This window comes from Sorex fumeus, unplaced genomic scaffold (genome assembly GCF_029834395.1).
Source record: "Sorex fumeus unplaced genomic scaffold, SorFum_2.1 ptg000151l, whole genome shotgun sequence".
NCBI lineage: Eukaryota > Metazoa > Chordata > Mammalia > Eulipotyphla > Soricidae > Sorex > Sorex fumeus.
Window position 1 is genome coordinate 1409264 of NW_026606208.1, and position 144179 is coordinate 1553442.

Below are 144179 nucleotides of genomic sequence, written 5' to 3' on the forward strand. Positions count from 1 at the left end.
AGGAGACTCTCCCAAGTCTCTAATCATCAGGGAGATGCAGATCAAAACAACAATGAGATATCATTTCATACCACAGAGACTGGCCCACATCTAAAAGAACAAAAGCAACCAGTGCTGGCTCAGATGTGGTGAGAAAGGGACCCTTCTTCACTGCTGGTGGGAATGCCGACTGGTTCAGCCCTTTTGGAAAACAGTATGGACGATTCTCAAAAAATTAGAAATTGAGCTCCCATTTGACCCAGCAATACCACTCCTGGGAATATATCCCAGAGAGGCAAAAAAATATAGTTGAAGTGACATCTGCACTTGTTTGTTCATTGCAGCACTCTTTACAATAGCCAGAATCTGGAAAAAACCTGAGTACCCGAGAACAGATGACTGGTTAAAGAAACTTTGGTACATTTACACAATGGAGTACTATGTAGCTCTTAGAAAAGATGAAGTCATAAAATTTATATACAAGTGGTACTACATGGAAAGTATCATGTTAGGCAAAATGAGTCAGAAAGAGAGGGATAGACATTGAAATATTGCACTCATCTGGGGAACATAAAGTAACAAAATAGGAGACTAACACCCAAGAGTGACCAAGATTAGTACCAGGAATTTTGCTCCATGGCTTGGAGGCCAGCCACACATTCTAGGGGTAAAGGAAGCTCAGATAGAGAAGGAAGCACCAAATAAAGGGTATTGGTAGGATACTCCCAGGATGGGAGAAGCTTGCTGAAAGTAGACTATAGACCGAACATGATTGCCACTCAATGCCTCTTTTGCAAACCACAACACCCAAAAGGAGAGAGAGAACAAAAGGGAATGCCCTGCCACAGAGGCAAGGTGGAATGGGTGGGGGGGGGATAGGGGGTGGGAAGGATACTGGGATCCGTGGTGGTGGGAAATGGATCATTGTATAATTGAAACCCAAGCACAAAAGTTTGTAAGTCTACAACTGTACCTCATGGTGTTTCATTAATAAACATTTAAAAATAAAAATTTTTAAAAAATTTATAATAAAAATTGAAAAAAAGGAGACTCTCCCATAAGCTGAGAGGTTTTGTGTTGCTGTTATTTTCTTTTTACTTCTTATTTCTATTCTCTTAAATGACACATTTTCAAAAAATTTATTATAGCATTTCATTAGGGGAAGAGGGAGGGCACATCATCAATGTTCAGAGGCTATTCCTGTCCTTGTACTCAGGAGTGATCCATGGCAGTGCTCTGGAGACCCTGTCCATTTCTTAGGGGGCCACACCTGGCCCTGTGCTCAGGGATCACTCCTGGTGGGCTCAGGAAACCATATGGGGTGCTAGGGGTTGAACCCAGGTCAGATGCATGGAAGGCAAATGCCTAATTTAAAATAAAACATTTTCTGACTTTAGAAAATATAGAATCATAATATAACATATATTGCATATGAGGGATAGAAAGATAAGTACAGAGGATAAGGCTCTTGCCGTGTATGTGGCTGGCCCAGATTTGATTCCTGACAATCCATATTGTCCCCTGACTCTTTCAGGAATTGAGCACAGAGCTAGGAGTAATCTCTGAGCTTTGACAACTGTGGACAGCCCCCCCCCCCGGAAAACTACAATTGTATAGCATACATGACATATATCATAATGTATACATAATATACCATATGTAAAATACCTTAACAAATGAGCAAATTTTTGTTAAATGGAATAAAGACTTCTGTACATTTCACAGAGCAATGCTTTTAAAAACAGACTTCAAAGAGATCAAATCTCTCCACTGCTAAGTTAACTCTGCCTTACAAGAAAGAAAAAGAATGAAACAACTCAAACACTCACAACATGAACAAAATATAAGGCATATTACCTTCCATGTGCTGAAACCAGTGATGAAAAACATCTTCAGAAAAAAAGAAAGACACATTTTTTATTGAAGAACAAAGAAAAGAGAAACATATTTCTCAGCAGAAAAGATGTGTGCCAGACCATTATGAAAGAGCAGAGGGAAAAAATGGCTGTCATTCTTCAACTCTAGATCTACCAGTAAAATGAAGGCACAAGGCTATTTAAAAAGCTGAACTTCAATACAAGAAAATGTTAGAGAAAATGTCTTCTGGTAGGGAGAAAACAATATCAGATGAAAGTATAGATTTACACATGGAATGAAGACCACAGACTGTGGTAAATACATGGGTAAAAATAAAATAAGATCTATTATTTTTCAGTTTGAGAAAACTGACTGCTAAAGCAACAGAAAATAACATTCATTTATTGTTTTTTACATAAGCAGAAGTTTAGAATGTCACAGTTAGCCTGAGAGAGTCGCACATTCCCTGATGTCATTTGAAGCTAAATAGTGACCTATTAAAGATGAACATTAAATGTAACCCTAGAGTATAAAGTCTCACACTTATTTGACTTAATGCCCTCTTTCAGAAAAAAATACTCACCATGACAAACCAAAAGCATACAACTTCACCCACCCTGAGGAGTCATTCTAGCACCCCCAGGGGGCAGGATGACCAACACCTGGAAAAGAAAACTGAGGACCTAGAACAACTGTTAAAAAAGTCATCAAAGAATACTAAATAAATAAAAAGCCTGACAATCTAAATGAAAGCATTCTTGAAATACAACAAAATTACCAAGTTCTTAAGACTCAACCCAGGTGGAGCAGAGTATCTAAGTAGCCCTTTAGATATTAAAGAAATTGAAATAATAAGAAAACCCCACCCTCAAATGGTTTTACTCATGAATTCTGTCAACATGCAAGGATGTACTGAATTTTTAAAATTAATTTTATTGAATCACCATGAGAGAGTTATAAGATTTCATGTTTGGGTCACAATCACACAAGGATCAAACACCCATCCCTCTACCAGTGTACATTCCCCACCACCAATATCCCCGGTATAACCCCCCTTTACCACCCTCACTCTGCCTCCATGGGATATGATTCACCATAATCTCTCTCTACTTTTGGGTATTATGATTTGCAATACAGACTCTGAGAAGTTATCATGTTTGGTCCTTTATCTACTTTCAGCACACATCTCCCATCCCAAATGAATCCTCCAACCATCATTGATCACCTATTTATTCCAGATGCCTTCTCCCCCAGCTCATGAGACAGGCTTCCAACTCTGGAGCAATCTTCCTGTTCCTTGTTTCTACTGTCCTTAGGTGTCAGCCCCATGTTATGTTGTTTTATACTCAACAAATGAGTGCAGTCCTTCTATGTCTGTCCCTCTTTTTCTGACTCATTTCACTTTGCATGATACTCTCCATGTCTATCCATTTTATAACCAAAGTTCATGACTTCATCTCTCCTGACAGCTGCATAGTATTCCATTGTGTAGATCTACCAAAGTTTCTTTAAACAGTCATCTGTTCTAGGGCATTTGGGTTTTTTCCAGATTTTGGCTATTGTGAACAGTGCTGCAGTGAACATATAGGTATAGATGTCATTTCCACTGTGCCTTTTTGCATCCTCGGAATATATTCCCAGAAGTGGTATTGCGGGGTTACATGGAAGTTCAATTTCTTGTTTTTGAAGTACTGTCCATATTGTTTTCCAGAAACGCTGGACTAGTGGGCATTCCCACTAACAGTGAAAGAATGTTCCTTTTCCCCCACATCCACACCAGCACTGGTTGCTTTTGTCCTTTTGAATGTGTGCCAGTCTCTGTAATGTGAAATGATATCTCATTGTTGTTTTGATTTGCATCTCCCTGATCGCTAGCGATGTGGAGCATTTTTTCATGTGCCTTTTGGCCATTTGTATTTATTTTTTGAGGAAATTTCTGTTCATTTCTTCTCCCCATTTTTTTATGGGATTGGAGGGTTTTTTTAAAAAAAGAAATAGACAAGACACTCCTGAAATTCATACGGAACAATAAACCCCCATGAATAGCTAAACCAATCTTTGGGGAAAAGAAAATGGGTGGCATCACCCTTCCCAACTTCAAACAGTACTACAAAGCAATAGTAAGTAAGACAGCATGGTACTGGGCTAGAAACAAACCTGCAGACCAATGGAACAGAGTTGAATATTCTGTCACAAACCCCCAAATATTTGACCACTTAATCTTTGACAAAGGAGCAAGAAATGTGAAGTGGAACAAGAAAAGCCTCTTCAACACATAGTGCTAGGAAAACTGGATAACTACATGCAAAAAAATGAACTCTGACCTCTGTCTAATGCCAGGCACAAAAGTCAGATCAAAGTAGATTAAAGACCTTAATATCAGACATGAATCCATAAGGTACATAGAGGAAAATGTAGGCAGAACTCTCCACGACACTGAAGCTAATAACATCTTTAAGGATGAATCAACACTGACCATGCAAGTGAAAGCAACCATAAACAAATGGGACTACATCAAACTAAGAAGCTTCTGCACTTCAAAAGAAACAGTGACCAAAATATAGAAAGAGCTTACAGAATAGAAAAGAATATTTACCCAATACCCATCTGATAAGGGATTAATATCCAGGATATACAAGACACTAATAGAATTGTGCTGAATTTTTGGCTTGATGAACAACACAGATGAATCTCTGAAATAGGCTGAATGAAAGAGTGACTGTCATATCTGAATTTATATAAGACTCGAAGCTATCACTATACCTATAGCCATAGAAAATAGCTCAATTGTTTGCTGGAATTAATACAGAGGGATGGATACAGAGAACTGAAAATGATCAGTATCTTGATACTGCTTAAATGCGGCAATGTTTATTAAACTCACAAAAAATATACTCAAGATGGCTGAACTTTATTATATAAATCATCATTTTCTGGATCCTTTCTGGATGTGACATTTCAACTTAATGTTTAGTTCTAACTTCTGATAGCTGTAAAGAAGTGGTTTCAACTTTTTAAACTCAAATTTCACTTTTTTTTGCAAAACAACTTAGCAACCCATTAGTAACTTTCGATGCATAGTTTTGTCTTGTGTGAGGAAAAGGTGAAAAGGGATAAAGGGGATCGGGAACATTTAAAAATTTTCTTTCAAATGAGAATAACTTTGATAGTAACAAGGACTTTTGTTCTATTGATCAAGATATTTTTCTTATGGTTCATCTTATGACCTAGACAATTTTGAATAAGAATATATTAATGGAGCCTCTGAATCCACTAAAACATCAAGTTTCACTTTTATTTGAAGCATGACTAGCTTTGATGCTTTCAAACATTTTACTCTAATTTATCTAAAAGTCTTAAGTAGGACAATAAGAGAGTACATGAAAATTAAAGTTACATTAAAATAAACATAAATTTTATAAAAATTGAACATATAATATTTTTGTAATTTTTCAATGATAACATTTGGCTCATAAAGTATTTTTTCAGTAAATTATTATAACATGTAAGTTTGCCTGGTATCTATAACTCATATTTAATTTGTGTGTTGCAACTGAAATCTGACATCATACTATCAATAAAACTAGGTAAATTTAGATAATCTTACTTAACAGTTGTATTTATATCTATTCATTCTATTTTTTCTCTAATATCCACTCTCAGCTTCAAACATTGTTTATTTAAATCACTTAACTTCCGGTTAGTCGTCGATTTGCTCGAGCGGGCACCAGTAACGTCTCCATTTGTCCCTGTCGCGTGCTAGTGTAGCCCAATGGCATCTGTTTGCTCTGGGAACATGAAGAGCCTCAAACCGAGGCTTGTTTATTTAAAAGTAGCAATTAGGGGACCACAGAGATAGTATGGTGGATAGGGTACTTGTCTTGCACAAGTCCAACCCAATTTGATATCTGGCACCATAATTGACTCCTTGAGCACAGAGTCAGAAGTAAGTCCTCAGCACAGCTGGGCGTGGCTCATAACCAAAAATTATTATTACTATTGTAGCACTGTAGCACTGTCCTCCTGTTGTTCATCAATTTGCTCGAGCAGGCACCAGTGAAGTCTCCATTGTGAGACTTGTTACTGCATTTGGCATATCGAATATGCCATGTGTAGCTTGCCAGGCTCTGCTATATGGGTGGGACACTCGGTAGCTTGCCAGGCTCTCTGAGAGGGACAGAGGAATGGAACCTCGGTCAGCCGCATGGAAGGCAAATGCCCTACCCACTATGCTATCTCTTTGGCCCTATTTCCAAACAATGTTTGAAAGCAAAACCCTAGTTGAATTTGATTGCTGCTGTCTGTACTTACTCAATGGTTAAGTTGTAAGGAATATTCTGTTATTGACTTGAAGTGATTGTGCAAAGTTTTTAAGCACCAAAAAAATAGTCATTTACAAGTGCAAATATAGAAGATTCATGGTTCATTTACTAATGCCAGAGAAGTCTAATTAATCCCCAGGATTTCTAATACATGTTGAAGTTGAAGGCTTATAAAATCAAGTTACACTTCTTTCCTGAAAACCAATAATTTATTCTGTATTTTTCTAGGCTGATAAGAAAATTGTAGCTATTCTCCAAAATCAGTATAATCCATCATGTGGAAATTGAAAGTTTCAAAGGGAAGATTGATCTAATACTTTCACCTCTGCAGAGAAGATGAAGTTATTTGATACCAGGGAGATAAACAAGAAGGCAGCTTCTGGCTCAAAAGAAAATGGTGTATCATTTGAGATCAGTCTTTCAGAGGTGATGCTTTGTTTAATAGAATAATTAAATGAAACTATGCGATGACAAAATGTACCGCTGATTTATATACACTAACAAACATGTCAAAAACTCCAAATTCATGATTGAATTTTGATATCCAGTGGATTTTATCCTGCAACTCGTTAATGAGGCAGCATTCCTAGGTCGTTTACAAGAGTGTTTCTAGTATATATACAAAAAAACTGTTTTTTTGTTATTTGGGGTTTGGTGAAATTTGGTGACAATTTGGGACACACCCAGTGGTGCACAGGACTTACTCTTGGCTCCGTCCTTGCTTCTGATGGTCCTGGGGAGACCATAAATAGGTTTTGATATCGCACCCGCACCGCAAAGCCTGGCAAGCTACCCGTGATGTATTTGATATGCCAAACACAGTAACAACAAGTCTCACGATGGAGACGTTACTGGGCCCGCTTGAGCAAGATCGATGAACAACAGGAGGACCGTGATGTTTTAAAACATTTTACTCTAAAATTCTCATTTCTACTTTAGACAAACTGGCAGGCTACCGAATGTAACCTGTCCACATGGCAGAGTCTGGCAAACTCCCCGTGGTGTACCCAATATGCCAGATACCAGTAACAATGATGGGTCTCATTCTCCTAAAGAGCCTTGAATGTAGCACTTTCTTAAAAATCTCAGGGCTAGGATGAAGGAGACGTTATTGGGGCCTGCTCGAGGCAATCGACGAATAACAGGATGGTCGTGACTCTAAAATTGGTGCTTGGGATCTAACCCAGTCAGCTGACTCTAAGATAAGTACCTTAACCCTTGTATTATCTCTGAAGCCCAAGAAAGATTTTTATAAAAATTATAGAAAGAAGATCATTGCCCTTTGGATGAAGGCAAGTGCTTAATTACCTTATCACACAGATTACCTATTGTTGTTGACTGAGAGAGTTGAGATTATATCCTTTTGTGTGATTAAACTCGATCATGTTCAGTATTTAGTCCTGCTTTGGGTGATGTAGTCTTGATATAAGTGACTATTTTGCAACTATCATCTCTTTTTCTTATAGTTGCCTTAAACTTTTAAGAAGCAAAGTTTGCAGAGTTGATTTAAGTGACCTAGTCAAATCATTCAAGTTTATTCATTCAGTTCGATTATTTTCATTTCTTCTCCTCAGACAAGAATTCTAATGGAATTGAAGGCTAATTATAACTACATGATAATAATGCCAATTATATCTTTCAACTTAAAGACACTCTCCTTTTCTATTTCTTAAATTTTACAAAAGAACAAACTTGTAGAGTTCAAACAATACTTGGATGAACAGTAATTGAATTTCATGCCCCATCAGCCAGTCAAATTTAAGGGTAGTCCCAATTACTGTCCTGGCACACAAAGCATGGATTTAATTATATTGAACATAGAACAATGTCCTTTAGAAATGTTGACCTGAGATTTGAAAGACTAAATAAAATCAAATGCTTTTAAAAATAAGGCAACTTTCTGATGCTCATATATAGTGCTGGTAAAATTAAAACTCACACTATTCATTTTTCTTTCTCACACAGGACTCCAAAAAGTTTAAGTAACTATATATTTTTTAGAGGTAGGTGTGATTTAATCCAAAACATTTTACTCTAAAATTCTCATTTCTACTTTAGACAAACTGGCAGGCTACCAAATGCAACCTGCCCACATGGCAGAGTCTGGCAAACTCCCCGTGGTGTACCCAATATGCCAGATACCAGTAACAATGATGGGTCTCATTCTCCTAAAGAGCCTTGAATATAGCACTTTCTTAAAAATCTCAGGGCTAGGATGAAGGAGACGTTATTGGTGCCTGCTCGAGGCAATCGACGAATAACAGGATAGTCGTGACTCTAAAATTTTCCAATGTGTGTGTGTGTGTGTGTGTATGTGTGTGTGTGTATGTGAGAGAGAGAGAGAGAGAGAGGAGAGAGAGAGAGACACCTTAAATGTCATTTCAGCTTTGTAGTAATCATTTCCTTGAGTCTCATAGTAGTGGAAACATGACAAAACAATCTGTTAGACATTCCTCTGCAATTTAGGGAGGAGTCACCTGGAGAGAGGCAGATCATGAATTGGGGGACACAACCTGTCCTCCAATTGGGGGGATAAGAAGCTGATTTAAGCAGGATCCTGGATGAACCGAAATTGTAATGCTTGTTATTATGTATACTTTTAATTTGTATAAAACCAATTGCTAAACACAAAAGGCTGGCAGATTCCTGTTTTCTTCAACTCTCTTACCAAAACCTTTGCTCTTTGAATTAAGCTCTGAGCAAGTGGTCACTCTATCGCAATAGTTTTGAATAATGTCTTGTTTCATATACCCGGCTAGGTAGGTTTGCCTTGCACATGGCTAACCTGGCCAACCCAAGTTTGATTCCTCTGCCCCTCTTGGAGAGCCAGGCAAGCTACCGAGGGTATCTGCCTGCTAGGCAAAGCCTGGAAAGCCACCTGTGACATATTCGATATGCCAAACACAGTAACAAGTGTCACGATGGACACGTTACTGGCCCGCTTGAGCAAATCGATGAACAACGGGAAGACAGTAACAGTGACAGTTCATATTCCTAGTACATGTTTTTGCTTTATAAATCTACAACTTACTGCAAAATTGCTTGAAATGGGAACTGCTTCATTGTTGTAGAACAACTCAAATTTTTATTTGAAATTACCTCTAAATCACACTTTGGGCTTTGCAAGCCAAAAATAAATTAAGAGGAAATACTATTAGAAAAATAAGTTTTATATGTGATTTCTAGACCTAAACTCAAAGATTCATTTTAAAAACCCATCAGTCTGTTTTGGTACATATTTTGTTTGGATAAAAGGCCTTCACTCATCCTTGGTTTATCATATGATTTTAGAATATTTAAGAGCAGCAATGACCAAAGGCCCTCCCGTTGATCATCGATTTGCTCGAGCGGGCCCAGTAAAATCTCCATTGGAGACTTTGTTGTTACTGTGTTTGGCATATCGAATACTCTCAGTAGCTTGCCGGGCTCTCCAAGAGGGGCAGAGGAATCGAACTCGGGTCGGCCATGTTGGCCGCTTGTAAGGCGAACGCCCTACCGCTGTGCTATCGCTCCAGCAGCAATGACCAAATTATTGTTATTTATAATTTTTAAATTATTATTCAAAGTATGCTTGACTCCAATCCGAGTAGGCTTGGAGGTCTCGGCCCCGGAACCCGCGTGGCTTTGTCCCTCTGCCAGTACCTTCATGTGTGCGGAGAGTGGTCTCAGCATGGTGGTGGCTGGTCCTGGAGGTCTTCGGCTGCCGGAGCCCTGGTCGGGGCGGGGAGGAAAGCTCAACCCGCTCCCCTCCAACGGGCCCCGGGAAGGAACACCCAGGCGCGGGGGCAGAAGACTGCACTGTTCTCCTCCGGGATCTGGATTTTATAGTCTCTGAGTCTTGGCTGCTGATGGGATTACACGGCATCAGGGGGCCAGGTGGTGGGTGTGACCCCCGCCTACTGGAATGTGGAGGATCTGGGTGGAAGATGCTCGACTCCAACCCAAGTAGGCTTGGAGGTCTCGGCCCCGGAATCCGCGTGGCTTTGTCCCTCTGCCAGTACCTTCATGTGTGCGGAGAGTGGTCTCAGCATGGTGGTGGCTGGTCCTGGAGGTCTTCGGCTGCCGGAGCCCTGGTCGGGGCGGGGAGGAAAGCTCAACTGTTCCGGGGCCGAGACCTCCAAGCCTACTCAGATTGGAGTCGAGCATCTTCCACCCAGATCCTCCAAATTCCAGTAGGCGGGGGTCACACCCACCACCTGGCCCCCTGACGCCATGTAATCCCATCAGCGGCCAAGACTCAGAGACTATAAAATCCAGATCCCGGAGGAGAACAGTGCAGTCTTCTGCCCCCGCGCCTGGGTGTTCCTTCCCGGGGCCCGTTGGAGGGGAGCGGGTTGAGCTTTCCTCCCCGCCCCGACCAGGGCTCCGGCAGCCGAAGACCTCCAGGACCAGCCACCACCATGCTGAGACCACTCTCCGCACACATGAAGGTACTGGCAGAGGGACAAAGCCACGCAGGTTCCGGGGCCGAGACCTCCAAACCTACCTGGATTGGAGTTGAGCATCTTCCACCCAGATCCTCCACATTCCAGTAGGCGGGGGTCACACCCACCACCTGGCCCCCTGACGCCGTGTAATCCCATCAGCGGGCAAGACTCAGAGACTATAAAATCCAGATCCTGGAACACGCGACATCTTATCAGAACTTTTTTTTATGACATCTTATTGTCTCATTCCTACTTTGGACAAACTTGCAGGCTATTGAATGTAGCCTGCCCACAGGGCAGAGTCTGGCAAACTCCCCGTGACGTACCAAATATGCCAAATACCAATAACAATTATGGGTCTCATTCTAAAGAGCCTTGAATATAATCTCAGGGATAGGATGAAAGAGACGTTACTGGGGCCTGCTCGAGGCAATCGACGAATAACAGGATGATGAAATGAAATGAAATGAAATTCAAAGTATATTGTTTTGTTTTATTTGGGGTCACACCTGATGGTGCTCAGGGCTTACTTGTGGCTCTGCACTCAGGAGTCACCCCTACTATGCTCAAGGACCATATGAGATGCTGGGAATCAAACCCTGGCTGGCTGCATGCAAGGAAATAATTCCTTATTCACCGTACTATTGCTCTGACTTCTCCAGGTAATTTTTGTAAGACCTGATTAAGATGGTGACAGTTTTTAAAAACAGGGACTATCATAAAGTTTGCTAGGATGAGGAATTGATAAAATAAAGGTGTGCTTGCAAATTGTGTTGCATTTCCAATAATAGAACAAATTAATCTAAATTCATGCTCTCCTTTTCTCTCTCTCTCTCTCTCTCTCTCTCTCTTTCTCTCTCTCTCTTTCTCTCTCTCTTTCTCTCTGGCTCACTCACTCTCCCTTCCCTCTCCCCTCTCTCTCTTTCTCACTCTCATACACACAACACCATATGCCAAATGATCATCAGTTGTCTTCTTTTTCTTGTCCTGTAATTGGAACTTAAAATGGGGAAATTATGCAATCATTCATTATCACATATAAACATACAAGAGTAATTTGACTTAATTTCATCATGCTGCTTTTAGAAGAACTTATTTCAAATGTAAGTGTACATATGTACCCTTTTCTAGAAAGAGAGAAGTCTTCATAGTGATCATTCTAGTGACAGTGAGATATACCTCTTTGTTAAGTGACATTAATATGACCTCATTCAAGTGGCTGTGCTAGAGGCTGCCTCTTGCCCTCAGCACTTCCCTGGTCAGTCAGTCCACGTGGCTTAGTCTTCTTCAGAGTGTGGTGTGGATATGATGGAATTCACTTCAAGCATAGGCCATTAGGCTTCCATACAAATCACAAATTATTTCTCTTCTCATTCACAGAAATTCAGGACTTACATATGTCAAGGTGATAGCTTCACAAGAGGGAATGTGGATCCATGAGTCATGCTTTAGGGAAAAATTGTTTAGAAGGCTACTCAAAACCCACTTGGGTTTGAAGACAATGAGAAATAAACCTCTGTCGAATTAAGTTTCTGCAATTTCTTTCATGAATTGTTTGGTTAGTTGCTCTGACTAATAATACCATGATGGAAATTAAAGTTTTGACATGTTTCATGGATTAACAATGTTTTAAGACTGTATTTTTTAAATCTGTTTTACTCATTGCCCATTTAAAAAAATTAAAGCAAAACAACAAAAATAGACTTGTGTGTTCTTTGATAGAGTTCAACCCATTTCTATAATATAAGGAGAAATTAATGAAAGAATTATGTCTGTTTATGAAAGTGTGACCAACTAACATTGGCTCACATGAAACTACCTTTCAGTGAGATTTCTGTGGATAGTCATGATTCTGCTTGAGTAGAGGACCCTACCAAGACAGCATGTGGCCTGCAGCATTGTTCTGAAGGTCAAATTCTCTGCTCAGTACTATCAGAAAGGATTCACGATACCTGCAAGGACATTGAGCCCTCTCTTGCTGAGATCAAATGGAGCTTCAGGTCCCCACAGCTTTTATGAAGACCACCAACTAACAGTTTTGATTAACGTTCTCCTCTGGGGACTATCTCTTTATGTATCTGATATGTATTCCTGGGTTTTAGTAAACAACTTGATTTGTTCTTCTAGATTTGCTGGGATGGGCCATAAAACGCTAGGACCAGGCTTTATCGTCTATACTTAATCTCATTTTTTAGAGAGATTATAGAAAACTGGGCCAGATGTAAATTCCACGTTTTAATAGATAAATGATAACATGATCTAGAAATATAAAAGTAGTTACTTTATTATTATTTGGATGAATATTGAATACTTTTCAACACTTTGAGAGTTGGGGAGAAAGAATTTAAGAGTACTCTGAGACATACCTCTTAAAACCTACTCCAAATGGTCATTTATAAGATTTTATGCATTCTAGACAAGGGCTTCTTCAGAGTAATAGTTATCTTTTAAGTAAAAATCTACTTTATCAATATTTAAAAAATTAAGATCAATACTTCATAGATTATTTATTAGAAGACACTGTATATACTTATTGTTTTGATCATTGCATTTTTGCATTTTTAAAAATTTTTTATTAGTGAGACATCATGAGGTACAGTTGTAGACTTACAAATTTTTGTGCTTGGGTTTCAATTATACAATGATAAAATACCCATCCCTCCACTAGTGCCCATTTCCCACCACCACGGATCCCAGTATCCCTCCCACCCCACATCCCCTCCATCCCACCCGGCCTCTGTGGCAGGGCATTCCCTTTTGTTCTCTCTCTCCTATTGGGTGTTGTGGTTTGCAAAAGAGGCAAGATCATTTGAATTTTTTACAAGAAAAAACTGATTACAGTCATTAGCCAAAATGCATTCTTTCAACTATAAACTCTTGTTGTTGTGATATTGACAAAATATCAACTCACTACTGAACAAGCAGTGGGTCAAATAAGAATCAGAGAAGAAATCACACAAGATTACTGGAAACTTAGCAATTAAGTGATTTGGAGGTTCAGATACCTCTGAAGAGGAATGAAACAGGTATAACAAACTCTACGAAAGAAAAAATTGAAAAATTATGATGAAAATTAATACAGTGGGGAGAAAGATACAACTCGGTTCCATGGTAAGAAGACATTTTCTGGGGCCTTGCAAGCTGGAGGCAGATTGGGAAACAGAAGGTACCATAATGGGACTGCCCACTTCCAGTGCCTGACTACTACCACAGGTGCTCATGTGGCCACCAGTTAATTTCCCCCACCATATCCTATTTGGGGAAAGAAGAAACCACCACCCACGAAGCTCCCCCAGAACACTCCCATTCAGTGAGAGAGACACTGATAGTTTATTAGAAAGAATCACCTCGAGAGTACAATAGACACCATGGGGGAAACAGTACAGAAACCCATGACAAGAAGTGGATGAAGATAGGAGGCCTGAAGCCTCAATAGGAATGCCCACATACATAAACTCTCTGATAAAAAATTCAGAGACTAAATGATGTGGATGTTTAATGAGCTCAAAGAAACAGTGGAATGGACATACAAGAAGTTACAGGAGGATATGAAAGAAACAATGGGGAATGGGCAGTCATAATACAGGAGAAAATGAGCATTAATACCAAGAAATGCTATTAATTAAAAATTCTGTAGATGAAATAAAACTCAGTGGGTTCCTTTAACAGTAGAGTAACAACAGCTAAAGACAGAACCAGTGAGCTTGAGGACGAGATGCAGAAAACCTCTAGGGAACAGCAAAGAGAAACTCCTCAAAATAACTCAAGGACAGAACAGAGAACTATGGTATGAATTCAAGAAGCATAATGTAAGAATTATCAGTGTTACAGAGACACAGGGAGACAACCCCAATGAGATAGTAACAGTTAAAGACATCATTGCAAAACAAAATTCACAGAGCTGAAGAATGCAACATCCTAATTTAAGAAATTCAAACGATACTAACTAAGAGACCCTAATAAAATGATCCCAAGACATATCCTAATCAGAACCTAATATTCTAGTCAGAATACCATAAATATAGATATAATACTAAAAGCAGAAAAGTCAAAGAAAGATATTGCATAAAAGGAGCAACCCTTACATTTACAGCAGAGCAATTAAATGAAACTATCCAGTGCGAGGGCAATGGTGGGATATAGTTATAAAAATTAATAAAATGGAGGCTTCCAAAAATACTTTTCTGGGCTAGACTCTCATTCAGATTTGAAGAAAAAGTACACAAATTCGTGGATAAACAACAGTTTCAGGAACTTCACAGTCTCAAAACCAATATAGAAAGAAACTCAAGGGGTACCATAATGTAGGACAGACCCCCATAAACACAACAGTCCTCTTAAAAAAAGATGGCACAAAACCACATGACAATAATCACTATGTCAATGGTCTAAAGGCACCAACAAAAAGGCAAAGGGTGGCAAAAAGGATTAAAAAATTGAATCCAACATTCTGCTGCCTACAAGAAACTTGTGAATAGTTGGAGTAAACCCATACTCAAAGTAAAATTCTAGAAAACAGCTCTTCAAGCAAACAACTTCTTAATAAAAGGCGGGGTGGCCATGCTAGTATCCAACAACATAGATTTTTGGTTGAAAAACATTACAACAGACAGCAAAAATCATTTGTTAATAATCAGGGGACATATACACTAGGATGAAATCACACTCCTAAATGTATGTGCACCCACTGAGGGACTAGGAAAACATTTAAGACATCTGCTAATAGACCTCAAGGAGGACATTGGTAGCAACACAGTAGTACTTGGAGACTACACTACCTTGTGCCCCCTTGATAGTTCAACGATGCTAAAATTCAGCAAGGAAATACTAGCTCTGAAGGATGAAATGAAAGAGAGGGGGCTAGTAGATATGCACAAGGTGTTTTGTTTCCCAAAAGCTGAATATACATTCTTCTTCAGTGCACATAGTGTATTCTCTAAAATTGACGACATTTTGGGCCACAAAACATATCTCTATAAAACTGGGAGGATAGAAATTGTATCAACTGTCTTTTTGGAACCACGAGGCACTTAAAGTAGAATTTAATCACACATAGAAATGGAGAATTCGATCAAACACCTGGAAATTGAACAGTTCTTTACTGAACAACTACAGAGGAAATCAAAAGATTCCTAGAAACAAACAAGAGAGGAGACGTGAGCTAACAGAACTTGTGGGATAGAGCAAATGCAGTGTTAAGAGGAAAGTTTATAGCTTTGCAAGCATACATCAGAAGGATAAAAGTGCCCACATAAATAACTTGACTTCATAGCTTAAGATCTTAGAAAATAACCAAGAAAGAGGCCAAACCAGGCAGGAAGAAGGAAATAATAAAACTTAGAGCAGAAATTAATGAGCTGGAATCCAAAAAAGCAATCCAAATAGTCAATGAAATCAAGAGTTGGTTCTTTGAAAAAATAAACAAGATCAAAAAAAAACTAACAAGACACACACACACACACACACACAGATAGAGAGACAGAGACAGAGACACAGAGAGGGACACAGAGAAAGAGGGGGCAGAGAGATATATATAGAGAGAAAACTGCTAGAGGCAGATAAAGGAAGGTAAACTAGCTACATTGGTGTGAGAAATGTTAAAAAACAATTAGTAGAGCAGCTAAGTTTGAGAAAGGGTAAAATTATTCCAGGTGAACGAACTAATACTAAAAATGACACACAATAAAAGGTTAAGAAATAAACACACATTCTTAGATAAACTTCCAAATACAGTAAAGAAAAACAAAAGCAACACTCGTAAGAAAATTTTTCTTTGAAGAATAAAACAAATAAAAATAGAAAATCGATAGATATAATACACAAGAGTGACGCAAAGACTGAAATCAGGCTATTGACTCTTCTGCTACCATAAACAATGGATTCATTATATTTTACATATATAAAGTAGTATATATGTATAGAACATATGCCTCAGAGACCTGGGCCCTACGCAAACAGGATGAGAACGCTATTCAGGTCTCCCAAAGAGGAATTGAAAGAGCTAAGCTTGGAATATCACGTTTCACTCAAATGAGAGAAAAAATCCAGAGTTCCGACATCCATCGACGATCAAGAATCAGGGACGCTGTCTCATTTGCCAAGGTGTCAAAAGTCAGATGGGCTGGTCACGTAATGAGATTTAAAGACGACCGCTGGACTAGAGCTGTTACTGACTGGATTCCACAGGATGTCAAAAGACCGCGTGGCCACCCACCTACCAGATGGTCAGACTTCTTCGTGAAGATCATGAACGATCGGTTTGAGGCCCTTCATGTTCCCAGAGCGAACAGATGCCATTGGGCTACACTAGCACGCGACAGGGACAAATGGAGACGTTACTGGCACCCGCTCGAGCAAATCGACGACTAACGGGAAGTTAAGTGATTAAGTGATATGTATAGAAATAATTCTTAAATATAGGGGGCCTATATTCACTAACTCACTTACAGCCCAACCCCCCAAATCAGATCTATTTCATTTATTTTTGTGTGTTTATAATTAAACTTAGCTGGCAATAAAAAATTATAATTAATCTAAAAGTAATGCATGGGGTGGGAAATTCTAGATTAGATGATTGCATGAAGTAGGTAATCAAAAGGAAATCAGAGTAAATTTAAATTGCACCATTTCACTGATTAGAGTATTTCTGATTTATAGTAATATAGAATAAAATTGGACACAGAATATACATTTGCAGAGGTCTTTTTAGTCAATCATCAAGAGGAAAGAAGCACCTCCAGTTTTTACTATAATGAACCCAGTGAGGGACAAAGAGATAAAGCAGGGCCTAATGTGTTTGCCTTACACATAACCAACCCTGGCACCACAAATATTTTCCTGAGTAAGAGCTAAGATTAGGCCCTGATGACTACAGGGGATGGTCCCAAACAAAAACCGATGAATACAAACCTCTGTAACCTCAGTCCATCTACATTCTAGCCCTGTGCACAATTTTATTCTATATTACTATAAACGGGAAATACTCCAGTCAGTGAGAACCAGAGGGACAGGAAAGAACTAGATGCTTGTCTTGCAAATCTGCACCCTGGTACCTCATTCTGTTCTGAGCACAGTTGGCAAGCCTCCCCGACTCCCTGACCAAAAAAAACAGTGTAACATGTATTGGAGTAGTTGCTTCCCAGGATGGGTATGCCACATCACCCAAACTACCAGGTATAAGCCAGTTTTTTTGTCTATTTGTTTTCTTAATTTCAGGAAGACCATTTCTATCTTGGTTTTGACAAGAAGAAATGGAGCACAAAGTTGAGAAAAGTTTTAATCATTTAGTCATTATAGTAGTGTTAATAGTATCTATCTTGAACTGGCATACTTAAAGGAATTAAGCTAAAATCTCCTAAATGCTTGATCCATAATGTTAATAGAAATCAAATATGAATTTGAGGGTTGATACTCAATCTTAGCATTGATCCTAAGCAGTCAATCTTTTAAAAAAATTGACATGCAATATTTTATACATAGAAATACCATAACACAAATGAACCTTAAGAAAAAAAATGATAAAAATAATAAATCTAAGATACTTTTGTCCTTTACACTGCCCAACCTACCTGAGTCAAATATTTTTCTTAAGAAGTAAAATATTTAGGGGGAGTGATAACACAATGGGTAGGGCATTTGCCTTGTACACCTCTGATCTGGGTTCGATTCCCAGCATCCCATATGGTCCCCCGAGCATTGCCAGGAGTAATTCCTGAGTGCATGAGTCAGGAGTAACAGTTGTATATCACTGGGTGTGACCCAAAAAGCAACAGAACAAAAAACACGCAAAAAAAGTAAAATATTTAATATCCATTATGTGCTTTTCCTGTGATTTTCTTCTTCCTTCTCTGCTGCTTTGACTGTGTTGTTTAAAATTCCCTGCAGTTAATTTTTCTTAGAATTTTACAACAAATAAATAAAGTTATAAAATATACTCATTTTTCATAATATTTGCTTAAAGTAGGGTCAGAGAGATAGTGCAGCAGGAAAGGCACTTTCCTTGCATGTGACTGATTCAGGTTCAATCCCTGGCACTCCATAATGTCCCCAGAGTCTTCTCAGGAGTAAACCATTAGAGCACTGTTGAGTATGTCCCACCGAAACAATAAAAATATTTGTTCAATGTGTTACCAAAACTAGATAATTTTATACTAATAAAATAAAATTGTCAGAATAAGTCTTAAGTTTTCAATATGCCAAACACAGTAACAAGAAGTCTCACAATGGAGATGTTACTGGGCCCACTCGAGCAAATCGATGAACAACAGGAGGACAGGACAGGACAAGTTTTAAGTATTTTGAACTACTATATGTTGTTATATATTTTGATTTTATTTTTATTCTATAAAATTCACTATAATTTTCTATATATGCCTAAACTTATATTACTGCAATTTTTGAGCTTGACTCCTTATTGATAAACTAGAATTCTCCCTTTTGAATTTCAAAATTCTCCCTTTTGGGAATTTCCAAAAGTGAAGTTTTGATTTTTGAGTAACTAATATTTTGGGGCTGCCGGAGCCCTGGTCGGGGCGGGGAGGAAAGCTCAATCCGCTCCCCTCCAAGGGGCCCCGGGAAGGAACACCCAGGCGCGGGGGTAGAAGACTGCACTGTTCTCGTCCGGGATCTGGATTTTATAGTCTCTGAGTCTTGGCCGCTGATGGGATTACACGGCGCCAGGGGGCCAGGTGGTGGGTGTGACCCCCGCCTACTGGAATTTGGAGGATCTGGGTGGAAGATGCTCGACTCCAATCCGAGTAGGCTTGGAGGTCTTGGCCCCGGAACCCGCGTGGCTTTGTCCCTCTGCCAGTACCTTCATGTGTGCGGAGAGTGGTCTCAGCATGGTGGTGGCTGGTCCTTGAGGTCCAGTTGAGACCACTCTCCGCGCACATGAAGGTACTGGCAGAAGGACAAAGCCACGCGGATTCCGGGGCCAAGACCTCCAAGCCTACTCAGATTGGAGTCCAGCATCTTCCACCCAGATCCTCCAAATTCCAGTAGGCGGGGGTCACACCCACCACCTGGCCCCCTGGCGCCGTGTAATCCCATCAGCGGCCAAGACTCAGAGACTATAAAATCCAGATCCCGGAACCTGAGACATCTTATCAGGACATCTTTTTATGACATCTTATTGTCTCATTCCTACTTTGGACAAACTTGTAGGCTATTGAATGTAGCCTGCCCACAGGGCAGAGTCTGGCAAACTCCCCGTGGCCTACCCAATATGCCAAATACCAGTAACAATGATGGGTCTCATTCTCCTAAAGAGCCTTGAATATAATCTCAGGGCTAGGATGAAAGAGACGTTACTGGGGCCTGCTCGAGGCAATCGACGAATAACAGGATGATGAAATGAAATGAAATGAAATGAAATGAAATGAAATGAAATATTTTGTGGGGTATAGAAATAATATATAACTAAATATATGCTCTATAGAGATGTTATTATTTAGTTTCAGCCAAAATCTTTAGTTCTGGTCTATTTTCAATATAAAAATTATAACAGGGAAAATTGTTATTAAATTAGTTAGTATTTTATCTGAAAAATAAAATGAATGTAAAAGTTATTCTGTAACTTTTAAAATAAAACTTTGTCATCATTACTTAAAGTGAAACAATGCATATGCTTAAGAACTATTTTTATAAATATAAATAATTTTTTAGAATTGTATTGGGGTTTTGGGATGTTCATTGAATTTATTAACTTTCTAGCTAGCTACTTACTATGATATAGTAATGCATGTCTAGAAATGTATACACATGGAATTCATATGCATATGAACTGTACTCCTGTTGTTCATTGATTTGCAAGAGCGGGCCCAGTAACATCTTCATTTGTGAAACTTGTTGTTACTGTGTTTTGTCATATTGAATACATCTCAATAGCTTGCTGGGCTCTCCAAGAGGGGCAGAGGAATTGAACCCAGCTTGGCTGGGCTAGCTGCATGCCAGGCAAACGCCTTACCGCTGTGCCATTGGCTCCAGCACTAAATACATTTTGAGTGACAGGGCAAAAAGTGAAGTTTTGATTTTTTTAGAATAACTAATATTTCTTTGGGAATAGAAATAATATATAACTAAATACATGTACTTTAGAGGTGTTATTATTTCGTTGCAGTCAAAATCTTCAGTTTTGGTCTAGCTTGAATATAATAATATAATAATTAATAAACAAATTTTGTACAATATTTTGTGGAATTACATTGATTCACCAATCTTAAGGGAATTTAACATGTAGACCAGTATCCTTTCCATTCATAGTTAGCAATCATTAAGAGACCTTTTATCATTACTATTTCTATGTATCTCTGAGAACTCTGAAATGTAAATCTGGTTATGTAATTTGCATGAACAACTCCATACTGTTTTCTTATTTGCTCAGAGAATTTTCTCAAGCTCTTTCATCAAAGTACATCTGGTGAAAGAAAAGGTACAATGAAGAGTTTGATTATATTTCTAGAATAACTAAGAGTGTGAAAATACTTCAATTTTCTATTTTTCCATAATTATACTGGCAGATCTAGAATATGTTTAAAATTAAGATATTGTTTATAATTATTTATTATAAGGGAGCAAAATAACTGACATCTAATTATCATTGTAACCTCAAAATTAAAAACCTATAATTAAATTTTTAAAACTATTTTAATACTAAGGAAACAAAAAGATATTTCATCAATGGTATTGAGAAATATTTAAGCGTGTCCTGGCATGAATGTATGACATCCAATAATCAAGGATATTTTAGTATGGTATGCCAAACTGATTTAATGGTGAAATATCAAAAATTGACAATTAATCCAAGTAAATGTTCACAAATATTTAGCTATATTTTGAAAACAGTATATAAGACTCATCAGACAGATTATAAAACAGATCAAGTGAATCTGAGGTAATAGATGAATACAATTCATTCTCACCCCCATCATAAGTAGAGATGAGAGATGCTGCCAAGCTCTTTTCTGGTTACTCATCACCACACCTGAGAGTTTTAAAGTTATCTAATGTGTAAATAAGAATCAAACTAATATCTCATTTTCAAATGGTATTCAGTTATGTAAATCTCCATCTTTCATCTTTGCTTTTATTAGAATAGCCTTGTCCAGTGATTATAATGGGAATATTTTTTTATCTCTTCAAACTGTCATTTCTTTAAGGAGAAAATTTTTGAATAATACACCTCCTACAGACAATCAAGTACATAAATAATTCAGGGAAGATTTATGAGCTTATTCATTTGTCTTCCAAGCCTTGCTTATCCTTAGGTGAATTAATGTGCAAATTAAATATTCATGAGCGAATTTTTGTTATTGGTTTATTTTGTGATATTCAGATGTTATTTTTTCCTCTTTATATTCTGTAATAACCATTTGAAATTCAAATGCAAACATGAGGCATACTTGTAATACCTGTGCATCATTAAAAATGAATAATAAGTTTCCATAAGAAAAGACATTTAAGTTATTGTTTTCTTTCAAATAAACAGTACTGCTGACAATCCTATATTTTCTCCTCAAAATAATTTCTTTGTTGGCTTCTTTTGGGACACACCCAGCGGTGCTTTAGAATTATTCCTGGTTCTACACTTGGGCATTACTCCTGGCCATGCTGATCCATATGGAATGTCAGGGAGAAATAAAACATTAAAGCAAATTAAATTGCACAAAACACAATGTAAGTGTGTCAAAAAAAGTGAAGCTATAGGAGTGAAAGATTGTAATCATATTTAAGTTGTAGAAATTCCCTGTAATTTCTTTTTTTTCATTTTTTATAATTATATTTATTGAATCACCATGAGAGCAGTTACAAAGCTTTCAAGTTTAAGTCTCGGTCATACAATGAAACACTCGTACCTTCACCAGTGCCCATTCTCCACCACCAAAAACCCCAGTATACCACCATCCCACACCCTCCCCCATACCTGTAGGGCAGATAATTTTCACATTACTCTCTCTCTACTTTGATTGCAATCAATATTTTGACACCAGACCCACCATTATTATTTGGGATTTTACCCCAACACTGAGATCTGCTGAAAAGGCAATGGTAGACAATTTTTCTATTGCTGGTTATGAATAACATATGATATCGGGTGGCTGCAGCAGTGGCCACGCGATAAAATCTAAAATTTTAACACTTAAATCTGGAGGGATTTCTGCCAAAACCTGCTGGGTTCTGAGACTTGTTCCTGAGTCTCTGGGATCATGGCAATTCACTTGATCATTTGATCACTTGACATCCCGTTACTCATTGATTTGCTCGAGGGAGCACCAGTAACGTCTCCATTTGTCTCTGTCATGTGCTAGTGTAGCCCAATGACTTCTGCTTGTTCTAGGAACACTAAGAGCCTCAAACCCGCCATTCAGGGTCTTGACGAAGAAGTCTGACCATCTCTTAGGTGGGCGGCAATGCGATCTTTTGATGTCCCGTGGAATCCAGTCGGTAATGTCTCTAGTCCAGTCGTCATCTCTAAATCTCATTACGTGTCCAGCCCATCTGATTTTCGATGGCTTGGCAAATGAGACAGCGTCACTGATTCTTGACTGTCAACAGAGGTTGGAACTCTGGATTCTTTCTCTCATTTGAGTGAAGAGTGTTACTCCAAGCATAGCTCTTTTGATTCCTCTTTGGGAGACCCGAACAGCATTCTCATCCTGTTTGTGTAGGGTCCAGGTCTCTGAGGCGTATGTTAATGAAGGAAGAACAGTGGAATTGAAGAGATGTGCCTGGAGCCGGAAATTCTTCGTCCTCTTGGCTATTTCTTTGACGCTATTTCTCTGGGATCATGGCCATTAAGCGGCTTTATCAGTAGCCAGAAAGGCCTTCAAGGGCGGCGACTAGGAGTATCATTGGGATGGGGAGGAAAGGGTCAGCTCCTCCCCCTTCTTGTGAGTGTCGTCACTGCGGGCCCAAACCTGACTGTCTAGTGGCCTCTGGAGGATGATGGCCACTGGGCCTCCAGGGAGAACAGGCCAAAGCACAAAACCTATTCCCACCTGGGGTGGCCGGGTGCTGGTAACTTACTGTAGAGACCGGACGCATTTCTGCCAGATGTCTTTGGGTTCCGAGATTTGTTTCTGAGTCTCTGGGATCATGGCTGTCAAGAAGTTCGATCAGAGAGGCCTTGCCTCCAATTATATAACTGAGCTGGAGGTGGTTTGTTGGTGTGTCTCCCACATATCTAACTTTTGGACGTTTACTTTCTTGGTAAACTTTGCCCCAAGTTGTTGGGGTCTGGCCAAAGTCACAGCAGCAATTTTGGAGTATCTGGATGTCTGAAGGTGCCATCAGGCTGCTGATGCACTAGCATCACAGGTACAGATTGACCTGTTGGTGGCACCATACCACTTTTCCTGCAATTTCAATATTATACAGAAGGCAAGATAGAGAGTCAATTTCTGGACTTTCTAATACACTGGGGGGATAATCACTATATAATTTTGGTCAGATAGTAATTTGTTTTCTGATATATTTTCCTATTTTGGCTTTTTGGATCATTTGAAACTATGACGATTAGTATTAGTAAATTTTCATAATTAGAATTCTAGAGGCATTAATTTTTTGGATACCACAAACTGATAAGTAGGGATAAATAACACCTTATTCATGGTAAAATTGAAGTAAAATAAAAGAGATAGTAACAATAACCATTCATAGACCCTCTCAAAGAATTTGTCACAAAAAAGTATGCAACATTATGTGAAATATAGTGAAATACAATGAAAGAAATCGTAGTGAAATTAAAGAAATTATCAACCCCTAAAGAACACTTCTCAATTCTCTCTCTCCTCTCTTTTTTTAAATTTTTTTTAAAGATTTTTTATTTTTTAAATTTTTATTAGTGAAACACCATGAGGTAGAGTTGTGGATGTTACAAGTTTTTGTGCTTGGGTTTCAGTTATACAATGATCAAGTACCCATCCCTCCACCAGTGACCATTCTCCACGCCTAATGATCCCAGTATCCCTCCCACCCCTCCCATCCCCCACATCCCATCCAGACTCTGTGGCAGGGAATTCTCTTTTGTTCTCTCTCTCCTTTTGGTTGCTGAAGTTTGCAAAAGAGGCATTGAGTGGCAATCATGTTCTGTTTATAGTCTACTTTCAGAATGCGTCTCCCATCCCGGGAGAATCCTCCCAATAACCTTTACTAGGTGTTTCCTACTCTATATGAGCTGCCCTTTCCCCTAGCATGTGCAGCTGGCCTTCAAGACATGGAGTGAATCTCCTGGTACTTATCTCAACTATTCTTGGATGTTAGTCTCCTATTTTGTTATTTTATAGTCCCCAGATGAATACAATCTTTCTATATCTGTCCCTCTCTTTCTGACTCATTTCACTTAGCATGATACTTTCCATGTAGTACCACTTGTATGTAAATTTCATGACTTCATCTTTTCTAAAGGCTGCATAATACTCCATTGTATAGATGTACCAAGTTTCTTTAACCAGTCATGTGTTCTCGGGCACTTGGGTTTTTTCCAGATTTTGGCTATTGTAAACAGTGCAGCAATGAACATAGAAATGCAGATATCATTTCTACTATACTTTTTTTGCCTCTCTGGGATATATTCCCAGGAGTGGTATTTCTGGGTCAAATGGCAGTTCAATTTCTAATTTTTTGAGAATTGTCCATACTGTTTTCCAAAAGGGCTGAACCAGTCGGCATTCCCACCAGCAGTGAAGGAGGGTCCCTTTCTCACCACATCCATGCCAGCACAGGTTGCTTTTGTTCTTTTGGATGTGGGCCAGTCTCTGTAGTGTGAGATGATGTCTCATTGTTGTTTTGATCTGCGTCTCCCTGATGGTTAGTGATGTAGAGCATTTTCTCATGTGCCTTTTAACCATTCGGATTTCTTCTTTGAGAAAGTTTTTGTTCTTTTCGTCACACCATTTTTGATGGGGTTGGATGTTTTCTTCTTTTGGAGTTCGACCAGTGATTTGTATATCCTTGCTATCAACCCCTTATCAGGTAGGTATTGGGTGAATATCCTTTGCCATTCCGTAGATTGTCTTTGTATTCTGGTCACTATATCTTTTGAGGTGCAGAAGCTTCTTAATTTAAGATAGAAACTTCTACAAATAATAGATTTGTACAGTAAAGTTGCAGGCTATAAAATTAATGCCCAAAAATCCATGGGCTTCCTATACACAAATAATGAGACAGATGAAAGTTACAGGAAAAAAATTCTGTTCACAATCGTGCCCCACAAAATCAAATACCTTGGAATCAGCCTAACTAAAGAGGTAAAGGACCTCTACAATGAAAACTACAAAATGCTACTCCATGAAATAAAAGAGGACACGAGGAAATAGAACCATATCCCCTGCTCATGGATAGGAAGAATTAACATTGTCAAAATGGCAATACTCCCCAAAGCATTATACAGATTCAATGTGATCCCTATAAGGATACACATGAAATTCTTCAAAGAAACAGATCAAGTAGTCCTGAAATTCATATGGAACAACAAATGCCCATGAATAGCTAAAGCAATTCTTGGGGAAAAGACGTGGGGGAGGCTTTGGCCTCCCCAATCTCAAACTCTACTACAAAGCAGTAATAATTAAAAGAGCATTGTACTGGAACAAAGGCAGGGCTGCAGACCAATGGAACAGGGTGGAATATCTGTACACACAACCCCAAACGTATGAACATCTAATCTTTGATAAAGGAGCAAGAAATGTGAAGTGGAGCAAGGAAAGCCTCTCCAACAAATGGTGCTGGCATAACTGGACAACCACATGCAAAAAAATGGGCTTAGACCTCGACCTAACACCATGCACAAAAGTCAGATCAAAATGGATTAAAGATCTCAACATCCGTCCAAAATCCATATGGTAAATCGAAGACAAGTTCTGCAAAACTCTCCATGATATTGAGGCTAAAGTTATCTTCAAAGACAACACTCCACTGATTATCCAAGTGGAAACAGAGATAAACAAATGAGACTCTTTTTTGGTTATTTTGATGAAATTTAGTAGTTATAAGAAAGTATTCAATGCTTTGTAATAAAATTAAGCTGCTTTGATTTCAAGTTATATGTGTTTTCACAAATGTAATAAGTAAGTTAAAATGAAAATTTATTATAAAAGACAATTCTCTCTTGAACTGAGGTGGCTCAGTTCTGTGCTCACGATGCCATTAAATGAAGGTCAATTTGTCCTTTATTTGAGAAGAAAGGAAACAAGTAGAGAGTAGTTTATGGCTTGTAACTCATTTCTTCAGAACTGGAAACCACAGGTTCTTTTTAAAATAAGTGTTAATGAAGAAAAGGAAAGGAGAACTTCAGAGCTTTTGAAAAGGATTTTATTTGTGAGGGCTCTCTTGAAGAGTGAGTTCGTTCTCCAGAGGCGTTCTATGGAGTCTCTGACAAACACAAACTCATTAGCTGATGACTTAAAACCATTGTTTCCCTTTTCCTATCTTACTCCTTTCATTGCTTCCCACTAGAGTTGACTGATACATGTAGAATTCACAAGAGAAGAGGGAAATGGAGCAAAATAAATAGATAGATAGATAGATAGATAGATAGATAAAAGCCCAGATCACAAAGTCCTCAACTGCTATCGCATTTCCTTCCATGCTTTGCTGTCTTTGTTTAATGATGTCCACTGGACCAATTAAGTAAAATCATTTCATTTTTTGACTGCAGAAAAGATGAACTCTTTCCATGAGTCAGATAAGACCTACTCCTCTCTGTTAAAAAAGACACTAAGGGAATAATAAAAAAAAAAATGTTTTTTTCAAACTGGAGCAAGTAAAGATAAAGAAAAAATCATTTGAATCAACTGAGAAAAAAATAATTAAAGAAAGATGTTTATGCTAAAACCTAAATACCTAATTTATTTAAAAATTATTTCAGGTAAGAGTGTCTGTACCAAATGCTATTTGTTCTATTATTTTTGATAAATGCTACATCATCTACATGTTTATCGCAAAGCAATAAGAATTTCCTTAAGTTTTAACACTTTAAAAAACGCAATAAACAGACAATTGCAGATGTCACTTCAGCTATACTTTTTTTCCTCTCTGGGATATATTCCCAGGAGTGGTATTGCTGGATCAAATGGGAGCTCAATTTCTAATTTTTTGATAATCATCCATACTGTTTTCCAAAAGGGTTGAACCAGTCGGCATTCCCACCAACAGTGAAGGAGTGTCCCTTTCTCGCCACATCCGCGCCAGCACCAGTTGCTTTTGTTCTTGTGGATGTGGGTCAGTCTCTGTGGTGTGAAGAGTGCCCGAGAACAGATGACTGGTTAAAGAAACTCTGGTACATTTACACAATGGAGTACTATGTAGCTGTTAGAAAAGACGAAGTCATGAAATTTACATACAAGTGGTACTACATGGAAAGTATCATGTTAAGCGAAATAACTCAGAAAGAAAGGGATAGACATAGAAAGATTGCATTCATCTGGGGAACATAAAGTAACAAAATAGGAAACTAACACCCAAGAATGGCAGAGATTAGTACCAGGAATTTTACTCAATGACCTGGAGGCCAGCCACACATGTTAGGGGAAAAGGGAGCTCAGAAAGAGAAGGGAACACCAAACAAATGGTTTTGGGAGGATCCTCCCAGGATGGGAGAAGTATGCTGAAAGTAGACTATCGACCAAACATGATTGCCACTCAATGCCTCTTTTGCAAACCACAGCACTCAAAAGGAGAGAGAGGGAAATTCCCCGCCACAGAGGCAGTGTGGGATGGAGGCTGGGGGATAGGAGGGATACTGGGATCTGTGGTGGTGGGAAATGCGCACTGGTGGAGGGATGGGAGTTTGATCATTGTATAATTGAAACCCAAGCACAAAAATGTGTAAGCCTGGAAAAAAAATAAAATAAAATTTTTTTTTAGTGGGGAAAAAAAATATATTTCTGCTCCAAAAAAAAAAAAAAAACCACAATGACCAGATCAGTGTTTTTGACAAGGCCTCTAGGAGATTGTGAAAGGTCAGCCACTCCAATAGTATTAATTTATTATTTTTAAAATAATAGAGTGATGTATAATAACAAATATAATATAGGAGAATATTTAAATATTTATTATTTGTTGATTATTGTCAATAATGAACTTGAACTTTATTAGTAGGGTCTGCAAATTCTATTCTTACTATGGTTGTCTAAATTTTTATTTTCTACTGATCTTCCAGGGAGATTTTATTTAAGAATCTAAACATTGGCTGTGCTTTTCATCTCTCATTCTCTTTTATTTTTTTCCTCAGGTTACTTATCATCTAAGGACAGATATTAACAGAATGTTTTCTGCCAGAAGCAGTACATTTATTACGTCAAACAAACCCTTTGATGTTACAAGTGAAATATTGTACTTTTGCTGTTCTTTTTGACTTCTTGAATGTTTGTTTGCTTGGTTTTTTAGGACACACCCGAGATTTCTCAGAGCTGAAGTCATATGCAGTACCAGAGATCAAATTTGGATCTACGAGATGTAAGGCGAGAACCTTAACCTCTGTACATCTGTCTGGCCTACCAAATTCATGAGTGGTTGAATGGTTTTTACTTAACTTTCTGGACACACACATTTCTGGTGCAGTACCTTGTTGGTTGCACAGACATCTTAAACTCTGGCATTAAAGTAGTGGGTTTTCAAGTTGAGCCTGAAGAAACAATATTGTATTGTTTTGTGTTGTTAAAAATAGTGACATTTTATTCATTTTATTTATATTTGTTTTAGTTATGTTCAAATTGGTAGAATGTACACACTGATTATTAATTCAAAAAGAAAATAAGATGATTTGGACTTGGGGAGTTAAGTCTCAATACAACAAATGTACAGGTTTGATTTTCTTCATTTTAAACTTTTTCTGTATGATTTAATAATTTTGAGAAAAGATGCCCGCTTAAACACTCTATAGCATCAAAATGTTGACTTATGTGCATATAAAGACATAGCTACGGATAAATGAAGATATATGTATGCATGTATACACACATCCTATACAGCTCCCCTATTAAGAAATCATATTTTGATTTAATTAGAGCTATTGCAACTTCATTCTAAAAGTCATTTAATACAGTGATATTGGAATAGGGATATAACCCAAAGTTGTAGACCAATTGCTTACCTTGTCCTGAATTCAATTCTCAATATAGCCTTGTCCTCAATCCCATTGGAGCACTACTGCTTGTGACTTTAATGGATTATGAATTTTAGATCTAATAAAAAATACAACTTGTTTCCCTAGAACTGGTAAATGTTAAAGGTATATTTCTATCCTTGAATCATTAATGTGTAAACTGACAATCCAATTCTAGGTCTGAAATTGTTTCACTCTTACCCACACAGCTCACAGAACTTAGTCTAAAAGATAGGTTAAAGAATAGGAAAAGGAAGTTGAATATAAATTTGATCAAAAGTGAAGAAATGAATTTTGAAGAAAAGTTAAATAAAATTTCAGTGTAATTCTTTTATAATTTTGACCTTTGCCAAAGTAGAACTTTTGACTATCAGAAAATTAGATACATGGAGGCAGTGTTTTGAAGTGAGTTGACTTCAGGTCAATGTTTCTCAAGGTTAAAAGGGAGAAGGAAAATGACTGGATATAAAATTGAAAGGAATACTTGTGTCAGATGTTAATATAATTTAACTAGCAATAAAAAAGATAGCTTGCAGAAATTTAAACTTTAAACCAAGAGCTAAATATTGAAGAAAGATAGCTGCTTTGTCAAAATCGAGTTTATTTCAACTATTTAGGTAATATTGGGATTTTAATAAGAGAAGAGAAATAGATAAGAATGACTAGGCACTTTACTGCTAGTTTTAAATTTAGTTCTTAGTTATGATTCTTTAAACATGCTTAGTTTAGTAAATTACACTATGTCTTTTGAGATTATATTATTTGTTTCCTATGGCATACAAATTATAACAAAATATATTTATAAATATTTATCCATTTTTAGAATCTAATTTGGTAGGTCTGCTGTGAATTTTAAGATACTTCTTTTGTAAGTTCTTTGTAAAAATTTTGCTGTTTTCAATATTCTGAAACCTGTCTTTGGCTTTTGTCATTATGATTATAATATGTCTTCGAGTTGTTCTATTTGGTTCTCTGGTAGCTGGAACCCTTTGAGCCTCTTGGGCCTTGATGCCTGCACTTTTCAACTCTAGGGAATGCTTATTGATGATTTAGTGAGTTTACTCAGAGCTGTTTCTTTGAGTTCATTAAAGTACCTGGACATGGTGTCACTGGAGTCATTCTCTGAGAGTTTACAGAACTGATTGGTAATGGTTGAGCCTTCTGTGTAATTATTTTTACTCCTTCAGCTTGGTGGGCTTCTACACTTTTTTGCCTTTGTGTTTGCTGTTTTCCTGCTTTGCTGAGGGTGAATCTTGGTAGTTAGCTCACCTGGGAGTCTCAGAGAAATTAGGTTGTGTCTTGCTCTTTTCTTTCTTTTTTATTTTATTTTATTTTATTGAATCACCATGAGATATAGTTACAAGCTTTTGCGTTTGAGTTACAATCACACAATGATAAAACACCCATCTCGCCACCAGTGCACATTCCTCGCCACCAATATCCCCATTTTATACCCCCTTTCCCATCCTCCCATTGACTCCATGGCAGACAATATTCCCCATACTCTCTCTCTACTTTGGGGCATTATGTTTTGTAATACAGGTACTGAGAGGTTATCATGTTTGGTCCTTTATCTATTTTCAGTACACATCTCCCATCTCAAATAATTCCTCCAACCATCGTTTTCTTAGTGATCCCTTCTCTATCCCAGCTGTCCTCTCCCGACCCGCTCATGAGGCAGGACGATAATTATGGAGCAATCTTCCTGGCCCTTGGATCTACTGTCATTGGGTATCAGTCTCATGCTATGTTATTTTGGAGCGATAGCACAGCGGGTAGGGCGTTCGCCTTACAAGCGGCCAACATGGCCGACCCGAGTTCGATTACTCCGCCCCTCTCGGAGAGCCCAGCAAGCTACCGAGAGTATTCGATATGCCAGACACAGTAACAACAAAGTCTCCAATGGAGACGTTACTGGGCCCGCTCGAGCAAATCGACGATCAACGGGGAGGGGCCCCAAATGAGTGCGGTCCTTCTATATCTGTCCCTCTCTTTCTGACTCATTTTATTTATCATGATACTCCCCATGTCTATCCACTTATAAGCAAATTGTATGACTTCATTTTTCCTAATAGCTCTATTGTATTTCACTGTGTAGATGTACCAAAGTTTCTTTAACCAGTCGTCTGTTCTCGGGCACTTGGATTGTTTCCAGATTTTGACTATTGTGAACAGTGCTGAAATAACATATAGTTGCAGATGTCATTTCTGCTGTGCTTTTTTGCACCCTTGGGATATGCTCCCAGAAGTGGTATTGTAGGGTCATATGGAAGCTCAATTTCTAGTTTTTGAAGTACTGCCCACATTGTTTTCCAGAAAGGCTGTACCAGTTGGGATTCCCACCAACAGTGAAAGAGCATCCTTTTTCCCCAACATCCACACCAGCACTGGTTGTTTTTATTCTTTTGAATTTGTGCCAATCTCTGGGGTGTGAGATGATATTTTTCTATTTTTTATCCTTATCTGTTTTCACCCAGTGAAAGAAGGTATAAGTATGAGCGGTGCGATGGTAGAACAGTCACATTGTTGCATGGTTCAGGAGACGTGAAGGTGGTCCTAGTAAGATGGGGAGGGGGGGTGGAGTGGAATATGTTTTCTGTTCTAAAAGGACCCCAGGATGTCAGCTTGGAGATTAACTTCACCTGAAAAGGTCTGGGAGCAAACAGATTCTGAACTATATCACCATTATTCTTTTCCAAAATGTCATAAGCAAGTTTTTGTCATTACAGCTTAAATGTACTGTAGTGCTAAATCCATTCAAGATTGCTTTCTGAGAACTGAACATTTACCTAGTTAACATCTATACATTTTAGTAACAATAAAATTTAGGTTTTTTTCTTTGCATATTATTCATTCTTTTTGGTAGTTGTAATTTTTAATTAATTTATAATAAATCAATGTGTAGTCAATTTTGTTTTTTTTATTGAGTCATCGTGAATTATATTCATGCTTGAGTTTCAGACATACAATATTTCAACACCAATTCCTTCTCTGGTGCCCACTTCCTTCTTCACTGTCCCGTTTTTCCCCCTTCCTTCAAGCCTGCCTCTGTAGCAGGCATGATTTAATTTTTTTTCTACACTCTATTTTTTTTTTTAGGCTCTGTGCTTTGCAGTACTCTGTGGTTTACTGATAGATATCATGCATATCACTTTAATGTTCATTGGTTAAACTTTTAAGGGAAAAGATGATTCCAAGTGAGTTAGAGGAAAATACCTTCAAGTTGAAAGGTATGATGTGCAGTTCCATATTCAATATGTAATCGATCTTCATTTTCTCTACCTGTTTTCATTAGTGGAAAACAAATGGTCAGTTAACTGTTAAGCAAAACAAAATAATACTTCAATTTAAGAAATTCCTTGTAAAAGTGAAATAGAATAACAAGATAATGTATTAGTTTTCTAAGAATTTTATTTCTGATAATCTTTTTTGGGGGGAGGGCAAGAGGGTTGCTTTTCTGGGTCATACCCGGCAATACTCAAGGGTTAATCCTGGCTCTGCACTCAGGAATCACTCCTGTCAGTGATCAGGGATGCTGGAGATTGAACCTGGGCCCGCCACGTGCAAGGCAAATGCCCTACCCACTGTACTATCGCTCTGGCCCCGTCTCCGATAATTTTTTAAAGTTATCAGAGCAATTCCTAAGTAAAAACATTTTGTCATTCCTATTTTTTTTTTTTTTTTGGTTGTTGTTACTTCTTTGAGTACACATTGACAGAGAAATTTAGAGGCAGTGCTTCTAGAACATCTATGGTTCTAGATCATCTGTGGTTTCCGGGGCTGGAGCAATAGCACAGTGGGTAGGGCATTTGCTTGGCAGGCAGCCAACCAGGGTTCGATTCCCAACATCCCATGTGTTTCCCTGAGGACTGCCAGGAGTCATTCCTGAGTGCAGAGCCAGGAGTAACCCCTGTGTATCGCTGGGTGTGACCCAAAAAGAAAAAAAAATCTGTAGTTCCAGTGTTCCTATGTAGTTGCCCAAATGCCTGATGATTGGAAATGAACACAGAGTGAACAGTGTTCACTTCCTTATAGACTTTATGGGATTGTAAGAATAATTCAGCTTTTGTGATCACCGGAGCCAGGTTCCTTTTCTTGTTACTATTTCTGATGGTAATACAGCATTGCAATTCATAGGTTCTTTGTGCTCTATCACAAGTATTTGTGAGATGTACAAACTCTGCATGGGGCTAGAGCGATAGCACAGCGGGTAGGCCGTTTGCCTTGCACGCGGCTGATCCGGGTTCGATTCCTCTGTCCCTCACGGAGAGCCAGGCAAACTACCGACAGTATCCCACCCACACAGCAAAACCTGGAAAGCTCCCCATGGTGCATTCAATATGCCAAAAACTGTAACAACAAGTTTCACAATGGAGATATTACTGGTGCCCGAGGAAATCGATGAACAAAGGGAAGACAGTGCTACAGTGTTACAAACTCAGCACACATTAAAATGAGTTACATCCTCTCTAACTCATAATATGCTTGTAAAAAAACATCTGGTTAATGACAACATTTTTCTCTTTTGATTTTTGGGTTTAGTCCTAGCTGTGCTCGACATGTGCACACATGAAGGTACTGGCAGAGGGACAAATCCACGCGGGTTCCGGGGCCGAGATCTCCCAGCCTACTCGGATTGGAGTCGAGCATCCTCCACCCAGATCCTCCAAATTCCAGTAGGCGGGGGTCACACCCACCACCTGGCCCCCTGGCGCCGTGTAATCCCATCAGCGGCCAAGACTCAGAGACTATAAAATCCAGCTCCCAGACGAGAACAGTGCAGTCTGCCCCCTCGCCTGGCTGTTCCTCGCTGGGGCCCGTTGGAGGGGAGCGGGTTGAGCTTTCCTCCCCGCCCCGACCAGGGCTCCGGCAGCCGAAGACCTCAAGGACCAGCCACCACCCTGCTGAGACCACTCTCTGCACACATGAAGGTACTGGCAGAGGGACAAATCCACGCGGGTTCCGGGGCCGAGATCTTCCAGCCTACTCGGATTGGAGTCGAGCATCCTCCACCCAGATCCTCCAAATTCGCAGCCGCGCGACATTTTATCAGGACATCTTTTTTATGACATCTTATTATCTCATTCCTACTTTGGACAAACTTGCAGGCTATCGAATGTAGCCTGCCCACAGGGCAGAGTCTGGCAAACTCCCTGTGGCGTACCAAATATGCCAAATACCAGTAACAATGATGGGTCTCATTCTCCTAAAGAGCCTTGAATATAATCTCAGGGTTAGGATGAAAGAGACATTACTGGGGCCTGCTCGAGGCAATCGACGAATAACAGGATGATGAAATGAAAAATGAAATGTGCTCGAGGGATACTCCTGACTAATTTCTCTGGGGTCACTGTAGTTCTTGGAGCACTGTAAAGTGCTGGGACCAAACCCCATAACCTGGCATGTAGCACACTTTCACTTGTCTTTAGAGTTATATACACAGTCTCCTTAAATTTTTTAATTGGCATTGTGGGGAAGATGAAAATTTAATCATAATCTAATTCTTGTAATTAGTAAATATAGTTAAAAATAACCTTACTTACTTAAATTATTTAAAAATAGATGTGATTACCATAGAAAGAGCCAAAATAATTTAGAAATGTTTAAATCTCTATCAATAGACAGCCAACAATTTAGAAGATCATTTTGATGGAAACCTTATGAGCAATTTATAGATTTAGCCCATTACTCTAAGATGCACTTATTAATACATATTAAGTAAATAAAACTTTTCATTATATTTAGTACAGTGACTCTGGAAAAAATGGATTTGATTATAGTTGGACAAAGTTAACATGATTATGTGAAGACATTAATTTTTCTTTAGTGCTGCCAAATTTATACCAAGCTTTTAAACCCTATTTCAGGAAACTGTACCTAAATTCTTGAATTGTAAACCAAAAATTTTACTGTGTCGTGAATACATAATGAGAATTCATAGGAAGAAATTTTAAATGCATTGTTCTTATAACTGGAATAATAATCACCAAGTTTATAATTATCTAACATAGCAGTTAAATCCTCATCAACTTTTGAAATATATTTAACATAGGAATAAATAGTCAGTGCTTAATTATTATTTCTTAAGTGATTAAGAAATAAATTGAGTCCTTTGTTGAGGGCTGCACATGGCGAAGAACAGTTGTTCTCCAGAATCTATTCCATGGTCCTGAAAGGTGAGAATGTGCCATTGTTTATGGAAGTGAAAGGTCTGGCTTATTTGTTGACTTTTGTTTGTTTCACACATGGGGCACGAAGGGGCTCTTCCTACATAGTTCTCAGGGCCCACTTGCTAACGAATGTTCCATCTAGTCCTTTGAGTTATCTCTCCACCAAAGAACCTTCTAAGGTTTCTATTGTCTTCTAGTAAATTATGAGCACCAACAAGAGCTGTCTTTTGAGCCAGGGTGAACTGTGGGATATAGAATCTATATAAAGTCGGGGTAGTGACTGCGATGGCTCAACAGAAAACCTGATTATTGACATGCACTTGTTATAAAATCCTGGGACAGGAGACAGAGCGATCATACAGTGGGTAGGGCATTTGCTTTGCATGCAGCCAACCCAGGTTCAATCCCTGGCATCCTGTATGGTCCCCCAAGCACCTCAAGGAGTAATTTTTGATTGCAGAGCCAGGAGTAATCCCTGAGCATCTCTGGGTGCGATCCAAAAAGCAGAAATAAAATTTTTAAAAAATCCTGGGACAAACTAAGTATGGCTTGAGCTCAAATATGGCCCATTGGTCATTTATTGTATATATAGTATAAAAAATAGGGCTTATCTTATAGATAGATAACGATGGATGTTGAGATACATTTTGAGCATAAAGCATACACGGCTGTAGGTTATGTGAGATTTTCTATGTGAGATTTTCTTCTGCTTATATGTTTCTGTAGCTTGTCTGCATCAAAAGGTGATGATATCCATCTGTCTCTGATATAAAAATACGAAGTTTAGTTTGATTATTCCTGTCTCTACATAGTTGTCCAAAATGCAGAAGTATTTTTATGCAACTAGATTTATAGCTTTGTTTGTTTTTTTCACTCACAAACAAGCTCAGTGTTTGTATATAAAAATAAATCATGTGTCTCTTGCTCTAATAAATTTCTCTGCAGGCACTCCTGGATCATCCCTGAGTCCTTAATGCCAGCTTCTTCTCTTTTGGTTCTGAGACAGTTTTTATTTTCACCCAGTCTGGCTCATTCCCATCAATTCAGACTGGAATTAAGAGCTTTATTTTGCCTTCTGCTCATTTGACTGCAAGACATTAATATCTTTCCAAGAGCTCATCAATAAAATGGTAGCAGTGTTGGAAGCCTTAAGGGTAATTATAAGGAAAATGCTTTCTTTCCACTAATATATGTCCAGTACCCAAAAATGATAATTTCTACATACTTTTTCCTTAAGAAACTTTTGAATTCACTCCTCAGCCCCCAGGATAATATATCTATGCTCAAATGTTCAATGTCTAATACCTTTTTATTCTATGTAATCAAGTTCTGATTAATGTGATATAAATTAAAATATATTTATTTTCCCCCATTCACTTAGTTATACAATGAACACATGAATTGATGATAGAAAGATGGTCCATCTAATAGCAAAATTAATATTTATTATATTAAAAAATGTACATAAACTACTGCGATAGGTTACAAATGTAAGAAAATATATAGTATTTTTTTTTCTATAAGATTTGGATAACGTTTGGAGTTTAATAAAACATCAAGTAAGTCTCTATTTCCCTGATTAATCACTTACCACATTTGTCAAATGTTTTAATAGAAGTTTGGAAGTGCTAAGTAAATGAGACAGAAACCTGCTTCTAATTTGGCTTAGTGTGAGATAAAACATGAATATAATTCAGCTAAAGTATAAAAATATAGAAAATCAATATGATAAATTTAAAGTATTTATCATCATAATTTGATCAAGAAACTGAGAGAGTTTTTTCACAGATCCACAAATAATGCCAAATAAAACAGAATATAATAGCAATGGGTGTAACTTGCCTTTATAACAAATAATATTTAATATTCTAACATTGAATACCTAAACTAAAACAGAGAGGATAAATCACATTATATTTATACATGTTGTATATATTTATTGTAAACTTTAACCCATCTAAGCAAACATCACATACATATTTTATGTATGTACACTCTATGCACGTTTGAGTTGTAGCAACATTCCAGCCACTTATTATAAATAGCATAGTTCTGAGACAAGCAAAACAGCAACTATCTGATATCATTTTAAAGGGCATCAACTTTAAGAGCATCAGAAAATGTCACTATGCTTGTAAATCATCAGAGAGGAAATAACTTTTGTTTTTTGCCTTTACAATGTTTTTGCCTTTCCATTATTTTTATGTTTTATTGTGTGAAGCAAGTATTATGTGGCACAAATTTTTCCCTATCTATATAGATTTTATTTTCCTCCAGGGTAATATGCCCCAGCAAAGAGTTGGAGAGAGACATATTGAAGCAGAGTTAGCCAACTGTCTCCTGCTTGTATGTGTATCTTGTCACTTAAAATTGTCACGCAGGCCCTATACATACAAGATGGAGGGCAAGGGAGATTGATGAACTGATTTTAATAATACTAAAGGCATTAATCAACATTTATATTCAATAGTCAGATTGACCAATTAAAATAGTGAGTGATGTAGTCATTAAACAAAATGACTAAGGCTAACTTAAGGGTCATTAAAGCATTCATACATATGTATAAATGTGTGTGCATATAATACCCACATAATATATGGGTACACTTCTTGCCTGTTATTTTATAGTGGACTCTTGGAAAGTTAACTAATGTGTGACGTTGGCAGCGTTTTTAAAAGTAAGTTGTGCACAGGAGCAGCATTTTCTATAGGGTAGTCAGTTTTGTAGTTACAGGAATTACAGGATTACAGGAAGGACTCTCTGGCTTTTCCATTTAATAGTACTATGTCACTCTGTAAAAATAACTCAAGAGAGAAGTATATAGTTCAGCAGCAAAGCACTTATTTTTGCTTGCGTGACCCAGGAGTCCATCCCCAACACTCCTCCCATCTCACTTTCTCCTCCACAAACCTAAATAAAACAAAATAAAACCATCCAACCTTGTGCCATAATGAGCCAGGGCCATCTGCCTGGTATCATTTGTGGAGCTGTGTCAGACCGAGAGAATTTGTTTGTGGGGACTTTATAAAGAAGGTATGTTTTATTGCAAACCAGTTCTCTCATAAAAGAAAGAAACTCAAGATATATAATAACAATTCAAATAATTATAATAGCAAAATATAGTATTTTTCCACTTCCTATTTCATATTACCTCTTTCCCAGATACGACTATTTGAATTGCTACATAAATATAAGTAGAATGCCACATAACCTTCCTTAATGCATTCCAGCATACTTGCATTATTTCGAGTTCGGTAATTGTGAATCACAAAGTAATGAGAGCTGCTGTATGAATATAGAACATGCTGCCTATTCGCCTTGTACTAAGCCGCTTCTTAAAAATTATCCTTGACAGTTCCAAATTGCCTGCAATTTACTTCAAGCTAAGATAGTTATGTAGCCATCTCAGATACGGAAGAGTATTTACTTGTAAAATTTTCTTTTAATAATATTTGCATTTACACACAGATTACTCTGAAGATTAAAGAACAGATGATGGAAGAAGACGCAGCCGTGGAAAGCTTCTAGTCATGTGGGAACAGAGCAATTTTGGGGAATGGTCTTTCTTAATCCCGAGGTCTTTTGTAATCAGCAGGATTGACATTCAGAGCTTCTATTTTTTTTTTTATATCACCCACTGTGTTCTTTATACCTGTCATTTCTGATCAGAGTAGGTTTGTTTTCATTTCAAGTCATACATTCTTCAGCTTTGTAGGACACCAAAGGCGCCATCTCTGAGTTCATTGAACATTCTTATCAAGGTGACAGTAAAGATGTGATCTGAGGATTTACTGAAATTGTTTATGTCTTTGGATGTAATGTTCCAGTTCCTTGAGCTCGGTGGGCTTCTATGTGTTCTTCCCACTGGTTTTCTACTGTTCCTGCTATTCTGGCAGAGAATCTTTGTAGTGAGACCCCTGGATGTTGTGGATGGATTATGTTAGACTTGTTCTCTTTCTTCTCCGCCTGTCTTCACAAAATAGCAGGAAGAATATCTGTGAGCAGCGTATAATTTGTCAAGTAGATCTGCTGTGCTGATGCATAAAGAGCTCTAATTTTTATTAATATGAGGAATAATTATTGCCCCTTCCTTCCTGAACTTAATTTTTTTTTCTCTTTCATAGCCTGTCAAGATTACTTTATCCACTGAGTGCTTGACCATGTTCCCATGGCTGTGTTCTCTCAGCCAAGAAGTAGTCACTAGCTTTGTATTACAGGAAATTAGGTGTAGTTAGCCTTTCATGACCAAAAGAGTTCTGTAGAATAAACCTTCTTGCATTTGCGCAACATCCTTTTATGACGTCTTATTATCTCATTCCTACTTTGGACAAACTGGCAGGCTACCGAATGTAGCCTGCCCACACGGCAGAGTGTGGCAAACTCCCCGTGGCGTACCCAATATGCCAAATACCAGTAACAATGATGGCTCTCATTCTCCTAAAGAGCCTTGAATATAATCTCAGGGCTAGGATGAAGGAGACGTTACTGGGGCCTGCTCGAGGCAATCGACGATTAATAGGATGGTTTGTGATTTGTGAAACCTTCTTGCTGGTAGAGTAGTTTAATGCAAAATTCTTAAAGGATTATTACTCTTTTCTACTAAACATTTTTAAACATATTATCATATATTTTAACAAATTCATAGCATGTATTTAATAAATGGAGATGACCTCCAAATAGACTATGTCTAGAACATAACATAAAGAAGGATAGATTTAAAAATTAATGTCTTATAAAAAAATTCTCTAACCTAAGTTCTACTACAGAATGTGAAATGCATAGAGTAGAAATAGAGTTCCAAAATGCTTTCGTTCATAACATAATAATATGAATTGGAGCCATAATAATCAAAGAAGCCATAATAATAATAATAATATGCCTTAAATAAACAAGTTTATTGCTGAAGTAGAAGGTAAGAATTCTGCTACAAGCAGAATTCTGCTACTTGAAGAGTTACAAGCCATTAAATTTAGCATTTGGCAATATGAAACCATTAAAGCTAATAAATTTTGAAAATATAATGATATATGTGATGGGGAACATTAATTTTGATGGTTGTTTTAAGGATGAAGTACAGGGGGAGTAGGATTTGAGCTGCGACACTAGTTTTACATGACTAGAAAAGACTGGGGCCTAGGTGCCATCAACAGGAAATAAAACAGACCAATAGGGAATTCATAGTGTAATACATTGCAAAAATGCCAAAATCCATTGTGAAGACAATTAGTAAAGACTAAGTCAAGGTAAATTAGTACAGAATAAATCAATGCACTTTTCTACAAATATATGCACTTTTTCTACAAATATAGAAAAAGTGCATAAATTCAGAATTCTTTCATTAACTGGATATAGTCCTCAACAAGTCATGTAAGATTCTGAATTCCAAGGTTTTAGGTGGATGTCCCATGAGAAAGAAAAGTTAGAATTTTAAAATGTGTAAGATTATCCTGTCACTGTCACTGTCCTCCCATTGTTCATCGATTTGCTCCAGAAGGTCCAGTAACGTCTCCATTTTGAGACTTGTTACTGTGTTTGGCATATTGAATATTGAGCGGTAGGGTGTTTGCCTTGTGCGCAGCCAGCCCGGCAGAACCGGGTTCGATTCCTACGCCCTTCTCAGAAAGCCTGGCAAGATTATCCTATTAGTTTATATACTTACATCATCTTGCTGAAATTTTAATTTTGTTTAGTTTATTTATTTTTTAATCTTGATCAGTCAACATATTTCCGCAAGAAATATTTTATGAAATTCAGTGCTTGGGGCATTCTCATCTTGATTTTTCTTTAGTTTACTTACTTTGGGTTATAGCTCCTGTACATTGACCCAAACCGGTATTTATCCAGGCAAATTTTTCAAAAACGTGTATATATGTTCCCACCACAGACAAATTAGGATTTATGAGGTTGTGATAACAGCCTTCTGTTTTGTTTTAATTTGGATTTTGGGACCACACCCAGTGATGCTTAGGGGTTACTCCTAGCTATGCCCTTAAGAATATGCCGGCAGTGCTCACGGAACCACATGGGGTGCTGGAGATAAAACCCAGACTGGCTGATTGCTAGGCAAATGCTCTACCTGTTGTACTATCACTATGGCCAGTATTGATAATATCTATATCTAATTGAGACAAATCTTGTTAAACAAAAAATGGATAAAAATGTAAAGTAACACCACCACCAACAACAAAAAAATTATATGCCTAAATCTCAACTATAAATAACTGTAAATCACCAGGCCTCCTTTCAAAACATCCCTTGTGATTCCAAAATTCAGTTAAAGTTGAATCACTGATTTATAAACAAGTAGTTTTAAAAGACTTTGAACAAAAAACTAGTTTAAATTTAATAGACTCTTCATTATAGTACATAAATCAATGTGATTTCACAAAGGCAAAGGTAAAGGTAAAGGCAAAGGCCCTCCCGTTGTTCATCGATTTGCTCGAGCGGGCCCAGTAACGTCTCCATTGGAGATTTTGTTGTTACTGTGTTTGGCATATCGAATACATCACGGTGGCTTGCCAGGCTCTGCTGTGTGGGCGAGATACTCTCGGTAGCTTGCTGGGCTCTCCAAGAGGGGCGGAGGAATTGAACTCGGGTCGGCCATGTTGGCTGTGTGCAAGGCAAACGCCCTACCGCTATGCTATCGCTCCAGGCCAGAGTGATAGAATGGTGGGTAGGCGCTTGCCTTGCAAGTGGCTGTTCCCGCGTTCGGTCCCCGATACCACATACTTCAAGTGAGCACTCTCTGGTATTCACTGGAAATTTGAGTGATTTCATAAATAATTGAAATAGCAGTGTACTTACTGAATTTTTTTCTTTGGGGCCACATCTGATGGTGCTCAGGGCCTATTCCTGCTGGTACTTATATGATCATGCAGCACTTCCACCCTTAAAGTCATCTCTTCAGCCCATGTACTGAATTTCTTAATATAAGTGTTTTGTTAACTAATTTTGTATTACTTTCCTTCACCATTAACTTGGTAATTCCTTCATATAGGATAGTATTTGCTTTATGTCTCATCTTCTATGACACAGGACTTTGTGGTGTCTCCACAAATATACTGAACATGTAACTTAATCCTCATGAACTTAAATTGTAGCTGTGTTTTAAAAATACATAACATTTTATCATTATTATTAATAATTTTCATTTTACTTTTCTCCAGAGATTTCTTCTCAACTGTGCTGATATGTAGAGATTTATGTTTGCTAAATTAAATTCTTAACTGTATCCATCAGGATGGTTTTATGCCATGGTAACAACCTTGAAAGCCTTGGGGCTAAAACAGAAAATCTTTATATCTACTCATACATGTCCATTGCCGATTATTTGGATTCTGCCCTATGATTTAAGGGCCCAGGATAACAGTGCAACCACTTTCTCTAATGCTGTTCACTAGCATAGCAGAAAAAAGATAAATCATGCACAGGATTTTAAAACTCCCTGGAGGAGGTACACACTGCATCACTATTTGTGAACTCAGACAAGTTATATGCCCATATTTAATGTCAAACAAAGATATATAAATACAAATTTACTTTTGTCTGGAAGGCAGTCAGGGAAATATTGGATGTCTAGTAATTAAACTAATTCCTTCCGTATCAGCCTTTCTAATCATGACTGCCTCTATCTCACGTTTCCATTCCCCCCAGAAAAATATACATATCCTGTCTCAGGATACTAACTCAGAGAAAGCTAGCAATAATACAGGATCAGGATGAGAGACCAGGATTATTTGTTAATTTTCCCTTACTGGAGATAATTTGTAGTCTGAAAACAGGAACCAAATGTTGTCTTCTTGGCTTCAAGACTAATAAAATTAAAAGGCCAAGTATTTGTCTTGATTAAATAGACTATAGAATGATGGAATTGGGACATAATCATCACTGTCAAATTCTATTTCAGAAATAGTATGGAAGAGATACTTAGAAATTATTAGGACTTAGAAATTCTGTAATCTTGCAGTGAAAAAAATATCAGAAGTGCCCGTACAACATGGTAGAAAGTAGCTTTTAGACCCTGATTTGGTTCCTTGCTTCCTTGATCTCTCGTATCATTGATACAGCCACATCAAGACTTTTGTTTTTCCATTGTCTATGCTGACACACCTAAATTGCAGAATACAGAATATGCCCTCCACGAGGAACAGCAGTTTATTGAACTCTCTTCCTGACTCCAAATGCTAAAAGGCCAAATGCTAATTGTAATTGTAAGACAGTCAAATTCTGTATACAGTGCAAATTGTCTCCTTTCTTTCAATATATGTCTCTTAAAAACCTAGCAGGCTTGTTGTATATTAGATTCCAACAGTTCAATGTGGGAGTCAGTTCTACAGTTATTTTCTAGACCTACAAGTTTAATATGTTATATTGTATTGTGTTTACTCTAGAAATATGTGTCCTTATATTCTTTTGATTTTCTTATGGGTAATAGTAGCATCAATTTTTTGAGCTAGCATTAGTTTATGATACTCTATTTTGTGAGTATAACTTCATACCGTGAAAGAATCTGGAGAAAGAATCTGGAGTTCCGACCTCCGTCGATGATCAAGAATCAGGGATGCTGTCTCGTTTGCCAAGGCATCAAAAATCAGATGGGCTGGACATGTAATGAGATTTGGAGACAACCGCTGGACTAGAGCCGTTACTGACTGGATTCCACGGGATGTCAAAAGACCACGTGGCCGCCCACCTACCAGATGGTCAGACTTTTTCATCAAGATCATGAACGATCGGTTTGAGGCTCTTCGTGTTCCTAGAACAAACAGATGCCATTGGGCTACACTAGCACGGGACAGGGACAATTGGAGACATTACTGGCGCCCGCTTGAGCAAATCGATGATTAACGAGAAGTCAAGTGAAGTGATCAACTTCATACCTTAATCACCAAATTCTAGTGTGATTTACTGGAGTCAAAATGACACCCCCTGCCCCAAGGTCCCTCTTGCTTCCCTGCTGCTTCTAAGATTGGGATTTCTAAAGAGTAACCACCATTTTTCTGTCAGAGTCTTGTTGCTTATGGTTAGTTCATTTGTTTTTCTTTCAGTTCAATATATGAGAAGAGCATTTCAATATTTACTCATCTCTCTATGATACGTTTTGCTTAGCATAAGCACCTTCAGTAATATCCACGTAGTCGCATAAGGCAAGAGGCAAGATTTCTTCTTTCTTCTAATAGCTAAGTCATGTCTCCTGAGTCCATGTAGCACACGCTTCTTAACCAGACATCCATCTATGGTTGTTTCCATGTTTGGGCTATTATGAATTGTGTTGCAATTATCTTAGGTGTATCTTTCCATATGATAAGAACACTGGAGTTTAGGAAGAGAACTGTACTGTTGGTTAAAAGAATTTTCTGACTGCTACCTTAATCAAAACTTTAATTAAAGGAAATCATGATTAGAAGAACATGTTAAGAAAATATTAGTTTAGTATCAGGGTGCAAACAATGAGCATAATTTGGAGAAACCTGAAATATACAGAATTTTCCTCCATCTAAAGGTCATAACTTCAATATCAAGTATTAATAAAACATATTGAAATAAAAAATTATCCAAAAATAATCAACTTTTATGTTGTACACATAAGTTTAAAATTTTTAAATAAGTTTAATATTTAAAAAAATATTCTTTTAATAAGTGGATTATATTTCACATATTCAAATAAATTAAACAATCATCTTGTAAAACCACCAACAAAAACACAGATATGTGTGATAACACGAGACACAGAATGGGGTCTCAAATGCAATTTCTACATTGAGTTTTTATAATCTTAATAAAATTCAGAGGACACACTGGAATATATACTACTGTAATTATCTCAGGAAGAAATAGAAAAACAGAAAAAACTGAACAGATTGACTCAGTAACTATGCTGCACAGTGATATATGATGTGGTCCTGCTAGTTTTATAGACGAGTTTATACATTCTCTAGAAACAGACAACACCAATTTTATATACAATAATTTATCACGAAATAAGAGGAAACACAAAATCTATTTTGCATATGTACCCAACTATTTTACTAACTCCATACCAGAATGGTATAGTAACATTGCACATTACACCCAATTCCTTCATGAACACTGAGGTCTATAAATTTAAAAAAAATCATATTTAGTGGTGCATGCTCATCAAAAAGAAGACTCAGTTTATTAACATAGGATGTTCTTCTAATCTTTGGTTTAAGAGAATATTAGTTCAACTTCTAATTTTGTGGTGTATGTGTTTTTTTAAACATTGCTATCTGATCTCCAACTTCTTATGAAATAATAAATAATTATGAGTAGGCAAATCTGTTTAAAGCACACACAGCATGAAGAATGATGTTATGTTTCATAAAACAAAAGTTTCCTGAAAAACCCAAGGCATTCTGATACTTGGGTTGTGGGAAAGGTATCAATTACTAGACAACTATAACTGGAAGGGAAAGTTCACGTACATTGGATAAAAGAGTAAAAATAGGTTGAGCAAGTTATTGGCCTATATTAAGACTAGTAATTCTCTTCTTGAAAAGGGAGGAGAATAATGAGATTGGGAACTAGTTCAAAGAGCACCTTAAAAATATGAAAAGTTGTATTTCTTTAAGCATACCTAACAAATCTTGATCACTTGATCACTTGACATCCCGTTACTCATCGATTTGCTCGAGTGGGCGTCAGTAATGTCTCCATTTGTTCCTGTCGTGTGCTAGTGTAGCCCAATGGTGTCTGCTCATTCTAGGAACATGAAGAGCCTCAAACCAATCGTTCAGGGTCTTGACGAAGAAGTCCGACCATCTCGTAGGTAGGCGGCCACACAATCTTTTGATGTCCCGTAGAATCCAGTCAGTAATGGCTCTAGTCCAGCGGTCATCTCCAAATCTCATTACGTGTCCAGCCCATCTGATTTTCCATGCGTTGGAAAATGAGACAGCGTCCCTGATTCTTGACAGTCAACGGAGTTTAGAACTCTGGATTCTTTCTCTCATTTGAGTGAAGCGTGATACTCCAAGCATAGCTCTTCCAATTCCTCTTTGGGAGACCCGAATAGTGTTCTCAGCCTGTTTTTGTAGGGCCCAGGTCTCTGAGGCGTATGTTAACGCAGGAAGAACAGTGGAATCGAAGAGATGTGCCTGGAGTCAGAGGTTCTTCGTCCTCTTAGCTATTTCTTTGACACTTTTGAAGGCATTCCAAGCCACTCTCTCCTGCACAACTCAGGTGCTAGGTCATTTGTCATGTTGACTTCTCAACCTAGGTACAAATCTTAAAAAAAAAATCAAAGTTTGTTTATAGGCATAACAGATTGATGAATACATGTAGGTCATTTTTTAAAAAAAATAAAATGTTTATAATAGAACAGGTTAAACAGCGGCTGGAGCTATATGTAGGACATTTGCCTTGCATGCGGCTGACCCAGGTTTGATCCCCAGCATTCCATATGGTCCCCTGAGCTCTGGCAAGAGTGATTCCTGAGTGCACAGTCAGGAGTAACCCCTGTGCATCGCCAGGTGTGACCCAAAAAGCAAAAACAAACAAACAAAAAAACAGGTTAAACATTTACTTTGGAGTAGTTGATAAAATTCAAATTGGTAATCAAATACAAGAATTTTTGTTATCTCTGTAACTAAATTAAATACCAATTTTCTCCCTCAGAAAATAAAGTTACCCAGACAGACAGATGCTTTAAGGTCACACAGTCTGGCAACGTCCTGGGACAGCCCACCCATGTATTTCCCAGGAATTTTAAAGTACTTCAAACCCTACTCTGCTTATTCCTCTAAGGAGGCAATTATGACCATATTATCAATGCAATGCACTAATTGGCTCTTAATGTTTATTATTTCCAAGTCCAACTTCACTTAACTATGGAAAATGTTCACACACTCAAATGTCCCTGTGGGGAAACAGTACATGCCTTCTGGGTTTCATCCAAAAGAATGCAAGATGGTGTTGGATGGACTCCAAATTTGTAATGGAGAGTCAGTCAGTCAGGCTTACCCAGGCATCTGGGTGCCTCTGTTCCCTCACACTTCCTATAGAGTCTTTTCCACTCAGAGACACAATTTTACTTAATCCTTAATATTCTTTCCCACCAGAATATTTGCTTAGGAAGCATAGGGAACTTTTAAGAGGGCATTTAGAAAGAAATAAAACCACTTCCATCATGTGCTAACAAGAGTAGTGAGCTTTAGACAACCTCCAAGCAATTCTTTAAGATTGGCATGGGATCGACTGCTTCTAAGCGGGAAGATTAAATGCAATTCAAAAACAGCCATGATTCTGGCTTGGAGGCCAACCACACATACCAGGGGAAAAGGGAGCACAGATAGAGAAGGGAACACCAATAAAGGTGTTGGGAGGATCCTCCCAGGGTGGGAGAAGCATGCGGAAAGTAGACTATAGACTAAACATGACTGTCACCAATTGCCTCTTTTGCAAACCACAACACCCAATAAGAGAGAGAGAGAACAAAAGGGAGTGCCCTGCCACAGAGGCAGGGGGGATGGGGGGATGGGGGTGGGAGGGTTTCTGGGATCCGTGGTGGTGGGAAATGGGCACCGGTGGAGAGATGAGTATTTGATTATTGTATAATTGAAACCCAAGCACAAAAATGTGTAAGTCTGCAACTGTACCTCATGATGTCTCACTATTAAAAATTTTTTTAATAAAAAAAAAGCCATGATTCAGCATGGTCAGTTACAACTAGGGAACGGATGTGGCAAGAAAGGGACCCTCCTTCACTGCTGGTGGGAATGCCGACTGGTCCAACCCTTTTGGAAAACAGTATGGACAATTCTCAAAAAATTAGAATTTGGTCTTCCATTTGACCCAGCTATAGCACTCCTGGGAATATATCCCAGAGAGGCAAAAAGGTATAGTCGAAGTGACATCTGCACTTGTTTGTTCATTGCAGCACTCTTTACAATAGCCAGAATCTGGAAAAAATCTGAGTGCCCAAGAACAGATGACTGGTTAAAGAAACTTTGGTACATCTACACAATGGAGTACTATGTAGCTGTTAGAAAAGATGAAGTCATGAAATTTACATACAAGTGATGCTACATGGAAAGTATCATGTTAAGCGAAATGAGTCAGAAAGAATGGGAGAGACAGAAAGATTACATTCATCTGGGAACATAAAGTAACAAAATGGGAGACTAACACACAGGAGTGGCCGAGATTAGTACCAGGAATTTTGCTCCATGACTTGGAGGCCAGCACTCGTGCTAGGGGAAAAGGAAGCTCAGATAGAGAAGGGAGCACCAAATAAAGGGTGTTGGGAGGATCCTTCCAGGATGGGAGAAGCATGCTGAAAGTAGACTATAGACCAAACATGATTGCCATTCAATGCCTCTCTTGCAAACCACAGGACCCAAAAGGAGAGAGAGAGAACAAAAGGAAATGCCCTTCCACAGAGCATGGTGGGATGTGGGGGATGGGGGGTGGGAGGGATGCTGGGACCTGTGGTGGTGGAGGATGGGCGCTGGTGGAGGGATAGGTACTTGATCACTATATAACTGAAACCCAAGCACAAAAATTTGTAAGTCTATAACTGTACCTCATGGTGTTTCACTAATAAAAAAAAACTAGGGAAAGGGGGGCTGGAGCAATAGCACAGAGGGTAGGGTGTTTGCCTTGTATGAAGCTGACCTAGGTTCAATTCCCAGAATCCCATATAGTCTTCTGAGCACCACCTGAGTACAGAGCTAGGAGTAACCCCTGTGCATCACTGGATGTGACATCCCCCCCCCCAAAAAAAAACAACCCAAAGCTCAGCAAAAAGCTAACTTGGAAAAGATCCTCGATGAATAGGATGAGAATAATGTAGTTTTTCATTCATTGTATCCAGGCCAATGATGCATTTGGGTAAAGAACAGAACAGAAGAATATTTGCAGTAGAACAGAACAGAAGAATATTTGCAGTTGCACTGTTCAATTTGTAACCCAACCTGTATTTTTCTATCCCCATGTCTCCAACACAGTCTCCATAATACTTTGATCATTGGATCTCAGAAACCAGCTCTGCCTTCCTTGGGATTATTATGTATTTTTATGTTCAGATTTGGCAAAAAAATATTACTCAAATATCATTTTCAAGCTGCTTCACTTAAACTATTGCATAAATTCGAAAATCTAAATTAGAATCAGCAGATCATGGATCACAATCTTTTTCCAGATTTTATCATTTTGTATAGAGAACTCTAAAGTCATGTATCTTTCACTCTAAAGCTACAATCCTCATTAGTGAATTTGAGCACTGGAAGCCTTGGAGGTCTGTTGAGAAAGGATTAAGTCATCTTCATTTCAAGAGGACTGAGTTTTGTTTTGACAGGAACATAAACTATTGGAGTTATGTTTCATTTTTCATCACACAGAATGTATTTTCATTTTTCACCAAGTTTGGGGGAAGGTATGCTTCACATGGAATTTAACTTTAAATTCTAATTTCTGGTCACTTTGGAGTTTCCAGTGCTCAAAAGCCTTCACTGCTCCAGTTAGAACATCTGGAGGGAGTGGGACAGACAGAATGATCATACTCACTTGTGGAATATTAAAAAATATATAGTATGAGCCCCCATGAGTGACTCTCTGGCACGGCCATGGCTCCAGACACACAAGGACTTTAATGCAGAGCCCGGCAGCTTGCGGCAGAAAAGTGAATGGACTATATGTTAACCCACAGTACCATGCCCCCCTGGGAGGGAAGGGGTGTTGCTCCCTTCCATCTTTTTCCTCCCAGGCAGCAAGATGGCGGCCGCTTTGGAGCTTATTGGAAAGCCAGTTATGATCCGGCGGTGAGGGGGAACTGCAACCTCAAGGGAAGGGGAGTGTTCCCAGGCTCGTCCTCCATGCCCTACTGAGATCACGAGTTGCCTCCCACAAGCGGATCTCTGGCACGGCCATGGCTCCAGAGCCACAGAAACCAATCTCGTAATTATCTGGCTCTTGGTAGAAATCCCTCCAGACTTAATGAGTAAAATATCAGAAATCCAAAATTGCACGGCCTCTATCGCAGCCTTGCAGCATCATATGGTTCTCATAACCAGCTGTAGAAAACAAATTATTTCACAATGCCTTTTCAGCAGTTCTGATTGTTGGGTGTAAACTCTAAACAATAATGGTGCATCTTTTGTCGAAATAAATCAAATTTATTACTTTGAATGTAATCAAACTAGATAGAGAGTTAAGTAGAATTCATCTGCCTCACATGCATTGGGAGGGGTGGGAGGGAGGGGTGTATTGGGGTTCTTGGTGGTGAAAAATAAGTACTGGTGAAGGGAAAGGTGTTTGATCATTGCATAACCGAGACTGAAACCTGAAAGCTTGGTAACTTTTCCCACAGTGATTCAATAAACAAATATTTAAAAAGTACATAGTATGAGATAGTACCCAATGACCCAATGATGTAGAAATGACTGTTCATGGTTGGAAGCTTGCCACAAGTTGAGGGGTGGGCACTTTGGATAAAGAAGAGATCACTATGACAATGATATTTGGAACTGATCACTCTGGACAAGAACTGAATGCTGAAAGGAGGTAAATATCAGTTCCTGTATTGAAAACTGTAAAGCCCCCAAAGAAAGAGCACATGAGAGAGAGAGCAAGAGAGGGAGAGAGAGAGAGAGAGAGAGAGAGAGAGAGAGAGAGAGAGAGAGAGAGAGAGAAGAAAAGTGTCTGCCATAGAGACAGGCTGGAGTGAGGGTTGGAGGGAGACTGAGGACATTGGTGGTGGGAAATGAAAACTGGTGAAGGGACAGGTGATGGAACATTGTAGGACTGAAACCCAATCATGAACAACTTTGTAACTGTATCTCATGGTGATTCAATTAAAGAAATAAAAATCAAAACAAAGAAACACACAAAACCATAAACTGGTTATGGTCAAAATTTTAAAAAAAGGAAAGAAAAGAAAGAGCCATTTGTTTTCTTGGGGATCATGATCTGTGGTGGGGTCGCCAGCAGAAGACCACCAGAGACAAAAATGTGGAATTGGGAGGAGTCTTTATTGACACCTTCTGGCGGGCTATCTTGCTAGCAAGAGCAGCCGATTTATAGCAGAAGCACTGGCCTTTTATTAGGAAAAAGTGCATCCTGGTGCCCCGAGCACTCTCATAAGCACCTATAAAACTTGTTTTATCCATCATGGTCCACATCCTGTGCTGCGTAAACTGACACAAGTGCAGCAAAGCAAGTATTGTTACAGAAGCCAGACGAAGCGGTTCCAGCAGGTTTCTGTGAAGCAAACAGTAATTTTTAACCATATCCCTTCAGACCCCAGTCCATTGCTCCTGTTTGCAATTCGTGACAACCTTGCAGGCCCTTGTGGGAAGTTCAGCTGACATACGGAATGAATCGTCAAATCAGCTAGAAAATAAGCTTCTCAAAAACTAAACTCCTTACTCACTGTTCCTCACTGTTGGTCTCCCCTTTACAGATCCTGCCTGGTTTTTGTGATACGCGGGAGCACGGAACCCTCAGCTGCTGTGCCCTTTTGTAGAGACTCACCACTGGAGACTGGGCATCCGGCCACTCCTCGCAGTCACTGCTTCAGCATTGACTCCTGACTGTCTTTTCTGGGACCACTATAAATTAATAGCACTGTCACACTGTCCTCCTGTTGTTCATCGATTTGCTCAAGCAGGACCATTAACGTCTCCATTGTGAGACTTGTTGTTACTGTATTTGGCATATCGAATATGTCACAGGGAGCTTGCCAGGCTTTGCTGTGCAGGCAAGATACTCTCGGTAGCTTGCCGGGCTCTCTGAGAGGGGTGGAGGAATTGAACTTGGGTTGGCCAGTTGGCCACATGCAAGGCAAACGCCCAACCCACTGTGCTATCTCTCCAGCTCATGTAAAAATAATTCTAAGCAAATCAGAATATTTCTTCCAAGTACCAGCAGATGTCAGCAAAAGGCAAGGCAGTGGTGAATAAGTCTCCCTGAACATCTCAACTTTCTAAAGGCGGTGCTTCCTACCAAACAAGTTTCCCAGAAAATTCCTTTCGAGAGCAGCTGATGGGGTTATAAGTTTATAGTCAGAGGAGGCAGCTGATCTTCCAGAGAGGCAAGACAACTGCTATTCCACAAAGTGCTGTGACTTATCCAATGGTCCCTGAAGTGCAGCTTCCTAGAGCTATTCCGGAAGAAACCACAGCCTGGGAAGGCACCAGTTCTTAAAACTCACCCCAGGCAGCAGCGTCCCCAAAGCTTAATGATATTTAACAACTTTCTTCCCTCCTCTTTCTGGACAGCATCTTAGGTCTTTTTTTTTTTTTTTAAATAAAAAAACCAAAATTTTGTACTGGGTAGTTGTTCTGTTTCTTTGTGATGCTAACCTTCTTAATCTTGCCAGCTTTGCAGTTCAACTGTTTTCTTTGGGTTGCTGGGGGCCACCCCTTTGAAATATAAACTGTTGCACTGTAGCACTGTCTTCCCTTTGTTCATCGATTTGCTCGAGCCCAGTAACGTCTCCATGGTGAGACTTGTTGTTACTGTGTTTGGCATATTGAACACGTCACAGGTAGCTTGCCAGGCTCTGCCACGCAGGCGAGATACTCTCAGTAGCGAGCCAGCTACTGGGGAGGTTAGGAGGCTGACTTTGGTTTATACCTTGCTCCATATTTCAAAAAGATCTCCTGAAGGTGCATTGATGAATCTGCATTGTCCCTTGGGGGAAGTCCATTAGCAAGAGAAGATGCTGCCTGGTGAGGCCCACCCCATTCTCATTCCCCCTCAGGGCTAACTTCTAAGGACTTCAGCATTTTGTTGTGGAGGTGGAGTTAACTCAGAAAGGACTCTGCCCTTTACCCCTACTGTGAAGTCTTGAATAACATCTTCCAATCTTTCTTGTTTTTGTTCAATGCAATTTTGTGTTTAACCGTTTCTATAGCATGGAGATACTGTTAGCTGGTAGGGTGCTACGCTTGTAGGCAGCTGGCCTGATTTTTTAAAAATTTTTTTATTAGTGAAACACCACAAGGTACAGTTGTAGACTTACAATTTTTTGCGCTGGGGTTTCAGTTATACAATGATCGAATACTCATCCCTCCACCAGTGCCCATTCTCCACCACCACTAATCCCAGTGTCCCTCCCACCTCCCCATCCCCCCACCCCTCCCTGCCTCTGTGGCAGGGTACTCCCTTTTGTTCTCTCTCTTTTCTGGGGTGCTGTGATTTGACCCCAGAGCATTCTGCCAGGAGAGATACCTGAAACAGAGTCAGCAGTAAGACCTGAGCACCACTGGGTGTGGCTTTCCATCCCCCCTCACCCCCTCCCACTCCCAAATCAAAGTTTCTAAGCTAGCCATTATACATTTAAACAGTGTGGTATTCAGTCTAGTTCCTGTTATAGATAGTCAAATGCAGACTCAGGTTTTGAATTTCTTTTTTTTTTTGATAGGACCCCCTAGTTGTGCTCAGTTTCTTTTTTTTTCAATTTATTTTTTTTATTAGTGAAACACCATGAGGTACAGTTATAGACTTACAAATGTTTGTGCTTGGGTTTCAGTTATACAATGATCAAGTACCCATCCCTCCACCAGTGCCCATTCTCCAACACCATGGGTCCCAGTATCCCTCCCACCCCCCATCCCCCCCATCCCACCCTGCCTCTGTGGAAGGGCATTCCCTTTTGTTCTCTCTCTCTCCTTTTGGGTTCTGTGGTTTGCAAAAGAGGCATTGAATGGCAATTATGTTTGGTCTATAGTCTACTTTCAGCATGCTTCTCCCATCCTTGGAGGATCCTCCCAACACCCTTTATTTGGTGCTCCCTTCTCTATCTGTGCTTCCTTTTCCCCTAACATGTGTGGCTGTGCTCAGGTTTTATTCCTCACTTTGCACTAAAAAATCACTCCAAAAAAGGCTTAGGGACCATATGTGGTACCCAGAATGGAACCCAAGTCAGCTGCACCCACTGTATCCACTGTACTGTCGCTCCAGCCCACAAGTTTAGGGTTTTTGAGAAAATACATGAGTTTTTTTGTTGGTGGTAGTGGTGGTTGCCTCCAAGATAAATTTACATTATTTTAGTAAAGGTAGTTCATACCTATGAATATTCTGAAAACCATATAATTGCTCCTTGTAAATGGGTGGATTATAGTCTTTTGTCAAAAAAGTGTAGCTTAAAAAAATTATTCACTTTTTAAATCCCCACTGTACCTTAAGGTAAAATCTATTGTGTTACTATTGAAAGCCAAAAGTCACAAAATTTGATAGGCATGGGTTAAGTACTTAAATGCTTTAAAGTATTTAAAACCTTAAATTAACCTCAAGGCAAAGGTAAATTGCAAGTGAATAGAGGTAGTTTAGCATCTGCAACTGCAAGAGAATGGCCTTGTGTGTAGAGAGGAACTTGGTCAAACCACACACCCCATGTTTCATCACAGCCCTTGGCGGTGGGAATTTTTCTCCAAGAGCTGCAAGACTTCTCTGAAAACTATTGATTTTTGTTAGGGCGCGGATTGAAATCTCCCTTTAATGACAAAGAGACTCCAGAGACTGCAAACAGGAAGCAGGGTTTATTGTAAGACTGGCTAGACAGGGTCCAACTGCCTACACAGACACGCAGGTCCGGCAGGTTGGGTAAAGACCCCGAACTTCTTCAAAGGAGATCTTATATAGGCCTTCACCGACAGTTACAGCATTTCATAGCCAATAGATTTGTAATAACAAATACTTTCCTAACCAATCCAATTAAGGGTACATCACTTCTTAGCCTATAGTTTAAAGATCAGCATTTGTGTCAGTGCTTAGGAACGTCCTGGTTTTTAGGGCAGTCCTGTGTCTTGCAACATGGGTCTTGTGAGAGACGTTCGGTTATCTGGTCTGACTCCATCCTTCTTGTGACTTGCAACTTGAGTACCTGTATCTGAATTCCTTGCTCAGGGGCAGAAAAACCAGTTATTTTGCAATGCAGGTTCCTATTAAGCTAAGCTAAATTAATTCTGGTGGTGGTCCATTTTGGGCCTGTCCCTCACAATTTTTATATTCCTTTTTTCATGATATCCTGTTTATACTAGGATTAAACTATTTTGAGTATGATAGAACCATGGAATGTTTTATTTTGTTTTGGGCACATCCAGCAGTGCTCAGGGCTTATTTCTGGCTCTGTATTCAGGGATCACTCCTAGAGGGGCTCTGGGGACCATAAGTAGTGCTGGGATCAAACTCAGGTGAGGGGCATACAAGGCAGGTACCTTACTTTCTTGCCCTCAAGAAACTATTTCTAAATTTAAATGTATAAGTCTTTAAAAAAATAGTTTCTTTTAAAAATACCCATTAATTGTATAGTTAAAGCCATCTACCACAAGCCTACAGCAAGCATCATCCTCAGTGGGGAAAAACTGACAGCCTTCCCTCTAAGATCAGGGACGAGACAAGGATGCCCACTCTCTCCACTGCTGTTCAATATAGTACTGGAAGTACTTGCAATAGCGATTAGGCAAGAAAAAGATATTAAGGGCATTCAGGTAGGAAAGGAAGAAATCAAGCTCTCACTATTCGCAGATGATATGATACTATACTTAGAGAACCCAATAACCTCCACCAAAAAACTCCTAGAAACAATAGACTTGTATAGTAAAGTTGCAGGCTATAAAATCAATACCCAAAAGTCCATGGCTTTCCTATACGCAAATAGTGAGAGAGAAGAAAACGACATGAAAAAAACAACCTCGTTCACAATTGTGCCCCAGAAAATCAAGTACCTAGGAATCAGCTTAACTAAGGAAGTAAAGGACCTGTACAAAGAAAACTACAAAACGCTACTTCAGGAAATAAAAGAGGACATGAGGAAATGCAAAGATATCCCCTGCTCATGGGTCGGGAGACTTAACATTGTCAAAATGGCAATACTACCGAAAGCATTGTATAAATTCAATGCAATCCCTATAAGGATACCCACGACATTCTTCAAAGAAATGGAGCAAACACTCCTGAAATTTATATGTAACAATAAGCCCCCACGAATAGTTAAAGCAATTCTTGGGAAAAAGAAAATGGGAGGAATCAACCTCCCGAACTTCAAACTGTACTACAAAGCAGTAATAATTAAAACAGCATGGTACTGGAACAAAGGCAGAACTGCAGACCAATGGAACAGGGTTGAATACACTGACATCTCCCCTCAATCATATGATCATCTAATCTTTGATAAAGGTGCAAGAAATGTGAAGTGGAGTAAGGAAAGCCTCTTTAACAAATTGTGCTGGCATCACTGGACAGCTACATGCAAAAAAATGGGCTCAGAACTCTGCCTAACCGTGTACAAAAGTAAGATCAAAATGGATTAAAGACCTCAACATCAGACCAGAAACCATAAGGTACATTGAAGACATAGTTGGCAAAACCCTCCATGACATTGAAGCTAATGGTATCTACAAAGATACGCCACAGGCTGAGCAAGTGAAAACAGAGATAGACAAATGGGACTATCTTAAACTAAGAAGCTTCTGCACCTCAAAAGGAACAGTGACCAAAATACAAAGACAGTCTACAGAATGAAAAAGTATATTCGCCAAATACACATCTGACAAGAGGTTGATATCAAGGATATACAAAGTACTGGTTAAACTCCACAAGAAGAAAACAGTCAACCCCATCAAAAAATGGGGAAATGAAATGAACAGAGACTTTCTCAAAGAAGAAATCCAAATGGCAAAAAACACATGAGAAAATGCTCTATATCATTAATCATTAGGGAGATGCAGATCAAAACCACAATGAGATACCATCTCATACCTCAGAGACTGGCCCACATCCACAAGAACAAAAGCAACCAATGCTGGCGTGGATGTGGCGAGAAAGGGGCACTCCTTCACTGTTGGTGGGAATGCCGACTTTTAGCTATGGTCATCAATTGAATGACATCCTGATATTTTGTGTATTTTTTATGACTTTTAATCTCTTTTTAAAATATTTTAGGATAAATACCACCTCTTTCTACTGTTTACACAGTTGCCTATATAAGACGGATGTTCCTAATTTGCCTACTAAGAACCGTAAGAAAATCTGCACAAAATAGAACGTGTATCTCCTAGGAGACATTGCAGAGCTGCTAAAGCAGTCAAGATTCAGGGAGAGAAAGAAATCTCCTCACTTTAATGAGAGATTAAGATGAATAATCTGAATCATTTTCAGACTAATCAAGATGTTACTTCTGTCCTTGCAGAATTTTGTGAGCCCTTGAAATAGGAGGGAAGAGCAGAGAAGCCATTAGTTTTGAGTAATAACAGAGTAATAACCTTGAGCTAACAAGCAAAATTTGGAGTTCTGTTCTTCCATCGATATTGGAAAAGTGGAGCTTCCTTAGAACAGACTTTTGACAGAGAGGAGTCAACCCTGGTGACTTCGGTGGCGAGGAGGAAAGAATCTCACTAAAATTTGCTCTTTAGGACAGATTAAGGAATCAAGCAGTCTTTGGAGAAATAGCAGGAAACAGGAAGGTTTTTACTTAAAGGGCTTAGAAACAATAACAACTCAGTAACTTCTAGAAATTTTTATTTCTGAATATTGTTCTCTACTCAATAGAAACTAGGGAGTTTTTGAGAAATATTTTAGGGAAGGAGTACCATATGCTCTCTAACACAAATATTATACTGTATAGTTGTAATGGAAACAGTTATAACCAAAATGTAATCAAGTGCACAATCACACTTAATCACTTAACTTCCCATTAGTCGTCGATTTGCTCGAGCGGGTGCCAGTAACGTCTCCATTTGTCCCTGTCGCGTGCTAGTGTAGCCCAATGGCATCTCTTCGCTCCGGGAACATGGAGGGCCTCAAACCGATCGTTCATGATCTTGACAAAGAAGTCTGACCATTTGGTAGGTGGGCGGCCACGCAGTCTCTTGACATCCCGTGGAATCCAATCAGTAACAGCTCTAGTCCAACGGTCGTCTTTAAATCTCATTACGTGACCAGCCCATCTGATTTTCGACACCTTGGCATATGAGACAGCGTCCCTGATCCTTGATCGTCGACGGATGTCAGAACTCCGGATTCGTTCTCTCATTTGAGTGAAACGTGATATTCCAAGCATAGCTCTTTCTATTCTTCTTTGGGAGACCTGAATGGCGTTCTCATCTTGTTTGCGTAGGGCCCAGGTCTCTGAGGCATATGTTAATGCAGGAAGAACAGTGGAATCAAAGAGATGTGCCCGGAGCCGGAGGTTCTTCGTCCTCTTAGCTATTTCTTCGACGTTCTTGAAGGCGTTCCAAGCCGCTCTCTTCCTCCTGCGCAGCTCAGGTGCCAGGTCATTTATCATGTTGACCTCTCGACCTAGGTACACATAGCTGTTGCATTCGGAGATGGTCGTTCCATTGAGAGCGAATGGGGCGTCAGGAACAAGGCTGTTTCTCATAAACATTGTCTTCGTAAGATTCAGCTGTAGTCCTACCTTTCCACACTCACGGTCAAAGTCGGCCAGCATTTGTGCCGCTTGGCTGATGTTTGGTGTTATTAAAACAATGTCATCAGCAAAGCGGAGGTGGTGTAGTTGCCGACCATCTATCTTCACTCCCATTCCTTCCCATTCCAGTCGTCGCATGATGTTCTCGAGGGTGGCACTGTAGAGTTTTGGTGAAATGGTATCACCCTGCCGTACCCCTCTCTTGACATCAACGATCACTTCTTTGTAGAATGGTGAGATCCTGGTAGTGAATCCGCAATACAGCTCACGGAGGATCCTGATGTATTGGGCTTGAATGCCCTGATTGGCTAGGGCTTCAATGACCGCTTCCGTCTCAACAGAATCAAAGGCCTTCTTTAAATCAATGAACGTTAAGCAGAGCGGCATCTTGAACTCCCGAGAAACCTCAATGAGCTTGGTTACCGTGTGGATATGGTCGATGGTGCTGAATCCTTTGCGGAACCCTGCTTGCTCGCATGGTTGTCCTTCATCTAGTGTTCTGCCAATCCTATTCAGGATGACTCGAGTGAACAGCTTGTAGATGACAGACAAAAGGCAGATCGGGTGATAGTTGCCAATGTCATGGATGTCTCCCTTCTTGAACAGTAGTACGGTCCTGCTGGTTTTCCATTGGGACGGAACCTTGCATTCAGACAGGTAGCGAGTGAAGAGCCGAGCCAGTGTATTGATGAGTACTGACGGCAGGTTCTTCAGGTGTTCAGGTCTGACCTTGTCTGGGCCGGGTGCTGTTTGCTTCTTTACCAACGAAATGGCGTGTCGGATTTCAGAAGGGAGAACGTTAGGAACGACATACCCATCCTGTGGAATTTGGCATGTCGGCAAATGGACATGGCTATCGAAGAGATTTGAGTAGAAGTCATGGATAATCTTCTCCATTGCCGTTCTGGAGGATGTGATGGATCCATCAGGACGTCGGAGGGCAGTCATCTTGGTCTTATAGTTGGCGAAGGACAGGCGGGCGTTACGAATACTTTTCCCGGCTTCTGCCGCATCTACCAGTACTTCTGCTCTTCTCTCTTTGAGGTCTTCCTTGATCGCATCTCTGCACTGCTTTGCAAGCTCGGACGTTAGTTTGTGGTTGCCTGAGGCATGCGCCAAACCACGCTGGCGAATTAGCTCAAGAGTTTTCGAAGATAGGCGACTTTTTGTGGCTATCTCTCTCTTGGCGTTCCTCGCACATTCATGGAGGTGCTGAACCAGTCGATCGTATTCCTCGTCAATGTTGTCAACAATGGCATCTTCCCATGTTGCCGCAATAGTACCAAAGAGTTCCCAGTTGGTGGTCATTCTGGGAGTTCTCTTTTTGAACTTTGCAGCCCTTTCTCCCCGCTCTGTGAAGCAGAATTTTGCACGAAGGAGACGGTGGTCCGATCCCGTTCGAAATTTTGGGACAACAGCGACATCAGTCAGGCAAAACCATCGATTGAATATGATGTGGTCTATTTCGTTGTGGAATCGTCCACCGGGAGACTCCCATGTCCATCGTTTAGATTCTGCCTTCTGGAACTGTGAGTTACCATGAATGGTCTTGGTTGATATGATGAACTCAGACAGTCTCTCACCCTGTTCGTTCCATTCTAGGCCATGGGTCCCGATGTGAAGTTCTTCAGCTGATTTTCTCGGTCCTATCTTGGCATTAAAATCACCCACAATGATCTTGTAGAAGGTGTGGTCTTCTTTATAGAACTTCTCTAGCTCCATGTAGAACTTCTCGATTTCTCTTTCATCATAATGAGATGTTGGTGCGTAGACAACGAAGATAGAAACTGCAGGCAGTGAGCCACATCTATTCAAATGTAAACGTCCGATTCGGGTTGTTAGGCATTCGAATGAATCAATGCTCTTGGCCAAGTTTGTGTTGACAAGGACACCGACGCCTCCAACACCTCTTTTATCGCATGTTCCGAGGAACAATTCTTCTCCAGTGTCGAAAACGGCATGGTGAGATTCGTGCCTTCTTGTCTCGGTCAGACCAATGATGTCGTACTTGATCATTCGCGCTTGTACCATCAGGTCCTCGATGGATGCATCTGATGCTAGCGTACATGCATTGAAAGTACAGACGATCATTTTTGTCTTCCTTCGTTGTGGCAGCCTAGGTCGGCCTTGAGATTTTGTCGGCCTCTCCTTTCTCATCCTTCTCAGTGCTGCCATGTCGGTGAAGCCTTCAGGGTCAGGTGAATGAGACCAGTTGTAGTTACTGGTTTTGGCATATCGAATACACAGCGGATAGCTTGCCAGGCTCTTCCGTGCGGGCGGAATACTCTCGGTAGCTTGCCAGTCTTTCCGAGAGGTATAGAGGCTTTTGGGGTGACCTCTAATCACCCTTGTAGGTGTTACCATATTTGAACCCTATCAAATATGGTACGACAATTCCAGAAGATGGGTATTTAGTGTCTTATGATGTGTCCGGAAAGCGTCCTGGAGTGTGGCGACGGCTGGGTAGTGGAAGTAGTGTAGTAGTGCACAATATAATTTCAATAAATATTAATCATAAAAACAGGTAATAAACTGGGCGCAGGGTTCTCATGCAAAATCCTCTTTTCCAGACTTAGAGTGGGATATATCGTTTGATCAACAGTTTATCAGACACAGTTCCATGGGGTATAGATGTTTACTCTCCTAAATCCCAGTATGTCCATTAATAACAAAAAGCTCCAATTCTTTTATTCTAACTGTAAAGCAAAGAATTTACTGCATTGTTTGATACTGTTAACTAGGTATTTTTTTATTCTTCTCCACTGCTTTGCTATTTTCTCAGGTTTTATTACTCCATTTTTATATTCTACTTTTTAAAAATTATACTGCTCAACAAAATAATCCCCCAGGTTCTTCCATAGCAATATTAAATTCTACCAGAAAACACATGAAGAGCTATGATTTTTTTATTCTTAAAAAAGTATGAAATATGAGATAACACTACATTTTAACTTTATAATGACAAAAATATTAGTTTGGTTTGTGTGTGTGGCTTTTCCTTCTAAAAAATAATAGTAAATATTGTATCAATTATTTATAGGAGAGAATTTCTTTAGGATATCTAAGGGAATGATAATTACGATATTTATTTATATTTTGCAGTTTTGAGGAATCACCTAGAGACCTGAGAATTCCCACGTTCCACTAAGCAAGTATGCATATTAGAAAAATATTTAATTAAATATAGAGCATATAATTTATGTAGGGTGAGAAATACACTCTGAGAATTATATTTGGGTTCATTTGGGAGGTGAAGGAAGGTGAACACCAAATGAGTAGGTAGCCAGTATGTACTACCTCAGTAGAGTATTCCACTCCTCCTCCAGAGAGGAGACTCTAACTCCTCTTTGACTGAGGGCTCTCTGGAGAATGTTAATCCGCGAGGATCTTTCGCTTGTCAAGAAAATAAGACCCCAACAGCAACACAATATCTTCAGGCATGGGGATGTAGCTTCTGTAGCAGAAGTTAGATCAGATCATGCTGGACTTGATCAGAAGATGGGACTTAGATGCAAAATTGAGATCTACTTCCCAGTATTTAACAGAAGAATCTGTATGAATTTTTGATGCTTAGAACATTTTTCAAGGCTATTTTGTTCTGACTCAGGCTGAACAAAAAGCAAGTCTGTTTCTCTTTTCCTTTTCTTAATTTTAAGTTCACGTAGATTTAATTATTTGGAATAGCTAATCACACAGCAGCAAAGAGGTGTCCTTTCCCTCTGATGTGAAGTTGTTGGACCAGTTGTAACTTCTCTCCAGGATTTCTTTCTTTCCTTTCTCAGCTGGGAACAACCTTGCTTAATGCGAAGGACAAATCAATAGCAAAACTGTACTTTAGTGGCAGCTATGTGCTGAGGGGCCATACGGAGCCCCCCTTACAGATTGTGTGAGCAGCTGAGGGTTGGCAGAGTGGACTTCACCAGTACAGTTTCCACCTGCATCCTGAACTCGAGCTCAGGTGTCAATCCCCTAAAGTATCAATGTTTGCGCTTTTTGGCGGGGCACCATGCGCTATGCAAGCTGGTCCAATTTACTGCTACAACATATATAGCATATGATATATTAGTGGGAAACACAAATTACAAGCTAACTCAGTTTGAACCATTAACCTTGATATACGGTAGAAAGATTATTTTTTCCCTTGTGCTTCAGAAGACAACTTAGTCTTGCTCAAGTTTTACAAGTGGGGATTCATGTTGTTTAACTGAGATAAAAGTAGACTAGATAATGAGTCTTATTTTTTCTCTTAAAGCAAAGGAGATTCTGAGTTATTTTCTGTTCATAATTCTGAAAGTTGAGGGAGATTAGAGGAAAAGAAGAGAGAAAAAGAAGGGTCCCAGAGACTGGAGCCCAGTTAAAACAGTGAGAATTTGCTTATGGTGTAAATGGCATGATGAATTTACAGGAATAGTGATATTTGGCATAGAAATGACAACTGCCATCTGTGATAATAAACTTATCTAAAATCTCTCCAGCAAAATTCCAGTACAAACAAAAGTTTTGACTAGTGAGCTTTGGGATATGAAAAAAAAACAAGAAGTAATCACAGTATTAAATAAAAGAACAGCAGCACAGCAAGCAGTATTTAGTAAGCAGCATGTGCATTCTCTCAGGAGTAGATATTAGACTAATCAAGTTCCTCCCAGGAAGAGATTCTGCTGAAGGGACATCCCATTTTGCAGGAGTTGCAGAATCTTGAGAAAATACCACTTAATAACTGTTATATAAAGCAACTGGTGTATGCTGCTTTAAAAATAAGCCAATGCTGTTAAAATAAAGAAAGAGATCAGGAAGAATGAAACACTTTTTATTACCAATGCACAATAGGGGGAAATCTGGAAAGACAGTGCTCCAGGCAGATAAGCAGGGAAAGGATTGTTGACACTTCATGGGAAGGAGTGACTGACACTCGGGGTCTGACCTGCTGAGAACATCCTGAGTAAATTTCCAAATATTCTGACTTGTACTTGTTCAAGCAAGAAATCTGGCTGGCCTGCGCAGGAAAAAGAGACCCATGCCATCCTTAGAAATGTTTGAAGTAGTGGTTGCCTAGTAATTCCAACATTAACTTAGATCCAAGGAGAACACGCCTACTTGGGAAATGAGATGAGGCAATGTTCATATATGTGACGAGTATCATTTTTCAATGATTTGAAATAATTGAATAAGCGAAGTATGGTCACGGTCACGGTCCTTCCATTATTCAGTGATTTGCTCTAGCGGGCCCAGTAACCTCTCCATCGTGAGACTTGTTTTTACTGTGTTTGGCATATTGAATACGTCACAGGCACCTTGCCAGGCTTTGCTGGGCGGGCGAGATACTCTCAGTAGCTTGCCAGGATCTCCGAGAGGGGTGGAGGAATCGAAAACACTTAATTATCATTGGCCTACACTGTAGCACTGTCCTCCCATTGTTCATTGATTTGCTCAAGCTGGTCCAGTAATGTCTCCATTATGACACTTGTTACTGTGTTTGGCATATCGAATACATCACGGGTAGTTTGCCAGGCTTTGCTGTGCGGGCAAGATACTCTCGGTAGCTCGCCGGGCTCTCCGAGAGGGGTGGAGGAATCGAACCCGGCTCGGCCAGGCTGGCTGTGTGCAAGGCAAAGCAAAGTACATAAATAAATTTTTCCATTTCACAATTAAATTTGCATTATATTTGTGAAAAGCACCAGTCTGTATTTACTTTGTAGCTCTAGAGCTTTAGCTGACTCAACATTCCCAAACAAACAGATGTAAGACTATCATATCTATCACGTGACTAGAGTGAAGTAGAGAGAAAGTCATGCAGCTAGATTGATTCACTCAGAGAAAGCATTTGACAAAAGCCAACATTCATTCATGATAATAATGATCGCCAAAGTATACATTTTAAAAATCCTCAATTGTGTGGCTGGAGAGAAAGTAGAGAGGGGAGGGTGCTTGTCTTGCCTATTTGATACCCAGCACCTAGGTTTGATATCCCCAGCCCTACATAGCAATCCCTGAGCACAGAGTAAGGAGTAAGCCCTGAGCATTGCTGTGTGTGACTCCCCAAAAAAAACAATCAGTATCTTTGATTTACTGAAGAACTTTTGCAGAAACCTGTAGTTCGTTAAAGAACATAAGCTATTTAAAATATTTGCAAAAATAAGTCTGGTTAAGGCAAAGGCCCTCCCGTTGATCATTGATTTGCTTGAGCGGGCCCAGTAACGTCTCCATTGGAGACTTTGTTGTTACTGTGTCTGGCATATCGAATATGTCACGGGGAGCTTGCCAGGCTCTGCTGTGCGGGCGAGATACTCTCGGTAGCTTGCCGGGCTCTCCAAGAGGGGTGGAGGAATTGAACTTGGGTCGGCCATGTTGGCTGCGTGCAGGCAAACACCCTACCTCTGTGCTATCGCTCCAGTCTGGTTAGCTAACTTTCCCCCAGGGCTGGAGAGATAGCACAGTGGGTAGGGCATTTGCCTTGCACACAGCCAACCTGGGTTCGACTTCTCTGTCTCTCTCCGAGAGCCCAGCATGCAACCGAGAGTATCCTGCCCGCATGTCAGAGCCTGGCAAGCTCCTCATGGCATATTTGATATGCCAAAAATAGTAACAAGAAGTCTCATGATGGAGACATTACTGGAACCTGCTCGAGCAAATTGATAAAGAATGGGAGGACAGTGCTACAGGGCTACTATTAAATCTCAACAACAAAAGAATAAACTGACTGAAAAACTGACAAAACATCTAAGCAAAAAACTTAGACAAAAAAATAAAATTTTATTATAATCACTTCACTTAATCACTTAACTTCCCGTTAGTCGTCGATTTGCTCGAGCGGGCGCCAGTAATGTCTCCATTTGTCCCTGTCGCGTGCTAGTGTAGCCCAATGGCATCTGTTTGCTCCGGGAACATGAAGGGCCTCAAACTGATCATTCATGATCTTGACGAAGAAGTCTGACCATCTGGTAGGTGGGCGGCCACACGGTCTTTTGACATCCCATGAAATCCAGTCAGTAACAGCTCTAGTCCAGCGGTCGTCTCTAAATCTCATTACGTGACCAGCCCATCTGATTTTCGACACCTTGGCAAATGAGACAGCGTCCCTGATTCTTGATCATCGATGGATGTCAGAACTCCGGATTCTTTCTCTCATTTGAGTGAAACATGATATTCCAAGCATAGCTCTTTCAATTCCTCTTTGGGAAACCTGAATAGCGCTCTCATCTTGTTTGCGTAGGGCCAAGGTCTCTGAGGCATATGTTAATGCAGGAAGAACAGTGGAATCAAAGAGATGTGCCCGGAGCCGGAGGTTCTTCATCCTCTTAGCTATTTCTTCGATGTTCTTGAAGGCGTTCCAAGCTGCTCTCTTCCTCCTGCGCAGCTCGGGTGCCAGGTCATTTGTCATGTTGACCTCTCGACCTAGGTACACATAGCTGTTACATTCGGAGATGGTCGTTCCATTGAGAGCGAATGGGGCGTCAGGAACAAGGCTGTTTCTCATTAACATTGTCTTCGTAAGATTCAGCTGTAGTCCTACCTTTCCACACTCACGGTCAAAGTCGGCCAGCATTTGTGCCACTTGCTGATGTTTGGTATTATTAAAACAATGTCATCAGCAAAGAGGAGGTGGTGTAGTTGCCGACCATCTATCTTCACTCCCACTCCTTCCCATTCTAGTCGTCGCATGACGTTCTCGAGGGTGGCACTGAAGAGTTTCGGTGAAATGGTATCACCCTGCTGCACCCCTCTCTTGACATCAACGATCACTTCTTTGTAGAATGGTGAGATCCTGGTAGTGAATCCGCAATACAGCTCATGGAGGATCCTGATGTATTGGGCTTGAATGCCCTGATTGGCTAGGGCTTCAATGACCGCTTCTGTCTCAATAGAATCAAAGGCCTTCTTTAAATCAATGAACGTTAAACAGAGCGGCATCTTGAACTCCCGAGAAACCTCAATGAGCTTGGTTATCATGTGGATATGGTCGATGGTGCTGAATCCTTTGGGAACCCAGCTTGCTCGCATGGTTGTCCTTCATCTAGTGTTCTGCCAATCCTATTTAGGATGACTCGAGTGAACAACTTGTAGATGACAGACAATAGGCAGATCGGGCGATAGTTGCCAATGTCATGGATGTCTCCCTTCTTGAACAGTAGTACGGTCCTGCTGGTTTTCCATTGGGACGGAACCTTGCATTCAGACAGGTAGCGAGTGAAGAGCCAAGCCAGTGTATTGATGAGTACTGACGGCAGGTTCTTCAGGTGTTCAGGTCTGACCTTGTCTGGGCCGGGTGCTGTTTGTTTCTTTACCGACGAAATGGCGAGTCGGATTTCGGAAAGGAGAACATTGGGAACGACATATCCATCCTGTGGAATTTGGTATGTTGGCAAGGTGACATGGCTATCGAAGAGATTTGAGTAGAAGTCATGGATAATCTTCAAGTCATGGATAATCTTCTCCATTGCCATTCTGGAGGATGTGATGGATCCATCAGGACGTCGGAGGGCAGTCATCTTGGTCTTGTAGTTGGCGAAGGACAGGTGGGCGTTACGAATACTTTTCCCGGCTTCTGCCGCATCTACCAGTACTTCTGCTCTTCTCTCTTTTTCATTTTATTATAAAATATTTTAAAAAATGTTTTTGGTTTTGAGGTCACACCTGGTGATGCTCAGGGATTATTCCTGTTTCTGCAGTTGGAATCCCTTCTGACTGTGCTCTGGGGACCAGATGGGGTGCTGGGGTTCAAACCGGGGTTGACCATCTGCAAGGTAAACATCCTACTCACTCTACCATCCCCAATAATTTTTTAAAAAGATGCATAATATCACTTTTCTTTAGGAACATGTAGCACTGTAGCACTGTCCTGTTCTCCTGTTGTTTATTGATTTGCTGGAGTGGGCGGCCCAGTAACTTCTCCATTGTGAGACTTTGTTGTTACTGTGTTTGGCATATCGAATACGTCACGGGGAGCTTGCCAGGCTTTGCCATCCGTGCTGGTGAGATACTCTCAGTAGCTTGCTGGGCTCTCCGAGAGGGGCAGAAAAATCAAACTCGGGTCAGCCAGGTCGGCCACGTGCAAAGCAAACAAACGCCCTACCCTCTGTGCAATTGCCCCAGCCCAGAAAAATGTAAATCAAGAAATATCAGTGTATTAAATATATAGTAAAATAAATAAAATCCAAAATCAAAAATAGCATGAAGTTTATCCTTTTCTGATTATCTCAAAATGATAGTTGCTTCTGAAAACACTAGCAGTTTCTTACTAAAGCTAACTTATTTTTTTGCCATATGTTCCAGCTATTATGCTCAATGGAACTTACATGTATTGAAAACTAATCTCCACAAAACTTTACAAAGATATTTAACAGAACTCGACTGGTGATTTCCCAAACTTAGGAGCAACTATGGATTGCTTTAGTAGGTGAATGAATAAATTAATTCTGATACATCCAGGAAATAGAGCATTACTCAGGATTAAGAACTAAATAAAATATAAAACCAGGAAAACAAAGGGGTAACTTTAAAATCTAACCAATATGATAAAAAAGGCAAACTTGGAAGCCTATCCATCATATGATTTTAACTATGTGGCATTCTAAATAAAACAGAACAGCAGAAATAGTAAACTAAACAGCATTTGCCAGGGATTTTCATGCCTGTGAAAATACTCTGCACGATGCTATAATGCATGCCATCATACCCTTTTCTAAACTTGTAGAATGTAGAGCAGTAAGAGTAAACCATAGTGAAAACTATAGGCTTACATGGTGGTAATGGTGATTCTATATACTTTTATAGTTTTGTCAACAGTAAGAAAAGTAGCACTGGGCTGAAGCGATAGCACAGCGGGTAGGGCATTTGTACGTGACTGACCTGGGTTTTATTCCCAGCATCCCATATGGTCCCCTGAGCACTGCCAGGAGTAATTCCTGAGTGCATGAGCCAGGAGTAACCCCTGTGCATCACTGGGTATGACCCAAAAAGCAAAAAAAAAAAAAAAAAAAAAAAGAAAGAAAAGTAGCACTTTGCTTCAGCATATGGTTCTGGGGAAAGGTCAGTGTGTGTGATGGAGGAAGGGGGCATATGGGAAAATGTTCTACTCAATTTTTCTAAAACTGCTTTTAAGAACAAAGTACATTGAAAAGCACACGGATGAAGATTAAAGGTTTGGATATCTCTTCTCATCACTCCTTTCCTTCAACAGACTAAATTCTAGTTAGTTACAGAATGACAGGAAGAGAAATGTATAAGCATGTTTGGAAAGAAATGAACACAAGTCTCTCTGTAGATGACATGATTGACTGCTATGGAGAAAATCCCCAAAAATAGAGCAAAATAAACGAAAAAATGGGAATTAATAAGCAATCATAGCAAGAGATTAGATGCAATCTTATGATACAAATGAAAATGCCTTCCTAAATTCAGCAAGAACTCTTGGAATTGCACAATAAAAACCCAATGCCATTTAAATTATTGCCCAATAAATAAAATCTATAGAGATAAAACTAACAAAACACTATATATAGACACACACACATATATATATACATATACTATAGCACAGCGGTAGGGTGTTTGCCTTGCACGCAGCCAACATGGCTGACACGCGTTCGATTCCTCCGCCCCTCTTGGAGAGCCCGGCAAGCTACCGAGACTGTCTCGCCCACACGGCAAAGCCTGGCAAGCTCCCTGTGACGTACTCGATATGCCAAACACAGTAACAACAAAGTCTCCAATGGAGACGTTACTGGGCCCGCTCGAGCAAATCGATGATCAACGGGAGGGCCTTTTCCTTACCTTTACCTTTACCTTTACCTATATAGGCACACATATATGTATATGCGTATACATACATACGTACATACACACACACACGTATATATGTACAAATTTCGGTAACTGATAAAAATCAAAGATCTGAATAGATGGAGAACAATTTTATTTTCACAGAAAGACTCAGGTTGGAGCAATAATATAGTGAGTAAGGCACTTGCCTTACAAGAAGTCAACCCCTGTTCAAATCTCCAGCACCTCACTGGACCCCTGATAAAGTTGCATACACTTGATTTCTGAGCACAGAGCCAGAAATAGTCTTAAACACATGCAGGCATGGCTAAGAAACCAAAAGCAAAACAAAACAGTCTCAATACTGTTCAGATGTCACTTCCAACATTTATATGGCAAGACAAGGGACAGCAAATAGATAACACAATACTGAAGAGCAAAATAGTCATCAAAGGAAGGATGATAAACAAATATTTATGTTGTATACTTTACTGGAACCAAACAAAAATTAAATATGCTAAGTAAAAAAATGATGGAGATAGGATTTTTAAAGCAGCCCTTCCACAATCCATAACATAAAGAAAGGAAAGGATTTTAAGGGTCAAAAGGGACTGGAAAGATAGTGTAAGTGATAAGGTGCTTGCTTTGAAATGCACCTGAACTTGCTGGCATGGGGCGTAGGGGGAGGGGAGGCACCATATACCACCCCTGCCTGAGTGCACCCCCACAGCCCACCCCCCACTGCCCCAAGTAATGCCAGGGGTCACTCCTGAGCATAAAGGCAGAAATAGTCTTTGGGCACAGCCTGGTGTGTCCTGAAGCAAAAACAAAACAAACAAAAATAACATGAAATAGAACAGTAGAAGAAATTTTAAAAAGGAGCAGAAGATAGTAGGTTGAAACCTACAGTATACAAAGTCACACCAAATGTCAGCATTCTCAGGGGCCTAAAGAAAAGTTTAAATTAGAGATAAATCAACTTATTTGTAAAAGCATTGATGGTCTTGCAGTTAAGAAAAGTTTACTGAAAGTTTAAACTAGAGATGAATCAGCTCATTGGTAAAAGTAGTGATGGGCTCATAGTTAAAAAAATTTTTGAGGTGTAACAATATGATAAAGGGATCAATTTTTTTTTCATTTTTTTTTTATTTATTTATTGAATCACTGTGGGAAAGGTTACAAAGCTTTCAGGTTTATGTCTCAGTCATGCAAATATCAAACACATTTCCCTTTACCAATACTTATTTTTTACCATGAAGAACCCCAATAAAACCCGACCCCCCACCCCTCCCCGTCCCTGTGAGGCAGATGAATTCTAGTTAACACTCTATCTGCTTTGATTAGATTCATTGTTTCAATAAAAGATTCACCACTATTATTTAGAGTTTACCCCCCCCCCCCAAATCAGACATGTTGAAAAAGCATTGTGAAGTGATTTGCTTTCTACGGCTGGGTTCAAGAATTAAATGTTGGTTTTGGATTTCTGCTCTTTTACCTATTGACCCTGGAAGTATTTCTACTGAAAGTCAGATAGTTAAGAAATTGGTTTCTGTGTTCTGGAGTCCTGGCCGTGCTGGAGAGCCGCTCGCGGGGGGCAACCGGTGGCCTCGGTAGGGCGTGAAGGGCGGAGCGAAACGCCCCCCTTCCCATGAGGTTTTAGTCGCCCCCACACTCCCGGCTCATACCTGCTGTCCACAAGGCTCCCATGTGGCCGCCATCTTTCTTTCCAGAGAGGAGAGGGCGAATGGGGCAACACCCTTTCCCCTCCGGCAGACTTGATGGCCTGGATCAATGCATAGTCCGTTCACTTTTCTGCTCCAAGCTGCTGGGTTCTGCATTAAGTCCTTGTGCTTCTGGGGCCGTGGCCGTGCTGGAGAGCCGCTCGTGGGGGGCAACTGGTGACCTCGGTAGGGCGTGAAGGACGGACCAGAACGCCCCCCTTCCCATGAGATTTTAGTCGCCCCCACACCCCCGGCTCATACCTGCTGTCCACAAGGCTCCCATGTGGCCGCCATCTTTCTTTCCAGAGGGAGGAGGGCGGAAGGGAGCAACACCCTTTCCCCTCTGGGCAGAAATAATTGCCTGGATTAACGCATAGTCCTTTCACTTTTCTGTTCCAAGCTGCTGGGTTCTGCATTAAGTCCTTGTGCTTCTGGGGCTGTGGCCGTGCTGGAGAGCCGCTCGTGGGGGGCAACTGGTGACCTCGGTAGGGCGTGAAGGACGGACCGGAACGCCCCCCTTCCCATGAGGTTTTAGTCGCCCCCACACTCTAAAGGGATCAATTTTTAAAGAAAATACTACTGTACTCTATATGCATTTACTAGTAATGTACTTTCATAATACAATGAAAAACAATTAAAAAATATAACTGTGTATAATTAGTTTATGTCTATATTTTTTTAGTTTATACAAGTAGAAAATCAAGATAGAAAACAGCCTAAACACCTTACAACCAATTTGATCCAACTCCCTTTACGCCAAAAGCAAGACACAGGCTTGGCAAATGTTCACATGAAGAGGTTCTCACCATCTTTGATCCTTGGGAAAAGGCAAACAAAGCCATTAGGAAAAACCACTACACATCTCTGAATATGACGCATAAAAACTGACAGGACCAAGGACTAACGAATCAATATAAGCATCAAGCACATTCAAAAATTTTTAGTGGGCTCTCACAGTAGAACACAACACTAGCAAACAAACAGCTTGACAATTTTCCTGTCTTTTGCACTAAATAAGATGTACCAACCCTACTTCTGGGAATCTGCTCAAACCAAATGAAAATGTGCTGTCACAAAAAAGTATGTGAGCATATGTCTCTAGGAGGTTTATCCTAAAAATCCCAGTAACTACTCATCAAGTCATAACTGGAAAACTCCACAGTGATACACTCACACAATGGAATACTCTTTAACAGCAATAACAACCCCAACCACTGAGCACCACTAGGAGTAATCCCTGAGTGGAGAACCAGGAGTAAGCCCTGAATACAGCAGGGTACTTAAATCACAGTACTGTTCATGAGGCCAGAGTGATAGTACAGTCATTAGGGTATTGCCTTGCATGCAGCCCACCCAGGTTCAAACCCGAGCATCCAAATGGTCCCCTGAGCACTGCCAGTAGTGATTCCTGAGTACAGAGTCAGGAGTAACCCCCAAGAATCGCTGGTGTGACCCCAAATGCCTCACTTCCCCCCAAAATAAGATGTAGCACTGTAGCACTGTCCTCCGGTTGTTCATCGATTTGCTCCAGCGGGCCCAGTAATGTCTCCATTGTGAGACTTGTTGTTACTGTGTTTGGCATATCAAATACATCACAGGTAGCTTGCCAGGCTTTGCCGCGGGGGAGAGATACTCTGTGTAGCCTGCCGGGCTCTCCGAGATGGGAGGAATCAAACCTGGCTCAGCCATGCCAGCTGTGCGCAAGGCAAACATCCTAACCGCTGTGCTATGGCTCCAGCCCACCAAAATAAGAAAAAAAGAAAAAATACTGTTCATGATAGGGATTCATGCATCCAATGTTCCAACATCATACCTCCTACCGGAGTGCCAACTGCCTTCTATTCCGCTCCGCAGTGGCCCCACACCAGGGAGAGCTCAGATCTTTAGACCAGTTCTCATGTTCTGATGGCACTTTGGACCACATTACTGCTTTCTGTGTTGCTCCTTATCCCACTTCTGAGGGAGCATCCTGTCAGAAGCTGTTCTTCTCCTAACTTAACTCAGCGTATTTAATTTTAGGGGGTGAAGGTCATACCCCTTATGGTCAAGACTTACTCGGGGATCTGTGCTTCAGCTCACTCCTGGAATGGCTCAGGAGACTATCTGGGATGAAGAGGACCAAACCAGGGTCAGCTGTGTGAAAGTCACGTGCCTTATCTTAGAGTTTTCCTGTCCAACCAGCATTTAGAAAATGAATATCGTGTTACACTAGTGCGAAATTTTCAAATAGTCATTTTGTTGGATGATCTGCCCAACTATAGGTTCATATTAATATTCTGAGCACATTTCAGGTTGGCAAGACTAAGCTACGATGTTTGTAGGTTTAATTGATTCACTAAATGCATTTTCAGCTGACTGTGTTCATCTCTTTCGGTGGGTGCGTCAGGATGTAACCCCACTGCAAATTCAGGACAATCTATACAGTATTCACTTAACCAAATAATCTCAGAAGCTCTGCTCAAGTTATTGCAAATAGCAGCTTCTTTCAAAGCCATTTCCTTGTTTTTCTTTTGAACAAAATACCATCTTTTCCCCAGAGAACTCCACACTGGCTTCGAACTCTGCTCTATATCCTACTGGAGGTTATATCTGATTTGATCACGCACTTATCAGTACAAGTTCTGTGCATATAAAATTAAATATAGTAACACTTTTTATCTGTTCGTAGAATTTTCAAAAGAAGCAGGAGTCCGTGAGTTTTTGAGAACGATTTAACCAAAATTTCAATAAGTGAATAACATTTAAAGGGTTGGTAAACTGGGGGAGAATTAACAGTTATAAAATTTGTTTCAAGCCACAAAATTTGATTTCTCATTTAAAATGGCAATATTAATATATTCTTGGCAGTGTTTACGTTTGAGAATTAGGTGATATTATGGATGCAAATTATCTGTGACTCAGACAAATTAAGCAATTTGCTTAAGTTTACTCAGCGTTAATGATGAAGAGCGCGCTCTGGTACTAATTATTTGCCCCCTTGCTAACTATGTAAAGAACAAGATTGGATATCACAGCTTTAGGAAACTGATTTTTTTTGTGGATTTAAGAGTGTGCCATCTATGGTGACTTCGGGAAAGAAAATGGACTATAATTCCGTAATTACTTCTCAAATAGAAAGTGTTATTGAGCGCATGCGTAGTGTCACACACGCGCAGACACACACACACACGCACACACGCACGCACGCGCGCGCACGCTGGCGCACACACAAACAGCGCGCTTGCAAGAAAGCCTGCACACATTTGTTTCACCCAGAAACCTCCTTTGCACTTACGTCGTTATTCCACCAGATGGCGATAGTAATCCACAGACTGTGAAATGGTCAGAAAGATTTTTATGAATTCTCTCTCTCCCTCCCTCCCTCTCTCCCTCCCTCTCCTCTTCACTCCCCCCTCTCTCTCCCCCTCCTCCTCAACCATTAGATTCTCTAGATTTATTTCAATAAATACTGTTTTGTTTCAGAAGAAAACAAAAGACAGTGTGAAGCTTGGGCAGATTCTATTTGTGCTGAGTTCTGCATATGTATGCCTTAAACGCATTTGTTCCCGTAGCTGCTGGTAACCTGTTTACAAGTTTCCATTCAAATATCACTGGCAAAGGGGCCATTTATGTTCAGTGGATTTGACCAGATTCTTTGGGTGGGGGGGAGAGACATCGAAGCCAGTTTCAGACTGAGACTGTGGCTGAGGCTGAAACTCTTGCAGTTTGGGTCAGCTCACCCAAGAAAAAAGCATCCTCTAGAGCTGTATCTGGGCAAGAGATGGCAAACCTGGAGGAGCAGGGTTGGACTAGGCAAATTGAAATAAATTCAGCAAGCATTGGTGGATATGGGTGGTCCCTGGTGGTCTGGTGCCTCAAGGGAGGTGTTGGTGACACAATGCACCACTCAAGGAGAATTGACTGGACTCTAGGATATATCAACCTGAGTCAAGATTATACAGGCACACACACACACACACACACACACACACACACACACACATATTCAACTATCTGGACTATCTGAATAAGTATCTCTAAATCTTGTGGCAGCAACTTTTATACAGGTGAGAGTAAAGCCGATCTTTTCTATCTGTCTGAAATTTGGGATTCTCTTCCCCGAGAGTGATGTACTCGGAGCAGTCATGCATGCAGAGCCCTGGGCATTGGTAGCACTGCAGGGGGAGAAATCCAGGGAAGTTTGCATTCTTACTGGGCCCAGCTGGTGTGACCTTCTTGTCTCAATTTTTTCTGGTGTACGAAATTGACAAGTTTAACTAAAGGTGGGCAGATGATTTCTTCAATGAGTCCAGATGTCCTTACAAGAAAATGAAAGAAGGGCCCAAACGGAAGAGTTGAACGTCGGATTTAAAGCATGGTAGATGGACTCTCTTTCTCTCCTTATCTGTATTCTTTGGTGCCAAGGGCAATCTTGGCATCTCTCCTTCATCTGGTGAGTCCAAATCCCACATATAAATGACATGGTCCTATGTTTGTCGTTATTCTTCTGCTTTACTTCATTTAACATGATATCTTCCAAGTCACAGAGTCAACAACACTGCAATCAAGAGACCCAAACTTTAATCACCAAATGTAAAAGTTGCCTGTCAAGATGACAGGCTGGGGCTGGGGTGGGGGATGTGGGTAGGAGAGGGAACCAGGAAGCATTGGTGGAGGGAAGACATAAATTAATATATATCACTGTATAGCACTGTCCTCCCGTTGTTCATTGATTTGCTCAAGCAGGTCCAGTAACGTCTCCATTGTGAGACTTGTTACTGTGTTTGGCATATGAATACGTCACGGGTACCTTGCCAGGCTTTGCCGTGCGGTCGAGATACTCCCAGTAGCCTGCCAGGCTCTCTGAGAGGGGCAGAGGAATCAAATCCAGGTCGGCTGGGCCGGCCGCGTGCAAGGCAAATGCCCTACTGCTGTGCTATCGCTCCAGCCCTATTAATATATAAGTGATTAATTAAAATCAAAAGTAGGTTGCTAAAAGTATACAAAGTAGAGTTTCTCACTTAATTTGGGAATGGTTAAGAGTATTATGCTGAGAACAGAGAAACAATACATTGCCTGGAAGAGATAAATGTAGGAGAAATTTTAATGGTGTGCCCAAAAATCCAGTGATGAGTAACTTTGCAACTCACAGTGCTTTAATACGATGACATTTATATTAAAGATGAAAGAGAAGGTAAGAGTAGTTAGGTGGTATGTGAGGGTGACAGGGCTGTGACATCTGTCACCCCCTTGATTGGCAGCAGTGACTCAGCCTTGCCAGCTGTGATAGGGTCCCTCTGCTCCCTCCCCTCTGTATTCATCTCTCTGGCTGGGAGAGGACAATCTCTCCTAACAGGGATTGATCCCTCTTCATCAAGGCTCTATGACTAGCTGTACCACCCTGGTACAAACTCCTCAAGAACAGTTAGAGAAGAGGTAATACACTGCATGCATCCCTTTAGACAAAGCCATATCATACATGCGTTTTTAAAAAGATAATAGTTCTGTAGTTGAGGAGTAATTTTTCCCCCATCCTCTGCAGCAGATTTCCCTTTAGAACTTCATCTCCAGTGTGAAATTGAGTAGACATCAGATGGAGCTCAACCCATTTATTTCTCCTCAAGAAATCATTAGGTCTGAGTTACACTGAGAGCTGAACTGACATTAAATAATGCATTCCATTGCTTTAAATAGATTTTCTACCTACACATCTTTCAGGTATGGAGATACTCACTATCTCCCACATTTTCAAACACACACACACACACACACACCAAACTTGCATCATTGAAAGATAGTGGTAACACAGCAGAGAACAACTTGACTTTCAGTTTTTGCTTCCTGGTTTGCAATAAGTAATTCTTGCAGTCAGGGTTTTTCTAGGCAAGTGATTATTTAATTTGCTACCAATTTTACAGTTTTCTATTTTATAGATATTCTTCTCTTCTGAAAATTGTCTTAATTATGCAGGAATGTTAGTAATATGGTTAACTTTTAATTAGCATATTCCAAGAAAAGAATTTAATCCAGGCAGGTTTACAAGGATATTGATTTTCTGTTATCTATGTCATGCAGTCAAATGTAACATAGGTGCTATTCATATTAGTATAAATTTCTACAATACCATGGAAATCTGACACTATTATTGATTTCTGTTTTAAATATTCAATGTTCATTGATTTGAGTAGAAAAGTTATTGGGATGAATTTAGCACTTTCTTGCTATGACTTGCAATCAATATCTGACCTACTGAACAGACATTCATAATATTGAACTTTATGCGTAGTTGTCAAAACACATAATGCAAAAAGAAACAGTTAATAGGTATATTTGAAGTATCTTGTAGAGTGCCAGTTCTTGCCAATTCTTTACGGATTGGCTTTTCAGTGGGCTGGAAGGAAATTGTGCATAGGTGTGTGTGCTTGTCAAGCACATGCACAAGAAGAAGTTGTGATCGTTCTCAGGGCTGATCCGGTGCAACATTTGAAGGTGCTTAGGGGACAATTTCATGCCAAAAGTCCAACTAGAATAGGCCTCACGCAATACAATGTATCCCAGTCCTAGCTCCCTGCTACTACCCATACATTCTTAGGCAGAAAAAGGCAATTTTTATTTTAAAAATATTTCTGAGGTTATAGGAGGAGAAGATCATTGCATTAGTTTCCTCTCAAGAGTGAGGTAAAGACCTCAGGAGAACACAGGAGTTCAAAATATTTTCTCTCTCATTTAAATACTTATGCAACGTATTCGATGTTCCAAAAAATAGTAACAAGTCTCACAATAGAGACATTACTGGCGCCCGCTCGAGCAAATTGATGAACAACGGAAGGACAGTGCTACAGTGCTACATAGAGTAAGAGAATCTCTAAGTTTAGAAATAGTTGATGTAATGATGAAACAAGCTATTTTTGCTTAGATAATGATGAATATTCCATATGAAGCTCAGCTTCACGTTTGCGAAACTTTTACAACAAATATGTGTTATAAAGTTAGTCATTTTCCAAGAACTTGTCATATAATAAAAACAGTTCTTAATTAGTGTAAAGTATCTGAAGAGGCCTCAGATTAATCATGCCTATCATCGTTAGAATACTTGATCTCTGCCAATGAATCCCGTGATTGATAACTACGTTTTAATTTTATTTCTTTTCACTTGTTTATTTATTTTTGGTTTGGGGATCACATCTAGTGACGCCCAGAATAACTCCCAGCTCTGCACTCAGGAATTCCTCCTGGTCGTGTTCAGAGGACCAAATGGGATGTCAGGGATCGAACCCAGGTCGGCCGCTTGTAAGACAAGAGTCCTACCCTTCTACTATAGCTCCAGTTCTACATTTAAATTTTAGTTGATGTTAATTCCACGACTTTCAGAATGAGGACTTTGGAGAAGAGGTTGTATGCCTCTAAACCCAAGGAAGTAAGTGACAGAGTCCCCTTCCTAGACAGTGTCAGATTGAACCTCAGACTTCCTTTCCCCTCTACTTGACCCCATTTAATCATCCCACGAATAGGTAGTAGTCAAAGACTTTGTGTCAAAAACAGAGGAGGTGAGATACTTAAGCTCTTCATTAGTGAATAAATTTTGAAATAAGGTATTATTTTCATCTGTTATTATAAAGTTCTTTTTCTCCTTAATTGTGTATACCTTCACTTGGCTGATCCTTTTATGACAACCAGCTCAATAATTTGCCTCAGTTCTTTATCTTGGTTCTATTTGGAAACTATGTTTTTTTTTTCTTTTTGGGTCACACCCGGCAATGCTCAGGCTTTTTGGGCCACACCCGGCAATGCTCCTAGCTTTGCACTCAGGAATCACTCCTGGCGGTGCTCAGGGGATCATATGGGATGCTGGGAATTGAACCCGGGTCTGCCGCGTGCAAGGAAAATGCCCTACCTGCTGTTCTATTGTTCCAGCCCCTCTATTTGGAAACTATGGAGACATTTGGGTAATACAATTCTAACTCCTCGCATCCTTTTAAATTTTCTCTACTCACAAGGAACCTAAGAACATGGTCCTTAAAAGTGTTACAGATATAGGGCCAGTAGAGAGATTGATGTTTGCCTTGCATACGGCTGTGTGACCAGCCATTTCCAGGCACCTCAGATGTACTGCCAGGACTAATTCAGGTGATTCCAGAGCACTGAATGAGTATTATTTTCTGAGCACTGCTGAAATGACCCAATGTTACTTCTCAGTTTTGCAGGTGTAAAAGGTGTGAATCTGGAGTCAGATTTATAGATTAGGACATGAAGATTATAGGTTGTTGAGATATTTTAACACTAGTAGGATCATTTGTTTTATTTTGTTTTGTTTGGGGCCACATTGGGTGATGTTCAGGAGATAGTTCTGGCTTTGCTTTTAAGTATTGCTCGAGGCCCTCCCGTTGATCATCGATTTGCTCGAGCGGGCCCAGTAACGTCTCCATTGGAGACTTTGTTGTTACTGTGTCTGGCATATCGAATACTCTCGGTAGCTTGCTGGGCTCTCCGAGAGGGGCGGAGGAATCGAACTCGGGTGGGCCATGTTGGCTGCGTGCAAGGCAGACGCTCTACCCGCTGTGCTATCGCTCCAGCCCTTTTTAAGTTTTATTTGTTAATAGTAAAGTAAAGGTAAAGGCCCTCCCGTTGATCGTCGATTTGCTCGAGCGGGCCCAGTAACGTCTCCATTGGAGACTTTGTTGTTACTGTGTCTGGCATATCGAATACTCTCAGTAGCTTGCCGGGCTCTCCGAGAGGGGCGGAGGAATCGAATTCGGGTCGGCCATGTTGGCCGCGTGTAAGGTGAACACCCTACCCGCTGTGCTATCGCTCCAGCCTAGTCCGAAAGTAGTGAGTGGTCGCAAGGTCAACCTAAAGTCAACCTGCAGCAAACTATAAACTAAACTCCTGGATTATTTGTTTAAATAATAAAATAAATTAAATAATTAAGATATTCATCTAATTTACAAAATAACTTTTTTTTATAAATTTATTTATTGAATCACTGTGAGAGCAGTTAGAAATCTTTTGGGTTAAAGTCTTGGTCATATCATGATGAAACACCCATTCCTTCACCAGTGCACATTTTCTACCACCAAAAACCCCAGTATACCCCCATCCCACCTGTCCCCCTACCTGTGGGGCAGATGATTTCCACATTACTCTCTCTCTCTAATTTGATTACATTCAATATTTTGACACCAGACCCACCATTATTATTTGGGATTTTACCCCAACACTTACATCTGCTGAAAAGGCAACTTTAGACAATTTGATTTCTATCACTGATTATGAATAGCATATGATGTCTCACGACTGCTACTGCGTGATTTTGGAATTCTGAAAGCTTAATAATTAAATCTGGAGGGATTTCTGCCAAAAGCCGCTGGGTTCTGAGAATTGTTTCTGAGTTTCTGGGATCATGGCTTAAGCAGCTTGTTGAGTAGCCAGAGGACCTGTTCGTCGCAGTGACTCAGGATCTCCGTTGGGGCAGGGGAGGAAAGGGCCGGCTCTGCCCCCATCCCATGAAGCCCCATGTGTCTCGTCACTGTGGGCCCCTACTTGGCTATCTATTGGCCTCTGGAAGATGGGGGACCCTGAGTCGCCAGGGGGAACAGGTGGTGGATGAGCACCTTTACCCACCTGGGGAGGCCCAAGGCTGGTAGCCTGATGCTACCACTCCCCATGCATTTCTGCCAAAAGCCGCTAGGTTCCTAGATTTTTTTCTGAGTCTCTGGGATCATGATTTAAGCACTTGTTGAGTAGCCAAAGGGCCCATTCGTGGGCGTTGACTCAAATTTATAAAATAACTTATTTTATAAATAAGTTAAACAACTTCAATGCTTTGTAATTTGATTTGAACTACCTCTGTATTAAGACAAATAATGACATATATGGAATCTCATACTCACATTAAGACCATATATAAAAATTAAAATATATTTTATATATGATTTTTTTCACCTGGTGTTGTTTCCTAGCACTGGTCATTTATAAGGTAACAAACAATAAAATATATATTGGAAAATCGAGGTGGTAAATGCAACAAAAGATTCAAAGAAACTGTCTTTGAGCACTGAATGTTTTCTTATTTTTATTTTACAGAGATATTCCTTTAAGATGCAAAAACATGACCCACCTAGTGACCAGCATTTATGTCCCTGAGAGCTTTGCTGTTGAAGGTTTTAACATTGCCCTAAATGCCACCAAGATTAAATAGGAGGTACAGAAGAGCAAAGTGATTTTTAATTCAACAATTAGACCCAAGAAATTGTTTATAGATCTACCTAGAAATAATGAATCTTTTTAACTTTAGAAAGAAAAAACAGAAAACAAAACTATAATTTGCATTCCCTTTCGTTTAATGTGATTTTCCTTATTGCTTGGCATAACATGCTTAACACGCATGCTTAACACATATAGGCAAACATATTTTTTTATTTCTGCTATGCCATGGCAATAGTATAACTTGCTCATTGGCTCAAAAGATGAATACATTATTCAAGTCTCAGGTCCGATCCAAGGAGTGATGAGTCCTGAATGTGTTGATGACATGTGAACTCCACTGGACCGCTATGTTGCCAGAAGCAAGAGACCCCTCCATGAAGCTGATATGAAAAAGCCCATCCTCTGCTTAACTCAATACAAAATACTCATCCTGCCAAGAATCACACCTTCTCTCACCAGAATCTTGATCATTTGATCATTGCTTCATTTTTGAATGTTGTTTCATTGTTGTTAAGAGAACATATTTTATGAGCAACACGTGGGTCAAAAGCAGTGCATTAACACTTTCGATGCTGATCATTTGGCAATTTTGCTGGGGGGAGCTCTGAGACAGGTGTTCAGAAGTCATAGGGTGCTTATTATGCACCTGCTGATTGCACTGCATTACTAGACACACTATCATGTAAAAAATCACATCAGTAATGCGCCTTCTGCAACTTCAGCAGCTTAATTTTCTTCAAGACTATTCACATTGTGAGGATTACTTCAAGCCAACATTTTAAAAGCAAAAAAGAGGCAAATGCCTTGTAAATAGCATTTAATAACCCGCAGAAGAATAATGGCTCAGAAAAAGATAATTATCTAACACAGGGCAAACGTACAGCAGTCATTAAACAGGTTTCAATCGTTTTATGTTAAATAGATGGATAGGATATAAATGGCATTGGAAATAATGAAAACAATTAGTCTGCCTAACAGTTTGGTTGTGTCAATATTTCCAAATCTCACAAAAGATTACAAAATGAAAATAACAAATTATGAGCAAAGAAACTTGAAATGGGAATTTTTCATATCCACAGCAGTGGAAATTTAAGAGTAAGGTCATATAACTTTTTCTCCTACAACTTGTTTTGCTCTTTAAACTTTATAAGATGACCCCAGTCAGAAGACACAGCCAAGGACATTTCTGACCATTGCCAAGAATTGCTTCAGGACTTCCAATTCTTTTATTACTTTTATTTTAAGCAAGTTAAAAATAATATATTCCAGTTCTTAAATTCTGAAATTTGCTCTCTGCCACAAATTCGTTCTCTACCACAAATTTGTTCTCTGTAGTGTTTACAACAAAATGACCTGTTTCTTTCTTTAATACTCAAATGTTTATTTTTACTGAGTGCACTGTTTTCAATTTCATAATATATTTCCAGCAAAGGGGTGAACTATTTTACAAATCAGTTTTAGTGCCCCTTACTTCTTTTTTGTTACTTCACAAAATGATAATTTATTAATATGAGTATGCCATTTGTGTGATAGTTTCACATTTACACTTTTTAATTTTATTAAGACTCCATGATTTACAAAGTTATTCATAGTGGAATTTTAGACAGACAATATTGTAGCACTGATCCTACCCCAATATCAACGTCCCTCCACCAGTGTTCAGAGCTTTATTCCCATAGGACCTCCCGCCACCCCAAGCCCCTCCAGACTGCCCTCTTGGCAAACACTTTTCCACTTCAGTTGCCAAAGTCTGGGTCCCTTGATTTCAGCGTTGTTGACAGTGGTTTGGATATTCAGTTCTATTATTCCTTAACACTACCTTTGTACTATAATCCCCTGAAAATGCCCATCATTTCTAATTATTCTTTGTTTTGATGTGTATTAGAAGGTATATTTGTATTCCAAGGAAATCCTGAAACTCCTTACTGATAAAAACCAGGAGCCTGGAACTCAATTTTGCTTTATAATAACTAGTTATAGATTGCTTTCATGGGCAATAATGATTTTCATACTTTGGAAACTCCAGAACCTATGTGCTAACTCCTCCCTGGGGACTTCTTTTTGAAGTCTGATAGCAAAAGACAGAGTTATTCAACGAATCTCAATAGATTCACAAGTCATTTTACTAGGTCAACAAAAGATGCTCTTTCTATGCAGAAAGGGCTGTGCTTTCAGAGGACTAATCAGAACTGGACCATTTTGTCACTGAAGACACATTAATAATTAGTAGCCTGTTTACACATGCAGACCTTCCTTGACATTTGGGAAGGTATGTCCCAGAAGACAGCTCCTACTGACTGCAGAATGTGAAAAGGCCCCAGTGCGAATTATTGAATTATACAATTCACTTCCTCCCCCAGATGAATTTTATGTAAACATAGCCAGGATCTGCTGAAGGGGCCTGACCTGCAGGGAACCTGCCTGTCTAATTCTGATGCTCTGCAAAACTACATATGCAAAGCTCTTCCCTTATTCTAAAAATAGGCAGCATAATTAGTCTTGCAAATCAATGTTTCCACTCATCAGGATGACAAAATAACTTGTTAAATAGCATGCTTAATTTACATATCCAAAAGTCAACAAAAGCTTAGTCTACTATTTGTTTGATTATATCCTTTTAGGAGAAAAAAAAAATGTAGTTCATTGGCCGGCTGCCACTCTCCAAAATATAGAAAGTAATTAGAACCATACTGTTGTTGTGTTTTTGTGGCAAAATAGAGTGTGCTTTCCGAGCAAATATGCCATTATCATCTCTGAAGAGCCTTTCCTCATAATTATTGCGAGACTTATACCTATGGTAAAATTAACAAACATCTGAACAACTTGAAATGAATTATATATAATATCTTATTATTCAACAAAATTTTTATTTTATTTTTTTATTAGTGAAACACCATGAAACAAAAATTTTAGAAGAAAAATATATACTACATATACATATGCCCATATATGTAAATCTTTTAATTTTTTGTAGTGTCAAGAATAATGGTTTCTAACAATAAATACTAACTTAAACCATAATTCTAGTAACATACATCCTCTACTAAATTTCCCACTGCATGAAATAATTTTAAGTGATATTAAGTAATTTAAGAATTTCTGTAGATATGCATTTGCCCACCAACTGCCGTGTAACTCCAACAATGGCCAGGATCCAGAGATCATCACACTCAGCTCCTGGGAGAGAACAAGACAGAGTCTCCTACCCTATGCCTGACTGTCTCCACCAGGGCCCAACAGCTGAAGACCATCGAGGCCCAGCCAAGGCCATGCTGGGAGCACTCTCCACACACTTGGATGAGCCTCACGCATAAAAGAACTGACAGAGGAACCCAGGTGTGTGGGACCCGGGGCTGAGATCTCCAAGCCTGCACAGTTTGGGACTGGACCTGCCAGAGTTACTGGCAGTTACACCCACCAACTGCCGTGTAACTCCAACAACGGCCAGGATCCAGAGATCATCACACTCAGCTCCCAAAAGCGCGCGGCCGCATTCGCGGCCGCGCGACATCTTATCACCTCATTCCTAATTTGGTCAAACTGGCAGGCTACCAAATTTAACATGCCCACACGGCAGAGTCTGGCAAACTCCCCGTGGTATACCCAATATGCCAAATACCAGTAACAATGATGGGTCTCATTCTCCTAACCCTGAAAAAGCCTTGAATATGGCACTTTAAAAAAAAAAAATCTCAGGGCTAGGATGAAGAAGACGTTACTGGCACCTGCTCGAGGCAATCGACGAACAACAGGGTGGTCGTGATCGTGATCGTGATGCATTTGCCCTATTATTTTGAGAACTAACGATAACAAAAATCTACCACTTATGAGAAATTAGGAAGAATTTTAAAGGAATAGATCTATGTACCTATCAAATCTTTATTTTCAAATTCATCTTTGGTTGTCGGTTACATATTCCCATTTAAATTTCATAATTATCCCTCATAAATACTGTCACTGTCCTCCCATTGTTCATTGATTTGCTCGAGCGGGCCCAGTAACGTCTCCATTGGAGACTTTGTTGTTACTGTGCCTGGCATATCGAATACGTCACGGGTAGCTTGCCAGGCTCTGCCATGCGGGCAAGATACTCTCGGTAGCTTGCCGGGTTCTCTGAGAGGGGCGGAGGAATCGAACTCGTGTTGACCATGTTGGCTGCGTGCAAGGCTAACGCCCTACTGTTGTGCTATTGCTCCAGCCCCCCTCATAAATAATACTATATTTATATATCTATTTTTTAATCATTATATTATGCTTAGTTTACTCAAATATTTCTTGAGTAGAAACTCTTCCTTGGTCATCTGCTTTCAAACTTAAAATGCTGCATACCTAAAAATTATAGCAATTTGGGGCCAGAAAGATTGTACAGTGGGTAGAGCACTTGGCCTTCCTGTAGACAATCTGGTTCTGTTTGTAACACTCCATAGCGTCTCCTGAGCGCCCCCCAGGCAAGAAAACCATGAACACCTCTGGGGGAGGCCTGAAAACTAAAAACAAACAAACAAATAAAACGAAAACAAAATAAATACAAAAACAAAATTATAGCAACATTATATAAATATATATTGGTCAGAGAAATGAATATGTACTTGAATACTTAGCATCATTCACACGAATGTATTCTCCCTGTTAATGAGATCTCACAGGGAAGAAGAGCACTGCAAGAAATAACCTGTAAGAACTGGAACAATAGTGCATCTTCCTAAACCTAGCTGATCCCTGACACCCGATATGGTCCCCTGAACCCCACCAGGAGTGATCCCTGAGCTCAGAGAACACCACCAGGGGTGGTCCCAAAACAAAGCAAAAACAACACAAAGAAATTAACTCAAGTAGCATGACCTTTGAATCATGAATGATCAATTTTTTTTGATATGAGAACAAAGTGGCATTTTGTTATAAAAGCACATTAATAATGATAAGTACTTGATTACACGTGAAATCAATAAATATATATATATACTCTTTAAAAAGTGCATAAATACTGGTCTGTATTGTTTAATATGTCATACCAAGAGTTGTAAAAGCTTTGATAGAAAATAAAAAACAGGGCATTTTCCTGACACATTTTGCATTTTATCTAGGTAAAAAGAATAAAAGTCAATCTGCTATATGAGGAATAAGTTACTTTAAAACTAGTTGGAATGATGAGCTAGGTTTGTCCAAAGTTTCTTTAAATTTTCTCTGAGATTATTTTAAAAGTTAAGTTAAAACCTGAAAGATTCCTTGCTTAGGGAAGTTTCTATTTTTGTTTTGCTAGATACTGCTTATTTTTTAATGTTCTACATACAATATTACATTAGTTTATGTTTAAGATAAATTACTCTTCAGTCTACTTATCAATGATATCTTTACAAAACTTTGCAGTTATTTTGAATTACTCATTAAATGTGATAAAACTATACTTAATTTTTGTAGCACTGTAGCACTGTCCTCCCTTTGTTCATGGATTTGCTCAAGCGGGCCCAGTAACGTCTCCATTTTGACTTGTTGTTACTGTGTTTGGCAAATTGAATACGTCATGGGTAGCTTGCCAGGCTTTGCCACGCAGGCAAGATACTCTCAGTAGATTGCCGGGCTCTCTGAGAGGGGAGGAGGAATTGAACTCAGGTTAAAATATTCACTTAATTTTTAAGTTTGGAAAATTCATTCTTCTTTCTTAGTAGAAGAGTATTTCACAAAGTCGTTACTTATTACAAGCACCTGAAGAAAAAAGAAAGGGACTCAAGACATTTAAAATATTTTAGGGTTGGAGAGATACTATAGTATATAAGGCACACGTATGCCTTACATGCAACTGATGTAGTTTGATTTTAGGCACTGCATATGGTCCACTGAGTTCTGCCAGAAGTGATCCCTCCCTGAGTACAGTGCTGGGAGTAAGCCATGAGCTCTACTGGAGTGATCCATCCCCACCCCCCCCACACCCTTCCAAATTACTCTACACCAAGGTATGCTAGGAACTTCTTCATTAGAATAAAGCAGCACAATGCCAAATATTATTTTTGTAAATGCACATATATACCATGTATTTTATATAGCATGCACACTTCTGAGTTCTATATGTTATAATCAATAAGGTAATATATAAACATACTTCCATTTTCCATACTCAATAACTTTTCGTAGACAATCTTAGGTAGGACTTAGAGTAAATAGGTTCAACAAAATGACCACCAATGATCCATTTCTATCTAAGCAGTCCTTTCTATTTAAACATCCATTTCTACTTTAGAAGTAACACATATATAATGTAAATAGTAACATGCATAGAATTTTTTACTGTGTGCGTGAATTTCTGCTGTTTGATAAGAAAGTTGAAACGAGGGTCAGAGAGATAGTACAAGGCTTATGGCACTTGCCTTGTATCCTACTGACTCTGATTTGAATCTTGGACACCAAATACAGTCCCTTACGTATGGCTGGGGTCACTCCTCAGCACAGAGGCAGGAATAATTCTTAAGCGCCGCCAGGAATGGTGCAAAAACAACAAAAATAAATGAATCACAAATTCATTAACATGTGCATTACTTATTACTTGATTATTCTCATTTTATAATTAAGTTCATCCAATTTATCAGCAATTACATTGTTTCTTTGTGCTAGATTTTGAATATGCAAAGAATCTTATCCCCTGCAGTCCAAAAGGAGTTAACAGTTTACAGAGTAAGTCACAAACATGGCATCATATAAATAGTTTAGAAAGGAATAACAACCATTTAATCTCATTCAATCTTGAAAAATTGGTTAAATAAGAAAGGGAACATTGAACATTGATTTCTAGGGAAAAGTCAGGCAACTTTTCTATATCATGCATTTTGTAAATTAGAGAAATGAACACAGTTTAGCTGTAGATCATAAAAACTCAAGAAAGAAGATAAACCTTTCTAGAATTAAGTTCAAAAAAATCAAAATAAAATTTGAAATTTTAGTCAAAAATTCTATTTAGATAATGGTCCCTAATGCAGCTTCTCCCAGTTCACCACTAAAAAACAATTAAGAAATGGAAAAGAGATGAGCCTTAATCTGAGAGTGGCAATTAGCCATTACCAACATCTGGGACTGAAGAAAAAAATTCATTAATTACAAGATGTGTGGATCACAATTAGCAATCATAATCAGAAGTTATCAGTCATTCATTATTAAATGTTTACTGGGAGCCAGACATTTTGGTCTTTCTTGAGAGGTTATAAAATCATTTAGTTTTTCATCCCAACTGTTCTGAATACAGTTAAAAAAATCCTGAAAAACTGTTGCTGAACAGAAAACAGGGCTAGTACTGTGTGTATTTGTGTGTGTGTGTGTGTGTGTGTGTGTATGTGCACTTTTGTTTTAGAGCCACACTTGATGGTGCTTAGGGCTTACTCCTTGATTTGCTTCTCAGGGGTCACTCTTGGAGGTACTCAGGTAATTAAATAAGTTGACCCCAAGCATCATATTGGGTGGCTGGGGTCAACCGGAGTCCACTGTGCTGAATGAAAGCACCTTAACCATTGTACTAACACTGTTTCTCAACTAGTAGTTCTTTCTGAGGCCACTTTCAACTCCCCAGAAACTGGAACAACTGCAAAATAGCAGAGCAAAGAGCATCACGGTTCTCTTACCCCAGGTTTACCTTCTGTGGATCGTTAGTGAGGATTTATTAGGGCTGGAGCGATAGCACAGCGGGTAGGGCGTTCGCCTTACAAGCGGCCAACATGGCCGACCCGAGTTTGATTCCTCCACCCCTCTTGGAGAGCCCGGCAAGCTACCGAGAGTATTCGATATGCCAAACAAAGTAACAACAAAGTCTCCAACGGAGACGTTACTGGGCCCGCTCGAGCAAATCGACGATCAACGGGAGGGCCTTTACCTTTACCTTACCTTACCTATTAGGTACAATAGTACGGAATTATTAAATACAGTAATAAGGAATTATTATGTACAGTTGTACAGAATTATTAAGCACAGTACTACAGAAATATTAAGTAAAATATCAAGGAATTATTAAGTGCAGTGCTACGGAATTATTAAATACAGTACCATCGAATTATTAAGTACAATAGTAAGGAATTGTTAAGTAGAATAAAATAATTTGGCAGACAATGTTAATATAATTTTTACTGTATTCATGCAAAATTTGTTAATTTTCACTGTTGTTCTTAGGCCTTTACAATACTAATTCATAAATTAAACTTTACTGTCAAAAAAATTGCCGAAGGAATTGAAGCAAAGACCTGTGTTCACTTGAAGGTAAGACGTTCTCCTTCAGAATCTAGGAGGAGGTGACCAACGGAGTTTAGAGAAAAACTTCCTGTGCTGAGCAGTACAGGAAGCCACTGTAGGCTCAGGAGTCTTAATCGGTTTCAAGCAGGACTGGTTTCCACTGGATGAAGAGTAGAAACTATAGTCCTGGCCAAGACATCACAGGCCAAGAGCGCCTCATCTCCAAGAGCTGGGTACACGGTGCCAGGAGGTGGAGGGTGACCGACAGCTCAGTGTGCCTCAGGATTTAACTTCTAGAAAAGGCAAATGTATACCTTGAGAGGGGCAAGTGCATTGTAGCCAGAACCACCTTGAACTTTGCTGTCCTGGACTTCTGTATGGATGTTTTCCCCTCTTGTTGATTTTAACATCTCTCTTCTTATGTCTTTGGTTTGGTTACTTTGATTAGATGTCAATGAGTGTTTTGTTTTAGTCTATATAACTTTTATATTGAACTAATATTGAATTATAACATGGCATAATTTATCAGGTATGCATCGTTATAACTAGACTTCTGTATGTGCCATCTTAAGTTCATATCAAATTCTGTTTGGAAACTGCTGAGATCTTAGGATCTGTGAATCAATACTTTTGCTCTATATTTGAATGCCCTCAACCTTTTCTTTAATATGTGTATATGCATATATATGTATATATATTCCCCCTATAGAACCTATTTTCTCTCTCTTTCTTCTGCAATTCTAATTTCAAGAAAGTTAGACAGAGCAGTACTATATCAACAGATGTTACAGGCTTTCACCTGTGTCCTGAAACTCTTCTTGCATATTGTGTTTCGGTTTGAATTGACCAGTCTTCACAGACTGTAAACTTTTCTTCTTTTTTTGACCCATGAGATAAACTATTCACACCTGATGATACCATATTTTTCATTCTAGCATTTATCAATGACTCTTTCAGAATTGTCACACATCTGGAATTGCCACCCTTCCATCCATGTCATCCACTTCTCCCAGTAACCCCTTTTATATTTCCCCCAAGTTTCCTTAAAGTAACTATACTATGGCCCAGAAGTAAGTCATTTCTTGGTCTCCTTCTTTAGAATATCCCTTGTCTTTTCTGTATGTCACAATTTATATCTCGTATATTTGCCTGTTCTGTGATTTGTGATTCACTGTTAATTTTTATACGAAAATATTGAAAAGAATGAAAAATACTTTTAGCATATTTTTTGTCCAGCTATTTAGGGCTGAGAGAAGCATTCCTCCAAGTGGTTGTTGATGTGGGTCTAGGCGCTGTTGCATGGGTGATTTAACTCAGTTCTTCACTGACTATTCAGGTCTGGAGGCTGGAGACTCCTGCCAGTAGGCTTACAAGTTGGCTGTCGGCATTCAGCCCTGTGCTTTCAGCTAAGCCAACAGAGATCCCATTTTACTGCACAGCCTGGATTCTGAACTTGTGGGTCACCAGAGAATCCCTCTCGTTCTTGACACCTTCCCTGTCCCATCTTAAGCCCTGCTGTTGCTTTCTCAGGATTTGGACGGCTGGATCCCTATTCTCTGGAATGGCTTACAATGGCCTAAACTTGCCTCAGTATCCCGTCTTGTGCCTTCAGATTTTGTTTTCTGAAATACTGGTGTTCTCTGGAATTCATCACACTTCTCTGTCCACCTCCAGATTGTCAGTGATCAAAAGCTTGGTCCCACAGTGAATCCTACAAAGTTGCTATGTAGGCAGTTATGATTTTTCTTTTCATTTCCTTTTTTTCACAGAAAACGAATACCCATGACTAATTAAGATCAGTCATGGGAAGAGGTACCCTTTGTGGGTTCCAACAGAGAGTAGATTTGGAGACTTCTGCTGTCCTTTCTCTGTGGAGTCATGTGCTAGTTTATTCCACGTAATGTGTAACCATATGCCAGGATGGATGAAACATTGTTGACCAGGAACCTCAACTGATCCATAATGTTTAGAGACTTATTGGAAGTTGATTGCACAGTCAGACTACCAATGCATGGGACTGAACTTAATAGTAGCACTAGAAGTCAAGATAAAACCTTGGGCCCAAGGTTCATGACTTACACAGTTAGCACAGACTGCTCCAGGGCTCTATGTAAACCTATCTGGTCCAAACAGTTCAAGGAATTAAAGATTAGCTCCTGAACACCCAGGGTCAAAGGAATGAAATATTTTAAGAGGTTAGGTTAATCTTTTAATGCACCATTCCATATATCAGTTCAATTAGCTTATGACAATTTTATATAGACATAGATGCTTATTTAGCAATACTTTTTTGTACAATCTTATTCATAGTGTACTCCCCCATAATCTGTTACAGGAATTAAGTTGATAGAATAGCACTCAGGTTTTCAGAATGATTTGCTATTGGGTTATGTTATTTTTCAGTTACTTGGAAATGATCTCAGACCATAGATTAATAAAAGTATAATTTTCATAAAAGTTTAATTTTTATAAAATATAATTTTTAGTTTAATGCCTGAAACTGCTACAGAAAAAAATTGGTAATGAACATTTAAGGGAGAATTTTGTAGTCTAATAATAAAAATTATAGTTGAAATCAATTTAGATATTAGTTTCTGATCTGAAGAGTCAAACAAAAGTATACATTATCTTTAGCACTTTTCACATTTGCTTTAGAACTATTATTTATGGCAAATAGAAGCTAATGCATTCTAAATGCTCAACGATCATAGAATAATAACAAAATATTTTGTTGGTCCCATTACCAATTTTATTCTTTAATTCTCTTATATCCAAGAATACATATATTTATTTTTAAATTTAGTATCTAACTTAGTACTCAAAAAGCATAATTTTATTTTTTTAAAGCTGTGAACATATTTTATTATCTTCAGATTGTTTTAAACAATTTAATCTGAGGAAAAAAACTTGAAGTGAGAAATAACTAGGTAGTTAGATAAAAGACTATATCAAAGATAGAAAGATCTTTAAAAAATTTAAAAAAATGCCAGAGCCTGGCAAGGTATTCATTGTGTATCGATATGCCAAAACCAGTAATTACAATGGGTCTCATTCCCCTGACATTGAAGGAGTCACCAAATACGGCAGCATTGAGAAGGATGAGTAAGGACTGGCTGATAAAATATCAAGGTCGAACTAGGCTGCCACAACGAAGGAAGACAAAAATGATCATCTGTACTTTCAATGCATGTACGCTGGCATCAAATGCATCCATCAAGGACCTGATAGTACAAGCACGAAGGATCAAGTTCGACATCATTGGTCCGATCAAGACAAGAAGGCATCAATCACATTACGCTTTTTTCGACACTGGAGAAGAATTGTTCCTCAGAACATGCGATAAAAGAGGTGTCCGAAGCATCGGTGTCCTTGTCAACAAAAACTTGGCCTTGAGCATTGATTCATTCAAATGCCTAACAACCCAAATTGCACGATTACATTTAAATAGATGTGGCTCACTGCTGGCAGTTTCTATCTTCATTTTCTATGCACCAACATCCAATTATGATGGAGAAACTGAGAAGTTCTACATGGAGCTGGAGAAGTTCTATAAAGAAGACCACACTTTCTACAAGAATGTTGTTGGTGATTTTAAAGCCAAGATAGGACCAAGAAGATCTGCTGAAGAATTCCACATTGGGACCCATGGCCTAGAATGGAACGAACAGGGTGAGAGACTATCTGAGTTCATCATGTCGACCAAGACCATCCAAGGGAACTCACAGTTCCAGAAGTCCAGATATAAACATTGGACATGGGAGTCTCCCAGTGGACAGTTCCACAACGAAATTGACCACATCATATTCAATCGACAGTTTTGCCTGACCGATGTCACTGTTGTCCCAAAATTCCGAATGGGATCGGACCACCATCTCCTTCGTGCAAAATTCTACTTCACAGAGCAGGAGAAAGGGCTGCAAAGTTTAAGAAGAGAACTCCCAGAACGACCACCAACTGGAAGCTCTTTGGCACTATTGCTGCAACATGGGAAGATGCCATCATTGACAACATTGACAAGGAATATAATTGACTGGTTCAGAAACTCCATGATTGTGCGAGGAATGCCTAGAGAGACAGAGAGCCACAAAAAGGCACCTGTCTTTGGAAACTCTTGAGCTTATTCACCAACGAGGTTTGGTGCATGCCTCAGGCAACCACAAGTGAGTGTCCAAGCTTGCAAAGCAGTGCAGAGATGCAATAAAGGAAGACCTCAAAGAGAGAAGAGCAGCAGTGCTGGTACATGTGGCAGAAGCCGGGAAAAGCATTCATAAGGCCCGCCTGTCCTTCACCAACTACATGACCAAGATGACTGACCTCCGACGTCCTGATGGATCTATCACATCTTCCAGAAGGGCAATGGAGAAGATTATCCATGAATTCTACTCAGATATCTTTGATAGCCACGTCCACCTGCCCACATACCAAATTCCGCAGGATGGACATGTTGATCCCAAGTTCTCCCTTCGGAAATCTGACACACCATTTTCTCGGTAAAGAAACAAACAGCACCTGGCTCAGACAAGGTCAGACCTGAACACCTGAAGAACCTGCCGTCAGTACTCATCAATATGCTGGCTTGGCTCTTCACACACTACCTGTCTGATTGCAAGTTTCCGTCCCAATGGAAAACCAGCAGGACTGTACTACTGTACAAGAAGGGAGACGTCCACGACATTGGCGACTATCACCTGATCTGCCTATTGTCTGTCATGGACAAGCTGTTCACTTGAGTCATCCTGAGTAGGATTGGCAGAACACTAGATGAAGCACAACAATGTGAGAAAGCTGGTTTTCAAAAAGGATTCAGCACGATTGACCATATCCACCTAATAACCAAGCTCATTGAAATTTCTCAGGAGTTCAAGATGCTGCTCTGTCTAACATTCATTGATTTAAGAAGGCCTTTGATTCTGTTGAGACAGAAACAGTCATTGAAGCCCTAGCCAATCAGGGCATTCAAAGTCAATACATCAGGATCCTCCATGAGCTGTATTGCATATTCACTACCAGGATCTCACCATTCTACAAAGAAGTGATCATTCATGTCAAGAGAGGGGTCAGCAGGGTGATACCTCAAGAACGTCATGCGACAACTGGAATGGGAAGGAATGGCAGTGAAGATAGACTGATAGCAACTACACCACCTCTGCTTTGCTGATGACATCGTTCTAATAACACCAAACATTAGCCAAGCGGCACAAATGCTGGCCAACTTAGACCGTTAGTGTGAAAGGTCGAACTACAGCTGAATCTCACAAAGACAATGTTTATGAGAAACAGTCTTGTTCTGACCTTCCATTCACCCTCAACAGGACAAACATCTCCGAATGCAATAGTAATGTGTACCTAGGTCGAGAAGTCAACATGATCAATGACTTGGCACCTGAGTTGCGCAGGAGAAAGAGAGCGGCTTGAAACACCTTCAAGAGGTCGAAGAAATAGCTAAGAGGACCAAGAATCTCCGGGTCCAGGCACATCTATTCGATTCCACTATTCTTCCTGCATTAACATATGCCTCAGAGACCTGGGCCCTACGCAAACAGGATGAGAATGCTATTCGGATCTCCCAAAGGGGAATCGAAAGAGCTATGCTTGGAGTATCATGCTTCACTCAAATGAGAGAAAGAATACGGAGGTCCGACGTCCATCGACGATCAAGATTCAGGGACACTATCTCGTTTGCCAAGGCGTCGAAAATCAGATGGGCTGGACACGTAATGAGATTTGGAGATGACCGCTGGACTAGAGCCATTACTGACTGGATTCCAAGGGTTGTCAAAAGACCACGTGGCCGCCCACCTACAAGATGGTCAGACTTCTTCATCAAGACCCTGAACGATTGCTTTGAGGCTCTTCATGTTCCCAGAACCAACAGATGCCATTGGGGTACACTATCATGCGACAGAGACAAATGGAGACGTTGCTGGCACCAGCTCGAGCAAATTGATGATTAACGGGAAGTCAGGTGATCAAGTGCTGTCTTTCTTTCAAATGTACCAGCTTTTACTATGTGTGTAAATGTTTAGTGTCTCGTGGCAAAGACTTAATTCACATTACATTAACAAATGTTAGTAGCTAGTTTTGCTAAATAATAATTAACTATCAAGTCATTCTTTGTCCTTTATTTCTAAGAGTTTTATTTCTTCAAATAAAGGCCCTCCCGTTGATCATCGATTTGCTCGAGCGGGCCCAGTAACGTCTCCATTGGAGACTTTGTTGTTACTGTGTCTGGCATATCGAATACTCTCCGTAGCTTGCCGGGCTCTCCGAGAGGGGCGGAGGAATCGAACTCGGGTTGGCCATGTTGGCTGCGTGCAAGGCAAACGCCCTACCTGCTGTGCTATTGCTCCAGCTATACTAGATGATAAATAATTTCTAAAGGATAACCAGTTTTTAAATGACTCAAAGGCCAGAAAAACAGAAAAATTGATAAAAGGTAAGAATTACAGTTAGAAATTTGCATTGCTTTTATCAGAGAAAATACTTTTTAATATATCTAGAACTACAAATAGAGAGGAGGCATTATCCTAATAATACTTGGAAAATTTTTCTGGACAAGGCTGAAAAAATGTGTGCTTTATTTTACCCATCAACTTGCTTTTATTTTTTTTCTTTTTGGGTCACACCCAGCGATGCAGAGGGGTTACTCCTGGCTCATGCACTCAGGAATTACTCCTGGCAGTGCTTGGGGGACCATATGGGATGCTGGGAATCGAACCCGGGTCAGTCACATGAAAGGCAAACACCCTGCCTGCTGTGCTATCACTCCAGCCCTTCATTTTAAATTTTAAAGTATATTTCTACTATCTATTTCTTATAAGGACATCTTCTCGCTCCTCAAGTAACAGCATAAGAACCCAGAATTAGCAGATATTTGAATGGACTGCTACCAACATAAGAATTTCTTTTGACTAAATAATCTGAACAAATTGTAGTTTGGAAAGCAAAGGATATTATCTACTCATTGTAACATTTAAAATTATTTGAAAAATAAATAATGCAATACATCAATGAATGCAAGGTCACTGGAAGAGTAGTCTTGTATATGTATGGATGAGGGTTTGTCTTTGTTGCGTTGTCCTCAGGTATGAAAATTGATACTCGTTACTAATCATGTGAATTCTAGAGTTTTCCTTAAAGAAAAGTTCTATAATATCTTTACCACAACATATTGTCACTGTCACTGTCCTTCTGTTGTTCATCGATTTGCTTGAGCGGGCCCAGTAATGTCTCCATTTTCAGACTTGTTAGTTACTGTGTTTGGCATATTGACCACATCACGGGTAGCTTGCCAGGCATTGCTGTGCGGACGAGATACTCTCGGTAGCTTGCTGGGCTCTTTGAGAGTGGCAGAGGAATCAAACCTGGCTTGACTGGGCTGACTGCATCCAAGGCAAATGCCCTACCGCTATGCTATTGCTCCAGCACTGACTGAACAAAAGAACCATAATCTAGTATTTGTATGAGCTTTGTTTTTTTCAGAATTGTCATTCTAACTGTGCTTAATGCTATCGTGTTTTATTTGAATTTATTATGTTCCTGTATGCAGAGGGTGATTTTTTTGGTGATGGGGAAAAAAAGAATCAATTTATTACCATAATCTTCTGGCACACATTAGGCTGGGATCAATAACTAACACAACATATATGGGGAAAATATCTGAACCTGGGCAAACACATATGTGATCGTAAATTAGATCACACTCCAGAATTTGTCATTATTTGAACAGAATGCATTAGGGTTTACTTTTAATAAAATGTATTTTCCTTGTCAGAGCTATGTGTAAATGGTAAATATTTGATGTACTAGAATTTTGAGTCCTTTGGACACAGCTTTTTATATAAGTGTTACATTTAAAAATAGTTAATCCACCAAAAAGTAATGAAAAAGAGTAACTTCTTTTATCCTGTAAAATTCATTCAGAGTTTTCTATATTTAAATATAATCCCCCCCTTATTACATCTTCCTAAGTAAATCTTACTTCATTTTCCTTTTTTAACTTAGTGGAACTTTTATAACTATAAAACTATTTGTTCTGTATGGAAATGTAACATAATCAGATATATTTTATAAAGAAGATTTTATTTGAGTGTGTTTGTTATTATTTGTCTGTTTGTTTGTTTGTTTGTTTATTGATTTATATATGGTGGTGCTCAGTGTTTTCTCCTGACTCTGTTCTAAGGAATCACTCTTCATGGGGCTAGCTGGTGTGTGGGGGATTGAACTCTGGTCTATAGCACTAGGCAAGTATCTGTACTATCTCTTCAACCATTATCTGAGTTTTTAAATTTTTTTAAATAAAAGACAATAATGAAAGCAGCCAGGAGTGTTGCCAGAAGGGGAAAAAGTAATATAAGAGCAAATTATAACTTGGTTTTCACAAAATCTACTTAGAAGTTAGCAGGATACTTCACTAAATACTGTATCCAAAGCACAGCAGACTGAATCGCTAACCGTCCATGTCTTATTATTTGAGATATTCTCCAAGATATAGCAATGGAATTTTAACAAAACCCTCCTTGGATCCTTGTGAAGGTGAGGTTGGAAACAAGACATAGACACATGGTACACAGTTAAGATTGGACTATGCCATGTGGACATAGGGGACCAGACGTACCTAGATCTGTGTATGGACAGTGCCTACAGCAAAATCTGAGATCAGGTGCTGAGAGTAGGGCTGAAAGTGCTTCTTGTCTAGTCCACCACTGCACTTAGCATTGCTTCATGGTGTCCTATTATCTTTATGGTAGCAATCCAGATCTACTCTTTACAAAACCCATACTATAGGAGAATTAGTTTAAGAAACTATAATCTACATTGTTTTGTATGATTTTAAAATTATAATAGGTTTGCCCAATCTCCTTCTAACTACTGCTAATTCTAGATTTCCCTAACCTTCAGTCAACTCTTACAAATGTATATAATTTAGAAAATGACTTTAGAAATAAAAAGTAACAGGAAGACATGATATAGTGTCAAGAAAAACATAGATAGTCAAAACTGTTATTGAGATGGCAATCAAGAGATGACACTTCATTGGGTTTGATAAAATTACATCTTTAAATTAATGTCATTTGCCAACTTTGGCATTATTGTGCTTTAAATATGTTGCCTATTCTATATAGTTTCTCATTTCTCCTGAAATTTCATTTATACTTTATATCACTTGATATTTTGTCACGGTTTACTAGCCTGTGTTCATCCTATTTCAATATTGTCTTTATAGTTTTTACAGGAAAGATTTCCTTTCTCTCCAATCTTATTTTAAGTCCATCCCCCATTCAGGTGAAATATATTCCATTACAATTTTTAATTTTCATAGTTTTATTTTCTTGATGTTTCACTATAAGTTTACCTATTATTACTATTTCCTTCTTTAAGACATTGAATATGTTTATAATTACTCCGTTTGAGTATACATTTATTTCTGGTCTTCATTTCCTTTTGTTCCAAAAAAGTCTAAATTTATCATTCTTTTTAAATGAAATTCTTCGCTGAATTCACTCATCTTTGAATTATTGAGTCTCCTGCACCCGTGCCTGACTGTCCTCACCAGGGCCTCTTGGAGGGGGGTGGGTTGAGTTTCCCTCTCTGCCCCGAGCAGAGCCCTGGCAGCTGAAGACCTCCAGAACCCAGTCACAGCCATGCTCAAGACCACTCTCCACTTGCTTGGATGAGCCTGACGCATGAAGAAATCAGCAGAGGAACCCAGGTGTATGAGACCCGGGGCTAAGATCTCCAAGCCTGCTCAAATCAGGACTGGGTCTCCTCCACCCAGATCCCCCACATTCCAGTAGCTAGACAGTTACACTTACTAACTATCCCCAGCACCATGTAATCCCACCAATGACCAAGATCCAGAGACTATAAAACCAAGCTCCCAACCTCTTACTGTCTAGTTCTCGCTCTCAGAGAACCTGTCAGTCTACCTAGGTATCCTGCCCGCGTGGCAGAGTCTGGCAAGATCCCCATGGTATATTCGACCCAGTAACAGTGATGGGTCTCATTCCCCTAACCTGAAAGAACTTCCAATGTGGCTCTTGCTAAAATCTCAGGACTAGGACAAATGGAGACATTACTGGTGCCTGATCGAGAAAATCGATGCACAACGGGATGACAGTGATAGTGATTGAATTATTGGACTACTGTCAGTATAATTGATCAATTTCTGTTCAAACTAAAAAATTCTACAACCTCCTTAGAGTTGTTGACACAACATATCTATATACAGAAACCTTGCACTGAAGGTTAGGATATGAATAATTTAGGCTATATACTAAAATAAAATCAAAATTAAATTTTCCCATACTTTTTTATGGTTTTAGGAAGCAGTGAGTATTGAAGAAAATTCTTGGGTATAAATGGGGGTAAAGCAGGTCAAAGGAACCCCCAAAGAGAAATTGAAATTGAAAACACTTGGAATCCACATCCATCTCTTTTTGCTTATAGTCTTAAGGCTGTGGATGATGAATAAAACAGCACAGGGCAATGCAGGCATCTGATATTGGATGCCCAGGATCTAAAAGAATAAATCAAGGGGATCCAGGAGAGATTTCAGGTGTGTTGCTGCCCCACACCCGCCTGGGTAACCAGCACATCCATCGGGAAGATCTCAGTCAAACTGCAGCTTGCCTGCTCCGCGTCAGCCTTTGGTATGTACAGAAATGTTCTTTGACTTCTGCCTTCTAGTTGTTCCACAAATTCCCCTTGTGGGAAGCCTTAACCTGGAAGCATAAAGCAAATGAAAAAGCCATAAAAAAGAGTTTCAGTTTAACTAGTTTGAAACAGTAGAAATTCGCCATAATGTCTACCTCCTGAGGATTCCCGGCATCTTCCGCGGAAAGATTTACATCTAATTTTCCTCTATTCTAGCCTATTTGTTGTCAAGAGAACTTTCAAATTATGAGTGACTGACGAAAATCTCAGAATAAGCACTTTGAGAGAACAAGGTTTATGTGTATTAATTTGCATATTTTCTGTAAGACTTTACATGCCCAAGAGTACTACAAACAGCAATTGGACTTCTTTTTAGCTGAAACACAGAAAAGGAAGGTGTTCCATATACAGAAATAATTTGGATAGGTCAAGGCTCCCCAATTAAGCTCATAAAAATTAATTTTTGCTTAATGAGTGTCATGATTTTGGTAGTCATTTCTACATTAGAATCTTTGATGCCCCTAAGAGATTGTATAGTCATTTCCCCTTACCAATCAATAATGACAAAATACTTCTGAAATGAAGTTAAAGTGGATAAAATTGCTCGATTAAAATTACTTCTACATTGCTACTCAGAAATTTACTGCAAAGAAAAGCAAATTAGCAATACCTGGCTAGGCAGGAGGTGCTTTTGATGTATTAGGAAATGGTGCATTTGCTGATCTCTTCTTTTGTATAATTCAGGAACAAATGAAAATATGAATAAGAAGCTAAAAACACTGTGTATAACTAATTAAGTTTGTAATGGCAATCTATAATGACCTACCTCCCTCCTTCCCACCCTCCCTCCCTCCTTTCCTTCCTCCCTCTCTCCTTCCTCCTTCCTCCTTTCCTTCCTTCCTTCCTTCCTTCCTTCCTTCCTTCCTTCCTTCCTTCCTCCCTCCCTCCCTCCCTCCCTCCCTCCCTCCCTCCCTCCCTCCCTCCTTCCTTCCTTTCTTCCTTCCTTCCTTCCTTCCTTCCTTCCCTCCTTCTGGGTTATTCTCCAGTGGTACTTAGGGACCACGCAGTTTGGAGACTGAACCCAGTTTATGCAAAGCCTGTGTACCGGCATTTTGAGCTATCTTCCTTTTCCTCAGGTGACTCTCTTTACATGAATTTGATGATCTTTATTTTTAATGGTTACATTCTTTTTATTCTATTTTTTTATCAATAGTTACTTATATCTACCTTCACTTCAAATCTTCTTTAGACACAGGGATTTGCTATTATTTGGGAAGACATTTAAATAGGTTTGTTAATAGATTCCTAATGACAATGCAGAATACTTCCTGATGTGCTGGTATTTGGTGGGGCGACACACCCAACAGTGCTTGAGGGCTAAACCCAACTCTGTGCTTAGGGTTCACTCACGGAGGTGCTTGGGGGATTAAACACAGACCTTCTGCATGAAAAACATGCACTCAATCCTTTGAGCTATTTCTCCAGTCACAGCATATTTTATGATGTACTTAGTCACTTATGATGTACTAAGTTGTTATATCCATATCTTTTTATAAGGACACACACGGGGTTGCACATTGTCCACCTTAATATGAACCTTGGCACTGCATGTGGTTCTTAATACTATCAACAACGATCCCTGAGCACAAAAAAAACTGCAACGAAGAAAGAGAAAGAAAATGAAAGAAAGAAAGAAAGAAAGGCAGAAAGAGAGAAAGGGAGGGTGGGAGGAAACAAATAAAGGAAGGAAGGAAGGAAGGAAGGAAGGAAGGAAGGAAGGAAGGAAGGAAGGAAGGGAGGGAGGGAGGGAGGGAGGGAGGGAGGGAGGGAGGGGAGAGGGAGGGAGGGAGGGAGGGAGGGAGGGAGGGAGGGACAGAGGGAGGAAGGAAGGAAAGAAGGAGGGAGGAAGGAAGGAAGGAGGGAAGAAAGGAAGGAAGAAAGGAAGGAAGGAAGGAAGGAAGGAAGGAAGGAAGGAAGGAAGGAAGGAAGGAAGGAAGGTTGCAAAAGAGGCAGGGAGAGAAGGAAGGAAGGAAGGGAGGAGGGAGGGAGGGACAGAGGGAGGAAGGAAGGAAGTATGGGGGAGGGAGGAAGGAAGGAGGGAAGGAAGGAAGGAAGGAAGGAAGGACGGACAGAAGGAAGGAAGGAAGGAAGGGAGGTTGCAAAAGAGGGAGGAAAGAAGGAAGAAAGGGAGGGAGGAAGGAAGGTAGGTAGGAAGGAAGGAAGGAAGGAAGGAAGGAAGGAAGGAAGGAAGGTTGCAAAAGAGGGTGGGGAAGAAGGAAGGAAGGGAGGGTGGAACGGAGGAAGGGTCAGCAAAGAACGTACTATTGTCCCATTTTTTTATCTATAAGAAATAAGATCCAAAAATCTAGATAACTTGTCCTACCATATATTGTTAAGAATCAGAGCTAGAAATTGAAGTTAGTTCAAGACATGTACTTCAAAGTATACTGTCATTTTAAATGGGAGGCTTATAAGAATACATATTGCATTTATTTTCATGTAGATGTGCATATGCATCCCAGAACATGTAAACAGGAATGTATCACCAGCAATAGACATAATTGTTTCACCTACATTATGAGTAAGTAAAGTGTTCTATGCTATATAACATTTACATCGATAAGTTTTAAGAACAATTTAACATAATAGATATAATTAATAGTGATTTACCAGTAAAAGAAAAATAATTAGTGAAAAATAATGCAGATTTTAATAATATTGGTGGCTTCCTAGTTAAATAAAAATAAAGGCAAAATTGTGAGATTAGGATTGTTATGATTACTAAAATAAAAACAAGGTTTTATAAAAAAAAGCAAGTAGATATAAAATTATGATTCTAAATGTCAAGGAATTTTGTTTAATCTACTGTGTATAGAGATAAATTATATATATGTAAAATCATTTTAAAGCACAGGTTTAATCATACAAATTTGAGTTTATAGTGTTTTCCATTTTTTCTGATAGTTTGCCACAATTTTTTTGATACAACTCATAATTTAGTGTCATATTGTGGTGAGAAATTCAAACATAAAACCAGACTTATAATGTTAAAAATTCTTTCTCACATTTAACTGAAAATATGTTCTATTTTAATTGATGTTAATAGTTTTGATTTTCTTTTTTCATATTTTTGGGTCACATCTGGCTGTATTTGTTAATTCTTCTGAATAATTAAAATTGTAATAAATCTTCTCCAAATATTAGAATAAAGCCAAAGATACAGAAGTCCTTGGAATTTTCCCTATCCTTTCATTTTTCACTGGGTAGAAACATATTGAATACTTGCAATTAGATAGTTACTCAGACAATAAAAATTTATGGTACTTCTAGTCGTTATGGAAACAGAACTTTCAGGTCATTCAATAGCACAGATGTTTATACCAGTGGTCAAAGTAAGATGTCTAGAAAGATGACTCAACCTGTTATAATGTGAACGAAACAGCCAAGAGTATGGATGTCCAGCAAGTAGGCAGAGGAAGAGAAACAGGGTAGTGTTGCCAAAGGGTTATTGGTCATATAGTGAGAACTGGAAAAAGTCAGTAAACATGTTGATAATGAGAGCAGGGATGGGAAGTTGGAGAAAGGAAAGTAAGGTATGATGTGTTGTATTTGAATTGGAAAAAAATCAGTGGAAATTAATGGCCATATATGTATACATATATGTACAAAAATATAATGGTAGTGGTTATGTTTTATGTGTAAGCATAAAGATATATTTTTGTTTTTGTGTGTATATAAGAATCTCTTGGCTTTGTGCTTTGAGAGAGCTTGAGAACAGTAACTAACACTCTGGTATCAATAGTTACACCACACAGTGAGCTTTGCTCTTCTCTATGGGAAGGAAACAAGGCTCCTTAAGAAATGAATAAATCTATGGGTAGATTTAATCTCTGGGCAATGCACAGAATAAGTCTGGATCATGTGAGGGTGGCAGAAAATGTGAAATGCTCAAGAGTTTATGGAAGTGTATTGAAAAGAACACAATTCAGCTTTAATGAACACACAGGATAAATCTGAGATAATTTTATGACTTAACTATTCATAATTTTATTATAAATGTAAGTGATTTTTTATAAAATATAAAATTATATTGATGTATAGGTGAGGGAATGAGTGGGTAAGAGAAACTCTTCTTAGACTGCTAATGAATAAACAGAATAAGAAATGGAAAAACCACCATTTGGAAGTCATTCAAATAGTAACACAGTAATATAGCAATATTATCAATCAATATACTGTAATTAATTCGGTTGAACTTGTGGGTTAAATTAGGTTAAATGGGATATTTATAGAGTGTCAAAATTTCTTCGACTGTTTATTAATTACACATGGAAAAAGACATGTCACAATAAAGAAAATGCAGATACAACCTTATTTAAGTGTTCAAATTTAACACCAATAGTTATGGGACACAGTGAAATTCTATGCCCCCAAAGTGTTAAGAGTAGCCCAAATCACTGTGGATTATTCCTGCCAAATAGTTAAAACCTGAAATTCAGGCTAATAATCTGATAATGAATGAAAATAAAAATCAAGTTGAGGTCAATTTTATGGAATGACTGATTTGTGTCCTTCTAAACTGTAGGATAGTACGGACCAAGAAAGGAGGAAGAGGCTTTTCTGGAGATGAATCAGTATGCAACTGTTAGAAAGTGAAAGCAAATTTCTCAAGTTGAGATCTTTATAAATATGAAAAAGGGAGACAACTACACAAAACTTGAATTTTCTGCTAGAAGAGCAGTGTTAGTATAAAGTTGTAGGTTTGAGTAAATGGAAAGTTTAAAAATGGAAAGACTGAGACAGCTGATGGATATACACACATGTGCATGCATATATGCATAAGTACATATGACATTACAAAAATTGGAGAAATTATAAGATATGACAACTCAGTGCAAAGCATGATCCTGGATCAGACCATGTGGCAAAAAGCAGACATAATTAGGCAATTGGCAAAAATTGAGTGAGCATCTGGATTAAGAGAATATAGATTTTATGCAAAATCATAATTTTTTCAAAATAAGTTTTTTTGAAAAACTTAAATTTTATACATTTTAAATTTGAACATTAAAAATGTTAATGTTTTACATGATAATTTAGAATAAGCCAATATATCCAACTTAGTGTTTTAAAATAGTTTTCTATTTTACTATATAATTACATGTTCTAATTATATAACTAATTCCTGTAAGCATACTTGTATAATTAAATGATATAATTACAGAGAGTAATTACATAATTATTGTAATGACATAATTATAGTAACTACTCAATTGCAAAACATTGAATGCAGAAGTTAAAAACTAAATTAATTGCTTTAATAAAAAGCGACAAATGCATTTTCACTTAAGTAAAAATTTTGTTTACAATTTAACTAATATATTTTAAAAATAATATATGCATATATATGTATAGCTTAAATGCACTCGGTTTTCATCTTTATTGACTTTAAAGTACATAGGTCTTTTGAGAAAAATATCGATTGTTATTATAAAATGTTTAAACTAATTCCTAAGATTAATGAGCCTGGACAACTAGTATAGCTGGTAAACCTTGTCCTTTTTTATACTTGCTTTATGGGCTGCTGACCTAGGTTTGATACCTTGCATGACTAGGGATCCCAGAGCATCACCAGAGATAATCAAAGTCTGGAGCATACCCTGAGCATCGTCTGCTGTGCACTTCCATGCTCCACCAAATCTCCTAAAGGAAAGATTTGCAACATTGTCCAGTTCATTATTTTCTAAAATTTATAAATATTTGAATGGAAGCACAGGAAATGTTTTGTTTTTGATATCAGAGAAGAATTTGTTGATTTTTTTTTTAGGTTCTGAGATTTTCTTCAAGTAATCAGAGATCCATAAATGTTACTTACCAATATTGGAGGAAAAAGAAAATTCATAGACCACATGCACACTGTAGCCTTGGACTGTAGCCTTGTCAACATTTTAATTTCAGTTCTTTAAATTCTAGGGCTGCCATGTACTCACATGTGGTCATTTTTTGTGTATTATTCATCAAGATCAAAGCTCTCAGAAGACCCTGGTTATGATATAATAATATTTGGGTAAACATCTGCCCCGTGTGTGACACTTTCTAGAAAAAAATTAAATCTACCCAATCTTGAAGCAAATCACTATCTACCAATTTTTAAAAGCTTTTTCTATCTTTCTAAATTTGGATATGCTTACTTAAGTTCTTCTTAATTAGGTTAGTAATGTTTTACTTTATTGTCACTTCCAGTGGTTTGAGGGTATTAATCATGATTCTGATTGTTATTTTATTCTAATTTATTCATTGTCTTTTGTATCTATGTGAGGAGAATAATGGCCCCCAAATATTTATGTGTCTTGGCTCCCGACCAAGTGAATATAGTGGGCTAAACAGAAAAGAAATTGGTTGCCAATCAGACCTTAAAGTGAAAGCACTCTTTAAGCTGAGTTTATATAAAGCAATAAGGAGACTATGAAGGTGGATTCAGAGTACTGACTCTGGCCCTTGAAAATAAAGAACAATGCACCATAGAGGTGACCTGGAGATGTGACTGTAGAAGAAAGGGCAGAGATCTGTGCATCCTGGCCTTGAAGGCGGAGGAAGGATCTTGTGGGCTTTTAAGAGATGCCTGGAAGCTCAAAATAAGAACAGTGTCTTTCCTTCTCAGCCTCCTTAAAGGACTGTAGCCTTGTCAACATTTTAATTTCAGTTCTTTAAATTCTAGGGCTGCCATGTACTAAATTTACGCTTTTGAAACCTTTAAGTTAGTAATAATTTGTGCATAGCAAGAGAAAGTAGGCGTCTATTCATTTCTCTGCGTTCTTTAGGAACCTTTTTGTTCCTTTTCCACTTGATTGAATAAAACTTTATTGCATTATTTGTCTTCTTTTGTAATATGCATATGAATTTTCTTTGAGGCAAATGTACTTGTGTGAGAATCAAACCCTAGCTTGTTCTTGAATTTAGCATGGTATTTAACATTCCTCTCAAATATAATGGCTTGGATTGTATTTGCAGTTGGTTATGAAACTACCCATCTATTTCTAACTGGAGAGAAGAAACAGCTAAGAAACAGAAGTGGTAGACACGGGCGCCCACAGAGATTTCACTATGAGACCCACTTATAAGACCTACCCCCTTTTCTCCTCTCTTTCTTTCTGATTCTGCTGTTCTATTTGAAGAGGGTCACATGGATATTCACTGAGAATCTTCCATGTTATCTCTCCTTTTGGTGTAATCCATATAAATTCCTTAAGATTCTAGATAACAGTGAAATTCTATCAATACCTTCCAAGTCTGTTGAATTTTACATCACATATAAATTCAGTTACCCGAAAATTTAAATTGACCTAAGAAGTTTGATGATTTTCCTCTAAAGTGTCATCTCAGGCTTAAAAAAATATCTCAGGACTCAACTTAGATCAACTGTGCAAGACATCCACTCATGACCACAAAGTATCCTCCTTTAAAAATAAAAATATGGGCCAAAGTCATAGTATGGTGGGTAGGGTATTTGCCTTATACATAGCCAACCTGGGTTCAATCCTCAGAATCCCATATGGTTCCCAGAGCCCCATCAGGAGTAAATACTGAGTGCAGAGCCAGGAGTAAACCCTGAGCATCGCTGATATTGCCCCCAAACCAAAGTCAAATAACTAAATATAGATAAATCACATATGATCTTTTGTTTAAGGGACCACACCGAGAAGGACTGCTAGGGCCACTCTAGATGTTGATCCACGCAGTGGTTCAGGACTGATGGGTTGTTGCTCTGGCCTCTCAGTGCTCTGGGACCACCACAGTGCCATTCCTGGTGGTGCTCAGAAATGATGAGTGCTGGCTATTGGACTCAGAGTCTCAAATGTGGCAGATATGTATGTGATCTATCACTTCAGCTCTCTCCCAGCCATGTAACCTTTAAATACAAGATAGAGTGAAAGCATTTATTTAGATAGAATGGTTATAGACTATGCATTTCCTAGTGGATTCTATGTGTGAAAGTTATTTAGTAAAAATTAAAAAAATCTTCTCAAAATCTCAGAATCCTCCTTCCTGTACAAAGGCGGTTAGCTTTTCCATTGTGATATTCAAATAAAAATAAATGGCCAAGCAAAGTGGAAAAAATATAATAGAGATATTAGGAATTTTCTCTTAAGTCTTCTAAAAATGCTAAATAACCACAAAGCCAGCACCAGAAAACTATTATTCTTTACAATATTTACTGCTTAACACTGAATACATATAATATCTGTTGTATTAATGTTGTGTACCAGTTCTCATGATCTAAGACCCCCAAAAGTATTCTAGTTAACTTTTGTTTCCATGCCATGGAATTGTTTAGGACTTAGAGAAAAAAATTGAGAAAACCTGCCAGCTTGCATCTTGACAATAAATTTTAAAACAAAATAAGCAATCATGTCAATGAGGCTTTTAATAACTGCTCATGATACAACAGCGCGTTTTAAATTATCATGAAGTAAGCACTTCATTTACATTTAACTAGGCATAGATTGTGTACTAATTAAACCATCACACTGAGAGATGCATCATCGTGTGTTAAAAATACGCAGACAGATACTTCTTAATTGGAATTCTTAAACAAGCTTTAAAAAGTAGAAAAAGAATTGCATTCCAATTTTAAATTGTTTTGTCAAGAATTGTATAGTAGACTTCAGAGACAAGAATTTAGATAAAGGTTTGACAAACTCCAACCAAATCCAGTCCACTAAATGTTACTGTAAATAAGGTTTTGATGGAACACCTATTCCTTTACTCTTTACCTTTAATGACTTTTCCACTATGGGGCAGAACTAAGTAGTTGTTATAGAGACTGTTTGACTGGGGAAACCTCAAATCAGAACTATTTTATTCTCAATTTGTACCTTTGCTTTTTTGTTTCTTTGTTTTTGAGCACTAGGGTCCATACCTAGTGCTTAGGGACAACTCCTAGCTAGCTTTGTGCTGTTTTCTCCTGTGGGCTTTGGGGGAACCAAAGAGTGTCAGATATCTAATTGGGGTCTCCTTTTTCATCCAGGGAAAGCACCTTAAATCCCTGTACTATCTCTCCTTTCCATACCAGATTTTTTTAATAGAAAAAGTTGGCTGTCCCTTGCTAAGAGATATTCTGTCATATGCTGCTCATTATCACAGGGTTTATTACACATTATTGGTCTGATTTTCTGGTTCAATAGGCCCTCCCGTTGATCGTCGATTTGCTCGAGCGGGCCCAGTAACGTCTCCATTGGAGACTTTGTTGTTACTGTGTCTGGCATATTGAATACTCTCGGTAGCTTGCCGGGCTCTTCAATAGGATTAAGTGCTTAAATGTTTATAAGATCTTAGTGCATATAACGCATATAATTGCTCTCAAGGTGGGAATTGGCTTATACATTCTTAATGTTATTCTTTTTTATTTTAAAAATTTGTTTGGAAATTAAAAATTTTTAGATATTTAATTTCCTAGGAAAGGTCAGAGAGATAGTAAGGGCTTACACACTACTGCCTGCTCTGATGCTGTATTTGATCCCTAGCACCACGTGTGATCCATGGTCATCACTTGATCACTTGACTTCCCTTTAATTGTCTATTTGCTCGAGCGGGCACCAGTAACGTCTGCATTTGTCCCTGTCATGTGCTAGTGTAGCCCAATGGCATCTGTTCCTTCTAGGAAAATGAAAAGCCTCAAATCGATCTTTCATGATCTTGATGATGAAGTCTGACCATCTGGTAGGTGGGCAGCCACATCGTCTTTTGACATCCCGAGGAATACAGTCGGTAACGGCTCTAGTCCAGCGGTCATCTCCAAATCTCATTACGTGTCCAGCCCATCTGATTTTTGATGCCTCGGCAAATGAGACAGCATCCCTGATTCTTGATCGTCGATGGAGGTCAGAACTCTGAATTCTTTCAATTGAGTGAAAGGTGATACTCCAAGCATAGCTCTCTGGATTCCTCTTTGGGAGACCCAAATAGTGTTTTCATCCTGTTTACGTAGGGCCCAGGTCTCTGAGGCGTATGTTAATGCACGAAGAAGAGTGTAACTGAAGAGATGTGCCTGGAGCCAGAGGTTCTTGGTCCTCTTAGCTATTTCTTCGACGCTCTTGAAGGCGTTCCAAGCCGCTCTCTTCCTCCTGCTCAACTCAGGTGCCAGGTTGACTTCTCAACCTAGGTGTACATAATTGTTGCATTCGAAGATGGTCATTCTCTTGAGAGCGAATGGAGCATCAGGAACGAGGCTGTTTCTCATAAACATTGTCTTTGTAAGATTCATCTGTAGTCCGACCTTTCCACACTAATGGTCGAAGTCAACCAGCATTTGTGCCTCTTGGCTGATGTTTGATGTTATTAAAAAGATGTTATCAGCAAAGCAGAGGTGGTGTAGTTGCCAGGTGTGTAGTTGCCGATCGTCTATCTTCACTCCCACTCCTTCCTATTCCAGTAGTCGCATGACATTCTCAAGGGTATCAATGAAGAGTTTCTGTGAAATGGCATCACCCTGCTGAGCGCCTCTCTGGACATCAATGATCACCTCCCTGAAGAATGGTGAGATCCTGGTAGTGAATATGCAATACAGCTCACAGAGGATCCTGATGTATTGAGTTTGAATACCCTGATTGGCTAGGGCTTCAATGACCGCTTCTCTCTCAACAGAATCAAAGGCCTTCTTTAAATCAATGAACATTAGACAGAGAGGCATCTTGAATTCCTGAGAAACCTCAGTGAGCTTGGTATCGTGTGGGTGTGGTCGATGGTGCTGAATCCTTTGCGGAACCTGGCTGATCCACAATCGATCAACTGGTTCAGCACCTCCATGATTGTGCGAGGAATGCCAAGAGAGAGATAGCCACAAAAAAAAGCCTGTCTTCAAAAATTCTTGAACTTATTCGCCAACGTGGTTTGTCGCATGCCTCAGGCAACCACAAGCGAACGTTCGCGCTTGCAAAGAAGTGCAGAGACGCGATCAAGGAAGACCTCAAAGACAGAAGAGCAGAAGTGCTGGTAGATGCGGCAGAAGCTAGGAAAAGTATTCATAACACCGCCTGTCCTTCGCCAACTACAAGACCAAGATGACTGACCTCCAACGTCCTGATGGATCTATCACTTCTTCCAGAAGGGCAATGGAGAAGATTATATCTCTTCAATAGCCATGTCTGCCTGCCGGCATACCAAATTCCACAGGATGTTTATGTCATTCCCAACATTCTCCCTTCCAAAATCCGACACGCCATTTCGTTGGTAAAGAAACGAACAGCACCCGGCCCAGACAAAGTCAGACCTGAACACCTGAAGAACCTGCCATCAGTACTCATCAATACACTGGTTCGGCTCTTCACACGCTACCTGTCTGAATGTAAGGTTCTGTCCCAGTGGAAAACCAGCAGGACTGTACTTCTGTTCAAGAAGGGAGACATCCATGACATTGGCAACTATTGCCCGATCTGCCTATTGTCTGTCATTACAAACTGTTCACTCGAGTCATCCTGAATAGGATTGGCAAAACACTAGATGAAGGACAACCATGCGAACAAGCCAGGTTCCGCAAAGGATTCAGCACCATCGACCATATCCCATGGTCATAGCTAGGATAATGCCAGGGCATAGAATTAGGGGAAATCCTGAGCACAGCCAGAAAGTTTATTTAGCACTTTAAAATTAGTATATGTTAAGATTAAGATTGAGGGGCTGAGAGTTAGTACAGGATTCTACTGCTTTTCTTACATGCGGCTGACCCTAGTTCAATCTCTAGAAATACATAAGATTTTCTGAGCATAACCAGAAGTGATCCTTAAGCACAGAGCCAAGAGTAATCGCTGAGCATATACTTAATCCCTGCATGTGCTCTTGCCACTGAGATGGCCATATGCTAAGAGGGAAACTGTAGGAACTTAAAAACCTGTATTCTTTACTTCCTCATTGATTCTGAGGACTTTTGTTGAAGACTAAAACTAAACTTGTCTTTAAGATTATTTTTTAAGATTGATGTTTTCAGTGCCTTATCTAAGAAGAGTTTGTGTTACTCAAGTCAAAAAGATCTTCTCTTATATCCTCCATTAGAAAATAACATTTTAATTTTTGTGATTGGGCTGGAGCGATAGCACAGCAGGTAGGGCATTTGCCTTGCATGCAGCCGACCTGGCCAACCCAGGTTCGAGTCCTCCACCCCTCTTGGAGAGCCTAGCAAGCTACCGAGAGTATCTCGCCCACACGGCAAAGCCTGGCAAGCTCCCCGTGACACATTTGATATGCCAAACACAGTAACAAGTGTCACAATGGAGATGTTACTGGGCCATCTGGAGCAAATCAATGAACAACAGGAGGACAGTGACAGTGACATTTGGGGATGATTTAATTGAAAATGCCATGTATGGATCAAATTGTTGCTACACTATTTATAAATATTATCTTTTCTATACTGAATAGTTTTTGAATTTTTATAAAAAATCTATTGGTCATAAAATGATAATTTCAGGAACATACACAATTCGAACTAGTAGAATATCAAATAATTAATAATGCTAATCACTGTATCACTGTATCACTGTCATCCTGTTGTTCTTAAATTTACTTGAGTGGGCGCCAGTAACATCTCCATTCATCCCAACACTGAGATTTTAGCAACCTTTCCTTATTCGTCTTTTCCAATGTATTGGAGGCTTTTTTAGGGTCAGGAGAATAAAACCTGATATTATTACTGTCTTTGGCATATCAAATATGCCACGGGGAGCTTGCCAGACTCTGTTGTGCAGGTGGGATACTCTCAGTAGCTTGCCAGGCTCTCCGAGAGGCATACACACACACACACACACACACACACATATTTCTCTATCATATATGGTGTGGCAGTTGTGGAAAATGAGAAAGGAGTGTCATAATGCTAATAGCACTTTGTATCTAAATAGCTTCTGCCTACACTCTTTTTAAAGATAATTATTAAGGCAGTATGACATACAAAGTCATTCAGACTGTCCTCTACATTACACAACTTTTGTTATGTATATATTTGGAGAATGTACCAAAGATTCTGAGATTGCAAATCCTGAACATGTATCCCATATTCTTCAAAGAACATTTTGTATTAGGTTTCAGAAAGTAACTTCAGTAACTGAAAAAATGCTATTAAACTTCATAATTTTTACTCAAAGACTCATTAAATAGTTAATGCAATATTTAGTTCCAGTTTACTGGTATAAACTTAAGCCAATAGTATAAACAGGTGTGCATACTTATCTAGTATAGGAATGGGAGTTCTTATGAAAAGATGTTCATAATTTAAAATCAAGAAAATTATTCATAGACAGTCAGCTATATTCAGGACCAATTAACATGTTCCATACTATGCTTTCTAGTAACACTTAGCATACATTTATACATTATGAAGAACATCACCTATGATTGCACATCATGCCACCTAAAGTTAGCTTACATTTCATATTCCATATGCTGAAAGTAAATGATACCCTAAATTCAGGATCAGGCTAGAAATACTTCTTAAGTTATATTTAGATGTCATGTTATAAATCCCAGACATGAAATTTCCTGACAGCTTCTTTTATATATATTCAATACTGGCCCAACACTGGGAGAAAAGGTCCTGGTGATTTAGTATTGTTCTTTAGAGAAACACACATGCAAACACACACATATATATGTACACAGAGAGGGAGAATGCATTAGTGCCTGTAACCTTCTCTCTATATACAATAAATTCTCATTATCCATTGCATTTTAGCCTAATAAGGTCACTGTAAAAATAAAATTGGTGAATATTAAGATAGAGTTTCTAGAGAAATAAACACCTGGAAGTTCTTGTTTTTATTTCTTCAAAATTCATCAACGCTTAACTTCAAGTGTAAGTCTCACCTGGATCTGCGCAGGACAGGCAAGGAGGCCCAGCTCTGGGCAACCAATCTGAACGGCTCCTTATTCCAACCCGTAGACGTTCCCAACTCCTTGCTCAGTGCCAGGGACTCTTTCTGGAGCCGCGGCCGCTAACGGGGCTGCTAAATATTTTCCCACCACATATGCCATAGGAAGCATAAGCTACCTTCTTAGATGGAAGCTTCTCTAGTTTACCTCAGCCACTAGAAACACAGTAGCCAATAACTCATAAGCCTATCTTAACTCACACTGCATATCAAGCAGAATAGTAACAGTGAACGTGAAGGACTAAACCACACTTCTCACAATGGTAAAGCAACGCAAAAGCCCACCAAACTTTCTTATTGAAGAGTCTAGCCCAGATGACACCAACAGTACTGTAGTGTTAGACAACCTCTCTGACAAGGAATTCAGAAGGGAGCTACTTAGGATGCTTAGGGAATTAAAAGAAACAATGGAAAGCAATGCCAATAGAAGACAAGAGGATTTGAAGGCAGAAATGAGGAAAATGCAATCGGAAATGTCAGACCTAAAAAATCTCGTAGGCGAATTGAAAAACTCAGTGGAAGGCCTCAACAGCAGAGTAACAGCTGCGGAGAACAGAATCAGTGAGCCCGAAGATGAAGTTCAGAGACTCTCCAGAAAAGAGCAGAAAATGGAAAAGAGACTCACAGTTCGGGAACAGATGGCAAGAGAAGATCGTGATGAAGCCAAGAGGGGTAACATAAGAATTATTGGAGTCCCAGAGGGACAGGAAGAAAACATCGATGAAGAAGAAACTGTCAAAGACATCATTGCTACAACGTTTCCAGAGCTGAAGAAAACTTGTGACCACATTCAGGAGGCCCGAAGGGTACCAGCTAGATGAAATCCGAATAAAAATACCCCAAGACACATCCTGATCAAAATGACCAAAACCTTAGACAGAGACAAAATTCTGAAAGCAGCAAGATCGAAGAAAGAAATCTCTTACAAAGGAGCATCCTTAAAATTCACAGCTGATTTTTCTGATGAAACCCTCATGGCCAGAAAACAGTGGTGGGACATAGTGAAAAAACTCAATGAAATAAATGCCTCCCCAAAAATACTTTACCCAGCGAGACTCTCATTCATAATAGAAGGAACAACACACAGTTTCACAGACAAACAACAGCTCAGGAACGTCATAGACTCAAAACCGTGGTTAAGAGAACAACTAAATAGGCTACTTTAAGGCAAGAAAGGCCCCTCAAATACACCAAATTTCAACAGAACAATGGGACAAAATCCCATAACAATAATCTCTCTCAATGTCAATGGGCTAAACGCACCAAGTAAAAGACATAGAGTGGCAGGTGGATTAGAAAATTGAACCCAACATTCTGCTGCCTGCAAGAAACACATCTCAATAGTCAAAGCAAACACAGACTCAGAGTCAAAGGCTGGAAAACAATCCTACAGGCAAACAGCTCCCATAAAAAAGCTGGGGTAGCCATCCTAATATCAGACCACATCGATTTCAGAGTGAGGAAGGTCATAAGAGACAGTGAAGGCCATTTCTTATTGATCAAAGGATCTGTACAGCAGGAAGAACTTACAATAATAAATGTCTATGCACCTAATGAGAGACCAGCAAAGTACTTAAAAAAACTACTCATAGATTTGGAAAAAGACATCAATAGCAACACAATACTAGTGGGAGGCTTCAACACTGCTTTGTCACCTCTTGATAGATCAACCAGACTCAAGCTTAGCAAGGACATACTTCATCTGAGGGAAACAATGGAAGAAAGGGACTTAGTAGATATATACAGGACACTTAATCCACAAAAAGCTGAATACACATTCTTCTCAAGTGTACATGGAACATTCTCCAAGAATAACCACATGCTGAGCCACAAAACATGCCTCCATAAAATTAAGAAGATAGAGATTGTATCAACAATCTTCTCAGACTATAATGCGCTGAAATTAGAAGTAAATCACACACAAAAACAGAAAACTAAATCAAACACCTGGAAATTAAACAGTGCTCTATTGAACAACGAGTGGATTAGACAGGAAATCAAAGAGGAAATCAAAAGATTCCTAGAAACGAATGAAAATGAGAACACGAGTTACCAAAACCTATGGGACACAGCAAAAGCTGTGTTAAGAGGAAAGTTTATAGCTCTAAAAGCATTCCTCAGGAAGGAGGAGCGAGCACACATAAGTAACCTAACCTCACAGCTTAAGAGCTTGGAGAAGGACCAAAAAAAGGAGCACAACCCGAACAGGAGAAAGGAAATAATAAAACTCAGAGCAGAGATTAACGAGATGGAAACCCAAAAAACAATCCGAAAGATCAATGAAACCAAGAGCTGGTTCTTGGAGAAAATTAACAAGATCGATAAGCCTTTAGCAAAACTCACAAAGAAAGGAGAGAGAAAACCCTAATAAACCGAATCAGAAATGAAAAGGGGGTCATTACAACAGAAACTACAGAAATTCAAAGGATCCTCAGGGAGTACTTTGAGAAGCTTTATGCCACGGAACATCAAAACCTCGAGGAAATGGATAAATTCCTAGACTCCTACAGACTCCCAAGGCTGAACCAAGAAGACCTGGAATACTTGAACAGACCTATCACCATCAAGGAAATTGAAATGGTAATAAAAGTCTCCCCAAGCACAAAAGTCCTGGCCCAGATGGATTCACTAGTGAATTCTTCCAAATCTTTAAAGAGGACTTACTCCCAATGCTCTTTAAGCTTTTCCACAAAATTGAAATATCAAAAACACTTCCGAACAGTTTCTACGAAGCAAATATCACACTGATACCAAAAGCAGACAGAGATACCACAAAGAAAGAGAATTACAGACCGATATCCCTGATAAACACAGATGCAAAGATCCTCAACAAACTACTAGCAAATAGAATCCAACTACTCATCAAAAATATCATACACCATGACCAAGTAGGATTCATCCCAGGGATGCAGGGATGGTTCAACATTTGGAAATCAATCAACGTAATCCATCATATCAACAAAAGAAAAGATAAAAAGCATATGATTATATCAATAGATGCAGAGAAAGCATTTGACAAGATCCAGCACCCCTTTATGATGAAAACCCTAGTCAAAATGGGTATAGAGGGGACCTTCCTCAACATAATTAAAGCCATCTACCACAAGCCTACAGCAAGCATCATCCTCAATGGGGAAAAACTGAGAGCCTTCCCTCTAAGATCAGGGACGAGACAAGGATGCCCACTCTCTCCACTGCTGTTCAATACAGTACTGGAAGTACTTGCAATAGCGATTAGGCAAGAAAAAGATATTAAGGGCATTCAGGTAGGAAAGGAAGAAATCAAGCTCTCACTATTCACAGATGATATGATACTCTACTTAGAGAACCCAATAACCTCCACCAAAAAACTCCTAGAAACAATAGACTCGTACAGTAAAGTTGCAGGCTATAAAATCAATACCCAAAAGTCCATGGCTTTCCTATACACAAACAGTGAGAGAGAAGAAAGCAACATGAAAAAAACAATCCCATTCACAATTGTGCACCAGAAAATCAAGTACCTAGGAATCAGCTTAACTAAGGAAGTAAAGGACCTGTACAAAGAAAACTACAAAACGCTACTTCAGGAAATAAAAGAGGACATGAGGAAATGGAAAGATATCCCCTGCTCATGGGTCGGGAGACTTAACATTGTCAAAATGGCAATACTAACGAAAGGTAAAGGTAAAGGTTAAGGCCCTCCCCTTGATCGTCGATTTGCTCGAGCGGGTCCAGTAACGTCTCCATTGGAGACTTTGTTGTTACTATGTCTGGCATATCAAATACTCTCGGTAGCTTGCCGGGCTCTCTGAAAGGGGCAGAGGAATCGAACTCGGGTCGGCCATGTTGGCTGCGTGTAAGGCGAATGCCCTACCCGCTGTACTATGCAATTTCTATAAGGATACCCATGACATTCTTCAAAGAAATTGAGCAAAAACTCCTGAAATTTATATGGAACAATAAGCCCCCACGAATAGCTAAAGCAATTCTTGGGAAAAAGAAAATGGGAGGGATCAACCTCCCGAACTTCAAACTGTACTACAAAGCAGTAATAATTAAAACAGCATGGTACTGGAACAAAGGCAGAACTGCACACCAATGGAACAGGGTTGAGTACACTGACATCTTCCCTCAATCATATGATCATCTAATCTTTGATAAACGTGGAAGTAATGTGAAGTGCAGTAAGGAAAGCCTCTTTAACATATTGTGCTGGCATCATTGGACGACTACATGCAAAAAAATTGGCTCAGAACTCTGCCTAACACCATGTACAAAAGTAAGATCTAAATGGATTAAAGACCTCAACATCAGACCAGAAACCATAAGGTACATTGAAGACAAAGTTGGCAAAACCCTCCATGATATTGAAGCTAATGGTATCTTCAAAGATGCCACACCACTGGCCGAGAGAGTGAAAACAGAGATAGAAAAATGGGACTATCTTAAACTAAGAAGCTTCTGCACCTCCAAAGAAACAGTGACCAAAATACAAAGACAGTCTTCAGAATGGGAAAGGATATTCGTCGAATACACATCTGACAAGGGGTTGATATCCAGGATATACAAAATACTGGTTAAACTCCAGAAGAAGAAAACATCCAACCCCATCCAAAAATGGGGCAATGAAATGAACAGAAACTTTCTCAAAGAAGAAATCCGAATGGCAAAAAAGCACATGAGAAAATGCTCTACATCATTAATCATCAGGGAGATGCAGATCAAAACCACAATGAGATACCATCTCACACCTCAGAGAATGGCCCACATTCAAAAGAACAAAAGCAACCGATGCTGGCGTGGATGTGGCGAGAAAGGGACACTCCTTCACTGTTGGTGGGAATGTCGACTGGTTCAGCCCTTCTGGAAAAGAGTATGGACGATTCTCAAAAAATTAGAAATTGAGCTCCCATTTGACCCAGCAATACCACTCCTGGGAATATATCCCAGAGAGGCAAAATTTTATAGTCGAAATGACATCTGCACTTGTTTGTTCATTGCAGCACTCTTTACAATAGTCAGAAACTCGAAGAAACCTGAATGCCCAAGAACAGATGACTGGTTAAAGAAACTTTGGTACATCTACACAATGGAGTACTATGTAGCTGTTAGAAAAGATGAAGTCATGAAATTTACATACAAGTGATACAACATGGGATGTATCATGCTAAGCGAAATGAGTCAGAAAGAGAGGGATAGACATAGAAAGATTGCATTCATCTGGGGATATAAAGTAACAAAATATGAGATTAATACCCAAGAATAGCTGAGATCAGCACCAGGAGGATTACTCCATAACTTAGAGGCCAGCCGGGTATTCTAGGGGAAAGGGCAGTTCAGATAGAGAAGGGAGCACCAAATAAAGGGTGTTAGGAGGATCCTCCCAGGAGGGGAGATGCATGTCGAAAGTAGACTATGGACTGAACATGTTTGCCACTCAATGCCTCTTTTGCAGAACACAACACCTAAAACGAGAGAGAGAACACAGGGGATTTCCCTGCCACAGAGGCGGGGGGAAATGGGGGGATGGGGGTGGGGGGCATATTATCCATAGTGGTGGAAAATGGGCACTGGTGGAGGGATGGGTATCTGATCATTGTATAATCGAAACCCAAGCACAAAAAATAGTAAATCTACAACTATACCTCATGGTGTTTCACTAATAAAAAAAATTAAAAAATTAAAAAATTTTTAAAAAATAGATTAAAAAAAGAAATAATTTCCTATAGTCTGTTGATCATTGAACCAAAAATCAACAACATGCCTAATGTATTTAATTCAGATATTATATTCATAAGGAATATCACAGTCTTTTTTTGCTTAGGAACATGAGTCATGGATTCAGTTCTGTACTTGGGGGACCATTTTAAAGAAAACATTTCAGACAAAGGTATGAAAAAAATGAGAAAGAAAACCAAAGCTACTCAGTCCTTGACCAAGACACTCCTTTAAAAAATTATAACTAAAATAGGAAGACAGAGATTTTCTGCTTTTGACTTTGGCTAGGATCAGTTAGAGACAACTCCTATGGTTTGCAGTTTCATGAAAGTCCATAAATAATCGCATAAATATCAGGAGTCCTGTTTTTTAAATAAGAAATAGATTTTAATGAATATCACATTTTCTGATATGGTAAAAATTAATAATGAGAATATATATCATATTTAGACAAAATTGCAGCCAACATGTCCGACCTGAGTTTGATTCCTCCACCCCTCTCGGAGAGCCCAGCAAGCTACTGAGAGTGTCTCACCTGCAAGGCAAAGTCTGGCAAGCTACCGGAGACGTACTCAATATGCCAAACACAGTAACAAGTGTCACAATGTAAACGTCACCGGGCAAATCGATGAATAATGGGAGGACAGTGACAGTGACAGAGACAGACAAAATTGTTCCATCTCTAAAATCAGTGAAGGAAATTTATATTATCAGGAGAAGTAATCTTGTTAGCTCAGCTGTTATAAGTGTTAAATCTGTATTTTTTCAGAGATATAAATTATAGAAATCAAACTGAAAAGGTAAAGGTAAAGGTAAAGGCCCTCCCGTTGATCGTCGATTTGCTCGAGCAGGCCCAGTAACGTCTCCATTGGATACTTTGTTGTTACTGTGTCTGGCATATCGAATACTCTCGGTAGCTTGCAGGGCTCTATTTACCTAATTGTTCAAGAAGACAAAAAAAAGCAAAAGAAAAGAAAATGAAAAGAGGGAAGGAATGTGAAGGGAAAGCAAAGGAAGAGAAGGGAAGGGAAAGGAAGAGGAAGGAGAGAAAAAGGACAGGAAGAGATGGGAATGGAGGGGAAGAAAGGGTAGAGGAAGGAATTGGGGGAGAGGGAAAAAGAGGATAGGAGATGGGAATGGAGAAGAAGGCGGAGAAAGAAAGAGAGGGGAGGGAAAGGGAAGGGAAGGGAAGAAGAATAGGAAATGGAAATTCCAAGGTCATGTAGGCAGCATGTTACCAGCACCAGAAGGACCAGAAATCAGCATTTCCTTTTCCTTTGTCATTGAGTTTACAAAAATGACTGAACTTTCAAAGCTATGTTTTCTTGAATCACAGCTATTTTTATTCCAGTTGCTTGGTGCTTGACAACATACACATTGCCTTAGAGTCACAGACAGATAAAGGAGTATTTAAAGGCATGCTGTTACTAACAGTGAGATGCACACACTCTATATGGGTCATTTGTTACTTTAATCTGTCATTCATAGCAAGAAAAAACCCAAAATAATAAATGTCTTAATGTGTATTTTCCCTTTGTTTTGAACTATATATCTAGAAAATGCAGGCATTATATTTTGTGCACTCGCTATGCCAATAAGTTAAATATAAGCTAATCATTTTTCACAATTGTATATGCAAAAGCATAAACATGTCAGGTAAATGAACATAAACTTTCATGTTTGAACCAGCAAAGATTTTGGTACCCCCACAACTATGTTCTTTGTTTAGTATCACTTTTATATGTTCAAATAAACAAGATTAATTGACCATAAGTAGCAAAAACAATGATAAACTATGAGTCACAACATCCTATGCAATGAGCAGCTTTCTTCCAACTTCTTGGCCCTCATTTACAAACCTCTGCTACAATGGAGGCTCAGATTTTAACAGTGCAAAAGAATATGGTGATTCAAGTTCCTTGTACTGTTTATCACTGGAATCCTCCAAACTGCATCCTGTAAGTGTAAAGAAAAACAAGGTTGTGCTGGCCTCTAGCTGCTGTCATCTGTCCCTAGTTCTTGATGTGAGCAGCACAGATGAAAATAATATGGAACTTCCTTCTGATGATCCTGCTTACCTGAGGCTGGTATATTTGCATCTTAAAATGCCAAATCTCCAAATTGCTCATCAATAGGAAACTGACTTTTCACGTTCCCCAACACTGGATTCTAATCAATAATCCTTCGGCTCTAAACTTCAGGGCATCTGTAGGGTATCCTCTATAGCATCAAGAAATTATTATTTTTCCCACAAAACTTTTCTTATCTCCCTTGTTTATGTGGCTTCTCTCTGGCTAGTCAGTCAAAGTCACCCAAAAAGGAAAAGGTGGCAAAAGGCTCATTTGCTACCCCTTTTGTCTTTAGAAACCGTGATTTCACTGCAAACCATTTGGAATTCAAATTAGACTTCTTCTCAGTGTTTAAATCAATGCCAGATTCCACTTCACACACTCGATTCAAAAACCTTACTTGGTCTAAACAGCTTTGATTAAATTGTTAACATTTTACATTTTCGTAGTTCTAAAGTGCTCTGTGAATGGGAAAGAGAATGATCCCATTTCCTACTTATTTTCCAGTTTATTGTCTCTGTCCCCAAACAACAGGCAACATTGGTAATACCTGTTTTCCATGTTGTGATATTGTTTCCATGTCTGTTTTGCTTCTCCTAATGTTGACCTTCACTGGATTTAGCAGGTGAAATTTAGCAATTATATCCAATTTGTGCAATAGAGATGGTAAGCTTAATTTGCATCATAAATCAGAATAAAAACAATTAGACAAAGCAATATCTGTCAACTGAGTCTGTAAACAGCTTTAAGAAAGCCTTATGAAATCATTACTTGAAGACTTACTTCAAAAACTCACTGTATCAAATAACGAAGAGTCCATCAATATCACTGTCACTGTCCTCCAGTTGTTCATCAATTTGCTCGAGCTGGCCCAGTAGCATCTCCATTGTGATACTTGTTACTGTGTTTGGCATATTGAATACGTCGCGGGTAGCTTGCCAGGCTTTGCCCTGCGGGCGAGATACTCTCGGTAACTTGCTGGGCTCTCCGAGAGGGGTAGAGGAATTGAACCTGGGTCACCCAGGTGGGCTGCTTGCAAGGCAAATGCCTTACCCGCTGTGCTATCGCTCCAACCCCAACTCTAACCATCTATTAAATTACTTAAATTGCTCAAAATTCCAATTCAGAAAATAATTCTAAAACTACAATGAGACAAAGAGCAGGCAAAGTTTAATATAAACTGTTTGGCATATGTATCCTTAAACAATATGCAGATTAGGAGTCATTACTCCATTAAGAAGCATTTTAATATGAATCTATGAATATTTTATGTTTGTGTCTTGTGCTAAGGTCAAGGGCCAAAAATATAAAGCATATTAACAAAGTAAAGTAAGAAATAATATCACAAAGATTTTTTGTTGAGTATGGGAAGAACTGATGAGTCTAATTCTCTAGGTGTCAGCCATCCACCATTAATTTCCTCAAAAGATCTGTAAAAAGCTCTATTAAACTAAAAACCTGTGTATTAGGCCCACTCTAATAAGGGAGCACTTCTCTGGGGGTAGTCTTAGTAGTTTATTAGAAAGGGATGGGATGGGAAGAGAGAATTTACAAGGTCATAGGTCGGGCATGTGATTTCAGGGTGGAGATTGGCTGGGGTCAAGCAGGTCATGACATATGGGCTTTGCTATGGAAAATGTTTATTGTATATAATTTTGCTTATATTAAAAAGCAAATTAGTTTTTATTGCTTTACAGTCTTATCCTTCAAGAAGATAACTTTCCTGATAAAAAATGTTTTAGTTGTTTAATGAAAATTGTTTAGCCCAAAGAAAGGAAAGCATGCCCTTTCTCACCACTGCTTAGCACAGGGTTGACAACAATGTTATTTTTGCTCTCAATTAGCTCTTACTTTTTTGAAAATGTCCCATCATTCAGATTAAAAGCCAGTAAAAACTTGATGTCCCACTGCCTATGGGAAAAAAGTCACAATACTAAAGTCAGTACCAAGTATAACTTCTTATCCCAAGGACAGTGTTATTTCCATTTTTTACAGTAATGAGGCTGTTTTTTAATTAAAAATCTATTCTTACTAAATAACTGAACTATGTAACTAAAATATGCGGCGTGAGGTGATTATAACTTAAACTAGAAAGCGAATATCCATAGATTCACCTCGTAGCTAAGAATAGAATTTTTTTTTTTGCTTTTTGGGTCACACTTGACGATGCATAGGGGTTACTCCTGGCTCTGCACTCAGGAGTTACTCCTGGCAGTGCTCAGGGGACCATATAGGATGCTGGAAATAGAACTCGGGTCGGCCGCATGCAAGGCAAAAGCTCTACCCGCTGTGCTATCTCTCCAGCCCCAAAGAATAGAATTTTCATCCTGAATAATTTATAGGAGAATTTAATTATTAAGAACTTAATTGTGTGGAGTACTATGTAGCTGTCAGAAAGGATGAAGTCATGAAATTTACATACAAGTGGTACTACATGGAAAGTATCCTGCTAAGCGAAATGAGTCAGAAAGAGAGGGACAGACATAGAAAGATTGCATTCATCTGGGGAACATAAAGTAACAAAATAGGAGACTAACACCCAAGAATAGCCGAGATAAATACCAGGTGGTTTACTCCATGGCTTGGAGCCCAGCTGCACACTCTAGGGGTAAAGGCAGCTCAGATAGAAAAGGGAGCACCAAATAAAGGATGTTGGGAAGATCCGCCCAGGATGGGAGATGCAGTCTGAAAGTAGACTAAGACCGAACATGATTGCCACCCAATGCTTCTTTTGCAAACCACAGCACCCCAAATGAGAGAGAGAACAAAATAGAATGCCCTGACACAGAGGCGGGGTGGGATGGGGAGGATAGGGGGGGGTGGGTGGGAGGGATACTGGGATTATTGGTGGTGGAGAATGGGCACTGGTGGAGGGATAGGTACTCGATCATTGTACAACTGAAACCAAAGCACAAAAATTGGTAAGTCTAAAAAAAAGCAGAGAGATTATGGGGAATCATGTCTGCCATGGAGGCAGGGGGAGGGTGGGAAAGGGGGGTTTAGCGGACATATTTGTGGTGGAGAGTAGTGGAGGGATGGGTGTTTGATCATTGTGTGATTATAACCCAAACATGAAAACTTGTAACTATCTCACTGTGATTTAATAAAATTTTTAAAAAGTCAAAAATAAATAAAAGATCTGCCTCCAATTAAAAAAAAAGAATTTGTGAAGAATTTCATTAATTCTGCAAATATCTCAAAAATAGAGAGCACTGTTCTAGTAGGTAGGTTTTTACATGCCAATGTATACTTGGTCGAGGGAATACTCTAATATTGAAGGTAGAAATTGTATTAGAATGTTGCAAATGAAACTTTCCTAGGGTAAATTCTAAATTTAGAGTCTTTAGTAGTTTCCAATGGGACTCAGCGGGAATAATAACTAGACCTCTACTTCCAGGACACCCAGTCCATCAATCTCACAATTAAAAACCAGTAACAACTTGATGTCCCACTAACTATGGGAACAAAGTCACATAATGCAGCTAAGACATACCATTTTTTTTGTTTTCTCTTTTTCTTTACAATGGAATTGTATATGAGCCAGGGACAAAACGTTCTCTCTACCTTTCAACTTATCTGTAAAGGGAACCACAGCTCAAATTGTGGGACCTAAGTAAATGGATACTTGGCTTTTTGAAGATGAGGAATAGCATGCTAAATTTCAGGCTATGAAGCGTGACTAGAAATTAGGACATTTTATTACATGAATCTACATACTTGTTTAAAACAGGTTGCATGATATATATGGCTGCAGGGCCTAAATCAGACTCAAAGCTTTCTCAACTTCAGTTGCTGCAAAGCGCATTTGCTTACCAGTGGAAGACGTAGAAGAAATTAGCACACACTGCTCACAGTGGGATTAGATCACACTCATCACAGTGGGATTGGATTATACTGAGTGCCTATGCTATTTTCAGGATTTAGATATAGGTTTCATTTCTCTCATTTGTGAATGACATAGAATCCTTGCAAGAGGTTTATAGCAACTTTAATTTATGAATTTACATAGTCTTGCTAATAGTCATAAGACATAATATCTTGAATTGTAGAGACTACAAACCACGATTATTCCCATTTTTTCAGCTTCTTGTCCCATATAAGCCTTATTATAAAAATCATGGGAAGTGTAAATATTCAAAAATAAAAATATTGGAAGAAAACAAATTACATACATGTAGAACTGATAAGAATGGGAACATTGCAGTGAAATTCTGATGGACATAAAATTAGTCATTCACCTTTTATGAAGCCATAAAAACTGAAGATTCTGTATACATAGTATTTGGATTTCTTTAATTTCTCTTCAGCATTACTGGAAATATAATCTAAGAGAATTTATCTCTAAGGCCCCTGTATTGCTTATCATTTTATAGATAATCTCCTAACTAAAGTAAAATAAAAGTAAATAACTTATCACACACTAAAAATTGTAATCTCCTGGAGACTAAAAGATTTGTGTTTCTTGACTCCCAGAAAGTGAAATGCATCTTTATGTAGAATTGATTCTTTTGCTACAGAGAATGCAGATATGATTTGAGAGAGGAGTGTTCAATATTCTGTGACAAAGTGCTCAGACATATCATTTTTTTTTGTTTCCTCTTTTTATTTACAATGGGATTGTCTACGCGCCAGTGACAAAGCATTATCTCTACCTTTCAATTTACCTGTAAAGGAAACCACAGCTCAGATTGTGTGACCTAAATAAATGGATACTTGGCTTTTTGAAGATGAGGAATAGCATGCTAAATAGTAATATTTCAGCAGGCACTACTTTGCCTCAAGTATATACTTTGTCATTTCAAGGGCTATTTGATTTGAGATAATAGAATCAGGAAATCTCTGGATTCTAATTTAGCAGTAAACTCCAGAAAGATGGTTAAAGCAGCAGAGTTTCCCAAAGACTTTTTATTTAAAGCCACTGCTACACTTTATTTGAATTGGAAAGTTATCTTTTCCATAATTGGTGAGAACAAGGGGAGATTAATACAGAGGTTTCAGCTTAAATAATGTTTTTGCTTTCATTGCGGAGATAATGACATGTTTGTATGTTGAAATAGTGCCTAAAAAGTAAATGAGTACCCAATCAAGATGAAATAATGGTAGTTCATTTCTGCTAGTAATAACAAAACTACATAAAAATTTATTAGTGACTTACAGAAAGCTAAGAATAGTGGAGGAAGTCAGAGAGGTTTGTAAAAGCCTCAGGAGTTAAAAATCTTTCTTCAATGAGTTTCCTGAGATTTTCAGATTTATTACCTATATTGATCAATTTAAGCACGAGTTAAACACACATCCTAAAAATACCAATTAACACAGAGATCTCCCCCCAAATTCAAGAAGAGTTCCATTTCTCTAGACAAACTATCTGGAAAGGGTGAATCACCAAACTATTTCCTTTTGTCCACCCCAGGTCGCACAGAATGAAAGAAGCGTTTTCAACTTTCTCTATCTTTCTCCAGAGGCAACACTTCTGGGAGAGGTTGAGGAGGCATCTATGACTTGGTAGAGTGAGCTAAGGTTCTGTGAACTCGTGGAGTTGATGGACGGGATTCTTAGCTTCACCCCTGCAGTCATCAGGAGGTTCCCTGTGGAGGGAATCTGAGAACAGATGTCCGACTTTGACATCCCCATTCTGCCGCAGTAGCTTAGGGAACCGTGGGGTGCAGTTTTGTCTTTTCAGTCACACCGGAGAGACATGCAGGGGCTTTAGAAACTAATTGACTTCAGAGTAGCAGATCACGCAAATGACAGGACTCCAGCAGGAAGCTTTGATAGGAACCAGTCTTAAAGGCAAGAGTCAAATGTCTGCCTACAGCCCCCAATTACTTGTCACTTGGAAAGCACAGGGAAATCTCAAATCATCTCAACCACGTCGTCAACAGATGACAAGACGGAGATCACGCTGCAATTATCAAATAAAGATTTTAAAGCAGACATCAAAATACCTGACCAGAAACTCTGAACATTCCTACAATGCCAACAAGGAATTAGAGAACCATGGTAAACGGAAAGTTGTACAGATGAATGAAACAAGAAGCAAAACTAATTTTTTTTACAGTGTAACAATTATTAAAAATCTAAAAAAATTAATTTTATGTATATAGTTAAATACAACATTAAAGGTTGTTAAAGGTTACTTTGCTCATAACTTTTTATTTGTTCATATTCTTCTTTGGGTGGAGCCAAAATCATGTGTTGGGGGTGTGGGAGTTTTCAGTCTTGGGGATGGAAACCAGGGTTTCCAACATGTAAAGCACTTGAGCAAAAAAACACCAGCAAAGACTACTTTCTCATTAGTTATTAAGTTTAATGATGCTAAATATGTCGGAGAAAGGGTCTAACATGCACTTCAAGAACAGGAACTTTTGGGGCTGGAGTGATAGCACAGCAGATAAGGTGTATATGTTGCATGTGGCCTACTGGGGTTCGATTCCCAGCATCCCCTGACCACTGCCAAGAGTAATTTCTCAGTGCATAGCCAAGAGTAACCCCTGTGCATTGCTGGGTGTGACCCAAAAAAGCGAGAAAAAGAAGAAGAAATGAACAGGGACTTTTTATTTAGTGAATGTGTGAAGCCAATAATATTGAGAACTTTACAATTTAGTGGTTCATGGATGTTAGTCACCTTACTCCTTTAACTATTGTACATCGTTAGTAACAGAGAATATTATACACATTACAAGCATTTTGGAAAGACCTCATTTTTCTAAAAAGTACGGCTGCTCTTATAGGCTTCCTTGGAACCAAGAGAAAACTCTAGACCAACCATCTCTCAATTCTGTGATCCTAAATCCCTCTAATTCCACCACTGCATGTATTTCTTGTCTAGTAAAATAGCATTTACTGGCATCTATGTGGAAATAAGATAAGAGAACACTATGATACAATAAAATATATTGTTAATCTTTCATTAAAATAGATAAGTTTTATTTAATTTTGTCCCTCACTATCAATAAAAAGTCATCACTTAAAGTTTCCAGGAAAATGAAACATCCGCTTAATACAAAACTGATATTCAAAGCAAATAGCTTCCCTTACTTTCTTTCTAATCAAAACAGTCTTATTACAAATTATAAGAAAAAATTATCAAGATACCATAATGTAGAAGATATTTGAGGGGAAAGTTAAAGGTGAGTTAAAAATAAAAAGGATAGAAGAAGAGCAAAATACATTTTAATAAGATTTTGACATAGCATGATAAACACCATAAGTACAAAAATAATAGCTACTTGTTTCTTATTTTGCTACATAGTTAAGTATAGTGCAAAATAATTTACAATGCAAATCCCACATGTGGGACTAAATAAACAAATGAACAATAAGATTCTTTCAAATCTTATGTAAGAATAGAACTTGGACCTACAATTTGCTAGCCTGTCATCTCTGCAATCAGTCCTCAACACTCAGAACTTAATCAGTAGGTGTGTGACCCTCAATTTTTAAATTTCTTAAATGTTAGCTACTGTGATTTACATTTTTACAGTAATGATAGGGATTGATACGCAAGACATTTCAACTCTAAACTCACCACCACAGCTTCGATTGTCCTACACCCATATCTTAGGGCCCCCCCTCACCCTTCACTACCCCCTCATTCTGGCCTTACCTTATACTTACTCCCCATCTCACTATCCTGGTAAGTTCTATTCTCAGATCTTAGATTCTGTTTCCTTAGATCATTGTTGTTACCATAATATGAGTTTTTATATTCCATATGTGAGAAAAACTAATTCTATATCTGTGTCTTTCCTTCAGACCGACTAAACCTGGCTGAATTGTATCAAGGCCAGTTTCCACATATTCTATCCACATAGTGAACCCATCTTTTTTCCAATAGTATTCCACTGTGTATATATACTATGGTTTCTTTTACCTGCCTGTTCTTAGATTCTTGGGTTGGTTTCAGATGTTGACTACTGTGAATAAAACTGCGTTACACATAGGAGCACACATGTCTTTTCTAAGTAGAGATTTGGGGGCCTTTGTGTAGATGATCAGAAGTGAGATTGCAATTACCTCATTTTTTTATTGAATCGCCATGAGATACAGTTACAAAGCTTTCAATATTGAGTTTCAGTCATAACATGATTGAACACCCATCCCTTCACCAGTGCACATTTCCCACCAGCAATATCCCCAGTATCCCTCCTACCATTCCCACTCCACCTCACCCCCTGCCTTTATGGCACTTTCCTTTTTAAATCTCTCTCTGCTTTTGGGCATTATGGTTTGCAATGCAGGTTGCAATACAGATACTGAGAGGCTATCATGTTTGGTCTTTTGTCTACTTTTTGCACACATCTCCATCCTGAGCAATCCCTCCACCATCATTAACTAGGTGGTCCTTTCTCAGCTTCCAGTTTAGGATATATCAGAAAAGGCTCCACTTCTTCTTAGCTGGTTTCCAACTTTCCCGGCCAGCAATATCCAATCATGGAACACCAAAAATAGTCCTTTTTCTGCCATAAAACTGTTGCTGTTCTCTGTCTGCTTTTGAATCTCTGCCAAATCCAAGCAATGATTCTGGCTTCCTCAGTATAGAAATTTGGAATAAATATGCTTTGCTTGTTCTCATTTGGGTGGTATACATTTATTTCCACATGTGTATGAACAATTTACTCCTCCCATGAATCTGAAAGAGAAAATCATTATTATTCTCCTTTGAGCATTTTGAGACAATAGGAAATGCATGTAACTTGCCAAAGTAACATACAAAAAATAATGATGGGTTGTGATTATTTGAACCTCTAAGAGTTTAACTCCAGAGCCAGTATTCACCGCTATAAAGACTGTGTAACCCTAGCTTCCATAAAATTAACCATGTCAGTCAGGTCAGGGAAAGCTGAATTGCAGAGATGGACCTTCTCAAAACCATCAAGACTTTAACATGACAAATGATTTATCTTTGCTCATGCTCCATAAATGTTTCTCAGTGTTTCAGAGTTCTGTTCCACATCTTTGATGTGAATCCAGAACTCGGGCTATTCACAATTCATCCAGCCACCATGTAAAGAATCACAAAGGAAAGAGGAAGCAAGGTACAAATGCTCTTAAGGACTCCACTTAGGTGCAAAATCTGCCCCTTCTGCTTACGTTAACTCAATTTTAAAGCACAGGAAGTGCAATCTTTACCTGTAGTAAGGAAGAGGAAGAATTCTTTAAACTACTGAAGAAATTGATGTAATGTCAGCTCGCTCAAATCCCTTAATCAAGGTTTCAACGGAAAGGTCTCTGATCCTCTTCCAAGGAACCACATTTCTATGGTAAAAACATTATTGCTCTTAGTGTACTTCAGTCAGATGAGGGGATTTTTCAGGAAAGTAGATTTTTACAGTATAAAGAGACAGCTTGAATGAATGAAAACATACCTGTAAAAATATGTCAGTATACAGCAACGAAGATGGTGCTTAACTTCATAAAAGGTTATGTTTGTATCCCTATACTCTCTAACCAAATTCTCACTTAGTGGCCTCTGTATTGTAACTAGTGATAGAAGTGGAATTCCTTCCAGAGATTCCTTTATTGGGGATTAGGTCACAATCAGTGGTGATTGGGGCTGCTCCCGGTTCACTGCTTGAGGTTACTCTACAGATAGAACGAAGTCTCCTGCCTGCAAAGCAACATGAACTAGCCATTTGAATTTTCTTCCTGGTCCTGAAGGTTCTATTTGATTTGAGTAATTTTTTTTTAAATGACCTGAATTATTTTTAAGTAAATAATGTAGTTTACAAAACAAGAAAATATTTAAACAAAAACGTATAAAGTTTGTGTCCTTCCCATCCCACCGAGACCACGAGATCCCCACACCCCTGCCCCGTAGGAGCTCTCTGTCTTCTAATGGCTATGATCCCAGAGGCACACACCAGTCTGGGAGACCAGCGGCTTTTGGCAGAAATGTCTCTGGACTATGCATTAAGCTACAGCGCTCAGCACCCGGGGCAGGAAAGGGTGTTTGACCCTTCTGCCTTTTTTCCACCCCGTCAGCACAGTGGCTGCCACCTCAGAGTCTATTGGACACTCATGTATGAGCCGGCAGTGACTGGGCACCTGAGGCCTCATAGGATGGGAGGTTTGGAACTGGCCTGTCCCCCCCACCCACTCCCCTGCCAAGACCATGATTTGCCCCCCGAAGAGCGACTGTCTGGCTTTAGAACAGCCATGATCCCAGAGGCACACAAACCAATCTTGGAACGCAGCAGCTTTTGGCAGAAATCCCTGCAGACTTAGTTAGTAAAATATCAGAGATCCAAAATCAAGTACTCTTCATAATCTGCAATAGAAAACAAATTATCTAATGATGCCTTTTCAGCAGGTCTGATTGTTGGGGGGAAATTCCAAATAATAATGGTGCATCTTTGGTCAAAATAATGAATGTAATCAAAGTAGAGAGAGAGTTAAGTGGAAATCATCTGCCTCACAGGCAGGGGGAGCGGTGGGATGAGGGATATACTGGGGTTCTCGGTGGTAAAAAATGTGCACTCGTGAAGGGATGGGTGTTTTGATCATTGTATGACTGAGACTTAAACTTGAAAGCTTTGTATTTGTTCTCACGGTGACTCGATTAAAAAAAAGAGAAATGTATAAAGTTTGCCTGTCTTAAAGGCAGGCTGGGGGGCTAAAGGGAAATTGGGAACACCAGTGTAGGGAAGTGGACATTGGTCAAAGAACTGATGTTGAAAATTGTATGTCTGAAATTTACTTATGAATAGTTTTGTAGTTTTCTAATCTATGGTGTTTCCTAGTCTCTTGCCTGTGCCAGGCTGTCTTCACTGGGGCCTCTCAGAGGGGGGGCGGATTGAGTTTCCCTTCCCACCCTGAGCAGAGCCCCAGCAGCCACAGACCTCCGGTACTTAGCCACAGCCGTGCTCAAGGCCAATTTCCATACACTCGGTCAAGCCTCACACATGAAGGAACCAGCAGAAGAACCCAGGTGCCTGGGTCCCGGGGCTGAGATCTAGCCTGCTCGGATCAGGACTGGGTCTCCTCCACCCAGATCCCCCATTTTCTAGTAGCTAGGCAGTTACACCCACAAACTGCCCCTGGTGCCATAAAATTCCATCAACAGCCAAGATTCAGAGACTATAAAACAAAGCTCGTGGAAGACCATGGCCACGTATGCCTCTTATAGTCTAGTTCTTCTTCTCAGAGAACCTGGCAAGCTACCGAGAGTATCCTGCCTGCATAGCAGAACCTGGCAAGCTCCCGTGGCATATTCGATATACCAAAAACAGTAACAATGATGTGTCTCATTCTCCTGACACTGAAAGAGCTTCCAATGCAGCACCATTGGGAAGGATGAGTAAGGAGAGGCTGCTAAAATCTCAGGGCTAGGACGAATGTAGATGTTTCCTGTGCCCACTGGAGCAAATTGATGAATAACAGGATGACAGTGATGACAGTGACAGTGACAGTGATGGTGTTTCAATAACAATATAAATAAAATATGCCATGCATGATTATCTTACTGAGGTATGATTATGCTACTCAGATATTAATATTATTCTATTCCTCGTGTTTAGAGTTCATATTGCCTAGTAGGCTTGAGTATATTTTATACACTATTTCATTCTATACCAGTATGACATTTGATAGTATACTAAAAAAACATACTATTTATATTTTAAAGTATCTGACACAGTATCTACTTCATATATAGCAATCAAGACATGAAGGAGGAAAGAATATGCTTGCTGGATTCAAATTGATGTCCAATTTAAAGTCAGGATATGCATTTTTAGAGATGTACATATTTTAAGTGATCTGAAATTACCAATCCAAGCTCAATAAATAGCTTACAATTTAAATAATTATTGTCAAAGGACAAAATTATAAATCTTTAGAAAGAAACAAGTGACATATTGGTGGGGCAGAAATGTGATAAGTTTATAAATTTACACAGCAGAGACAATACACTCTGGCATGCAAACTGGGAAAGGCAGAGGAATTGGGACTTTGGTGGGGGGGAAGTTGACACTGGTATTGGAATTGGTGCTGGAAAATTGTATGCTAGAAACTTAACTATGAATGACTTTGCAAATCAAGGTGCCTTAAATATATATATATATATATATATATATATATATATATATATTAAAGAAGCAGTGGAAGGAAATACATGCTTTTCCATTTTCTGGTATCTATCATCTTGGATATTTAGTTTCATCAAATTTAAAATGCACTAGGAATGTTAAGAATGGGTTTTATAAGTTTATTTCCAGTAAAGCTATTCAAGATTAATGTTGGAAAAAATTTTGAAGTTCTGTGTAAGAGATTAGAAACACAGTTATGTAAACTGAATTTCTCTTAAAAGTATAAAAGTTTGGTTCGTTTTATTGTTATAGTTTTTCATATTGAATACGAGAGTATCTCACCCGCACGGCAGAGCCTGGCAAGCTCCCCGTGACGTATTCGATATGCCAAACACAGTAACAACAAAGTCTCCAATGGAGACATTACTGGGCCCGCTTGAGCAAATCGATGATCAACGGGAGGGCCTTTACCTTTACCTTTTTTTTTATATTGACTTAATTATTTTAATGTTTATATATGCCTAATTGTATGAAATAACAAAGAAAATGTAATGTTAAAGTAAAGCAAGGACATGACTCATTGTTTCAAATTCAAGTTTAATCAAGAGAATAAATCAGACAGATATATTTGATTTTACCTCTGTATATAGCTTCCAATATGTTTGCATTATGTAGTCTGTGAAAGAATTAGATGCCAAGATATTAATAAGGTGTTGATTTACTTTTCCCATATAATTTAATTTTCTATATTAAAATTTAAGTACAGTATATTCAGTGTACAGAGCTGTTTCAAAATATCTGATTTTTTAAAAGTACTTTTTCCTTCTCACTAGCCAGTATATGTTAGGACATCACTTAATTAATATACATTATTTTTCTTATTAATTTATAACTTTAGTTATTGATTTTCTCACAAATAAACAGGTTTTTACAACATCAAAATTCTAAGAAAAAATGACCTCTATTTTTTGTTTTTTTATATAAAGAAATACAGTTTAGTCAACTAATGTGTTAATTTCTAAAGAGTCATCAGCATACTCAACATCTATTATGATTATATAGTCTCCTAGGACTACTATTTTATGACTATGACTGCTATTTTATCTCCTGTTTTAAAGTATGCCATGTTGCATCTCTCCCTGTAATTAATGTAGTTAATTTTTGTGAAGGGTATAAATGGGATCTATATTTAGATGACTATTTTGCATGTAAATGTTCAGTTGTTCCAGCACCATTCAAAGACATCATGCTTGCTCCATTGTTGTCCTGGTGCTTTTGTCAAGGATTAAGTTAGATACAATTATGTAAGTTGAGTTTTGGGACTTTAATTCTGAATTCTGCTTCATTATTATTCTTTATATATATACATATGTATATATATACATATATATATTGTGCCAGTACAAAGCAGACTTGATTGCTGTCCATTTTTTAGTACATCAGTTGGATAGTGCACTGTACACTGTAACACTGTCCTCCAGTTCTTCATCAATTTGCTCAAGTGGGCACCAGTAATGTCTCCATTATGAGACTTGTTGTTACTGTTTTTGGCATATCAAATACACCACAGGGAACTTGCCACGTGCTGCCATATGGGCGGGATACTCTCCGTAGCTTGCCAGGCTCTCAAGAGGGATGGAGGAATCGAACCCAGGTCGGCCATGTGCAAGGCAAATGCCCTACCAGCTGTGCTATTGCTCCAGCCCTGGATAGTGCAAGACTTTGTAAATACTGTATTCTATAGTTGCTTAGGGCTAGCTTAAAGGGCTAGAGAACATGGCTTGTATGGAAGAACCTGGGTTTTACCCCTGACATATCTTATATATAGCCCAGCACTCCTACAGTGCCCATCCTCAAGCTACCATGAGTGTCAAAAATGTAATTTTTTCACAATTAAAAAAATTTATTGCAATTTTTATTATTTGATATAATAAGTATTACAGTATTAAATGATTCTTATCAAATTAGTCTATCTGCCATCATGGTTTCTAAACTGTATTCAAACTGCCAATTTGATCACAATATATATGGAAATGCAAATCAATGATATGAACCAGGAATATCTTAACAACTTTTATGAACAGGGACAATATGATCGGCCTTGAGGTATCATGAAAAAGGTATGGCAATTAAGATAGTGTAATATTGACAAAATCAAGTAAATCTTTGCATATATGCATAAGTTTTGTTGAAAGATGATTTAAATAGTAGAGAAATTAATTTTTAAACAAATAGTGCCAAAATATTTCACAAAATATATCTTGATCTATACACCCCTCTTAAAATTTAGTTCATTGTTGTTTATTGATCTTAATGGATATGCTGGAAAGATAAAGTTAAAAAGGGGTAGACTATTTTCATAGTTATGAGTTAAGGAAAATTTCATAAATAATTGTAAAATAATTGTTAGGATACAAGGGGTCAAAAAAGAAAAAGTCTTAAAATAAGAAAATGCAGAAACTATTTTATAAATAGGTGTGAGATTTTATCACAAAGGTGTATGTATAATGGATATGCCAATACTTGGGCGAGTAATACTCAACATATTATTTTTATACATGAATCTGGTATAAGAGTACTTGTTTGGTGCTCATAAATTCTAATTATTTTTATCACTTTTTTGTTTTATTATCACTTTTTGTTTTCATTTCTTGTTGTATGATCAATCTTGATCTCTTATGCCAATTTTATTAACTTTAAAATAATCGCATTATTTATTCCTCTTTTAAAATAACCTTATCAGATGAGGTAAAGTTTTTTTTATATTTCTTAGAAAAGATAATAGTGAATCTTCTTGTCTCATTTCCAACCTTAAGATCGAATGTTTTTGTATGTCACCACTATGTTTCCATATTAATATCCTTGGGTTTATTATACCATTCTTCAAGTTTTGGTACCTCACATTCCTATTTAATAGACAATGAAATATCCTGGTCACAAAATATGAGAGACAAGAGTAGAAGTAAATTAATATATGCTAACTATCACCCACTGAAGACCCCTAGAACCCAGCCACAGCCATGCTGAGACCACTCTCCAAACACTAGGACAAGCCTCATGCATGAAGCACCCGGCAGAGGAACCCAGGTCTGTGAGGGACCCAGGACTGAGATCACCAAACCTGCTCGGTTCGTGACTAGGCCTCCTCCACCCAGATTCCCCATCTTTCAGTAGCTAGACAGTTACACCCACCAACTGTCTTGTAACCCCATCAACGGCCAAGATCCAGAGACTATAAAACAACCAAGCTCCCGGAAGTGCGCGACCGCAAATGCACGGCCTGTTCTTGTCTAGTTCTCACTCTCAGAGAACCCAGCAGGCTACCGAGAATATCTTGCCCACATCCGTGCCTGACTGGGAACACCTTAAAGGTGATTAGGGGGCTGCTCTAAAAGCCTCCATCCCTCTTGGAGAGTCTGGCAAGCTACCAAGAGTATCCGGCCCTCACGGCAGAGCCTGGCAAGCTACCCGTGGCGTGCTCGTTCTGCCAAAAACAGTAACAATGATGATCCTCATTCCCCTGACTCTGAAAGAGCCCCAATATACCATCGGGCTACACTAGCACGTGATAGGGATGAGTGGAGACGTTACTGGCTCCCGCCCGAGCAAATCAATGAACAACGGGTGGTAGTGATAGTGAGAGTGAACTACCACCGGTGAAAAGTAATTATAAGTACATGTACTACCACATTGAATAAAATAGTTTCACTATTAAGTGAAAGGATAATCATCATTATATAAACATATGTTATTGAAATAACTTACTTTGTAACTCAATTTTGATGACTTTACAGCCATTGTGATATTTTTGTCTACGAAGCAAAACTGCCTGATTGGGATTTATAACTGTCATGAGTCCTCACTTCCCCCTTCGTGAATCAAATTGTTTTGCTATTGTGTTTGCATAAAATACCAAGTCTTTGTATCAAATGTCTAGAAAGAAGGAAAAATAGTTCTTCCACTATGCCTCTTGAAACATAGATAACTTGTATCCTTAATGAGTATGTGTGTGTGTGTGTGTGTGTGTGTTTATTTACTTTCCTTCTCATACCTTCAAGAGATTATGGCCTACAAAACTACCTAAAGATCTCTACAGTCATCAAACTATTATCAAAAAACATAAATACCTGTAACATTCCTTTTTAAACTAAATTATGTTAACACACTCAACATGATTTCTTTCTCATCTATGCTATAACCTCAGTTCTAAAATGTTTATTCAGTTCAAGGTCTATATTTTATCCATTAACAAATTTAGTTCTTTCTTTCTTTCTTTCTTTCTTTCTTTTTTTATTAGTGAAGCACCATGAGGTACAGTTGTAGATTTACAAATCTTTGTGCTTGAGTTTCGGTCATACAATGATCAAATACCCATCCCTTAGTTCTTTCTTAATGCTGCTTTTAACTGGAGTTCTGTGCCTTTGAGCATTCATAAGAGATCATGTACCCACTTGGCACAATTCTAGGCTGAATCTTTGAACACATAAGCAACTTTTCTACCTACCATAAAGTTTGTCATAAAACAAATATAAAACCAATGAGATTGTTGATAATTTATAATTAAAGCACATTAGAAATAAGTACCAGTGATATTTATTTTGCTACTTTAACTTGTGAAGATTTTCATCGTTTTTATTTTGTGATTATCCCAAAGGATTAGCACTGCACCACTGTCCTCCCATTGTTAATCAATTTGCTCGAGCAGGCCCAGTAATGTCTTCATTTTGAGACTTGTTGTTACTATGTTTGGCATATTGAATACATCATGGGTAACTTGCTAGGCTGTGCGGGCGAGAAACTCTCAGTAGCTTGCCGGGCTCTCTGAGAAGGGCAGAGGAATTGAACCCGGCTCGGAAGGGCTGGCCACGTGCAAGGCAAATGCCTTACCACTGTGCTATCGCCCAGCTCAAATGATTAAAATGTATTAAATGTGATTATTTGGAAATACATTAACTTGATCACTTGACTTCCCGCTAGTTGTCGATTTACTCAAGCGGGAGCCAGTAACGTCTCCATTTGTCCCTGTTGCATGCTAGTGCAGCCCAATGGTGTCTGTTGGTTCTAGGAACACGAAGAGCCTCAAACCGATCATTCATAGAAGAACACATTATAAGACACTAAATACCCATCTTCCAGAATTGCCGTGCCATATTTGATAGTGGAAATACATTATTTTATGTTTATATTTTATCATTTCATTAAGAAAAATCTCTCCATGCCTTTTTTACTTCTGTTCTTTTAATGCTTTATTTTCTTTGAAGCTATATTCTTCATATTTGTGTGTGTATATATTAGATTTGGAATTCTTCAAAAATGCTTTCTCTAAACCTACATAATTTCATTGTCTTAAATTATTCATATAGCTTTTAAAATATTTTCTCTCAAATGCTTCATATATGCTCAAGTGAACTTCAAATTTTAACATTGTTTTTATTTATATTCTGCTATTTGTCTAATTTACTACTAACTGTAAGATTGTTTCAAAAATAAATATTGCTATATAATCTCTTCTAGAGTTATGGAATATTAGTTCTATCTTTTTTGTGAGATGAGAAATTTTATCTGCTCTAAATCCAGTTATTGTGTTGTTTCTATGACAAATGCTTACTCATAGCACCACCTTATTATCCTGATAAATTAATTCTACAACTAAGGTAGCTATTGTAAATGTGGGTTTTTTTCTGTCTTAATTTCACTTTGCAGATACATTTTTGTAGAATGTAAATTGCATTTTCTTTGCCTCAGTTATTTTTATCAAATTGTTAATATAAATTAGAGAATGGATTTCTGTGTGGAAAACGAACTATTAGAATCCCAAAAGAGAAGCAATGTTGGTCATTGAGGTTGTTAGAATCTCAAAAAAAGGCATGCAGATGGGTATTTAATGCAATGAGGAAGAATGAAACTAATAAACTAATGTATAGAATTGCTACTTTCAGCAAAAAATAACTACCATTGAAAATAAAATGGAGTAAGACTAGATAAATAGCTCAGTTGCTTGTTGGAAATTTATTCATGCAAAGAAAGGTACTTTCTAAGTGAGGATATATATCACCAAGTACTTTTGAAATGGGTCTCCCTCCTGTGTTTACTATTTACTGGTATTAATAAACAAAGTAGATTGAAAATTAACAGCAACTGTTCAGTTGCTACAATTAGACTTGTAAGGAAAAAAAAGAGGAAAATTACTTACCTTGAACAAATATAATTACATAAGAGGCTAATTGAAATAGATTTTAATATGGCTTCATCACATGAGCAGATTACAGTGAGAGATAATGCAGAGGTAATTTTAAAATGAAAAAGACTATATTAAAATATTTTTTCTGAATTCAAGAAATAAGTATGAGTAAATAGGATGACTCCTTTAGTGTGGAACTTCTCGAAACACCACTTCTGACACTTTAAGAAAATTCATTTTGTATTGGGAGGGATCTTCCTCTGAGTGAAAGGATGTTTAGCAGCTGGTCTAGTCTTTGCCATTAAATGCTAGTAGCATTCCCTACCTCCAGTGATATGAGAGTGATATATACCCAGACATTTCCCTAGGATGGGATTAGGCGGAAGTAATTTTGCCTGTGGTTGACAACTATTGTTTTCATGCAATATTCAAAGTTTTAGAAAACCTGTGATCCCAAAACACACAGGAACAAGTGAACTGAGGCACTTCATTGGCAACAAAACAACTTAAGTTGGGAATTCTGTCTACCTATGCTGTAGAGTAAATTGGAGGGGAAGAGGTGAGGATTGCTTCCATGCTGAGTTGAATTAGAGTTCCTCACAGTCTCTATATATTTAATATTTTTATGAAAAAAACTCATGCATAATTTTGAGAGGGTGAGCTGGGCATGTGCAGTTGAGGAACTAAATAGATGTAATCATGAACTGCATGCACAGAAAATGAAGGGGAAACATTATAAATGTGTGGTTTCTATCACTGTATCACTGTCATCCTGTTGGTCATTGATTTCCTTGAGCAGGCCCCAGTAACACCTCCTTTGTCCTAGCCCTGAGATTTTAAAAAGTGCCACATTTGAGGCTCTTTCAGGGTCAGGAGAATGAGACCCATCATTGTTACTGGTTTTTGGCATATTGGATACGCCACGGGGAGTTTGCCAGACTCTGCCGTGTGGGCAGTATACTGCCAGGTTCTCCAGAGTAAGACCTAGATAATAAGATATCCGAATGTGTGGTGGGTGGTCTTAAACATGGTTGTGGCTGGAACCGGAGGTCTTCAGCTGCCGGGGCTCTTCTCAGGGTGGGGAGGGAAACTCAACCCACCCTCCTCTAAGGGGCCCTGGTGAGGACAGTCAGGTGCGAAGGCAGGAGATTCTGCGCTGTTCTCTTCTGGGGCAGGGTTACCCACACGTTCAGATGAGCTTCCCGCATGAAGGGACCAGCAGAGAAACACAGGTGTCCGGAACCCGGGGCGTAGATCTACAAGCTTGCTTGGATTGGGACTGGGGACTCCGCCACCCAGATCCCTCATCTTCAAGGCATCCACCAACTGCCCCCAGCGCTGTGTAATCCCATCAATGGCCAAGACCCAGAGACTATAAAACCCTGTGGTTTCTGATATGTTAATAAACATGCATGTAACTGTAGGTCAAGGGGTGCTACATTCACGAACCCTGCTAATCAGTCAGGGGTCTGGGGTACTTATTACTACAAAGGTATTTGGGATGTTCTCTCAGAGCTAAAAGAATGTAGTAAGAGACAATTTCTAGATAGAAGCCATCTGAACCTTCAACTATAATTCTCTGCTAATTTTAAAAGTTTCTTAGCCCCAGAGAATCTATCTAAATTTTCTTAGGGGTTAATGGAGAAAAGGGACACATTTCAATAGTTTTTATTATTTAATTACCCAAAAAAGTCTTTTGTCACAGAATTTATTTTATGTAATGTTGGATAACATTAGGTTATCCTTGTTTGTTCCACAGGAAACTTAAGTTCATTGAGTTACTCCCAAAACAGTGCCCCTGAGGCACACCTATTTTCATCAAGCACTAATAATCCTATACTTCATTTCTCTTTCTGTTAAGTCTTTTTTGGGATAGACACAGGAAGACAATTTATGCTGTGCTTTGTAACCTGGGAGTTAATTGACTCCAAAATAATATTTACTCCTGGGTAACCATATTTACTTAACTAATCTACTGGTTTTGATTTTTACACCTACCAGAAAGATATTAACATTTACCAATGGCACAAATACTCAGTCCTGGCATCATAAAAGAAAGGGTTGACCATTGTGTTGGCAAAGTCTGAGATCTTTGTCTTCAACAAACAGCAAAATAAATGCAAATTTTAAGAAAAGTTCATGCCTTAGAGTGATATGTGTATTAGTTTGTTTTTTAATAGGTATCACTTGATCACTTGACATCCCGTTACTCATCAATTTGCTCAAGCGGGCACCAGTAACGTCTCCATTCATCCCAGTCACGTGCTAATGTAGCCCAATGGTGTCTGCTCGTTTTAGGAACACGAACAGCCACAAACCGATCGTTCAGGGACTTGACGAAGAAGTTTGACCATCTTAAAGGTGGGCGGTCACACAGTCTTTTGATGTCCCGTGGAATCCAGTCAGTAATGGCTCTGGTCCAGCAGTCGTCTCCAAATCTCATTACGTGTCCAGCCCATCTGATTTTTGATGCCTTGGCAAATGAGACAGTGTTCCTGATTTTTGACTGTCGACGGAGGTCGAAACACCAGATTCTTTGTTTCATTTGAGTGAAGCGTGATACTCCAAGCATAGCTCTTTCGATTCCTCTTTGGGAGACCCGAATAGCGTTCTCATCCTGTTTTCGTAGGGTCCAGGTCTCTGAGGCATATGTTAATGCAGGAAGAACAGTGGAATCGAAGAGATGTGCCCGGAGCCAGACGATCTTCATCCTCTCAGCTATTTCTTCGACACTCTTGAAGGCATTCCAAGCCGTTCTCTTCCTCCTGTGCAACTCAGGTGCCAGGTCATTCATCATGTTGACTTCTTGACCTAGGTACACATAACGTTGCATTCGGAGATGTTTGTCGCATTGAGAGCAAATGGAACATTAGGAACAAGACCATTTCTCATAAACATTGTCTTTGTGAGATTCAGCTGTAGTCTGACCTTTCCACACTCATGGTCGAAGTCAGCTAGCATTTGTGCCACTTGGCTGATGTTTGGTGTTATTAGAACGATGTCATCAGAGAAGTGGAGGTGGTGTAGTTGTGGACTGTCTATCTTCACTCCCATTCCTTCCCATTCCAGTCGTTGCATGACGTTCTTGAGGGTGGCTGAAGAGTTTCCGTGAAATAGTATCACCCTGCCAAACCGCTCTTTTGACGTCAATAATTAGCTCCCTGTAAAATGGTGAGATCATCGTAGTGAATCCGCAAAACAGCTCACGGAGGATCCTGATGTATTGAGTTTGAACGCCCTGTTTGTCTAGGGCCGCAATGACTGCTTCAGTCTCAATAGAATCAAACGCCTTCTTTAAATCAATGAATATTAGACAGAGCAGCATCCTGAACTCCTGAGAAACCTTGATGAGCTTGGTTTTTCTGTGGATATGGTCGATTGTGCTGAATACTTTTAGGAAACTGGCTTGCTCGCATGGTTGTCCTTCATCTAGTGGTCTGCCAATCCTATTCAGGATGACTTGAATGAACACCTTGTAGATGACAGACAACAGGCAGTTTGGGTGGT